General features: G+C 48.6%; 3 protein-coding genes and 1 long non-coding RNA gene across 6 annotated transcripts; 1 reads left to right on the forward strand and 3 right to left on the reverse strand.

Annotated features, from left to right (window-relative positions):
* The first annotated feature begins 385 nt into the window (after window positions 1-385).
* On the forward strand, window positions 386-48928 carry LOC125146683 (uncharacterized). The gene is made up of 3 exons (XR_007144836.1): window positions 386-482; window positions 3466-3564; window positions 48599-48928. It is a non-coding gene; the product is annotated as an uncharacterized LOC125146683 (long non-coding RNA).
* A 12052-nt stretch (window positions 48929-60980) lies between these two features.
* Window positions 60981-63687, reverse strand: SCGB1A1 (secretoglobin family 1A member 1). Its single transcript, XM_047823418.1, has 3 exons — window positions 63633-63687; window positions 61504-61691; window positions 60981-61013 (listed from the first exon to the last, which is right to left on the reverse strand). Exons 1-3 carry the CDS (start codon window positions 63685-63687, stop codon window positions 60981-60983), a joined length of 276 nt encoding a protein of 91 aa, XP_047679374.1.
* A 31790-nt stretch (window positions 63688-95477) lies between these two features.
* ASRGL1 (asparaginase and isoaspartyl peptidase 1) lies at window positions 95478-118551 on the reverse strand. 3 transcript variants are annotated; one of them, XM_047878362.1, is made up of 7 exons: window positions 118414-118547; window positions 117093-117293; window positions 107182-107324; window positions 106188-106345; window positions 98174-98292; window positions 97422-97553; window positions 95478-96777 (listed from the first exon to the last, which is right to left on the reverse strand). In XM_047878362.1, the coding sequence occupies exons 2-7, from the start codon at window positions 117280-117282 to the stop codon at window positions 96572-96574; spliced, it is 948 nt and encodes a 315-aa protein (XP_047734318.1). In that variant the 5' UTR covers window positions 117283-117293; window positions 118414-118547; the 3' UTR covers window positions 95478-96571. The 3 variants fall into 3 exon arrangements, with proteins under 3 accessions (XP_047734318.1, XP_047734319.1, XP_047734320.1); XM_047878363.1 differs by having other exon boundaries at window positions 97422-97532; window positions 118414-118545; XM_047878364.1 differs by lacking the exons at window positions 95478-96777; window positions 97422-97553 and adding an exon at window positions 99758-100134 and having other exon boundaries at window positions 118414-118551.
* Window positions 118552-125664: 7113 nt separating this feature from the next.
* On the reverse strand, window positions 125665-128732 carry SCGB2A2 (secretoglobin family 2A member 2). The gene is made up of 3 exons (XM_047823308.1): window positions 128678-128732; window positions 128106-128293; window positions 125665-125703 (listed from the first exon to the last, which is right to left on the reverse strand). The coding sequence occupies exons 1-3, from the start codon at window positions 128730-128732 to the stop codon at window positions 125665-125667; spliced, it is 282 nt and encodes a 93-aa protein (XP_047679264.1).
* Window positions 128733-141275: the final 12543 nt, after the last annotated feature.

Consider the following 141275-nt stretch of genomic DNA (forward strand, 5'->3'; position numbering starts at 1 on the left):
CTATTACTCTTCAACCAAGTTAGAACCAGCTGGATTGAATAATGGCTTCCTCCTTTGGTTTATTAGGATTTTAAGGGTTGTGACTTGTTTTGATGATTTCAGATTAATTTTGCAAGTTTGTGTCAGAAAGCCATTTACTTGAAAATTTGATTGTTCCATTTTCTAAAGTGCATTGGAACGGAATTCCTTTTCTGTCCTTTCATCCAGTCCAGCTACTACAGGATCTTTATTTTGCTGGTTTTAGTAATATTACTTTGTTCTTTCTTTTTTTTTTTTTTAAAATATTTATTCATTTTTGAGAGACAAAAACAGAATCCAAAGCAGACTCCGGGCTCTGAGCTGTCGGCACAGAGCCCAACGTGGGGCTCGAACTCACAGACCACGAGATCGTGACCTGAGCCAAAGGCGGCCACTTAACCCACTGAGCCACCCAAGTGCCCCTTACTCTGTTATTTCTAAAGCGCACAAGTTTTGGCCACAAGGTACGCCAACAGGACGCTGCTAGGTGATCTATATATTTAGCTAAGAACCATACTTTCTTCAGGGATCACTCCTTATTTTGGATATTCTAATAACTTTGGCTTGGACATTTTCCCCCTACCTCTGCCGCTTCCGAACTGTGTGATCTTGGGCAAGTTACTCACACTCTCTGAGCCTGTTTTCTCTTGAGTAAGACGAAGTAAGAGTAGCTACTGTCTCCACAGTGGCCACAAGGGGTTAACACACAATTTAAATTGTGGTTGGCACGTGGTAAGGGCTGATGTGTTTGCCATTACTATGCAGTCCTTTCTGAAAGAAAAAACATTCCTTTCTTCTGTGGTTGTTTGGACTGCTTCTGAGTCTCGTTTTATAATTGAAAACTGAGCAAGTTAAAATAGAAGAAAGAATCACTCCATGCTCAGTTACTCAACCAAACCCTGTATGGAAAAGGCAAGATTGTTTCTCTAAAATAATTCACACCTGATTAATCTATTAGAATTTTTGAAAATTTGTGGACGAAGAAGAATCGGAGCAATCGGATTAATCTGTGTGTAGGTTTTAGGAGCCTTGGAAGTTTTCATGCCACTGGTGTTATCATTCAGCAGAAAGAGTATTTCTTCCTTCCTCCCTCCCTCCCTCCCTCCCTCCCTCCCTTCCTTCCTCCCTTCCTTCCTTCCTTCCTTCTTTTCTTCCTCCCTCCCTCCCTCCCTCCCTCCCTTCCTCCCTCCCTCCCTCCCTCCCTCCCTCCCTCCCTCCCTTCCTTCCTCCCTCCCTCCCTCCCTCCCTCCCTTCCTTCCTTCCTTCCTTCTTTTCTTCCTCCCTCCCTCCCTCCCTCCCTCCCTTCCTTCCTTCCTTCCTCCCTCATTCCTTCCTTCATTCCTTCCTTCTTTTCTTCCTCCCTTCCTTCCTTCCTCCGTCCCTCCCTTTCTCCCTCCCTCCCTCCCTCCCTTTCTTCCTTCCTTTCTTCCTTCCTCCCTCCCTTCCTTTCTTCTTTTCTTCCTCCCTCCCTCCCTTCCTTCCTTCCTTCCTCCCTCCCTCCCTTTCTTCCTTCCTCCCTTCCTTCCTTCCTTCCTCCCTCCCTCCCTCCCTTTCTCCCTCCCTCCCTTCCTTCCTTCCTTCCTTCCTTCTTTTCTTCCTCCCTCCCTCCCTCCCTCCCTTCCTCCCTCCCTCCCTCCCTCCCTCCCTTCCTTCCTCCCTCCCTCCCTCCCTCCCTTCCTTCCTTCCTTCCTATTGAATGATTACAACCTTCCTCCCTCCCTCCCTCCCTCCCTCCCTCCCTCCCTCCCTTCCTTCCTTCCTCCCTCCCTCCCTCCCTCCCTCCCTTCCTTCCTTCCTATTGAATGATTACAACCTTCCTTCCTCCCTCCCTTCCCTCCCTTCCTTGCTTCCTTTCTTCCTTCCTCCCTCCCTTCCTTCATTCCTTCCTTCTTTTCTTCCTTCCTGCCTCCCTCATTCCTTCCTTCCTTCCTTCCTATTGAATGATTACAACCTTCCTCCCTCCCTCCCTCCCTCCCTCCCTTCCCTCCCTTCCTTTCTTCCTTTCTCCCTTCCTACATTCCTTCCTTCTTTTCTTCCTTCCTTCCTGCCTCCCTCCCTCCCTTCCTTCCTTCCTTCCTCCCTCATTCCTTCCTTCATTCCTTCCTTCTTTTCTTCCTCCCTTCCTTCCTTCCTCCGTCCCTCCCTTTCTCCCTCCCTCCCTCCCTCCCTTTCTTCCTTCCTTTCTTCCTTCCTCCCTCCCTTCCTTTCTTCTTTTCTTCCTCCCTCCCTCCCTTCCTTCCTTCCTTCCTCCCTCCCTCCCTTTCTTCCTTCCTCCCTTCCTTCCTTCCTTCCTCCCTCCCTCCCTCCCTTTCTCCCTCCCTCCTTTCCTTCCTTCCTTCCTTCCTATTGAATAATTACAACCTTCCTCCCTCCCTCCCTCCCTCCCTTCCCTCCCTTCCTTTCTTCCTTTCTTCCTTCCTCCCTCCCTTCCTTCTTTCCTTCCTTCCTTCCTTCCTTCCTTCCTTCCTTCCTTCCTTTCTCTCTCTAAGCCACAAACATTTCCAGAGTACCTGCGACACTGTCCTAGGCTCTACAAACAGGGACACAAAGACAAATAATCCATGGTTCCAGCCCTTAGGAAAGTCTAGTGGGGGATCTTCTTATTACTCATGGTGAGGAAAAATTTAAGTGCCCCCAACATCCCTCTGAAAGCTTGGGGCAAGGGAGATAAACCATCTGTGAAAAGGAAGCACGAATAAGAAGATTCACCAGTTTGAAATTGAATCCCATTCATCAAGCTCCAGGTTGCTTTCTCCCAGGAGAAGAGTAATTTCTTGGGATGATGTTCAACTTGTGCAAACCCATGGAAAGAACATTCCGTTGAAGTTGCTGATAGCAATCGTGTTCTCCATGAACTGGTTTCCATGTTGCTGCCAGATGGAGTCCTGGCATCGGCCAGGGAATCCCGTGGCCAGGCGGGCCTGCCTTCCTGATGGGAGCCCCCATCCAGGATGGTTACCCAGGATTGGAGCTCTCCCACCGAAAGTTTCAGGAACTCCTCCGGTGGAGTCCACTGGTTGGAACTCCTGTGCCACGGCATCAAGCTCGGTGCTGGACAGAGAGAAGATGCTCAGCGGACGGCAACTCACAACCCTCCTTTCCACACCTTCGCTCGACAGCAACTTGTTCTCAGAGTTACATGGTGCCTTAAATCCCCGTGGACGGGGACCCCGTCTGCTGAGCTGATGAACCCTAGATAGCATTGCCCCCCTTGTAGGAGGTTCACTGGACTTTCACAGAAGGATGTCTTCCAGTTTTTGCCAGCTCTCTTAAGATTCTGTCATCTCTCGCACAGGCAGAGCGTCCAAGTGAGGGAGGAGGAGGCCGGGCTGGGATGTGGTGGGGGGGCAGAGTTGGGGCCTCGGGGTTTTTCAGGCACCCGTTGAGACATGTTAATCGGTTGGACGATCTGAAGAGTGGCCTGTGATGATCCTTGTCCTTTGTTAGAACACACCACAGCCTTCAGCACTGGGATGCAAGGACCAGACTAAGCCCGAGGAAACTGGCAACCAAGCAGGGCAGTTTCGATCTCCATCCCAAATGCGGGTGAGAGAAGGACGGGGGCCTGAAAGAACGGCTGTGGGAAGGGTACCCTCCATCCAGCAGAGGGCTCATGGGAGTGCCTGCAGAGGACCATGCCTTCCCCGGCGGTGCAGAAGTCTCTCCCTCCCCGGGGGCTAGGAATTCAAGTCTTCCTCCCCCTTCGGCTTCTGGAAAAGCGTGTGGAGAATGCGCTTGCCACAGAAGAATTCTCAAGGCTTGCTCCGCGCCCCCCCCTCCCTTTTTTTTCCCCCCAGTTAGTTTACATACAGTGAGGGCTTCCTTTGAAGGGAGGGCTGCTGGGGATTGTTTACATGCTTATAGGACAGTGTCTATTTTTCGGGGGTGGGGAGGGGCAGAGAGAGAGGGAGAGAGAATCCCAGGCAGGCTCCACGCTGTCCGCGCAGAGGTCGACTCGGGGCTCGAACTCACAAACCATGAGACGGTGACCTGAGCTGAAATCAAGAGTGGGACGCTTAAACTGCTGAGCCACCCAGGCGCCCCCTATAGGACAGTGTCTATTAAATGAAGAGTTCAGGGTGGGGCCGAGGCTAGAGATTTACGATTAAAGGGTTCCTATCCAGGTCTAGTTGAAGATCAACCAGGGTTTAAGGAAAAACTTTTATAAAGGAAATAGTTTCTCAGGCCTCCTGGAGGGGAGGCACCCACGTGAAGGGCGAGACGGAGGAACAAGTAACTGCAGAGTGGAAGTCCTGGATCATAGGGGACCGACCAAGGGCTGTTGGCTCAGTCCAGGCCGTAGCCATGATTTGGGCCTGCACAACAATTAAACTTTTTTTTTTTTAATTATTTTTTTTTAAGTTTACTTACTTATTTTGAGAGAGAGAGAGGGAGGAGAGGCAGAGAGAGAGAATCCCAAGCAGGCTCCATGCTGCCAGCACAGAACCTGATACAGGGCTTGAACTCACGAACTGTGAGATCATGACCTGAGCTGAAACCAAGAGCTAAACTGACTGAGCCACCCAGGTGCCCCACAATTGCACTTTTTTTCTTTTTTTTTGAGGTAATTGGGCACATTTAAAAATCTGGAGATTTCACAGAAAATAGGGAATGTATGGCTTTCCTTGAAATGTGAACATCTTCATGGAACCTGTCAGTTGGAGCAAGTGACAGTCCTGTCACTGGGGAATTGGAGTTCATCAGCACTCCCTTGTCCCAGGGACCCCCCTCCTGCATCCCAGCACTACGTGGGGCTGAGCCCTCTGGGGGGTTCTGTGCATCCCCTCCCCTCACCCCTTCTCTCCCCAGCACCCCACCTCTACCCTGGCGTCTCCTGTCCACTAATGAATCTGTGCGCACCCTTCCCTGTTTAAAGACAGTCCCCTCCGGCTAGCTGTGGTGCTGTCCCTGTGGAGCCAACCTGCTAGAAAGGGTGCCTCTTCCTTGCCTCCTACTCACCCTAGTGCCCCCCCTCCACCGCCCCCCTGCCCTCCCCCCTCCCCCCAACTGAAGTTGTTCTTGCTTATCCTTATACTCTGTGCAGCTCAGTCCCTGGGCACTTGGTGCCGTGTGTCCCCCCCCTCCTGGAAGGCTTCTCCTCCCTCTGCTTAGTGACATCTCTTGATTTTTTTTTTTTTTTTTAAGTTGATTGATTTATTTTGAGAGTGAGCGAGCGAGTGCGAGCCGGGGAAGGGCAGGGAGAGAGAGGCAGAGAGAGAGTCCCAAGCAGTGCAGGGCTCGAACCCACGAATCGGGAGATCAAGACCTGAGCGGAAACCAAGAGCCTGAAACAGTCAACCGACTGAGCCCTCCAGGTGACCCACATCTCTTGTCTTGAGGTCTGTGTGGTTGGCGGGGGGGGACTCTCCCCTCCCTTCCCAGGCCCTCTGGGGGCTCTCTTCTCACAAGCTTGCAAATGGCAGAACTTCCCAGGGACCTGGTCTGGGGTCTTGGGGTCTGGGGTCAGGGACCTGGTCTAGACTCTCTCTGGGTCACCTCGTGGGGCCTGCTGGTTCAAGCCTGCTTTTCCGAGCGCCAGGCCTGACGTCTTAGATTTTCATTGCTTACTGCAGTCACCTCCTAACTGGTCTGCCTGTCACAGATCTGTCCCCTCCGCGGCTGGAGTGAGCTTTAAGTAGAGGTCAGCCTAACGTCTTTCACGCCAGCTGAGCAAAGTGCTCACAGGTGCCCAAAGTCGCTGCGCCGGTGCCACCCCTGTGTGTTCACGATGCCCTTCCACACGCCTTCTGCTTCCTGTTTTGGCTGGGCATTTGAGTCACGAACCCAGGCCCACCTGAGCCTCTGGGCTCGGTGTCCCTTCTCTGTGTTCTCCCATGGTGCCCGGGCATCCCTGTTTCGGCTCCCACAGTACGGGGCTTCCACCAGACTTCACATCCAGTGGGGACCAGGAAGGTCCCCGGCACAGCGTGCCAGGCGCATAAAAGAGATGATTGCAAGAGCTTCGGGCTGGCTTCCCGGCCGCACGTGGCCGGATAGTCCTCTCTTGCCCCTTTGGGAGCGAATTCTAGCTTCTCACAGTGTTTGCCTTGCCCACGCGGCACTTTTTGCCTGTACGGTGTCCTTCGTCGACATTTATGAAGTGTCTTGAGATTTAAAGGTGTTCGGGATCCTTCCTCAAAGGACTTGTTAAACTCTGATGCATAATATCTAGTCAGTTCGATGAGCATTTATCGAGAGCCGGCGCGGAAGGAGGCGGAATTAAAGCAGCCGAGAACAGGGATTCAGATCAAGTGTGTGCAGCTTAGAGGAACTTGCTGTGGCTTTTTGTCTGGCTGCGGCTTAGTCTAAACTAGAGGGAGAGATTACAGTTATATTTGTCGGGGACTCATCGACAGACCGTGTCACAGGCTTTCCCCGGGTCACGGTCCCGGGTGGCTCAGCTGGTTGAGCATCTGACTCTTGATCTCAGCTCAGGTCTTGATCTCAGCGTCGTGAGTTCAAGCCCCGCGTTGGGCTCCATGCTGAGTGTGAAGTCTACTTAAAAAAAAGAGGGGGTGGTGGTGGTGGAAAGAAACCAACTTCTATGTCCCGCACTTTCATGGACTTTGAAGCTGAGTTTTGTGTCAACGTGACTTCACTGGGATGCCGGAAATGAACCTTTCCTGCCCCTGCCAGGAGCCTCCGGCTCTCTCTAAATCAACTCCTCTGGAGGATTCTGCCCTTTCCCTTAATAGTTAAAAACACGTTTGAACGGCGCACAACTTGTGTTTGCTTCCTCGCGGCAACACGGCTGACAACTGTGGTCATAAAGGCGTTTCGGGAAGCAGATCAGCGGGTGTGACCAGAAAGCCACTGCTGCACTTTGAGATACGACTGTGAGGTTTCAGCCAGGGGGCTTTTCAGTCGAGGCATCTCCCCGGGTCACACAGTGTCCTAAGGGCTCAAGTGGAAGCCTGGGAAATTGGCCACAGTGTCGCAGGTCACGCTGTCTGGCACCAGGAGCCGTGTAGCCCTGCTCTGGGACTGCACTGCTTGGGGTCGAATCCTTGTTCCTGCCCAAACTCTGGGCTTGGGAAGTTCCATTGTCCTCATTTATGAAATCCTGGTGGGATGATTGGGCGACTCCTCTTACATGGTGGCCGCGTGGATTGAGCCCCTTGGTCCCTAGATGGTGCTTAGACACATAGTAAGTGTGAGCTGTTGCCATTATGCCCTTTCATCGGCCTCGCCTGGGACTGTTCACTGTGGCACTTGCTCTAGGTCAACCAAGCTGTCATCAGCTGTCCCCCACCGTTTGCGTACCTCACTGTCTCTGTGCCTGGTGTTCGAGTCCCCTTTGCTCTCTGCTTCTCTGAGCATCTTATTGCAGTCCTGTCCTCTTCCGTATTGTCCTTGCTGCCTGCACCAAGCTTCTGTTTTGCCCCTGCCCGTCCCCCCCCGCCCCCGCAGTTCTCTCCCTCTCCCAGTTCTGAGCCCCTGGATGGAAAGGATGCAGACATTCCTGTGCCCATGGCTAACCGTGGGACAACTCTAGGATAATTTTTCATTTGCCTTTGTGTTTGTAAATCTTATAGAACCCTTGCCGGTGGACTAACCCATGAGATCACCATCTATTTTCTAAAAGTTCTCTTTCCCTCCCCTCCCCTCCCCTCCCCTCCCCTCCCCTCCCCTCTCCCTTCCCTTCCCTCCCCTCCCCTCCCCTCCCCTCCCCTCTCCCTTCCCTTTCCTCCCCTCCCCTCTCCCTCCCATCCCCTCCCCTCCCCTCCCCTCCCTTCCCCTCCCCTCCCCTCCCCTCTCCTCTCCTTTTCTTCCCTTCCCTTCCCTTTCTTTCCTTTCCTTTCCCTCCCCTCCCCTCCCCTTTCCCTTCCCTTCCCTTCCCTTCCCTTCTCTTCTCTTCTTGTTTATTTACTTATTTGGAAGGAGAGACAGAGTGTGTGAGTAGGGGAGGGGATAGAGAGAGAGGGAGAGAGAGAATCCCAAGCAGGCTCCGCACTGTCAGTGCAGAGCCTGATCCCAGGCTTGAACCCACCAACCGTGAGATCCTGATCTGAACTGAACTCAAGAGTCGGACGCTCGACTGACAGAGCCACCCAGGTGCCCCACCATTTCGTTTTTTGCCTCTATGAATTAACTACTTAGGTCACTCGTATCAGTGGAACCATACAATATTTGTCCTTTTGTGTCTGGCTTCATTTCACTCAGCATACTGTCCTCATGGTTCAGCCAGGTTGTAGCAGGTGTCAGAATTTCATTTCTTTTTAAGGCTGACTAATGTTCCATTTTTAAAAAAAATTTTTTTTTCAACGTGTATTTATTTTTGGGACAGAGAGAGACAGAGTATGAACGGGGGAGGGGCAGAGAGAGGGAGACACAGAATCGGAAACAGGCTCCAGGCTCTGAGCCATCCGCCCAGAGCCTGACGCGGGGCTCGAACTCACGGACCGCGAGATCGTGACCTGGCTGAAGTCGGACGCTTAACCGACTGCGCCACCCAGGCGCCCCTATTTGTACGTGCATATATGCATGCCGCCTTTTGTTTATCCGTTCGTCCATCCATTATGGACATTCAGGTTGTTTCCACATCTTGGCTATTGTGAATAATGCTGCCAGAAACAGTATGGCACCTGTTTCCAACCCGCTCTGCCTGTTTCTGCCCCGGGAACCCTCTGGTCTCCTCTTAGCCCAGCAACAGGTTGGAGCCTTTTAAAATGTGAGTCAAATAACGTCATTCCTCACTCACAACCTTCCCTTGCTCTCCCTCTGCCTCGAGGCAGATCTTAAGGGCTTGCGAAGGTCTGCTGGCCCTCACCACTCTTCTGACCTCAGCTCTCGTCTTTTATTGAGCTCCGGCCACAAGGGTTTCCTTGCTCCTTCACCTCAGGGCTCCTGCATTTGCCATGAACTATGCCTGGAACGTTCTTCCCTCGATCAGCTCTTTGCCCTCCAGTGTCACTTGACAGGAGAGCCTTCTTTGATACATAAAGTAACAAGCCCTCCTTCCCCTGACCTCAAGCACCGCCATTCACCCATTTCCCTATCGCTCCCTGGAGTAGATTAACACCCTAATTTGCTCGCTTCCTTCTTCCTCACTAGAAGGTAAGCTTCATGTTGTCAGGGGCTCTGTTTGGTTTCCTCTGGTGTCCTCAGTGCCTAGCACATAGTGTGCTCAGTTCGTATCTGTTGAATGAATGGGCAGTGCTTTGAGGTCCCCACCTTAACGGACCCCTGATGTTTCTGTGCCTCTGACCATTGGGCAGAGGCGACAAGATCCTGCTGCTGTCAAGGCTTCAGTGTCATCCTTCTGGCCCAGGGCAGCTTCAAAATGAAGTGAAACTGGTTGATCAGCATTTGCCACTCCCTTTGGCCTCAGTGGGTTCTTAACATGCATGTCCCTGATGGCTGCAAGGATTTCTCCTAAAATACACAGCCCTTCAAAGACGTGTCCCACGCGTGGTGTTCCTCACACGGGGCTCTTGTGGGTATCTTCTCAGGGGCCCGAGGATTCGACCCGATTTGAAATTTTGTTTTCACATTTTGATGACACTCTGTGAAAAGAGAAAGAATGGAAGTGTACTTACTTTTGTGTTTTTGTTTGTTGATGACCGTCTTCCCGCCAAGGAGTGCCACATAAGTGGTTCGCGGGAGGTGTTCGCTTTTGTCTGTGGATGGTACTCTCGGTACCCAGTGACCACCTGAGGCAATGGCCTCTAATTCTTAAACTGGGGTCATTGGTTCGTGGAGGTCTTCCTGCAAATCTGTGATCATTTTTTTTTTTTTTTTCCTGTAAAAGGTGTCTGAGAAGTATTCGGACTACACAGCCATTAACCACGAGCTAGAGTGAAGGCTGAGATACGATACCAGGATAGAAATCTTCCAGGCTCCAGGTGGTTGTTTCACAAGGGTCTGAGTCAGCCGGAGACAACGGGGTACAAAAATAGAGGCAGGAACCTTGGCTCTAGAGTCTGGAACAGCCTCTGTCTCTGAATTAACCGTGTGGCCCTGGGTTTGTCAACTCACCTTTCTGGGTCTCAGTCCTTCATCTTTAAGTTCTCTTCCAGCTCAGACATTTGGTTTTGTGAGGTCCGTCGAGCAGCAATGTCCATTTGAACACCAAGAGAAATACTTTGTTGGTACCGAGCCCAGGGCACTGGCAATGAGGATTAACAATGACTACATTTGACGGGTGTCCATTCAAGTCTTGCTTTCTCCAAATGGCTTTTTCTGAAGACTTTACCTAAAATCACACCCTGATCTCTGTCCCATTTATCCTGTTCGATTTCTCTTCATATTCTTTTCCTATGTTTTTGAGGAAATCTGACTCTTTTTTTTTAAATTTTTTAAATGTTTATTTACTTCTGAGACAGAGAGAGACAGAGCATGAGTGGGGGAGGGGCAGGGAGAGAGGGAGACACAGAATCCGAAGCAGGCTCCGGGCTCCGAGCTGTCAGCACAGAGCCCGATGTGGGGCTCGAACTCACGGACCGTGAGATCACGACCTGAGCCCAAGTCGGTTGCTCAACTGACTGAGCCACCCAGGTGCCCCGAAATCTGACTCTTACTATCATTATTATTTGGTCATTTCTTATTATCTCTTTTCCTTCTAAAGGTCGACTCTATAAGGTGGAGTCTTTTCTAAGACTGTGCCCCAGAACCTTGGGACACTGCCTGTCATTTTGGAGACACCAGTCAACCTTTGCTGAAAAGCCTAATGATTTGAGCACCTCGTTTGGTTTGGGTACTGTCCCAAGTGCTTTACCCTTCAATCAGTACGTGCATTAAGGAAGAATTATTATTAGCCTTATGCAGTGGCTGAGAAAACTGGGGTCTCATGACTTACCTCTAAGGGTCAGAGCTGGGACTTGAACCCAGGTAAGTTGTCCACCTTGCTGTATTCACCCCTAGCTTTGGGACCTCTACGGGAGGGCTCCAGTACCAAATGCATCAAGGCACAGGTAGGGCTCTGTTTTTCCTCTCTTCTTTCTAATATTGCTCTGTTCATGGGGAAAGGGAAAATCAAACTCTCATTTATTGAAGAGGCTATACTTTCCCCATTGTGTATATCCCTGGCTCCTTTGTTATAAATTAATTGACCATAAATGCATGGGTTTATTTCTGGGCTCTCTAGTCTGTTCCATTGACCCGTATATCTGTTGTTATGCCAATACCATACTGTTTTGATTATTGTAGCTTCGTAATATAGTTTGAAATCAGGAAGTGTGATGCCTCCAGCTTTGTTCGCCTCTCTCAGGATTGCTTTGGCTGTTTTGTGGTTCCATACAAGTGTTCGATTGTTTTTTCTATTTCTCTGAAAAATGTCATTGGGATTTTGGTAGAGATGGCATCCACTCTGTAGGTTGTTTGGGGAAGTGTTGGCAAAAATCAAACTCTCAGAGCCCTCCCTGACTGCCTTTGTTTGCTCTGGCTGTACAGAAAACACTGGGCAGAACATTCCAGAACCGGGTGGCTCGTTAGCTTTCCTCTGGTTCCACCCATCCCTTCATTTTATTTTACTTTATTATTATTTTTAAAAAATGTTTATTAAGTTTTGAGAGAGGGTGCAAGTAGGGAAGGGGCTTAGAGCGGGAGACAGAAGATCTGAGATAGGCTCTGCTCTGATGGTAGCCAGCCGGATGTGGGGCTTGATCTCGCTAACCTCGAGATCATGACCTGAGCCAAAGGCAGACGCCTAACCGACTGAGCCACCTGGGTGCCCCAACTCCCATAATGTCTTGAACTACAAACTGGCAAATTCGTGAGCCTTCAGCAGTCTGACCGGTAAACCAGAAGGCCCGTGGAGGGAGTGCCGCGACCCACCCCACCTGGTCTGTCGCCATCTAGTGGCCCGCTCGGGTGTCCCCTAACTTGGGTGCTGTTCAGTTTCTGTAGAAGCAGTTGCTCACTGAGGTCCCTGCCTCTGAGCAGGCTGCCCTCCAGGCATTTCTTCTTCATCTGAAAACCACGTCTTTCAAAATGTCATCTTTTGGGGGGTCAGATGCACCAGGATGAGCTTCAGGACCATGACGTGGGCATCTTTGTATCTTCATGCTCCTGACCGTTAGCTGTTTTCATCTTTTTCCTCCTAGGCCTCCTAGGGGTTAAATGCTATCAGGAAGAAGCAGGGCAAGTTCCCCTGCTTACTCTGCACATGAGGAATGAGGAATATTTGACGTTCATGAGTAAGCTATTGCCTATTGATGTTCCGATTACAGAGAAAATGTCCTTGTTCCTCTTTGTTACCCGTGAAACGGCGGCGAGCGGTGACAGATCGACTATAATTATGTGCTTGAGTGATGTGGTCTCTGACACTAGGTGCAGAAATTCAGGGGAAGAGAGTATTGGAGATGGTCAGAATGGTCAGGTAATAATAAAAACAAAAATAACACAAGAACTAACCTTTACCAAGCACTTTCTAGGTGTCAGGCGTGATGCAAATGCTTTATGTGACTTAAAAATCCCCACGAAAACCCTAAGACGCAGGTGCACTCGTATCCTTATTTCACAGTGGAGGAGTGTGAGACACAGAAAGATCGAGTAATTTGCCCAAAGTGATAGAGAGCTGGGAGGGGCAAAGCCAAGGTTTGGATCCAGACTGGCCAGCTCCAGAGTCCTTTCTCTAGAATGCTACACCTGATGGTCTTGCTGATGGCTTTGTGAAGGAGGTGGGCCTGGAGCCTTGAAGCACGAGAGGTCCTGCAGCATGGGGACAATCTGAGAGGTGGCCCAGGGATGGAGTAGGCATGGCAGGCCCCAACAGGGAAGGAGAGACTGACCTCACTTGGGAGAGGGCACGTGCTGAAGAGCAGTGGGGAGGATGGCGAGGCAGTAGAGTGGGGACAGATGATAAAAGGTCTTAACATCCAGGCAGAGAGGGTTTGGTCTTGAGATCTCCTTTGAAGTGTGTTACAGGGTGGCTTTCTAGAAGCAGAGGTTTGGGTGGCAGCGACAGGTCTGAGGGTAGGAGGTGTGGAGGCAGGAATGAAGCGTTGAGGGTCTAACCTCGGATGATGCAAGAGGCCTGGAAGCAAGGGAGCGCAGTGTGAGCGAATTCACAGACGGGAACAGAGTTGGGAAAAGAAGCTCCACATTCTGCTGGCTTTGAGGTTCTGAGTCTGGCAGGAGGCACAGTGTTGACTCCGTGGGCTGAGAGCTCACTGCTTACTCACCCAAAGTGCTCTCACAGAGAATTAAACAGATAGGACATAATCAGGTTATTGGTCTTAAAAGGCTACTGAGAATTTTTCCTATTGATTGTGTCAGTCAGGGTTTGATCAGAGAAGTAGAACCCCTGTGAGCTATAGAGAAGAGGGGCTTTATCATGTGGGGCAGAGCTCCCGGGCTGGTGGGAGGTGGGTCTGAAGTCTGTATAAGGTGTTGTCCTTCTGTCTTATCTGGGCCGGCTCAAGGAGGGACGATGGAAGCAAAGGGATAGACTGGAACCGCCAGCGTTGGGGTGCGTGGGGGTGCGTCTGCCCTCCACCACCTTTAGAGCAGAACAAAATGGCGGTGCTTCACTTGCGCCTTCTAGAAAACGTAGCCACACTGTCCTTGTCCACATACAAGGCAGATTCACTTTTCTTTAATCTTTCTCTTGGCCTCATCACGTACACAGGTGGCGGGAAGTTTCCTGCAGCCGCGTCTTCTGCATTCGCCTCCTAGGGCCTCTGGAACGAGGTGCCATTGACCAGGTGGCTCGAACTGCAGAGACTTCTTGTCTCACGGTTCTGGAGGCTGAAGTCCAAGATCAAGGTCTCGGCAGGGTTGGTGTCTTAAGGCCTCTCTCCTCGGCTGGTAGATGCTGGTCTTCTCCCTGGGTCTCCACGTGGTCTTCCTTCTGTAACTGCCCATGTGCTTAGGTCCTGTTGCGAGTAAGGACACCAGCCATATTGGATTCGGCCCCCTCTGATGACCTTACTTTCGTCTCTTCTTTAAGGACCCGTCTTGGGGCGCCTGGGTGGCGCAGTCGGTTAAGCGTCCGACTTCAGCCAGGTCACGATCTCGCGGTCCGTGAGTTCGAGCCCCGCGTCGGGCTCTGGGCTAATGGCTCGGAGCCTGGAGCCTGTTTCCGATTCTGTGTCTCCCTCTCTCTCTGCCCCTCCCCCGTTCATGCTCTGTCTCTCTCTGTCCCAAAAATAAATAAACGTTGAAAAAAAAAAATTTTTTTTTTTTTTAAGGATCCGTCTTGAAATACAGTCCCATTCTGAGGTGCCAGAAGTTAGGATTTCTCCATATGAATTTTTTGAGGGTACGGTTCAGCCTCTCACACTTTCTTTCTCATCCTACTTAACCTCGTGGTGAAGGATCAGCCCCACAGCTAGACCGACGGCTCCGGCTCTTACCTCTGGTTACTCATGGAAGGCAGCCTCTGGGCTTTTTTGGGAAGGTCAAGGACGTTATTTTCTGAGGCCTGTTTTCCTGTGCGAGGCTGTCTTCGCCCAGGCAAGGGGTGTTCCTCCTCCGCGCCACACATTCCGACTTGGTCAGATCAGAAAGCAGCAAATCCAGGGGGAATTTTTTTTTTTTTTAACTGTCTGCAGAATCCCTTGCATAGCAGAGAGCTCAGGAAGGAAGGCCCTGTTTGGGGACAGAGGTCAGGGGCCCTTCAGAAAGGGTCAGGCCCTCCTCTGCTAATCCCAAGTCTGCTTGATTAGCCTCTGAACTGATGTACCTACAATGAACTTTGACACAACCCAAGAATGTAATTTAACCCTTGAGCTTTATTTTCTCTCGTCCCTAAAACATCAGACTCCTGGGGGGTTTAGAAAGGGGCTGGGTGGCGCCTGGGTGGCGCAGTCGGTTAAGCGTCCGACTTCAGCCAGGTCACGATCTCTCGGTCCGTGAGTTCGAGCCCCGCGTCGGGCTCTGGGCTGATGGCTCAGAGCCTGGAGCCTGTTTCTGATTCTGTGTCTCCCTCTCTCTCTGCCCCTCCCCCGTTCATGCTCTGTCTCTCTCTGTCCCCAAAATAAATAAACGTTGAAAAAAAAAATTAAAAAAAAAAAAGAAAAAAAAAAAAGAAAGGGGCTGGGGCAGGCATAGCAAGGAGAGGGTTCGGTGGCTCTCGCTTTCCAGGACAGCTGGCCACTGGGGCTTGCCTGAGCCCCCTGGCAGGAAGCAGGGTCCGGGCGAGGCTTCCCGAGTCCTGCCGACTGCTGTCCTGCTAGAAATAGGGAGAGCAGGGGGTGATACCCTTCTGCAAATCTGGAATCAAACCAGAAAGGTACCTGGCATCTTACTGCTCTCTCCTCGCGTTTCCAGCTTCCTGGCCCCGCCCAGGTCGCCATCGCTTTTTGCTGAAGTGAAAAACAGTGGAGGTATGACTATTCCCTAGAGCCACTTGGGAATCCGTTCAAGAATAGTTTCACAGCGAAACAGGCAAAAGGACGAGATTGCACAAAGGGCTGGATCACCCACTTGGGGAGCCGGTTCTGGAAAGAGGACTTTGATTTCGCGCTAGGGGCTTCACGCGCAGAGGAAGAAGGGAGTGGGCAGCGCTGGGGCGGAGGGGGCAGAGGCCTGCTACCTGTCCAGGAGGTCCCCCCGTGCACAGTGACAGGCTGTCAGGGGGACAGCTTAGTAAACGGGTCATGAGCGGTCTGGCAGCCTTCCAACCCTCCTTGTACCTGAGACAAAAAGGCAGGCCTGGCAAAGCTATTTAGGTAATTTCCTAGTGCATTTACCACTTCACAGACCCCACGCCATCCGAGAATGGGGGTCTTGAAAAGAAATAAAGCCACCTAAAATTTGTCCAACTATCTTATTACAGTAAGTGCTGAAGTAGGTGCACTTTATTGTTTTATGTTTATTTATTTTTCAGAAAGAGAGAGACAGACAAGGTGTGAGTGGGGGAGGGGCAGAGAGAGAGAGAGAGAGAGAGAGAGAGGGAGACACAGAATCTGAAGCAGACTCCGGGCTCTGAACTGGTTGGGCTTGAACTCACGAACTGCGAAATCATAACCTGAGCCGAAGTCGGATGCTTGACCCGCTGAGCCACCCAGGCACCCGTGAAGTAGGTATATTTTCTAATCTTCACTGTCTACCTTAGTGAAACTCTTGTGCACCAAGGCCTGGCAGGTCATATATATATATATATATATAATTTATATATAGTAGAATTTATATATAGTAGAATATAATTTACATATTTTTTTCAAGTGTATTTTTTCAAGTGATTTTGTGTGGTGTGAACTTTCCTGCTTTCTAACCACGGCCAGGGGTGGCCAGTTTGGGAAAAGCAAAGGAGGAGGAAAAAAAAAGGAAAAAAGAAGAGGCTGTCTTCCACCAGTGCTCTCCTGGGGTCTGGAAAGGGGTTACAGTGGCCCCAGCGAGGGCCGCTAACTCCCTGCAGGGTCTGTGGGGAGCACCGGCAGGGACCGGAGGGGTCCGGTTTTAGTCTGGGGAGGCCTCAGGGCCAAGCCGCACCCAGCCCCAGCTGCAGCTGGGAGAATGGAATGCCGTGCTGACCGGACCCGCCTGGCCGAGGCTGTGGGAGGCAAGAGGCCATCCCCAGAAACCACAGGGAACAGTGTAAGGAGATAAAGCGACCAAGTGCTTTGTGCTCTTAAGATAACACCCTCTCCTGTAGAGGGGGAGGTCCTTGGAGCAGAGCAACTGAGATTCCAGGCTGCTTCTGGGGGACCCAGACTGAGTAAAACCCTCTGACCAGGTTTTCCTTTGCTCTTGTATACATTCCCCAGCCGGCCTTCCTGCTCTTTTCACACGTACTGGAGGCCTCAGGGCCTTTGCACGTGTAATTCCTTCGGCCAGGAGTGCCCCGGCCGCTCCCTGAGCCAATTATCCCTCCGGATGTTGACAGCCTTCACCCCTCAGGAAAGCCTGAGGTCCCCTGGTAAGTGTTGTCCCAGCTCCCTGCTCCTGGTCTCTGTGACTCTTCCTCTCCTTCACCACGTTATAACCCCAGCCTCCAAGAAGTCAGCGAGTCCCTTGCGTGTTGCCACGTGTCTGTGCCTGGAGGTAGTCCTTTGGGGGTGTGAGGGTGGAAGAAGGGAGACCCCTGCCGTCTCCCCCGTGAGGGGGGGTGTAGCATCCACTTCCGGATGAGGAAGGTGGGGCTCAGCAGGCCCCGTGACTGGACTCGGGCTACACAGCTCAGAAGGGGTCGCGGTTCCCAGTTCTCACGCTTAGGGTGCCCGAGACCCTCTGGGTTGCTGGTTAAAAACATAGCTTCCTTGCCTGGCTCTCAAGATTCTGTGTCACGGCTTTTTTTCTTTTTTTTTTAATTTTTAATTAAAAATTTTTGTGTGTTTTTTTAAAGTTTATTTATTTACTTCTGAGAGAGACAGAGTGAGCGGGGTGGGGCAGAGAGGGAGAGGGAGAGAGAGAATCCCAAGCAGGCTCCGCACCGTTAGCACGGATGCGGGGCTTGGCCTCACAAACCGTGAGATCATGACCCGAGCCAAAACCAAGAGCTGGATGCTTAACCGACTGAGCCACCCAGGCACCCCTTATTTATTATTATTATTACTAAAAAAATTTTTTTTAATGTTTATTTATTTTTGAGAGAGAGAGAGAGAGAGAGAGAGAGAGAGGGAGCAGGGGAGGAGGCAAGAGAAAGAGACACAGAATCTGAAGCAGGTTCCAGGCTCTGAGCTGTCAGCTCAGAGCCCGATGTGGGGCTCGAACCCACAAACCGTGAGATCATGACCTGAGCCAAAACCAAGGGTCGAATGCTTAACCACCTGAGCCACCCAGGCGGCCCTTGAATCATTTTTAAAGTGCACAGTTTGGTGGCATTAAAGGACATTGACGCGGTCATGCAACCATCGCCACCATCCATCTCCAGCACTTTTTCATCTTTCCAGACAGAAACTGTCCCCATGAAACACTAACTCCCTGCTCCCCCTCCCCCAGCCCTTGGCAGCCACCCACTGTCTTTTTTTTGTCTCTATGGATTGACTAGGGACCTCCGATAAGTGGAATCATACAGCATGTGTCCTCTTGTGTCTGGCTTATGTCACTGTCAGCAGCGTTTTAAACAAGGGCCCCTGGTAATGCTCGCCTAGGGGTCTGGACTGCTCCGAGAAATTCTGGTCGTGGCAGGGAGGAGGGGCGGGAGAAGCGTCCTGGCACAGGCTTGGAGGGCTGAATTTACATGGGGTGAGGCAGGAAGGGGTCAGGGGGTGTGGGCTGAGAGGCAGGAAGGGGGAGCGGTGAGGGGGATGGTGACAGAGGGGCCCTGAGGTGGGCAGCGGCTGGTTTCTGGCAGGTAGTGCTCAGGGCAGGGTGTTGACCAAGGAGCTCAGGGCAGAGGGCCCGTGGAAGGAGAGGTGTGTGGACCGGTCAGGTCAGGGAGGGTCCAGAGGCTGTGGGTCACAGGCCAGGGCGAGGTGCCGATAAGGCTGGGGCGGGGGGGGGGGGGGGTGTGGGGCCATGAGAAAAACCGGAGGGGCGGGTGGTGGTGTCAGAGCCACGCAGGTCAACCCAAGCGGGGGCGCCCTTGAGAAGCAGGGCCCAGATCCCACCCTAGGCCTAGAGGCAAAAAAGTAGGGTCATCAGGTCTGGGCAAGCGGGCCTGTGGGCACAAGAGAGAGGTTTGACATGGGGCCAACCCTTTGCCTCAGTCAGGAGATTGCGCAGACTTCCTGCTGAGGAGGTGCCCGGGTTCGGGGGCAGTGTGACCCTGAGGGCGCGCCCAGGGCGTGGGAGCGGCAAGGTCGGCACCCCCCCGACGCCCCACCGCAGACAGCTCGCTCAGGGGTGTCTTTCTCCGCCTTTCCACCCTCTCCCACCCCATCTGCCTCCGCTCCCCCCTTTCCTCTTAATTCCTCCTTGTCCCGAGGGCCCTGCACAGAGCTGGCGCACCACTTTGCTTCCTACGTCTGCCCGGCACCTCACTTTCCCCTCTTAGGACGTGCACGGAAACAGCACCGACGGCAGAGGTCGGTCTTAGGGATTAGATGGGAGAACTCAGGTAAGGGGCTCAGAGCCGTGCTTGGTGCAGCTGGCAGTTAATAAATATCCGTCAGAACTCACAGAAGTTTCTGGTAGGGCGTGACTTTCCCTGCCTTATTATTATTTTTCCCACGTAATGCAACAGAGACTTCGAGAGGAGGCCCAGGACCTCCAGGCGCCGCGTGTACGGACGTGGACAGCATGGGCAGCGGGCAGTGGGTGAGTGGTGGCCGAGATAGCTTGAGCCGGGCTCCCCCGCTCTGCAGGATTTCCGCCATATCTTGCGGGGAGCGGGGAAGCCGCTGGAAGTCGGCTTGCTTGAGGGATGGGGGGGGTTTCTGATAAACAAATTCCTTTAAGGGAAGAAAGATTTAGGCCTCAGCTGTGGGAGGCTGCCAGATGGTTCGACGTGCGGCCTGAGGTGGGACCCTCGAATATGTCTTCCTGTGTCTCACCCTTGAGTCCTGTGGAGACAAGGGGGCTGAGTCAGAACGTGGAAGGATGATGCCTTCGTGCTCATCAGTCTGAGGCAGAAGGAAGAGGCGTTTTGCCCAAATGGGCACGAAGGATGGGGTGTCTTTGTCGCACTGAGGACCCAGGAAATACGGTGTGGCCTTGGGCCTTCATGCCCGGTCACAGCCGCACAGTGCCTTGGGGCGACACCACAGTGCCCAGCGGTGTGGTGGCCCCCTTGCAGGTGGAGGAAGTGCCCGGCTAGGGTGGCTGGTGGCTGGTGTGGGGACCCCAGGGTCAACTTGGCAAAGAGTGGGGGTGTGGCCGTCCGTGGAGGGAGACGCTGAGGTAGAATTCACGGCAGACCCTTCGTGGGAGCAGACTGGGTCTGCTTAGGAGGACATGTAAACAGCTGTGCGAGGATTTCCCAGAGTAATTGTGTGTGTGTGTATGTGTGTGTGTGTGTGTATTTGTGTAAACGGTGGTAGGTGTTGGAGGAGGCCGAGACCCCACCATAGCTGTTGGAGGAAGAGTCAATGACACCCACATCATCACTGTCAAAATAGCCCCAACCTTAAGTCCACGTGGGGTGGCCCAGGCAAACACAGGTCACACATTTATTAATAAAAGGTAATGTTCCCCTTCCTACTGAAAATTGTTTCTCTCTCTCGTCAACACGTGAGGTGTAAGCTGCTTTTGAACTTCACGAGACCTTTCCTTTCTTCCCTGCGGGTGTGGAGCTTGATTTTATTAATGTTTTCTCCTCCAGGCTGAGTGCAGTGACCCTCTCTCAAGGAGGGGCTTGGAGGAACCCTCCTTCCCTTAATCCCTCTCCGTGGCTGGGTCATCGCAGGGCTTTCTAGCACCCTGCATGGTGTATACCACGGGCACCCTGGCCCCACCCCTCGTCCCCACCCTGTCCCAACTCTATATTCCCCAGTGTCCAATTCCCACTGGGCTTCTTCCTGCCTTTGTCCCTGCTCTGTCCTCTAAGGCAGTAGTTCTAAAATGGGAGGGGGGGGGGAGGATTGCCTCCCAAGGGCCATGCGATGATTTTCAGACACAGCTTGGGTTGTCACAACTTGCTGGGGGTCCTACTGGCTGTAGTGGGTAGAAATAGGTGTCATGGACTGTATGTGTGTGTCTCTCCCAGATTCACTGGGATTATGGTTGAAACCCTAAAGCCCAATGTGACAATGTGATGGTATTTGCAGGAAGGGCCTTTGGGAGGTAATGAGGTCACGAGGGTGAGGCCCTCATGATGAGATTAATGCTTTATAAGAAGAGCTGCAGAGATCTTTGCCTCTGCCTTGTGAGGATATAGCAAGTGTATGTTAACTATACTGGAATTAAAAGAAAAAACTCAATAATAATAATAATAATAATAATAATAAAGATACAGCAAAACAGTGGCCATGGGCAAGCCAGGAAGAGGACTCTCCTAGAACCCACCCTGCTGGCGCTCTGATGGCAGACTTCCAGCTTCCAGAACTCTGAGATAAATTTCTATAGCTTGAGCCACCCAGCTGGAGTATTTTCATCCTTGCTGCCGGAGCTAAGACACCAGGGATACCGCTAAGCATCCTGTGGTGCACAGAACAGCCTCCCACAACAAAGAATTACCTAGTGCAAAATGTTTCAAGTGTTGTTGCTGAGAAAGAAACTCTGCTCTGGGCTGCTTGAACTGTGTTTGCAATCAGCAACCGCCCCCCCCACCTCTGCCCCAAGAACCACACCTCTCTGTCTTTATCCCTGGGGCTGCAGGAGGCGGAAGCTCTTGTCCGACAAAAGTCCCTCCCAGAGCCTTCTCCCATATTGGTATAAGTGAAATCAGAAGGTCTCTTAACTTGCAGGGGTGATCACAGGTGGAGGAGGCATCTGGGTTGAACAGCAGGAAGGGTTAGCTCTGGAGGCATCTGGATTAGCCCAGCAACTTGTATTGTTTATTTATTCCATTGAAATGTACCAGCTGGGAGGGCATGAGATTCTTTTTTTTTTTTTTTAAATTATTTTTTAAAGATTTTATCTGAATCCAAGCTAGTTAACATATAGCGTAGTAATGGTTTTAGGAGTAGGATTTAGCGATTCATCACTTACATATAACACCCAGTGCTCATCCCAGCAAGTGCCCTCCTTAATGCCCATCACCCATCTAGCCCATCCCCCCACCCACCTCCCCTCCATCACCCCTCAGTTTTTTCTTTGTATTTAAGAGTCTCTTACGGTTTGTCTTCCTCTCTGTTTTTATCTTATTTATTCTTCCCTTCCATTATGTTCATCTGTTTTATTTCTCAAACTCCACAGATGAGTGAAATCACACGATATTTACCTCTGACTGACTTATTTTGCTTAGCATAATACACTTTAGTTCCATCCATATTGTTGCAAATGGCAAGATTTCATCCTTTTTGATCACTGAGTAATATTCCATTGTGTATGTATACCACATCTTCTTTATTCGTTCGTCACTCGATGGACATCGCTCTTTCCATGATAGTGCTGCTATCAACATTGAGGTGCATGTGCCCCTTCAAATCACTATTTTTGTATCCTTTGGATAAATACCTAGTAGTGCAATTGCTAGGTTGTATTTTAATTTTTTTTTTTTAATTTTTTTTTGCAACGTTTATTTTTATGTTTGGGACAGAGAGAGACAGAGCATGGACGGGGGAGGCGCAGAGAGAGAGGGAGACACAGAATCGGAAACAGGCTCCAGGCTCCGAGCCATCAGCCCAGAGCCCGACGCGGGGCTCGAACTCCCGGACCGCGAGATCGTGACCTGGCTGAAGTCGGACGCTTAACCGACTGCGCCACCCAGGCGCCCCTGTATTTTAATTTTTTAAAATAATTTTTCTTTTTTCACATATGTATTTTTAAGTTTATTTATTTATTTTGATAGAGAGAGAGAGAGAGAGAGAGAAAGAGAGAGAGAAAGAGCAAGCAGGAGATGGGCAGAGAGAGAGAGAATCCCAAGCAGGCTCCACACAGTGAGGAGCCCACCGCAGGGCTTGAACTCATGAACCGTGAGATCATGACCTAAGCTGAAATCAAGAGTTAGATGCTTAACTGAATGAGCCACCCAGGCACCCCTATTTTTAATTTTTTTGAGGAACCTCCATATTGTTTTCCAGAGTGGCTGCACCAGTTTGCATTCCCACCAACAGTGCAAAACGGTTCCCTTTTCTCCTCATCCTCACCAACATCTGTTATTTCCGGAGTTGCTTGTTAATTTTAGCCATTCTGACAGGTTTCAGGGTGGTATCTCATTGTGGTTTTGATTTGTATCTCCAGGATGATGAGTGATGTTGAGCATCTTTTCATGTGTCTGTTAGCGATCTGGGTGTCTTTGGAAAAGTGTTCATATCTTTTGCCCATTTCTTCACTGGATTATTTGTTTTTTTGGGTGTTGAGTTTGATAAGTTCTTTATAGATTTTGGATACTAACCCTTTACCTGATATGTCATTTGCAAATATCTTCTCCCATTCTTCCGACTGTCCTTTAGTTTTGCTGATGGTTTTCTTCACCATCAGAAGCTTTTTATCTTGATGAGTTCATTTTTGCTTTTGTTTTCCTTGACTTGGGAGACATGTCTAATAAGAAGTTGCTGAGGCTGAGGTCAAAGAGGTTGCTGCCTGTTTTATCCTCTAGGATTTTGGTGGTTTCCTGTCTTACTTTTAGGTCTTTCATCCATTTTGAGTTTGTTTTTGTGTCTGGTGTAAGAAAGTGGTCCAGTTTTCTGCATGTTGCTGTCCAGTTTTCCCAGAACCATTTGCTGAAGAGACCGTCTTTTTCCATTGTATATTCTTTCCTGCTTTGTTGAAGATTAGTTGGCCACACATTTGTAGGTCCATTTCTGGGTTCTCTGTTCTGTTCCATTGATCTATGTGTCTGTGTTTGTGCCAGTACCATACTGTTTTGATGATTACAGCTTGAATTGTGATGCCTCCAGCTTTGGTTTTCTTTTTCTTTCTTTTTTTTTTTTTAATTTTTATTTATTTATTTTTATTTTTAATTTTTTTTCAACGTTTATTTATTTGTGGGACAGAGAGAGACAGAGCATGAACGGGGGAGGGGCAGAGAGAGAGGGAGACACAGAATCGGAAACAGGCTCCAGGCTCTGAGCCATCAGCCCAGAGCCTGACGCGGGGCTCGAACCCACGGACCGCGAGATCGTGACCTGGCTGAAGTCGGACGCTTAACCGACTGCGCCACCCAGGCGCCCCTAATTTTTATTTATTTTTGAGAGAGAGAGAGAGAGTGAGTGAGGGAGACACAGAATCCAAAGCAGGCTCCAGGCTCCGAGCTGTCAGCACAGAGCCCGACGCGGGATTCGAACTCATGAACCGTGAGATCATGACCTGAGCCGAAGTCGGATGCCTAACCGACTGAGCCACCCAGGCGCCCCTGGTTTTCGTTTTTCAACATTGCTTTGGCTATTTGGGTGTCTTTTCTGTTTCCAATCAAATTTTAGGATTGCTTGTTCTAGCTCTGTGAAGAATGCTGGTGTTATTTGGATAGAGATTGCATTGAATGTGTAGATTGCTTTCGTAGTATCGACATCTTAACAGTATTTGTTCTTCCAATTCATTGAGCATGGAATATTTTTTCCATTTTCTTGTGTGTCGTCTTCAATTTCTTTCATAAGCTTTCTATAGTTTTCAGTGTATAGATTTTTCACCTCTTTGGCTAGGTTTATTCCAAGGTATTTTATGGTTTTTGGCACAACTGTGAATGGGATCAATTCCTTGATTTCTCCTTCTGCCGCTTCATTATTGGTGTAGAGAAATGCAACCTATTTCTGTACATTAATTTTGTACCCTGTGACTTTGCTGAATTCATGGATCAGTTCCAGCAGTTTTTTGGTGGAGTCTTTCAGGTTTTGCACGTATAGTATCATGTCGTCTGTGAAGCGTGGAAGTTTGACTTCTTTCGTGCCAGTTTGGATCTCTTTTATTTCTTTTTGTTGCCTGATTGCTGAGGCAGGACTTCCAACACTATATTGAACAACAGTGGTGAGAGTGAACATCCCTGTCGTGTTCCCGACCTTAGGGGAAAAGCTCTCAGTTTTTCCCCATTGAGGACCCATATTAGCTGTGGGTCTTTCATAGATGGCCTTTATGATCTTGAGGTATGTTGTCTCTATCCCTACTTTCTTGAGGGTTTTTAATCAAGAAAGATGCTGTATTTTCTCAAATGTATTTTCTGCATCTATTGAAAGGATCTGGGCATAGGATTCTTGCAAATAAAGAGATGAGAGATGAAGGTTTATGGGAGGTGATGATCTGAAGTCAGCGGTCATTCACAAAGCTGTTGACCTTGCCCACCTGGGATGGCCACCCATTGGACCCTTTAATCAACACTCAAGCCTCATCCAGGGGCTGTGTGACAAAGCATTTGGACAATTAGCTGAGTTTTGAACCTCTTAACTTTTGTGGTTTTGGTGGCTGGGAACCAGAGTTCTAGTTACAGGAGTTATTCTTTAAATTCTAGGAGATTTTTCCATGTAATTTTGGTTCGTGATCTGGAGCTCATACATGAGTGAGGTGTGCTTCCTGCTTTCCCTGCGTTGTCCACTTTGTGAACTCAGGCCGTCTCTCAAGCCACCTACTCTGTGCCTGATATCTCTCACCCTCATGGAGTTACCTCTTGTACCTACACAGCACCTTAAACAGCCCTCGACCAAGCTTTCACTACAGTCTGGTCATGTGAATATAATCCCAATGTAATTAATATAGCTAATATAATTATCCCACAGTGGAAGATTCTGGAGGGTAGGGACCACATGTTGTTTACTCATCTTTGAGCCCTTGACACTGGCACTGTGTCTGACCCAAGATCAGGCTTCAGGAAGTGTTTGCTGAGCTGAACTGAACTTCATAAGAGTGAACTGTTTGCGTCAGTTTCACGGTTTAAAATGGCAAACTTGGGTCACCGAATGCATCGCGCACAGAAGGAAGGCACTGCTGCAAGTTTAGCAGGGTGTGTTGGGAAGTGCCTGAGAGTGGCCGTCTCTCTTTTTCAAAGCAATTACAGCTTCTAACATGCTTTGCTCAGTATCAAAAGGCTTGAGTATTTCAAGATGCATTTTTGGAATGCTGGGCGAGCCGTGGTGGAAACATCAAGAAGCTAGGGTATTTCTAGGATGCGTGTGCTCTCTGGCATTCTGCAGATTTTGAATTGGAGAATATGCATTTTCTTTTAAGGAAATGCAATGATACTAGTTGGAAGGCTATACTTAAATGTATTGAACTAGACTGTGAAGAAGGACCTAGGCTTTGTATAACCACCAAGTAAGCCAGGTCATTAAAAAAAATGTTTATTTATTTTGAGAGAGAGAGAGAGAGAGAGAACAGAGGAGGGGCAGAGAGAGGGAGAGAGGGAGAGAGAGAGAGAGAGAATCCCAAGCAGGCTCCATGCTGCCAGCGCAGAGCCCGATGCAGGGCTTGAACCTACGAACCATGAGATCGTGACCTGAGCTGCCACCAAGAGTTGGACGCTCAACTGACTGAGCCGCCCTGGTGGCCCATAAACCAGGTCGTTTAAAAGAGAAACCTGAGGACCATCATGAGTATGCAAATGATTCCTAATGAACAGGCATGTTGCTTGTAAACTTACTGCTTATTGTACCGCCTCGTCAAAATGCTTCCTTACCTTCATTGTACTGTGAGTGCGCTTAGTAGCCTCTGTTTACATGATCACAAATCCTCAATCAGGGGAGTGTTTGAATTAATACAGTCTTGTTTCATTCACTGATCTCACGGGTATTTGCTGAATGCCTATTATGTTCCAGGCACCACGGGTAGCAATGAACAAACCGAATCCTTGCCCTCTTGGAACATTCTAGTGAGGCCGGGCGTGAGGATGGTTGGCAGAAAAGGAGGAAATATCTGCTATGTAGAGCTGACAGAAACTGCTGATGGATTGGATATGCGGGGGAGGTGGCGAGAGAGGGATCAAGGATGACTCCTAAATTTTTGGCCTGAACAACTGGCAGAATGCCCCTGCCATGTACTGAGCTGGGGGAAGCAGGGAGAAATGGATCTGGGAAAGAAAACCCCAAAGTTCAGACGTCGGGGGGGGGGGGGAATGTCAGGGACGCAGATGGTCGTGCAGAGGTCTGGTGTTCAGGGGAGCACTCTGGGCTGGAGATACAAATTGGGGGTCGCATGGCTTTCTCAGGCTGGCTTAAAATAACAGAAGTTTATTGCCTCCCGGTTCTGGAGGCTGGAAGCCCAGAGTCAAAGTGTCGTCCGGGCCATGTGCCCTCGGAAGGTTCTAGGGAGGACTCTTTCCTTGCCTCTTCCTGGCTTCTGGGGGTTGCTGACAAGACTTGGCATTCCTTGGTTTACAGCTGTACTACTCCATTTCTGCCTCTTCACACACATGGCCATCTTTCCTCTGTACATGTCTGTGTCTCTTGGTCCAAATTGCCCTCTTAGAAGAACCCCAATTGTTGGATGAGTGGAAACTCTCCACTCTAAACCAGGAGAGTGTGGGATCTGGAGCAGTGCCTGGTTCAGGGGGAGATGTATTACAGAAACTCCGAGTAGGCATTCAGCAACTTTTATAGCCGAATCCCCCAAGCACAGGCTCATTCTTGCAGCTACCCATCTGTTTTCTCTTTCTCAACACTACTGGTCTGTAATCAATAGGAAATAAAAAATTAAAAGCCTCCCTCCCTCGCCACAGGTTGAGTAAGGTAGGAGCTCAGACTTCACCTTGGATTTGGCAAGTGTGGGTGGTCTTGACCATGGAGGTTTTCTTGGACTGAAGGGGAGGGAGCCTGAGTGGAAGTGGTTCGCCAAGAATGGCAGGTGTGAGGGGCGCCTGCGTGGCCTTGATTTTGGCTCAGGTCATGATCTCACAGTTCGTAAGATGGAGCCCTGCTTCAGGCTGTGCACTGACAGCACGGAGCCTGCTTGGGATTCTCTCTCTCCCTCTCTCTCTGCCCCTCCCCTGCGCTCTTCTCTTTCTCTCTCAAAAATAAATAAATAGGGGCGCCTGGGTGGCGCAGTCGGTTAAGCGTCCGACTTCAGCCAGGTCACGATCTCGCGGTCCGGGAGTTCGAGCCCCGCGTCGGGCTCTGGGCTGATGGCTCGGAGCCTGGAGCCTGTTTCTGATTCTGTGTCTCCCTCTCTCTCTGCCCCTCCCCTGTTCATGCTCTGTCTCTCTCTGTCCCAAAAATAAATAAAAAAGTTGAAAAAAAAATTAAAGAAAAAAAATAAACAAACATAAAAATAAGAGAATAGCAGGTGTGAAAGGATTTGGTGAGTACGGATAGAACTTTGCTCTGGAGGGCAGCGAATCGGGTTGGCAGGAGGAGGGAAAAGTGGGATCAAGGGAGATATTTCTTATTCTTTAAGATGAGGGATCTCAGACCTCGTCTGCATGTTCAGCGGAAGGGAGAGGGGGATGAGGCAGAAGAGAGGGTGGTCAGGACTGGAGCCCGTAGGCTGGTGAGAGGAGATGGCATCCGGTGTCTCCTGGAGGGTGGGCTTCTGATGGGAAGGAGCAGGGGGAGCACATCTGGATTTGGAGCGACTTCCCCAGTTTTAGCCGAAAGTCCCCTGCCCTGGGAAAGCTTTAAAACAGAAAGTTCCATGTCCCAGGGCCACTCCCCTCTCCCAGTCCCAGGCAAACCAGGTCAGGTTTGAAGGGAGAGTTGGATGCTGGGAGGCCAAGGGGCTTGTTGGAGGGAAGATGAGGTAGTCTTTAATCGTTGGCTTCTATTTTCTGGGTGACATAAGGGCTGAGATCATGAACTGAGAGCAAAGACAGGGAGGGAGGCTGGAAGGGAGAGGAAAAGTTGTAGGACAGCCATCTTGGGAGGGGGGAAGGGAGCTCGCTAAGAAATAGAGTAGCATTTCTGGGCAGTGCTGGGTGGCAACTTGTGATCTGTGGTCACACACGTCACGTGAGAGCAGGCAGAGCGGCAGTGGGGTGTATACACTGCAAAACTCCAAATGGCTAACGTTCTGTCACAAGCGATTTGTTGGAACACAGGACGCTAATTGCGTTGTCCTGGAACATGGTGGAAAGCGGTACGTCAGCAGAAACACATTCCTGGTCTGTAGGACTTCCAGATGAAAACAGAGCCGCAGCCAACTCTCCGGAGAGTAGATTAACAACACTTTCACTCCGATCTTTGATTTCTTCCCATAGGGGCTGTTCATAATTGTCGTGCAGACCCGGTCACATGGTCCACACCCTTTGTAAGCACGGCACCCTTCCTCTCCTCTCCTGCCGAAACACCCCAGTGGCTTGCTCATACCAGATACTTCTTTGCAATTTGCAATTACGATGATTTGCAGAAGCAACAGCTCAACATGAACGGAAATCAAAAGTTACTGCCTGGCGTGATTTCACCGATCTTCGTGTTAAAGGAGTCCGGCCGGATGGCCGGTTTTGGTTTGTTCTGTCTCTTCTTTTGGCAGATTTTAGGCATTTAGTCAACGTGGGTAATTCAGAAAGTAGCAAAGCATAAGGATTTGGAGTTACAACACCTGGATTTGAGTTATCCACGTACTGGATTTTGGGCAGGTGACCTTCTGAAGCTCCTCTAACCTGCCAGCCTCAGGTTCGTCATAAAAATGTGGTGAAACCTACCTGTGCCAGCTGCTTCATAAACTCTGTAAAGGAAAGTGTCGTGTGTCACACATAGGTTGGCTATTGCTCTGATTGTTTGCGGTGTGGTTCTGTGCCTTTCTTTGGTAGATTTCAATTCTGCAGCTTTAATAATAGGGAGAGAAAACTGCCGATCCCCTGGGCGTGGTGGCTAAGCTCCTGATGACCGTCAGGAATGAGGCGCTGGACTAGGGACCAGGGATGAAGTGAGTGTAGAGTAGGGGTGGAGGGAGTGAGGCACGGGTGTGGGGTGGGGATTGTGGCAAGAGGGAAACTTCTGGTTGTAAGATACTGGGTGTGGAGTCCTTCCAGGCGTCGGTAAGCCCTAGGGGCCGCCTAAAATGGGATTATAGAAATAATGTCCCGGGTCCTCTGGTTCAGAATGCAGGCTGTGATGAGGCCGGTTTAGAAAGACTTGCATTTAAAAGTTTACATGTCTGTCACTTAAAGTTTCGCCTTCAGCTATTCAGGAAATTCTACTCTATAAAGTGACTCATTCATTCCCTAAGGATTCTGCACAGCCAGGGTTTTACTGGGTCAACCGCAGAGACATCAATTCCTGGAAGATTGTTTCCATTTTGTCATGGACTATAACTTGGAGGTAATATTTTTGAACACCCAATTACAGAGAACTCGAAATACTTTTTAGAAATTAGCTCTTAAATCCTTAGGTGCTGTCTCCTATGACTATGACAAGTAGACATGCTTTATCATCTCTAGATTTGTTACTTTTTATTTAAAAATTAAAAAAAAATTTTTAAATGTTTATTTTTGAGAGAGAGAGAGGCAGAGTGTGAGCAGTGGAGGGGCAGAGAGAGAGAGAGAGAGAGAGAGAATCCAAAGCAGGCTCCAGGCTCTGAGCTGTCAGCACAGTGCCTGACACAGGGCTTGAACTCACAAGCTGTGAGATCATGACCTGAGCCGAAATTAGATGCTTAACCAACTGAACCACCCAGGTGCCCCTAAAATTTTTTTTAATGCTTATTTATTTATTTTGAGAGAGAAATAGAGAAAGAGAGTGACCATGAGCAGGGGAGGGGCAGAGAGAGAGAGAGAGAGAGAGAGAGGAAGAGAGAGAGAGAACTTCAAGCAGGCTCCGGACTCTGCTATGGGCCTGATGTGGGATTCAAACTCACAAACCATGAGATCATGACCTGAGCCAAAATCGAGAGTCAGACGCGTAATCAACTGAGCCAGCCAGCCCCTAAATTAGTTACTTTTAATGTGCTTAAAAAAGCAAGTTCACGTCCAATTCTACCACCATACAGACACCTCCCCTCCAGGAAATCCAACTTACCTCCAGTTACCGAGGGGGTCCTTTGGTCTTCTTTCCTTGATCTCAGCCTCTGTCTTCAAAATCCCAGTATTTTCATCTCTCTGCTTTCCCAAGCTCAGGGCTTGGTCTCCTGCTCCTCTCTCACCAGCCACTAAAGAACTTTTTTCCCTCTTTAATTTTATTTATTTCCCCTCTTTAATTTTATCTATCTATCTATCTATCTATCTATTTATTTTTAAAGTAAACTCTACCCCGGACATGGGGCTCGAACTCATAACCCAAAGATCAAGAGTCACACACTCCACCAACCGAGCCAGCCAGATGCACCCCTCCTTTAATCTTTTTAAAAAGATACCACAAAAGCAAATTCTTACCAGTTATTTCAAATAACTCAAAACCGTCTATGGGTGTTTTTTTTGTTTGTTTGTTTTTTTGTTTTGTTTTGTTTTCTTCTGAGAGAGAAATAGAGAACAAGAGGAGGAGGGGCAGAGAGAGGGAGAGACAATCCCAAGCAGGCTCCGTGCTTTCAGTGCAGAGACGGATGCAGGGCTCGAATTCACAAACTGTGAGATCGTGACCCGAGTCGAAGCCGAGAGTTGAACGCTTAATCGACTGAGCCACCCAGAGCCCCAAATAACTCAAAACTGCTTAAAATGAAAAGTAAAAGTCACCCCCACTGCCTTTCCAGAGTGGCCTCTACCCTCTCTGGGGAAACTCCCCAGGCTGAAGGCTTCGGGACTGTGTCCGTGGATCCAGGGCTCCAATTCTAGCCCTGGGAGCGCTGGTCCCTCCTTTCTGTTGGACATTGTCATGAGGGTCTCTCGTTTCAGACACAGCACATCTTCAGATTTGTTGGCGGGACCCCCTGTGGATAGGATTTAAGTGACCTGCAAGAGAGTTTTCCTGTGTGTAGCCCTGGGAAATATATTTGAGCTCTGTGTTCCTCAGTTTCCTCATCTGTAACTTGGGGAGTTAGGACACACACCATGGGCCTCAAGCACTCTTTCCTCTAACTCATCTCTGTGTCTAGCCTCCTCTTCCTCAATTCATATTTCTTGTTTCTTTTCCTGCTGTTGTCTTTTTTTTTTTTTTGTCCAGCAGAAGCACTGGTGTCAAGGTGCAGACATCAAGACATCAGAGAGCTAGGGTCACCTTTGGGCTGGCTAGCTGTGTGACCCTGCCAATCACGTGGCCTTTCTGGACCTGTTTTTTCATGCAAGAAATGAAGGACCAGGACTCTTTGATCTCCAGGAGACTTGCCGGTTCTGACACCCCATGATTCTCCTGACCTCCTCCTACCTAGGGGGTGACCCCTCTGATCGTAAGGGAACCGTGAGCTCTGGGCATTTGCTGCTTTCAGCACAGGGTGGTGGTAGTAGGTTTGGGGCAGGGGACAAACCAGGGAAGCTGGACCCTTCTCTCGAGTCCCTGAGTCAGCTCCTCACGGTCTGACTTCATTTTTTCATTTGGAGTGTTGTGAAATCCCAGAACATCACCCACGCCCACTCTCAACCCTGAGTACATTTGGGGCGCATTCCAACACCAAGTAAGAGCCATTTGGAGATGAGCTTGGAAACCCCTGCTCCTTGTCCTTGTGTGTGACTTTGAAGGGGGGCTGGAATGACTAGCCATCCCGGCTTGCCCTGGACTGTCCCGCGTCCCAGGAACCCCCACAGGGCACACCGGGGACGGTCGGTTCCCCTACCGCTCTGCCCTGTCAGGGCCTGGCTCACTTCCTGAGCGGGGTAAAGGACCCAGCGGGGCAGGGAGACTCAGAATCAGCCGGAACGCTTGGCGGATGCAGATTCCTGGGCCCCACTCTGGAGAGCCTCATCCGGTAGATCTGGGGCGGGGGGCTGGGAATTCGCATTTAAAGGCTTCCAGGTGAGTCTGGTGCAGGTGGGTCAGTACCGCACCTTGGGACACACACTGTGCTTGGGGTAATGCGGGGAACAGGGTTGGCTCCTGCCCTCATGTTGCTTGTAACATGGGCAGAAGCCCCAGCAGGGAGCTCGGCTCACGTGTGGTAGAATATAATGGACACTGTAACATGACTAGCACGAGGACCAAGATTCTCATTCCTCCTCCCACCCTCCCAAGTAATCCAGTGCTTACAAAGCTCGGCTTTGTTCATTACGAGGGTTGACTTGGCCTTTTTCGGCAGGGGGCCCGCAGGGAGTTTGAGTGAGTTGCCAGAGATGACCGTTCCCTGCAGTTGACGGCAGACTCTCCCGTCCCAGAACTACCCCTGCTCTGTCCGCTGCACCGCGTGACCCTCTGGAGAAAGCGCGCGGGGCCCACCTCTCAGGGGGACCATCTCCACGGCCCACTGTGGCCCTGACCTTCCGGCATGGAGGGCGGGTGAGGAAAAGCAGCCCCGTTCTTGTTCTTGGTAGGGCAGCTGTCATTTCTGTGGCTTACGAGCTGCCCCTTTTTCTAAGGTGAATTGATGAGCTAGAGTCCCCAGGGGCACTTAGTCATGGGGATGATTTGAAGAGGACCCAAGATGGCCTGGAAAGGGCAAGCTTATTCTCTGGGTTCCGGTGGGTTCCCTCAGTCCCTGCTGCCACAGAACAAAATGGCCGAGGCGTCCCTCAGAGGGGAGGGGAGCAGAGCGACAGCTCCACAGGCCTTCAGATGAGGGACACGAGGTTCTTGGGGTCTTGGAAGGACATGTCACCGCTGGGGCTCCAGGAAGGCCAGCGTCCACGGCAGCCTGGAGCTGTGGGGCCGAGTGTCACTACTGGCCATGCTGACTCATCGAGCTGGTCTGGGAGCTGGGCTGAGGGTGGCTGTCTTAGTCTGGGCGGCTATGAGAGGATAGTATGGACTGGGTAGCTTATTAGCCACAGAAATGTGTTCTTTGTAGCTCTGGAAGCCTGAGGTCAGGGCGCCAGCACAAGTGGGTTCTGGCGAGAGCCCTCTTCTGGGTTGTAGCCTGCCCACTTCTCCCTGTGCCCTCACGCATTGGAAAAAGGTGAGGGAATTCTCGGAGGTCCCTTACATAAGAGCGCTAATTCCGTCACAAGGATCCCACCCTCATTACTAATCACTTCCCAAAGGCCCCGCCTCCTAATATCATCATGCTGTGGTGGGGGGCAGGTAGGGTTTCAACAGATGAATTTGGGCGGGGGGGGGGGGAGACACAAACATTCAGTCTGTTGCAGCATCCCTCCAGGGGCTGGTGGCCTGGGCATCCCTAGTTGTGGGGTGTGATGGCTGTGAGCGCCAGCTCTGGAGTCGCCCTCCTTGGGTTGAATCCCGTATCAGTCCGTCACTTATCAGCTGGGATGACCTTGGGGAAGTCATTGACCTCTCTGGGTGGCAGTTTTCCTATTTGTAAAATGGAGTAAGGTTCCCTGTGCTGTTGAGAGGCTGGAATGAGAGAAGCCTGCAAACGGCTTAGCGCAGTGCCTGACGCACAATAAAAGCTAAGCTTTCTTGTAATTAGTGACAGAAAGTGGCAAAGACCCGGAATGAGGTCTGTTTTCATTTGCTCAGGTTCCCATAACCAAATACCATAGGTTGTATGGTTTAAACAACAGAAAATCATCGTCTCACAGTTCTGGAGGCCGGAAGCCCAAGATGTTGGTGTCGGAAGGTCTGAGTGCTTCCGAGCTCTCTTTCTTTGGCTCGCCGATGGCCGCCTTCCCGCCCCGTCCTCACACGATCTTTCCTCCATGCATGTTCGTCCTTTGTGTCTCTTTGTGGGCGCAAGTTTCCTCCTCTTACGAAGACACGGGTCAGGCTGGATTAGGGCCCACCGTAATGGGCTTATTGTAACTTAATCACCTCTTTAAAGGCCTTGTCTCCAAATAGAGTCACATTTTGAGGTGATGGGGATTAGGGCTTCAACATACGGATTTAGGGACACAATTCGGCCCATAACAAGGGCCAGTCTCAGGGCCAGGATATCTGAGGGTCAAGACACAAAAGGCCCCCTCTAGGGAGCCAGACGTGAGAGTGAGGCCCAAGCTTGTCTGGGGGCCCGCGCTGTGGTCGCCCAGACAACCCATCCTATCGGGCCATGCTGCTAAGTGCAGCGTATTTAGGCTTATGGTGGATGGCTGGGTTTGCCTGGGCTCCAGCCTGGCAGGTGTGGTTGAGGTCAGCTCCATGGGTGGAGTGAGGAGGTGAGTGTGGGGATATGGAAGGGAGAGCAGACAGTGGCTCTCGAAGAAACAGGAAGATCACATCCTTGGGAATTGGGAGACAAAACAAAGCCAAGGTTGGGGGCCCTGGGCCCCCGGCGCAGCTCTTTAGGGTCCATAAGACTCTTGCTTGCTTTCAGTGGGGTCAGGAAACCCTTTTAAGGAAGCCAATGTGATAAGTGCTCCAGTGTAGGCATCCATGCATTTTCTTCTGAAGTGCAAATTTGAGCTTCAGCAGAGAACCAGGTGTAGGTCTTCAACTTCTCGGAGCCTTTTTAAGGACAGGCCTGGAGCCCAGAATGCGGGCAGGTGTCAGTCCACTAAATTTCAACCCCAGGATGAGCTTGTGAGGGTCACTTGTCAAGCCCCCACCTCTCCCCTCCCACATTTCTCTGCCACAAGAGTCCCCCCCCCCCCCCAAGCTATTTTCTGGACATCCCCATCATCCTGGCAGATCTGTCCCTGTGGATCACGAAAGCCCGGATTCCTGGACTCAGCATCCCTTTGCCTGCCATCGGGCTTTGATTTTGGCCAGAGGCGCCCCCCTCCGCCCCCAGGATGGAGCAGCCTGTTGCTGGAGCGGGGGTGGGCAGTTCCTGCTGTCACGACCAACATCCCAGCTCCCTCACCTTGATCTTGAGGCTGTTTTGGTTTCAGCCTCTTACGTCTTGTATTATTTAAATGCCTTGGGTTTTGATAGTCTCTCTGCTCATAGTCGTCCTGAGCGGGCTGGAGGTTGAACATGACATTCTTTCCAAACATTTGGCTGCCTCGGAACTGACTTAGCGTTTCTGACCGTGCGCACGGCAGAGGGTATTTGGATGCAGTCCTCCTACAGAGATGTGTTCCTGGGGCAGAGCTCCTGAATCCAGTCTGGAATTCAGACTGTATCACCTACTTAAAGGGTCTTCTCAAGCCACCCCCTCCTCTGGGGGAGCAGAGACACCCTGGAACACCAGCTTGTAACCTTCTTGGAAGGCAGCGGTGCGATGCCACGTGCAAGTCCTGGGTTCGAATCCCGGCTCTGCCGTTGATGAGCGGGGTCTCCTGGGGTGTTTCTGAGTCTGTGTCTTTGTTCCTGACACACATTAAGTGCTCAGAAATCATGGCTGATTTTATTTTTATTATTGTTATCACCCGTTCAACGTCCTCAGCCCAAATGGCATTGAGTATAGCGGTTTTCCCTGGAAGGAGGATACGTAACTGCCCTGGGGCCACGCTGGTCATCAGGGAAGCTGAGTGACGAGCTGGACAAGAGCGATAACAGCCAGCTCTGAGGCATCACTTGATGAAAGAGCGATCTGAACCGTGGGAGAAAGTGGAGACAGGTGTAATATATCTTAAGCACTCCTTCTGACATGTCAGGATAACGCTGTTGGCTCTTCTGGAGGCAGTGCCTAGATATGGATGGGGTTTGGAGACGGGATGCTCCTGGGACACCTGACTTTGTTTTGGGTCACTGACGGGCCTAGGGTTTTCCTACTATTCTTGCAAAATTTGCTGAAACCCCTTTTACGACTTCACACGTCCCATCACGTGAGCCCTGGGGAGAGCTCAGACTCCGGGGATGGGGGTTGTCCAAGTCACCTGCTGTCTTTGATCTCTGTCACCCCTCAGCGTGGGAAGTCTTAGGTGGAGGTCAAATAGCACCACGGCAGGGACCGACTGTGAAGGCACTGGTGACCGCTCTGACACTGCCTGCCTGCCTTCCCCACCCTCCAAATAAAAGCAGCTGGTAGGAAACGACAGGAATCCAACCGACCTCCCCAATCCACCATCACGTGGGATCGGAGCCCCCTCTGGAACAGGCATGGTAGGCAGAACTGCAGGCTCCAAGGGGGGTTGCTTCCAAATCCGGCTCTCCACCTTACAAGCCATTCTTAATTAATCTCTGTTTCCCCCTCGCTGGAAAGGCGGACAATAAAACCATGCACATCATAGCACTGTCACACGGATCAGATGAGAGTAGAGGGGTGCCTGGGTGGCTCAGTTGGTTAAGCATCTGACTTCGGCTCAGGTCACGATCTCACAGTTCCTGAGTCCTAGCCCCACGTCAGGCTCTGTGCTGACAGCGTGGAGCCTACTTGGGATCCTCTCTCTGTCTCTGCCTCTCCCCATCTTGCGTGCGCATGCACACTTTCTCTCTCTCTCAAAATAAATCAATAAACTTAAAAAAAGAGAGATGAGATTATAAATGTGAAATACTGGGCAAGTAGGAAGAAATGTTATCTGTTACTGTTCTCACTCTCTGTGGGATGGGATTTGCGATCTGCCCACAGCTATCCTATGATGATTATTATTGAGATTAAAGGCTTTTAGTCTTCTAGAGAGCCTTATTTTTTTTAAGTTTATTTATTATTTATTATTTATTTTGAGAGAGAGAGAGAGAGAGAGAGCTCAAGTTGTGAGGGGGGAACAGAGAGAGAGGGAGAGAGAGAATCCTAAGCAGGCTCTGCACCTGTTAGTACAGACCCTGACTTGGGGCTCGAACTCAGGAACCTCAAGATCATGACCTGAGCTGAAGTTAGTTGCTTAACTGACTGAACCACCCAGGTGCCCCTAGAGCCTTATTTATTTTTTTTTTTAAGATTTTATTTCTAAGTAAGCTCTACACCCAACGTGGGGCTGGAACTCACAACCCTGAGATCAAAAGCTGTACAGTCCCCCAACTGAGCCAGCCTGGCGTCCCCTGGAGAGTCTTATAAATAAGCAACTGTTCTAAGCCATCTAGCAACTGTCCTGCCAGGGTGAGGGTCTGGGGCTGTGGAGGGCCCTGGAAGAGACAGTGGACCAGAGAACAACCTTTCTCTGACCCGACATTTTGCCCTGGGCTGTGTTCCCCAAACCACGCAAGTTATTTAAACCGAAGTCTCGCCCCCAGGATTGTCTCGCCTCCAGGATTGTTCTGAGTTTCGGGGGAGGAGAGATGGGTTGAGACCCGTCCTTAGAACATGGAGGTGGTAGCGCTGGCCCACAGCTAGAAGGGCTGGCTGAGATGTTGGCTCTTCCTGGAATCCCGAACTGACCTCTCCACCAACCTTCCCCATGACTGCTTTTTGGAAATGTGATGAGCTTTTGATATTTACTTCAGTCAGTGTCGCCGGGTGGCCGCTGCTGCGCTAAGCACCCGGAATGCAAATAGGGGAGAGATGTCCCAGTCTGTAAGTCCAGTGAGCCTAGCTAGGGCTGGCTGGCGGTTCTGGGCCTCTCTGCTGACCACTTCCGGTCTCCTCCCTGGTGGACAAGGGCGAGGAGGGTGCTCTGCTCGTGCGGACAGCAAGGCGCGCGAGGCGTAACAACGTGGTGCCTTCAGGAAATGGGTGGCCCCAGATGGGAGGAGTGGGTGGCGTGGGTGGGCCAGGGAGTCCTAATCTTTGGGGAGGTGGGAGCCACTGGAGGTGTTAATACAGGGAAATGACAGGAGCTGGCTTTTGGTTTTCTTATAATTACAACAGCCATCACAACGATCGGTATTGAGCACTGTCTTGGGATGGGCATCAGCTAAGTGCTTTGCCAAATTCTCTCGTTTAAGCCCCCTTTGCAGACGAGGCTGGGAGGGTCCACAAAGCCCAGTCACGTAGCAGCAGACAAACCCATGTCTATCCAACACCAAAGGCCTTGCTATTAACTGCTCCTCAACCTTCCTGAACCTCGGAGTCCTCCTCTATAATACCTCCTTCACAGGGTTGTCTTCGTAACTTGGGGAGGATGGTTGGCACTTGCCACAGTGCCTGGCATGTTGTAAGTGCTCAGTAAATGTTGGTCACTCTTGTTTTTGTTATTGTTGCTATTATCTGTTGCAGAGAGTGGCCGCGGGCATGCCAGGTGCTGGGTGGTACCTTTGAGTTGGAAACCACATGGGCTGGCGTGAGTAAACTGAGCTAATAAAGCCACTCCTTCCAGAGCAGGGTGCTGACCGGGGTTCAAGGCCGCAGTCTGCCTGCACCCACCCCCGTTGCTGTGGTTACCGACCTGGGCATCTCGTTCTCTCTGTCGCGGGTGCCTCTCCAGCTCAGGTCCGGGTGACCCCGTTCCCACCTGGGATCGTTCCACGACTGCTTCTCTGAGGCTTTCTGCTACGCCCTCTGGTTTCAGTTTTGCTACAGCTGAGCAGGGACTGACCCCACGGGTGGCAGAATGGTGGATGCGTGGGAGGGACCACTGTCCAGGGGGCTGGTGAAAATCTCCAGGGGAGATGAGGTGAAGGCTGGAAGGCCATGGCCATGGGAATGGAAGACAGTTTGGGGGAATATTTTGGGTTTCAACTGATAAGATGATGAGGAGAAGACAAAGGGAGACGGAAAGATAAAGGCTGTCTCTCACTTAAATGGCCATTGTATTCCCTTTTCACGCTGTGCTCGGTGGATCTCATCCATCCCCATGGCTTTATATGCGTTTCTAGGCTGACAATCTCCAAATTCCCAATTCCCTGAGTTCCAGCCTGGAGTACTTAGCTGTCTCTTGGTCTCTTCACTTGGATGGCTCTCAGGCATTTCAAACACAATATCTCCAAAACAGAACTCCAAAAACGATCTGCCTGCCTCACCCGCGAACCTGCTTCCCATCTCCCTCAATGATACGACTCTCCCCTGTGTTCAAGCTAGAAAACATGGGGATCATCCTTGGTGATGATCTTCACCCTTGGGAGCCCCCTCAGCAGCTAATCCCATAATTTCTACCTGGGGGTACATCACAAGGGAAGCACGTCCCCTCTCTCCATCTGCACTGCCGCCATCTTGGGCCAGGCCACCCCCATCTCTCAACGGGGTGACTATGAGTCCACACTGCCTTCCCCCTTCCACTCTGGCTCTAAATTCCAGCCTCAGTGATCTTTAAGGAACACAAATTCCATGGTTAATCATCTTACCTGATGACTTCCAATTGCACTTAGCACAGCAACAGCACCTTCCCAAGGCTTACTGGGTTCTGCAAGGATCTCAGCTTCATTGGACTCCCCTCCCCTTCACTCACTTCCCTCTCTCTCTCTCTTTTTAAGTTTATTTATTGAGAGAGAGAGAGAGAGAGAGAGAGAGAGAATCCCAAACAGGCTCTGAGCTGTCAGCATGGAGCCCGATACAGGGCTCAAACTCACGAACCGTGAGATCATGACCTGAGCCTATTTGTTCATTGTGTTTATTGGTTGTGTCCCCTGCTAGAGAGTCAAATCTAAGAGGCCAGCCAAGCACATAGAAGTTGCCAGTGGGTATTTGTGGAGTTAGCGAACAGGTAGATGAAGAGGGCACACCCACCCAGGAGCATGGCCCTCCATGGATATGGAGGACAGGGATATTCAAGGGGTGGGCAGAGGGCCTGCCAAGGAGTCAAGGAGACTTGAGAATGAGAGCCAGGAGGGAAATGTCAATAACCAAGAAAGGAGTGACAAGTCGGCTGGGGATGCTTTTGGCTACAGGTAACGGCAAACGTGTCCAGTGGTATAGACACAGATGAACTTTTTCATAGTCTGAACGTTCAGCGGCCAAGCTCTGGGCCGGTGTTGCTGAGGTGTTCCTGGCCTTCCGTCAGCCTCCAGCATCATATCCTCACACAACTGAGTTCAAAGACAGGAAACAAGGAGCAGCATGGGACAGACATCTTCTGTCTTATTGTTGTACATGTCTCTCTCTTATTGGTGAGGGGGGGGGGTGGAGGGGCTGTCCCCAGAAGATCCCAACCGACGTCCCTCTATATTCCACTGGTCAGAAAGGATGCATGCCTGCCTGCCCTTGGACCAGGGCCGGTGCCCATCTTGCTGAAATAAAAGAATCTCTTTCCTGTCCTTGAACAAAGTTTGGCTCGTGCCAGCTAACGAGAAGGGGAATGGCTTTTGAGAAAACAATGCAAAGCGCTTGCCCTAAGCACATTTCACAAGGAGGAGTTTTTTCTGTTGGTGTAACTGATGTAGGGAGGTCAGAGAGGATGGGTATTGAGCAGTGGCTGCTGGAGTTGGTGCTTAAAGACTATGTGTGGCCCTTGAGAGAGCAACTCCCACTGGTTTGGGCTGCCCTCTGTGGGGGCTTAGGAATTAGCGGGAGAAGTTGCGGAGAGCAAGGTAGACCACCAGGAAGTTTGGTGTTAAAGGTAAGAGGAAGGAAGGGACGGTCTCTGGCCACAGGAGGCAGACACAAGGAGGTTTTTCCAGTTTGGGGCAAACTTGAAGATGTTTATTGGATGAGCCAAGGAAGCCAGTGGGAGAGAGGGGAAAGTAAGATGGCGTAGTCGATTCCCTTGTCCCCGAAAGAGGCACAGCGATGGGGTCAAGTGCACAAGAGGCGGTGGCTGTTACTGGGCAGAGCAGAGAGGCTTTTCTGGAGACTCAGATGCCTTCTGAGATGGGAGAAGGGTGGCAGGATGGTGAAGATGCCCAGGAGGGATGAAGATTCCCTTCACTCTCCTTTGTGGGACAATGGGTTCGTTCAGAGAGTGAACCTGTGAACTTGACCTTTCCAGCACTTTTGTTTTAACAATCGGATATAACAGACTAAACAAAAACAAAAACAAAAACAACCTCCACCCCCAAAACCCAATCCATTTGTGTGGTCCTCCCCTGGGAAGTCCAAGGACAAAGCCTGATCCTTGGGTTTTTTTGTTCAGACAGCCTCACAGCACACGGTCAGGGGAGTGGTCATTCCATCATGCCGTCCAGAGACTGCAGGTCACTTAACAGACCACGCAGAGCTTCCAGATCCTGCAGCCGATGGGCAGCAGGGTGGAGGGGGTGGGGCACACGGAGTAGGGCACAGAGGACTTGGGTCCCAGGTCCAGGCGGACCACATACAAGCTGGGGTTCGCTGGTGTCCTCCAAGCCTGCAACCCCATCTGCAGAGGGTTGGAGGGTGACAGCTCGTCTTCTCCCTCCTCTGCCCGCAGGTTTACAACGCGCATGCTCCTTACAGGGAATTAGGGGAATGCCCTCCTGCCCCCTCCACCAGCCCTCGCTGGGGAGTTTTGACTCTGCTCAGTACCCGTTGGAAGAGGACGGTGTTTTCTTTCACCACTCACCCTGGTCCCTCACTGCTGGCATCTTTTCCCCTTTGTTTTTGGGAATGATGGCAGAGGGCCCAGCTAGGACGATTGAGAGCCAAACCTTTCTCCTCTATTTATCCTCATGGTAGCCATGGAGGCAGCAAAAAGCAAGCAGAAGTTTGACTAGATATATGAGCTCAATATTCCACAACATTTGAAGCTGGTGCCTACTTACGTAGGAGGCATAACACACAACATTATGTTAAAATGAAGAATAGCCCCAACAGGGGGGAGGAAAAAAAGTGCATTTTTAAGAAAAAATTCTCAGCGGGAACATTCAGATGCTAAGTTGGTAAGATTGACATCGGCTCCACGTGTCTCCCCTTCGACAGCGCGTTAGTGTCCGTCCCCATGGTGTCCTGTGTCTCGGGGTGCAAGTTCTGAAGGGGACACATCTTCTCTCGGGTCACTCTTTTTATCTGACACGTGGGGGTGACTCCAGGAGGGCTCTGCGCGTGTCTCATGGTGTCGTAGGGGAGGCTGATGTTCGTAAGAAGCGCGGAGCGGGATCATTTTAGTCCCGTCAAAACTGCCCCAGTCAGATCAGTCCTGCCCGGCGCTCGGTCACCTGGACCCCCCTTCGTCACGACTAAAACGTGACTAGCGGTAGCGTCTCCCTCGTGGGGTGGCTGTGGGGGTTCCATGAGTCTACACCTGTAAAACGTCTAGGAAAGCGCCCAGAGGGTATCAGTTAGTCAACCGGCAAACACAGAGTGCCCGTAGCTTGTCGGCTGTGCCTCGTGGGAAGGAAGCCCCAGAGGGCGGCTCTGTGTCTAGGAATCAGCATCTAGCTGGAGAAAGAACACGGACCTGGTGGGAATCAGTAGACAACCAGTGCAGCCTCCAAGCCCTGCCTTTCCCCGCGGCCTGGACGTCCTGGAGGGCCAGCAACTGCTGGGTGGGGTATGCTGTCGGCCCAGCCCTGCTTACTCTCCTGGCAGCCAAAGCCAGGAGAAAGGAGAATCTGGTATTCATTGTGTGGTTGTTTCTAATTTCCTTCTGCTTTCGAGATCCTCTTCTGACGGAGAACAATGCCCTGAACAAGGCTCTGGCTTCCTTGGCCAGGCACCCGCCCTGCTGTGGGGGAGGCGGCGCCCAAGAGAATGCAATGGCGGGCACTCCAAGGGCAGAGGGCCTTTGACTCCTGTCCTCTGAGAGTGCTGGAGATGGCGAATCCCAGCCTCTTGTTTGCTGTTAGATCCCTGGGGCTTTGAGCGAGTCCTCTGCCCTCCCCTAGACACCCCCCCCCCCACCCCATCTCATTTATGAGTATTGTTTTTAAACTGTCCCTATTTGCCAAGGAAGGACAGTCCTCCCTGTATCACCTTCCGGGGCCACCAGGCTGGGCCATGTACCCCAGCAGGAGGGGGTGGTGTTGGGTCCTTGACAGCATTGCCCTGGCCAGGGCCAGCTCACAGCCCGGCACCTGGGAGGGATCCTCAGCAGAGGGTCCTGGGCGGACATTCCACCCCCCCCACCCCCCCAGCCAGTGATGTGCAAATTTTGTGGAGGCAGAAGACCCAGGACTGGGTCCAAAGAAAGGGCGGGGTTTCCTCATTCCTTTCTGTCTTCATATTTGGCCTCTTCTTGTTTGTGGGTCTCAGTACATTTATCGGCCTCACCGGGTTTCTCCGGAAAGTGGAGAGAACCCAGAAGTGAGTGACCTTCATGTGGAATGGGGCCAGAGGAGGCCGGAGGGCTGACTAGGTTCTCCCAATCCGCAGGGCTTTACTGCGGGAGGTGCTGTGGGGGCGGCAGGTGGGAATCGGAGGCACAAGGGCTCCAGCAGCGAGGTCGCCTCTGAGCTGGGACCAGACCGGGTGGGTCGCCCATGCTTAAGTCCATCCGGTGCCCCCATCACCCTCGCTGCACATCCACATGCCCTCCGTGCCCTGTTCATTTCATCATCCTCTGGAAGTAGATTTATTAAAAAAAAAAAAAAAAATCCTCACATTTAATTAAAAAGAAATCTTTGTCACTACCATAAATGCAATCCGACAAAATGTCTAGTAATTGTCGACACAAGTTCGTAGTGGTGAAAATGCAAACATTCATCACGGAGCTGCTAAAATCTTGGGCTTTGTGTACGTTCCTGGTGGTCTCCGTGCATGTTTGGTGGTGATGTTGGGGGTGAGCTTGACGTTGGCGAGATGTAATGAGTGGGGTGATTCGTGCCGACTGGTGACCCCATCAAAGACGTTTCGGGAAGGCCTCCCTGCTGCTCGACCAGAGGCCCCCCCCGCAACGTGTCAGCATCTTCAACGTGGGGGACACGTAGTGTCTCTTTCAGAGGCTGGGCGAGGTTGGACTGAATTCATCTAAGGTGGTGTGAACAGTGCCTAGTGCATAGTAAGCGCTCAGTTAAGTGCTAACAGCCGCCATAACTTGGGAGATCCCAGCTGAGGGCTGCCCTGGGTGGGGGGGGGGGTCCCCTCAGCGGCAGGCTTGGCGACAGGGGCGGGGACAGACGTGATCTCCAGGCCCCTCCCGCTCTCCACCCATCTCTCTTGCTCTCCAACTCCCCCGTTGGAACAGGTGCGGCCAGGCGGGATGCCCATCAGTTCCCTCATGATTAGAGAATTAAAACGAAGATGTGGTCATGGCATGAGTCATCGCGAAACTCCCCTGTTGGGATGGGTGGTCGTCTGTGTCCCCTGGAGGCTCTGGAATGGACTCTCAGGGACGACCGCTGGTGTGCACACGCTGGGGGCTTGTCGGATCTGCGTCTGCTGCTGTGTCTGAGCAGCCCTGGTTGTTTCTGGAATGGGATGTGTGGCTTGGAGGGAGAAAGTTGCTGTGGGAAGCAGTCCCAGGTTCCCTGGTGGGACTGGAAATTCTGCCTCAAGCCCTGGAATTTGGACTTCCTGTTTGGCCTGGCTTTGTTCCCCCACATATTTGGCTCTGGCACATCCTCTCCCTCCCCTCTCGGGATCCGTTTCCTCATCTGTAAGATGAGGGGGTTGCACTAGATCGTATCTAAGGCTGCTTTAAGCTTGAAAAGGCTATGATTTGCCTCCCACTCCCTCACTGTTCCCTCAGGCCTCTTGATTGACAGAAGGAAGGTGGGAAGGAAACAGGAGGAACCAGAAGAGCCAGGAAGCTGAAGAGCCGGGCGGGCGCGTCCTCCAGCATACTGGATGGGCCCACCGCACAGGCTTTTCCAGCCCCCAAATCCGAGGCGCTGAGGCTGGGATAAGCCTGCGTCAGGGGAGGAAGGGGCGAAGGGAGGAAAAAGCAAAGGTGTCATAGTAAGTGCCCTAGAGATGGCAAGTGGCTATCTTATGGGGTCAGTGGCAAATAAATGATGATAAAAGGGCAAATCCGGGGAGAAAAGAACACGCTCAGGGGAAGGGTTGATAAAGAGGGACCGCGAGAGTTGCTAGGATGGGAAGAATGTGTGGCAAAGTGATCACAGCTCGGGTTGTGGGAGTAGGCTGCCGGCTGGAGAGTGTCAACAGGGTTGGGGGGACAGATGGCCTCCCTTCTCCTTTCCAGGTCATTTTGCAAGATGCCCCTTCCCCTCATTAGGGGTGCCTCCTCTGGAATTACAGCAATGCAGTCAGTGCGTAATGGCGTCTGTGGATGCTCTAAGGCGGCCTTAGGATAACGGGCTAGATGGCCCAAAGACAGGTGGACATTATCCTGTGAGTAATGACACGTGAGCCAGTCATGGTGAGTTTTTCCATGCGACCTGTGCTCCTTATTGAAATAGCAGCCAATCGGTTGTCTCCAAGTCTAGAGGAAGATACTTAGAAAGCGAGAGTAAAAGAAATTAACATAGAGAGGATGTCTTCATGACCTTGGGGTGGGCAAAGATGTCTAAAACAGAACACCCAGAGCACTAACCACAGAAGAAAATTGATAGCATTTTATGAAAAATTACCACCTCTCTTCGTCAAGAAGTACTATTAAAAACATGGAAAGGCAGGATGCCTGGGTGGCTCAGTCGGTTCGGCATCCGACTCTTGGCTTTGGCTCAGGTCGTGATCTCCCAGTTCGTGGGATCGAGCCCCGAGTCCGGCTCCGGACTGAGCATGGAGCCTGCTTAAGATTCTCTCTCTCCCTCTCTCTCTGCCCCCGCCCCCCCCGCCCGTGTTCTCTCTCTCACTCTCTTTCTCAAAATAAATAAACAAACCGTTAAAAAAAAATCACGAAAAGGCGAGCCTCAGACCCGGAAGAAGAAATCTGTAACACATATATCCAACCAAGTATTTGTTTTCAGGATATATATAGAACAACTGTAAATCAGTAAGAAAAAGACAATGACCCCATAAAAATTGGACAAGAGGCTTAACAGACACTCATAAGATAGTCTATCCAGGTGACCAAACAAACTATAAAAAGGTAAGCAACATCATTCATTACTCATGGGGAAAATGCGCATCAAAACCACAAGGAAATATCACCACACACCCACCAGGATGGCTAAAAAGAAAAGAGTGACAATACCAGGTGTGACTGAAATGCGGAGCCATTGGAACTATCACACCTTGCTGTGGGGGAGTGTTGAAAGGCACAATCACGGAGGAAAAGTGTTTGGTAGGTTCTGTTCCAGCTAACGATATGTCTGTTCCATAACTCAGTCATGCCCCTCCTGGGTACATGTATCCAAGAGATAGGATGACACAGAGATGTGATGGACAAAAATGTTCAAAGGCACGGTCTCCAAACTCGAAACACCCCACATTCCCATCAACTAGAGATTGAGGCAATAAACGGTGGTAGATGCATACAGTAGAGTATACACCACAGTGAGAGAGATTATGTGTTACAGGATCATTGATATGAAGGTCAAGAAGAGGCGAAGCTAAAACACGAAGAGTAAACTCATAGTTATATATCTGGTGGAGGTATGGACTGAGAAGGTGCATGAGAGAACCTTGTGCAGCGCTAGAAATATTCTAGGCCGGACCGGGGTGGTCCTATATGAGTGCATATGCATGTAAATGATTATCACGCTGTCCCTTTAAGATGAACGCATTTTATTTTATTTTACTGTTGTATTTATGTTTTCATTTTAATTTTTTTTTCAACGTTTTTTATTTATTTTGGGACAGAGAGAGACAGAGCATGAACGGGGGAGGGGCAGAGAGAGAGAGGGAGACACAGAATCGGAAACAGGCTCCAGGCTCCGAGCCATCAGCCCAGAGCCCGACGCGGGGCTCGAACTCCCGGACCGCGAGATCGTGACCTGGCTGAAGTCGGACGCTCAACCGACTGCGCCACCCAGGCGCCCCTATGTTTTCATTTTAATTCCAGTTAACGTATATATACGTATAACGTATACGTATAACGTAGTGTTATATTAGTGTCAGGTATGGAATAGTGTATGTAATTCAACACTTCCGTACATCACCCTGTGCTCATCACAAGTGCATTCCTCATGCCCTCTCCTGTATTTGTGTTATACTTCGATTTAAAAAAATGGAAAGGACGACCTGGGTGGCTCAGTCGGTTGAGCGTCCAACTCTTGATTTCGGCTCAGGTCATGATCTCACGGTTGTGGGGTTGAGCCCTGGAGTCGGGCTCCCGGCTGAGCCTGGGGCCTGCTTGAGACTCTCTCTTTCCTTTTCTCTCTCTGCCCCTCCCCCCTGCTTGTGTGCACGTGCGCTTGTTCCCTCTCTCTCTCTAAAGAACAAAACAAAACGAAACATTGAATGGGGAAACTTCCCATGAATTTATTCTAGTTGGGAGACGACCTGTGGTTTCCCATTCACCTGCTCATCCTAACTGTTCTGGGTTGTAAGTTCTCTGAGAAGGAAATACTGAGCATTGGCCACAGCAGTGAATATCGTGAGCCAAGCCTGGGCCTCATCCCTGCTCCTCTGAAATTGGGAGGCTCTCGGGAAGTTATTTAACTTCTCAAAGCCTTTGTTTCCTTGTCTGTGAAAACGGGACTGTGGTACTTACCTTACAGTTTCATCGCGAGGGTTGAATGAGGTCATACCTAAGAAGCACTCAGCTCAGCACCCGGGTCATAGCAAGTGCTCAGTAAAGGACTGGGTAGAAATGGCAAAGCCAACACTGAACTGATTCTACCTAGGTCTCTTAAAGAGGCTCAGCGCCTTTCTCCTCGAAACGATTTAGCACACGTTTGAAAAAAAGTTACGCTAACGTTATCTCCACAAAGTAGAGCCATTTTGTGGATGGGGTGGAATCTCAGTGCTTCAGTAAGGTGTGGGGGAGGGAGGTCATTTTCAGCTGGACTGGGCAGAGAGAGGTGTTAAAGCTGGGGGGACTGTCAGCAATGGGTGAGATTTTTGTCACAGAGAGAGGACCAGGAAGGTCATTCAAATTTGGGGGTTGGGGGAGGGAGGTGGTACCCGGAGGGCAAAGGTGGAGTCTGGGAATGGCGAGCGGGCCATTTTGAGGTGGCACCTAAGATTTATGGAGGATCTAGTGGAAGATGAGGTTGGAAAGGAAGACTGGCTCAGATGAGGTTCCCCCCTGCCAAGGAACCCAGACGTTTTCTACAGGAAGAGGAGTCGCTGACCATTGCTGAGCAGGGAAGGTACAAGATGAAGCCGGGATGTGCAGACCCACAGGGGAGGTCAAAGTGACTGGGCCAGGAGGCCATTGAGGAGGGGAAGCATGCAGGTTCAGGTGGGAAGGAGTTATATGTGATCTGGGCAGAAGCAGCGGGATGGAAATGAAAGGGTAAATAGATGGGGAGGAGCGGGGTTGGACTCCTGAAGTCTTGGAGCCAATTTCTTGAGTATATGAAGCAGAGAGAAGGTCGGTGCGGGGATGCCAATGAAAGGGATTTCTCAACGGTTCCACCAACCGGGGGGCGGGGGGGGGGGGATGCATCTCATCCCTTCCCGGGCCCTCACCTTCAAAGTCTGCTATTTGCACGTCCCCAAGAACACACTGCCCTCTTCCGGGTTCAGGCTTAGTACGAGACGCCCAAAGAACGGACACAGCCTTTCTACAAACTTCCTTTCCACCCTCGCCGCCTGGGAACCACACGGAGGGAGGTGTGTCAAGACCAAAACTGAGCCAACAGCAGAACCGGTTCCCAGTCTCCCCCTCCCAGAGACACAAGAGTTTGGCTGGATGCTCTGTCGAGGGGTCGGCAGGGTCTTTCGGCAGCCTGCGCAAAGCTAAGGAACGGCCTCCTGATTTTATGGAGAGACGCAAACCGTGTTTGGAATAAATATCCCTTGGTTATTGTTGTTTTTACAGGGCTGTAGCAGTGGCCAGGAAGAAAACCGCCCCCTCTGAAAGTTGTTTTGGTGACTGTTCTTTGGAGCATTGTTCTAAAAATGGGAAATTACATATTGCCGTGCCAAAGGAAACAAACACCTGCAATTAAAGGAATACCTACCACGAGGTGGCTCTCAGAGCCCCAGCCAGTTCTGGACGCGGGGCTGTTACACAAGTTTCACTTGGTGCTTTCTTCACTTTTAAGGGGATCGGGTGCTTCTCCATTTGTAACCAGGGTGGGCTTTGGCGACTACGGGGCTCCGGTGATTGTCTTTTACTCATTCACTCAATAAACATCTATCGAGCATCTCCGTGGGGTCAGTGTTGATGGATTTCACGATTCCCTTCTCTGGCCTTGTTAAAAATCACCCAGAGAATTGGCCGCAGGCAGGCGGCTTTCTGGTTACTTTTTGTCAATTTTCAGAGTCAGTGCACGACTTCCGCCTCTAAATGATGGGCAGCTAGAGAGAACCCCCCCAGCGCATTCTCTCCTTCCTCTTCTTTCTCCTCTCCCCCTCTCTCTCCTTTCTCATTCTACTCTATTGATCTACAAAAATAAAAACGCTATTCTTAACATGTCAGTCAATACATTTCTTTACACATACGATTTTTCAAACTTTCCAGTTATGGGACTACATACAGAAATTCTTGTTCTAGGTGTGAGACGTCAAAAGGTAATTTTTGGGGGGCACCTGGGTGGCTTGGTTGGTTGAGTGTCCGACTTTGGCTCAGGTCATGATCTCACGGTTCGTGGGTTCAAGTCCCACGTCGGGCTCTGTGCTAACGGCTCAGAGCCTGGAGCCTGCTCTGCATTCTGTGCCCCTTCCCTGCTCACACTCTCTCTCTCAACAATAAATGTTAAAAAAAACCTTAAAAACTAGTATTTTTGGTTATCTGGTTAATAGTTGACATTTATCAACATTGATATAACTGCAAAATAATCAGGTCTTGAAATTCATCACGTGTGAAATGAATACATTTTGGATAGATTTGTGGTTTAGAGAGATTCCAGTTCCGTAAGCTGATCTCATCTCTGCTGGAAGCAAGAAAGATGGGAGCAAGGGGAAACAATGAATCTCAAACTTTTTGGAATGCGTAGACTTTGGTTAGAGCTGGCTGCCCACGAACGTGTGCATTCTTCCAATGGGTTGGCCATAGAGTGATGGCAGACCTTCTTTGGGAATCAGGGTTATCTCTCTGGGACCACTTGGTTACTGATGTGGTCCCAGCTGGAAGAAGAGACGTGGGGATAAAAAGGGTCTCTACGCCTATAACGTGCTTAACCTACTTTCTTCGCTTCCACATTCGTTTCAACTTTTTCACTAGAGGCTCAAAAGTAGGACCCCGCTATACTGGATTACAGGATGCAGATTCATATTTGAGTGAATTTGTTTCCCTTTTATTTACCTGGATTTTCTCATTTCGTCCATGCCCGGCAAGAGAACACACATTTGGATCATGCCCTCCCGGGGGTCATGTTGCAGAGAGGAAAGCAGATACAAGGGAACGTGCTCTAGTGAGATATGCGTATGACAGAGTCTAGATGAGATGTGACGGTGGTGGAGAGAGCCCCTGGGCCTGGGAGCATCAGGGGCAGGGTGGGAAGAGTCCAAGAGTGAGTCTTTTTTATTTTTTTATTTTTTTTATTTTTTAATGTTTATTTTTGAGACGGAGAGAGAGCACGAATTGGGGAGGGGCAGAGAGAGAGGGAGACACAGAGTCCCAAGCGGACTTCAGGCTCTGAGCTGTCAGCACAGAGCCCATCATGGGGCTTGAACCCACATATCATGAGATAGGACCTGAGCCAAAGTCGGGTGCTCAACCGACTGAGCCACCCAGGCACCCCTAAAAAATTTTTAATGTTTATTTATTTTTGAGAGATTGAGAGAGCGAGCGAGCGAGCAAGCGAGAGAGAGAGAGAGAGAGAGAGAGAGAGAGAGAGGCAGGCAGAGTGTGAGTGGAGGAGGGGCAGAGAGGGAGACACAGAGTCCCAAGCGGGCTTCAGGCTCTGAGCTGTCAGCACAGAGCCCGATGCGGGGCTAGAACCCACGAATCGTGAGATCATGACCTGAGCCCAAGTTGGACGCTTAACCGACTGGGCCACCCAGGCGCCCCCCAAGAGCTGAGTCTTGAAGGAAGTGTAAATGTGCTAGATGTACCAGATAAAAATACAGGATGCCCAGTTAAACTGGAATTTTTTTTTTTTTTAAGTATCCTATGGCCCAGATATTGCCTAGGTCATGAAGGGAGGAGTGTGGGTCTTCAGGTGGCTTTGGGGGAGAGGAAGAGGTGACTTCGGTCAGTGAGAACTGCCTGCAAAGGTGTGGAGATGTGAACAGTGTGGAGTGGGTTGCCTGTTTCAGATAGAAACAGTAACACAGTAACGCAGGTAAGTGTCCCCTGAGGAAGGAGGTCTGCCCGCCAGGAAGGTCCTCTGTTCTGAGCTGGCGGCATCAAGTTCCCCTTTTGCTCTCCCTTCCTTCCATTTGTCTGTCTTCCATCCATCACACCCTAGAGGCTGGCCGGGGAACAGATGAGGAGGGGAACCTGGGTCTTTCTCATGGCTTTGTGGCCTTAGAACCTGTTTGAGGGGACAACACGAAAAGGGTCCCGTCTCCCAGAAGAGGCTGCACCCTCAGCCTCCCGACCCACAGCTGCAACCAGAAGCATATTCGTTAATTTGCTGGGAGAAAGGTCTAGTAGACTAGACAAGCATATTCTCCCCCTGTGGACAAGTTACAAAGGCTGGGTGGGGAGCAGAGAGTGTACGAAGGGCCTGGCCGAAGGGACCACGACCCAGTCAAAGCTCGTCGCCGGCAGAAGCTGGAATATTCCTCCGTTGCCCCTTCTTCCTGCTCAGGATCCACCTGTCTCTCTGGCTCCGTTGCCTCTCCCTCCTCTTTGGCCCGCCAGCCCTTTCTGTTCACCCAGCGGGGCACAGTACCTCGGGTTAGGTCTGCAGGTCCTAGACGACACCCACATTCTAGCCCTGCCCCCCTCACGTGACTCCCTCATCACCTTGGTGGAGTACAGGATGTGGCAGAATCTTTTCTCGTGGTTAGAGACAATCTCTTGGTTCCTCCCCATCCACTGTGTGAATATGCCAGCCCGATTGGAAGGGCCACCATATTTCCAGGCCTGGTCTGTTGCCGCACCCCCAGTGTCGAAGGGGGAAGCAGTGGGACTTGAGGTCAGAGCCACGGGCAGCACCAGTCTCCAAGGAGGGCCCCCCGGGCCTGGTGAGGAGTCTGGGCTTTATCCCACAGGTGACTGGGAGCAGAGAAGGATTTTAAACAAAAGCATGGCGTTTCTGTTGACTGACAGTCCTGAGGAGAATATTGTGGAAGGGGCAAGACTGAAATCTTAGAGACTCTTTGGGGGCCGAATAACGATTTCCAAAGATGCCCACGTCCGAATCCCCAGAACGTGTGAATGTGTTAGGTTCCATGGCAGAGGGGAGTGAAGGTTGCACGGGGAGTGAGGATTACTGATCAGATGACATTAAGATGGGGAGAACGGCCTGGATGACAGGGTGGGCCCCGTGCAACCACCGGGGTGGTGGCAGAGGGAGGCAGAGGAGGAGACTGGAGCCAGAGAGAGCATCGGAGAGGCTGTACCGCTGGGTTTGAAGGTGAGGGAAGGACCCCAGGCCTGGGAATGAAGGCCGCCTCTGGATAAAGGGGGAAAGCAAGGAACCAATCCTGCCCTAGAGTCTTCAGAAGGAACACAGCCTGTTGCCATCTTGTTTAGCACAGTGAAACCTTTTTGGACTTCTGATCCCTCGACCTATGAGATAACAAACTTTTAAAAATATTTATTTATGTTTGGGAGAGCCCGAGCAGGGGAGGGGCAGAGAGAGGGAGACACAGAATCTGAAGCAGGCTCCGAGGTCTCACAACCTGAGATATTTTATGAGTTAACTAGAGTTCCGTGATAGGCTAGGAATCTATTCACTGGGTGGGGAACAAATCTGAGTTCCAAACCCCGACAATGACGGCTGCATGTGTTGAGTTGAATCTGTTCTCCGATTTTTCTTTTCTTTTTTTTTTTTTTTGCACGTACTGTAGATTTATCATTTTAGTTGGCCCATGGAAATATGTTGGGTGGCTTCCTCCCGATGATTCATCCTCACATTGTCCCATGTGCCTGTCAGTGTGTTCTGTACGTGCTTGGGAGGTTCATTCCCTAATTACACGTTTCAGAACGCGTTTTGTTTTATCGTCTAGCTGAAGCCATTCTCAGTGGCAACCGCCTTACGGTGAATTACTACCCACCAATCCCTGGCCTTCACCAACAGCATGCTTGGCATCAGCCGTAAACTAGACATAATTTTATCCACATCATCTTGATCAAGTTGACGAGAGCTGGTTTTGCTTCCTCTTTCCTGCCTTGTGAGTCATTTATAGATTTTTCTGCCAGGCTAACCTCAACTCTCTCATGTGTTGAGGGTGAAAACTTCAGTCTTCCTGTCCATCTGTCAATTCAGGGTCTGTCAGTTCAGGGTATACATCGACCTAGGATAAGGGCGAGCCCTGGGGTTTTACAGTGTGACCGGACCCTGGGGTTTGTTAATTACTGCTCCTCTTTTCTTCCGGAGTAATTGTTCCTTTGTTTTCGGATTGTGGGGGCGACAGGGTGTTTTTCTTTTCTTCTCTTTTTTCTTTTTAATGTTTATTTATTTATTTTGAGAAAGAGAGACAGAAAGAGTATGAGCAGGGGAGGAGCAGAGAGAGAGGGAGAGAGGATCCCAAGCAGGTTCCGCACTGCCAGATGTGGGATCGATGCCGGACTTCATCTCACAAACCGTGAGATCATGACCTGAGCTGAGATCAAGAGCCGGATGTTTAATCAACTGAGCCACCCAGGCTCCCCAAGACTGTCTTTCAAAGACCATTTTCACCCAGATTCACACTTCAGTTGACAATGTGATCAAGAAGTATGGTCTTGGGGCGCCTGGGTGGCTCAGTCAGTTAAGTGGCGGACTTTGGCTCAGGTCATGATCTCATGGTTTGTGGGTTCAAGCCCCGCGTCGGGCTCTGTGCTGACAGCTTGGAGCCTGGAGCCTGCTTTGGATTCTGTGTCTCCCTCTCTCTCTCTCTCTCTCTCTCGCTGCCTCTCCCTTGCTCACACTCTCTCTCTGTCTCTCTTTCAAAAATAAATAAACATTAAAAAAAAATTAAAAAAAAAAAAGAAGTGTGGTCTTTCCCTAGGCTTCTCAGAGGCATGAACACCAAAACTAATGCAGTGCTAAGAACAGATAATATAGATACAGATATATTTTTTATTTTGCTTTGTTGAGATGCATTTTTAAGTTTTTTCTTTGTCTTTACATAGTGTGTGTAATGCTTCTCGAATGCAGGAAGCTTATGTTCAAACACTGGCCTCTCTGTGTTTTAGTTTGACATCTTCGTAGTGAAAAGGGCCGATTATAGAATTATATATTTATGTGATACAGTGATGGACAACTCCTTTCTCCTCCTCTCCTCTTCCTTCTTCAAATGCAGGAGGCATTCTTAGCTTGAGGTCCATTCAAGAATAGGCCAAGTCTTGAATGTGGGCCGTTGGTCATAGTTCCTGGACCTGTGCTATAACTTACGGGTGAGCATATGCAGACAGAAAAGAACCCAATGAACATGCCTTCAGTCCTCTAATTACCTTCTGCTTTCTGGCAACAGGCATCCCACAGATACGTGCTCTTTCTGTGGTTTGGATCAGTTCATCTTCCATTCTGGTTTTTTTTTTAACGTTTATTTATTTTTGAGAGGGAGAGAGAACACAAGCAGGGCAGGGGCAGAGAGAGAGACACAGAATCCGAAACGGGCTCCAGGCTCTGAGCTGTCAGCACAGAGCCCGACGCGGGGCTTGAACCCATGAACCGCGAGATCGTGACCTGAGCTGAAGTCAGACCCTTCACCGACTGAGCCACCCAGGCGCCCCGCATTCTGTTCTTTTAAAACCGAAGGTGCCTTTCTGTGTCCACTGCTCACAATGCTTGTGGAGCCCCTGCATCTCCAGCCCCCTTCAGGCGGACACTCTCTACATTATAATTGTACTTGCTTTTATCTCCAGATACCTGTGTTGAATTTGCCCTGGGTAAATACTTCCCTTGCTGTGAATAAGTCATTAAAATTCTGAACCTTGTTTGGCCCTGGATCCTTATCCGTTTGAACAATACTCACCTAGGTGGATGGCTCATGGCAGGCAAAGGTATGTGAGTTAATGACCTGGATACAGAAGAACCCTGGCCCAGCAGTGAGGGAGTGGAGGAGGTGGGAGAGAGCCAGGAGGCCCCCCACCAAGGTCCCGCCTTCTGCCAAGAATCTCGTTTGAAATTGCCAATCCTCATGACCTGCTCTGGAATTTTTACCATCAGGAAGTCCCGCCTTTGTGGTGGACAATGAAGGGTGGGGCGAGGTGCGCTTGTACCTCTGTGGGGGTGCGGGGGACAATGCTCATCAATCTCATTTATTGGCTCAGGAGATTCCTGCGTCTGGAATCGCATTCTCTGTAGAGCCACGGTTGGGGCCTGGGCTCTGGAATCCGGCTTGTGTGAAGACTAAGTAATTGCAAAACTGCCCCCAGCAAGTAAGCAATCTATAAAGATAATTACGAGGTTGCGTTTCTGCTTCCAGACTTTAAAAATGGGGCCGATGGAGGTTAAAGGTCAGCTCTACCAGCGCCCCTCGGTCCTCTCAGTCTGTAGATTCAGCTGGACTCGCCGTTGGGATCGTCTGGGAATGGAATTATTCCTAATTCCAAAAGGGTTGACCCATCACCGGCAGCCTTCAGCGAGAGGCACTTTTGTTTGTCTGACTGTCCCTGTGTTTTCTCAGAATTCGGATTAAAAAAAAAAAAAAATCTCAGAAATCAAATTAAAGCAATCATACAGACGATAAAAGATCCCCAGGAAGGAACTGTGTTTCATCAACTGTCCCGCAGAGCGCGCCCAGCTGTGCTGCGCAGGGCGTCGGAGCCCCAGGACCGACCCACCGCGTCCGCTCGCGGACACCTTGGCCGACACCGCGCCCTAGTGGCCGCGGCAGCACAGGGCGCTGAGGATGCGGAAGGCGCGTCCTCACAGACCCGCGCAGCTGGACGGAAAATTCCGCCTGCAGAGGCTTCTCTCTCTTCAGCTGTCTCCTTCCTTGCCCTCTGCCGATGCCTTTTTCATTCCCGCCTCCCCTCTGCACGTCCTCTGCTTTCATTCAGTGGCTGCGGATGGCGTGGCCTGGCTGGGGACCGATTGCGACGGAACAGGGGGGTTTCGAGGTTTGTTTTTTTGTTTTTTGTTTTTTGTTTTTGTTTTTTTTTTTCATGCACGCGGGACACATCTTTATGACAAATTCTAGTCTTTGCACATTTTGTTTTGGGGAGACTTTCTAAACCAATCAACAATACTTTTGAGCGGTTGATGCTGTGTGACCTGTACAACGGTCCTGAGGTGGGAAGGGACTTGGCTCTTAAAAAAAAATACTGACCTGAAGACGGTGGGGGGAGGGAGAGAAAGTGGGTGGTGGAATGAATACAGGAAATAAGCAATGGGAAGGAGGGTGGGAGGTGAAAGCCAGCGATGGGCAGATTCTGTATTTTGAATGTAATTTTTACTTTTTATTTTCAAAATATTTATTAGTGTTGGGGCGCCTGGGTGGCGCAGTCGGTTGGGCGTCCGACTTCAGCCAGGTCGCGATCTCGCGGTCCGTGAGTTCGAGCCCCGCGTCGGGCTCTGGGCTGATGGCTCAGAGCCTGGAGCCTGTTTCCGATTCTGTGTCTCCCTCTCTCTCTGCCCCTCCCCCGTTCATGCTCTGTCTCTCTCTGTCCCAAAAATAAATAAACGTTGAAAAAAAAATTAAAAAAAAATATTTATTAGTGTTTATTCCGAGACAGAGCATGAGAGAGAGCATGAGCAGGGGAGGGACAGAGAGAAAGGGAGCCAGAATCTCAAGCAGGCTTCATGCTGTCAGCACGGAGCCCTGAAAGGGGGCTTGGACTGAGTTCATGACCTGAGCCAAGATCAGGAGTTGGATGCTTAACCAGCTGAGCCACCAAGGCGCCCCTGCATTTTGAATTTTATTACGGTACTAGAAAGCCTTGAAGGTGTTTACTTGGCGGAGGCTGGTGGCAGTGAAGGGGTTTTCAGGTGATGACAATGACTTTGGTGGTTGGGGGAAAGATGGGCTGCGGGAGGGCTAAGTGTGAGCTGGGAGCCCATCAGGGGGCCCCTGGGTTGTGTGGGTGAGAGATGGATGGAGGGGTGGGGGGGGCAGCCCTGTGGACTTGGAGGGAGTTCCCAGATGCTTTGGAGACGGACTTGCTTGACTGCATCCACAGTAGGGTTAGGACTGTCCGTCCTTCTGAGCAGCTGGGAGGATTCACTAAGATTAGAAACCGCCTGGCAGGGGAGGGGGGCTTGGACCATGAGTTCCGTCAGACAAGTGGAGTTTGAGAGGTTGAGTAGATGGTAGAACATAAGGGGAAGAGGTCCGGGCTCTTTTGGCGACAGGTAACAGAACCTAGAGGAAGGGTTCTTTCTTCTTTCTTTCTTCCTTCCTTTCTTTCTTTTATTTATTTTAGAGAGAGAAGGGGGTGGAGAGAGGGAGAGAGAGAGAGAGAGAGAGAGACAGAGAATCTCAAGCAGGTTCTGCACTGTCAGTGCAGAGCCCAGTGCGGGGCTCGAACTCATGAAACGTGAGATCCTGACCTGAGCTGAGATCAAGAGTCAGACGCTTAGCCGACTGAGCCACCTGGGTGCCCTGAGGAAAGGTTCTTTTGAAAGGTTCTGAGTTTTCCCCTGGGGTCCAAGCACTGGGTTCAGTGGGGCCTCTGGAAGGGAGTGGGGGGGCCCAGGCAGCCTCCACTCCGTTCTCTGTGTATCTGCCTGATCGTCCTTCTTGCTATACTGTCTGCTTGGAAGGCCCTGTCCCCCGCCGGCCCCCGGGTGGCTGGCTCCTGCCATCCCTTTAAGTATCTGCTCAAATCCTGACAAGGGGGACTCCAGAGCTTTGGCCTAAGCTTCTCTGGCTGACATCACTCCATGGATTTCTTTTATGGCTTTTATCACAGTTTCATCTACCTGTCTGTTGACTTCACGTTTATTTTGTGGGAGCTTCCCCGCTTGATTGCCAGCTCCAAGAGAGCAGAAGGGCCTGCTTTCTTCACTGCCGTGCTTGAGCCTTAGTACGGTTCTGGCCCAGAGCAGTCACTTCACACAGACGTGGATTACGAAATCCGCTCCTGGGTTCCTTAGAGTGCCCAGCGCCACTGTGAACACATTGGACGTGCCCGTAAATACCTAGGGATTAATTTCATGCCTGAAGACTCCTTGGCCACAGAAGAAAAGGATGACTGATTCTCTTTCTGCAGGAAAGTGGGCTGGACAGGGACTCAGGGAGGGGGCAGCGGCCCAAGGCAGGGCACAAGAGCATCAGGACCCTAGACAGCAGTGACCCGGTGGTGAACAGCCCTGTGCCTGTGACACCCCGCCCCACCTCCAGATGCTCTTCTGGGCAGAGATGTCTTTAAAGGCAAGACTGATGTGAACAGACAGTTTGACTTGTAGGCTTTTGCGATGTATTTTATTTTTACATTTTATTTATATATTTATGTAGTGCACACGGGAGAGGGGCAGAGAGGAGGAGAGACAGAATCCCAAGCAGGCTCCATGCCATCAGCACAGAGCCCGATGAGGGGCTTGAACTCATGAGCTGTGAGATCATGACCTGGGCCGAGATCCAGAGTCGGATGCTTTTGCGATTTAGACCTGGAAATAGGATGTCCTAACAATGGTGACGGCTGAAGGATCTAGCAAATGTATAAGCAGGGGCTGTTTTTTTTTCCTGTTCTCCACCCCCTTTAAGAATAGATCGATAAAGCAATACCTATCAAAAGAACACCAGCATTGTTCACAGAGCTAGAACAAACAATCCTAAAATTTGTATGGAACCAGAAAAGACCCCAAATAGCCAAAGCAATCTTGAAAAAGAAAACCAAAGCAGGAGGCATCACAATCCCGGACTTCAAGCTATACTACAAAGCTGTAATCATCAAGACAGTATGGTACTGGCACAGAAACAGATCCATGGAACAGAATAGAGAACCCAGAAATGGACCCACAAAAGTATGGCCAACTAATGCTTGACAAAGCAGGAAAGAATATCCAATGGAAAAAAGACCGTCTCTTCAGCAAGTGGTGCTGGGAAAACTGGACAGCGACATGCAGAAAAATGAACCTGGACCACTTTCTTACACCAGACAAAAAAATAATCTCAAAATGGATGAAACACCTAAACATAAGACAGGAAGCCATCAAAATCCTAGAGGAGAAAGCCTCTTTGACCTCGGCCGCAGCAACTTCTTACTCAACACATCTCCGGAGGCAAGGAAACGAAAGCAAAAATGAACTACTGGGACCTCATCAAAATAAAAAGCTTCTGCACAGTGAAGGAAACAATCAGCAAAACTAAAAGGCAACCGACAGAATGGGAGAAGATACTTGCAAACGACCTATCAGATAAAGGGTTCATATCCAAAGTCTATAAAGAACTTCTCAAACTCAACACCCCGAAAACAAATAATCCAGTGAAGAAATGAGCCGAAGACATGAATAGACGCTTCTCCAAAGAAGACATCCAGATGGCCAACCAACACTGCTGGTGTTGGATCTCTTTTGCACTGCTGGTGGGAATGCAAACCAGTGCAACCACTCTGGAAAACAGTATGGAGGTTCCTTAAAAAACTAAAAAAAGAACTACCCTATGACCAGCAATTGCACTACTAGGCATTTATCCACAGTATACAGGTGTGCTGTTTCGAAGGGACACATGCACCCCCATGTTTATAGCAGCACTATCAACAATGGCCAAAGTATGGAAAGAGCCCAAATGTCCATTGATGGATGAATGGATAAAGAAGATATATATATATGATATATATATATATATATCATATATATATATCATATATATATCATATGATATATATATATGATATATATATATATATATGTATTCTTTATCCATTCATACAGAATGAATACACACAATACATACACACACAATACTCACACAATACATACACACACAATGGAGTATTACTCAGCAATCAAAAAGAATGAAATCTTGCCATTTGCAACTATGTGGATGGAACTGGAGGGTATTATGCTAAGCAAAATTAGTCAGTGAGAGAAAGACAAATATCATATGACTTCACTCATATGAGGACTTTAAGATATAAAACAGGTGAACATAAGGGAAGGGAAGCAAAAAGAGTACAAAACCAGGGAAGGGGACAAGACATTAAGAGACTTTTAAATATGGAGAACAAACAGAGGGTTGCTGGAGGGGTTGTGGGAGGGGGCATGGGCTAAATGGGGGAGGGGCACTAAGGAATCTACTCCTGAAATCAGTGTTGCACCATGTGCTAACTTGGATGTGAATTAAAACAAAAAAGAAAATAGTTTGATAAATAATTTCATCTGACAAATGTGAAGTGAAGAAAAAAATCTAACCCGCCATCTTTCGGGACTCCAAGTGAAACCCACTGCTGACCCTGAGGAGTCAGGGTCCGTCATTCTCGAAGGCACCCCAAACACCCTGGGTCCCTAATGGAGGAATTGAGCCTATTCCCCACTCCGGCCTTTGTCGCCTAAGTGTCTTACAGGAAACCAATTCCTTCCACGCATGGTTGTGTGCTGTGTGTGACTTGAGGCGCCTCTGACAACGGGCCACCCAACCCCTAACAGATCCCAAATGCTCTAACCGCATGCTTGAAACGTCCACCATTTGTCTACAGGAGACAGAACTCTCTGGAAAGCGCCATCTTTACTTGCAGGCATGTCTGGGTAGCATAATCACCTTAACTATTTACTTTTTCACCCAAGAGCGGGATTCCAAAGAGACTGGAAGAAACAGAGCAGTGGATTCCATCACTAACTGGACGCGGGTTGGGGCGTCTTTCTGAGGGCAGCCACCACCCCGTTGGACCCTCCCTTCTTCCACCGTGGGTTAAGTTTGAGCAGGGCCCTGGGTGGCTCTCTGCCCCGGCAAGGGACTGTGTGCCGGTCCCCACTCCTGCCAACTGTGAGGAGCCTGGTGCGCGTGGGGAACAGGAAGTGAGACTCCTGGGCTCCTTGGAGATATGTTTGCACAGCCAGTGACTTTCCCTTTGTCCCTTTGCACTTGCTACCCTTGCCCTGGCAGCGACACACCTTCTCACTGGAGCAGGGGGACAAAAAAGAGGGGGGGTTCGGGACACAAAGGTGAGATGCTTGTGCTTTATTGAAGGGAGCCAGGCTGGGGACACAGTGAGGGAAGCGTCTGGGGAGCAGCAGGGACTTCGGCGGCTGGAGACCTTCAGCTTCTGAATCCTAAGCACACAGTGGGCTTCTTACGATTTTGTCCTAAAACACACACAAAAAAACCCCCCAAGACAGTGGCGAGTGAACCTCAGAGGTCGACCGAGATGACGAGACGCAGGAACTTCAATGTCAACGAAGAGGTTCAGTGGGTCTGGGAAGAGCTGAGCTTGTAAGCGTTTTTGACTGTTTTGATTATTTATTTTGAGAAAGCGACGGGGAGAGAGAGAGCAGGGAAAGGGCAGAGAGAGAGAGAGAGAGAGGCAGGGAGAGAATCCCAAGCAGGCTCCGTGCTCCCGTGATCTGAGGAACGGTGAGATCAGGACCTGAGCCAAAATCAAGAGCCGGACGCTTAACTGACTGAGTCACCCAGGTGCCCCTGCAGAAGCCTCTTAAAAAGGGGGAGGGGACTGAGCCTGCTTCCCCAGGGATATTTGCACTGGGCCAGAAAAGGCTCCAAAAAATGGTCCCAGGCTGCACCCAAGCGAGGGGGGAGATCCGCTCTCAGACTTCGTGAGTCAAGGAAGCTGGGTACCGTGAGCTTTAAGATGCTCTCCTCGGCCTTCTGAGGAAGCGTGTCCACCAGCCTCTTCAGCTGGATCCCCGCGTCTTTCATGCCCGCGTCTGGCAAGAAAGGTTCAACGGCGGCCTCGTAACTGGAAAGCGTGCCCGTGAAGAGGGTTTCCGTGACGTTTAGAAAGCTCTGGCAGACCTCTGCGGAAGCTGAAGCATAGAAAAGAGAGAGCACATGTGTCCGGGCCCTTTTCCAAGCTGGCAGGGCCCCTGGCCGGGCCAGTCCCCAGATGTAAGTGGCCGGGCCTGTCAGCAAGAGATAGCAGCCTTTTCGTCGAAGGGATGCGTTGAATGGGAGATCTGGTGGTGCTCAAGGAGTTGGCTCTTTGGCGCCGCGGGGTTCCTTCCCGGGTTGCAGCCTTCTGCGGCTTGTCTGAGCCTTCCTGGCACCTCCTGGGCTGGGGCGGGGCGGGGTGCCATGTGTGCCTTCTGCGAGTTCTAGGCAGAGGGCTGATGGGAGGAGGTGCTGACCTGATCTTTTATGCAACGTGGGGTCTGGGGAGAGGCTACTGAGGGCTTCGGTTGTCCCACCAGAAATGTGCCTCTTACCAAGGGTGAGTGATGATCTCAGCCGCTCGCTCCTGGGACGGGGAGGGGAGTGGCAGAGTCAGGCTCTGGCGGAGTCAGGCTCTAGCCAAGTGCAAGCCCTTGAACTTGGCCTGGAAGAGGCGCTGGGCCCTGTGGTGTGCACTCACCTGCCCACAAGCCTCTTGCTTCCCTTCCTGGCCCCACTATATTCCCTTCACCCAGAGTGCTCCCCAGTTGTGCTCCCCCTTTAGGCTCCTGCTCCCAGGAATGTGGGGGAGAGTCACCGTTTCCTACGCCCTACTTGGCCCTTCTTCCCATGGAGTCTCAGTCCCCGTCCTTGAATTTTCTGCCTGTGTGCAAATTCGGCTTCCCCGCCTGGAATCCGGGCACCCCCAAGTGGCCGCTCCAAGTCAAGCCCTCTCCAGAACTTTGAGCCCTGCTTTGCAACTTACTGTGTCATCTGGCAAGTATCTTTATCTTTGTGTGGCTCCATTTCTTCATCAGTAAAGTGGGAATCATACCCCTATTTCATAGGATTATTGTAAGAATGAAAAGCGGGGGGCGCCTGGGTACCTCAGTTGGTTAAACGTCTGACTTCAGCTCAGGTCATGATCGCATGGTTCACGGGTTCCAGCCCCGCGTCGAGCTCTGTGCTGACAGCTCAGGGCCTGGAGCCTGCTTCGGATTCTGTGTCTTCCCCTCTTTCTGCCTCTCCCCCACTCACACTCTGTCTTTCTCTCTCTCAAAAATAAGCATTAAAAAAATTAAAAAATAAAAATCTTTTTGCTTCTTTGCTCATGAAAAGGAGTAGAAGAGGTTGATACAGAGTGAAAAACAGGTAACTCAGTTCCCAAAAGATCAGGGGGCTTCAAGAGAAGTAGGATCCACCTTCCTCCCTTCCTTCTGTCCCTTCCTGCTTCCCTCTTCCCTCTCTCTCCCTCTCTCTCATTCCTTTCCTCTTAGTGATGGCTGCAACTATTCAGAGACTCCTTATCCTTCTGGAGGAGGACAAAAATGTTTAGAAAACTCCACTCTGGGTTGGCAGTTTCCCAAAGGGAAGATCCCTTTCTAGAATATTCCTCTCTGCCCAGAATGGGAGACCTTGCCTTTGCTTGGGTTTCTTTTGGAGACATGGGGCTCTATAGCTCTTTCTAGCCTCTTTGGCTCCCAGAGTAGCGTGGAGACCCCAAACTTGAAGGCTTCACTGTACCAAGGTCTCTTGGCGTCTTGGGGGTTCTCCAAGACTGGGCTCTGAGAAGCTCATTATTCCTATTCTGTTGGTCATTGAACACACATCCATACTGGATCTCCTCCAGCCCTGCCTCCAGTCTGTTCTGACTCTGGAATTCTGAGGTTGTTGGATATAGAAGATGGGATCCTTTCCTGGTTTCCCCACAGGCTCAGGGTGCTCCCCAAGTTCCCAAGATGGGCTTGTTCACAGGCCAAGACTCCTGGCTGGGAGTCAACCTTCCAGTAAAATAGGTGCCCCCTCTCCTGAGCACAACCGGGTGGCAGCGAGGGTTCCTGAGCCGGGCTTGGGGAAGAGGGGCTCTGGGCACTCACCAAGACTACAGCAGAGAGCCAGGGTGACCAGGGCAAGAGTCATGGCGAGCTTCATGGTGGTCAGGAGGCTGGTGAGTGAGGCGCTGGCTTGTCTCTGGGTCCGATGGTCTCGTGTGAGGTGTGCTCAACTGGGGTGCCTTCTTAAATAATCCAGGCTGCACTTGGAGGGAGGGAAGAGGGCAGGGCCTGGGCTCCACCGATGGGACCACACTATTTACTTGGGCATCAGCTTGGTGGGAAAAGTAAATGTTCTTTTTGCTCAACCCGGTTTCTTTCTCCATTGAAACTGAGCTCACACAATGGGGCACTCGGTCAGGGGAAACCCAGAGTTCCATGTGGAGGCCACAAGGGGACCCAGGTCAGAGGGCACGGAGCCCTGGTTGCCTGTGCCACTCTCTTTGAACTTGAGCACGGGAGCAGTCTAGATCAACAGAGGCAATTAGAGTCCACCTGGACCCATCGCTCCAGGAGAAACCGAGGTCTTAGGCTCATCCCACAAGGTGCGACAGGAATGGGGCTCAGGACTTTGGATACTCCATTGGGCTTCTCTCACTGCCTCTCGAAGGAAGGCGGCTGGGGATGTCGCATGGACCAGAGCATCTTCATGATCAGACTTGGGGGAGACCCTGGACTGAAGCATGTTGACAGATAATGGCCTTCTCCAGAAAGCCCACGAGAAACCCAAGCCTCAAATCAGCCTGGAGAATGCACTGCTCGGGGCTGGGTCTGTTCCCACCCGAAACTGCTCTTAGGTCCTGCCCTCCTGGTGGCCAAATCCATGGGCACTCAGTCCATATCTCGCTTGGCCTCTTAATGGCCCTGACCCTTCTGACCTATTCCTTCTTGCACTGTTCTCTCTCCTGTGCTCCCAAGGCTTTCTTTCCTGCTTTCTTTCGAACCATCCTTGTTCTCGAGACATTTATTCTTTACCAATGGCACTTACGTATCATCAGCTCCAGACTCTGGCCGTAGCCCCTTCTCACCTCCCTCTGCCACACCTGTGGCTGCTCCCTTCCTTCTCCAGTGCACCTGCCTTAGGACACAGGCTTGGCCTGGTAAAGCCAACTCTTAAACGGCCTCCCATCCCGACTTGCCCTCATCGGGAAGGCCTGTAGAAAGATCTTTCTAAAAGCCAGCTGATCGTGTCCTCTGTCTTGAAACCCTTTGAAAGCATCCATTTGCGGACAGGGTAAAATTCAAGTGCGATCTACACTGCTTTTGCTGACCACTTAGCCTCATTCCGCCACTTCCCTGCCTAGTGATTTAACCCTATGTTAGTATTTGTGGATGTGGGAACATTCCGTATGTTTCTTCATGCCTTTCTACCTTTTCACAAAGGATGCCTCGTGCCTGGAATACATACCTCCCGTCTTGTCTACTTCTCCAAATCCTGTTTGTACTTCAACATTCGGTCAAATGCCCATTCATTGATTTCGTGTTGAGCACCTATGTGCCAAGCATTGTGTTAGGGGGTGGGGAATGGGGTGGGCCCCTTGCAGGGGCCCCCTGCCAAGGTCTGTATGCTCAGAGTCCTGGGAAGCTCTGGAAGAGGTTTCTTTTTTTTTTTTTTTAATGTTTTAAATTTTTGTTATTTAAAAAAAATGTTTATTTATTTATTTGGAGGGGGGTAGGGCCAGGGGGAGAGGGGAAGAGAGAGAGAGAATCCCAACCAGCCTTCGAGATGAGCCTGAAGCGGGGCTCGATCTCAAGAAACGTGAGCTCATGACCTGAGCTGAAATCAAGAGTCAAACACTTAATCGACTGAGCCACTCAGAAGCCCCTTTTTAATGCTTTTTAAAAATGTGTTAAAATATACATAATACAAAATTTACCATCTTCATCACTTTCAAGTGCACGGTTGAGTGCATTAAATCTATTCACGTTGTTTCGCAGCCATCCCCACCAGCCATCCCTGTAGCTCTTTTCGTCTTACAAAACTGAAACTGTCCCCATGAGACACTAACTCCCTCTGCGTCCCCAGGCCCTGGCAGTCCCCATTCGGGTATCTGTCTCTGTGATTTTGATTCCTAACTGCCTCATGTATGTGCAATCCCACGGTACTGGTCTTTCTGACGGGCTCATTTCACTTGGCACAATGTCCTCAAGTTCGTCCGTGGAACATATTGCAGAATGTCTTTCCCTTTGAAGGCCGAATAATGTTCCGTTGTACATGCAGACCACATTTTGGCATCCGTTCATCGGTCGGTGGACACTCGGGCTGGGTCCGCATTTTAGCTATTGTGAACAACGCAGCTATGAACGTGAGTGCACAGTCTGGAAGGTTTTAATCTGGAGAGATGTGGTCCGATTTCTCTTTGGATGAGATGACCCTGCCTCTTCTGTGAGGAAGGGCTGGGGGAGGGGTGGGGGTGACAGAGCGGCTCAGCAGAAGGGGCGGTGGGCTTCGGACCAGCTGACCAGCTGATGAGGGCAAGGTGAGGGTCTGAGAGACGCCTGGACAGGCTAGAATAGGGCAGGTGAGACAGAGGGAGGCGACAGAATGAGCCGGGTGAGTTTCTGGCTGGGGCAGCTGGGTGCATGGGGTGCTTTTTTCCTGACAGCAAATGCCGGCTACAATAGGGTTGAGGATGGGGGCAGAGTGGAGCCTTCTCCAACCTGCAGCTTTTTTTTTTTTTTTTTTTTTTTTTAACATTTATTTATGTTTGAGAGAGACAGAGCATGAACGGGGGAGGGGCAGAGAGAGAGGGAGACACAGAATCCAAAGCAGGCTCCAGGTTCCGAGCTGTCAGCACAGAGCCCGACGCGGGGCTCGAGCCCACGAATCACGAGATCATGACCTGAGCCGAAGTCGAACGCTTGACCGACTGATCCACCCAGCCGCACCTCCCCTCTGTCCCCGCCAAAAAAATAATAATAAAAGGAGAGAACAGGTTTTGGGTTTAGGCTGAGTTGCCTCCCAGACCCGTCACTCACTAGCTGTAGTATCCCGGGCCATGTCCATCACCCCTCTCTGCCCTGATTTCCCTGTCTGTACAGGGAGCATGATGATATTATCTGTTGTATGTGGCCGCCTCGTAAGTGGGGCTGGCATGGAGAATGCGCTCTGTGAATGAACGTTGGTGAGTGTTGTATTTGCACGTCTCCACTGTGAAGCTGCAGGAGGAAGGCCCTTTCTGTTTTGAGTTTCCTTGCTCGAGTCTCCGGGGCACAGAGGATCCTGAGTGAGGCTCCCTGCTTCCGTGCTCGGCCGACGTCATCAGGATGAGCTTTTCCTTTGTCCCACCTACTCTACTCTGTCCATCACATGCGCAGCCGTGATGGCTTAGCTGGCTCCCATGTTCCAGACCTGAACCCAGGCCGGGAGATGAGAGCTCACACGAAGAAACGGTAGTTCTGAGGTCCCCCTGTACGGAAGAGAGGCATAGAATACGCAGGCGTATCTTTATATTTATTTTTATTTATTTATTTTGAGAGAGACGGAGAGGGACAGCACGAGCGGGGGAGGGGCAGAGAAAGAGAGAATCCCAAGCAGGCTCCACGTTGTTAGCGCGGAGCCCAACGTGAGACTCGAACCCACGAAACTGTGAGATCATGACCTGAGCCGAAATCAAGAGTTGGACGCTCAACCGACTGAGCCAGCCAGGCGCCCCTCAGGGCCTGTCTTTCTGTCCCCTGAGTCATAGGGTTGTAGAGCGAGGGTCTCTCCGTGTTTTCTTCCCTGAACCAGCTGTCAGATAGGGAGGGCTTCCTGAATACATGGTGTGGCCACTTGGTGGCACAGCCCAGTGGCTGTGCAGAGAATGACCTGATGAGTGTCATCAAGACAGTCCTAGGGGTGGCTCAGAGGGTCAAGCGTCTGACTTCGGCTCAGGTCATGATCTCGCGGTTCATGGGCTCGAGGCCCGCGTCGGGCTCTGTGCTGACAGCTCAGAGCCCGGAGCCTGCCTCAGATTCCGTGCCTCCCCCTCTCTCTGCCCTTCCCCCACTCGCGCTCTGTCTTGTTCTCTCTCTCTCTCAAAAAATTAATAAACATTAAAAAAAAAGACAGTTCATTGGGTCAAGAATCTTAAAAGTGCAGCGTTTGTGAAAGACTTCAGTCTGTGCTCTTCTCCACAGTTTGTTGTGGGGACAGTGCGTGTCTTGTTCTCGCTCCTGCCATCTCTCTCTGGATGCTCCTTTTCCAGTTCCTCTGTTACTCCATATTCCTTTTTTCCCTCCCCTCCCTTCCCTCCTCTGTACTCTCTTCCTGGGCACCTCATCCGTGCTCACAATTTCAGTTACCTCCTATGTTGAGACGACTCCCTAATTTATATCCACCCCCCCCCCCCCCCAGCATTCTTGGAGTTGCAGCCTTGACCATCCAATGCCTGCTGGACATCCCCATCCAAATTTTTCAAAAGCCTTCAAACTCACTTTGTACAAAGTCAGACTTACGATCTTTGCTCCTAAGCCTGGTAAACCTTTCCCCAGGATTCCGTATCTCAGCAAATGACCTCACCACCCAATTGGTCACGCAACCCGGAGACACATCTTTGATGCCTCACCCTCCCTGGGGCCATCTTGACACAGCCTCATGTCACCATCAAGTCCATGGGTTTGGACACAACTCTGATGGTGTCCTTCTCGCTGTTCTCTGAGGGGCCTTTCAGATCTGTCAGTCTACCACCCAGGTCCTTCTCTTCCTCGTCCAACTCCCTCTGGGGCCATCAGGTCCAGGCATCACAGCGGGGTCCTGAAGCTTTATTTAGTTTGCTTATTTCCCTCTGCTTTGGGGATATCACAGATTCATGATAGGTTTATTTGAGGGGCCACTTATCTAAGAGGCAAGAAACCCACTGAAAGCTGAAAATAAAAAGCTGTTCATTATTAAAACAAAACAACCCCCGCACCCCCCCCTCCCCCCATGATATTAAACATCACCTTCCTTCTGGGTCTGACTCCATGATCCAGTGATCTGGTCTCTTGAGGCCAGCCCATCATTCAGGCTCAGTTTCAGGTGTCTGTGTCACATGCCCCTTGGGGACTCACAAAGTGTGGCTGATGGTTCTGATACAGGCAAGAAAGGTGAGCTGAACCTCCACCCCCACCCCACCCGGGGTACCCTAAAACCCTCCCAGGGCTGCCCCTAGAGGGTCCCTCTCTGAGCCAGCAGTGGACGTGGCTGGGGCTGCAGTGATGGCAGCAGGGACCCGTGGGTCTCCCAGCCCATCACCCACAGCCTCGGACTCTGTTGTCTACATCTTACCTTCATGGTTCGGGGTCCTGGGAACAGAATAGCTGGTTCCTGGGTCTTTGAGGAACTTAGCATCTAATATCTTCCCTGCCATTAAGAGGGTCTCATGCGGCCCTTACTCAACCTCACGGACAATCAGCCCTTGCTGTTCCCGGGGCAATGGTTTCCCAGGCCCAGTGGGGCGGGGTGGCGGGGGTCGGGGGGTGGGCATTGACCTTCAAGGTATGGGGTTGGGGGTTCATCTCAGTTCTGAGTGGGGCCACCACCAAGCATTCCAGGACAGGCTTTTCCATCTTGGTCCTTGGGAGAGCCCTGCTTGGCAGTGAGGGGCATTTCTCTCCCCTGCCCAGGAACATATAGAGCAACAACTTCTTTGCTGTGTGCGACAGTTAGGCAAAAAGTGTTGGGGGGGGGGGTGCTCAGTTTCTTAGACTATAACACCTGCTCCTCAGATCCTTAAGCACCACACACTGAGCTCCAGGCCAGAACCCTCCAGCCTGCCTTGGCATGTGGTGAGGGCTGGGAGCCACTGTTTCTGGCTACATTGGGCAGTGGCCCGGTCACTGTGCAAAGATAAACTGAGGGAAAGCAAGCCACTCGGTTATTAGCACTGCAGGCATGGCAGTGAATTTGTATGCTTCCTGCCAGCGCTCCCCGTGTCCCCCAGCTGAAACCGTGGCCTGTGTTGGCTGTGCCTGGGTCTGTGTTTGTCCTGACCCCTAGGTTGCTGGAGATTCAGGGGCAGGGCCAGGGCCAGGGCTCAACCTTCCCTGACTCCAGCTTGGAGGGTATGCCTGGCTGTGGGCCAGAAAGAGGCTCAGTCAGAACCTGAAGGTCCTGGGGGATCTGGAAGTCCAGCCTGGGGACTTGGACCGTGAGGCCCTAGGTCTGCTGGTGTTCCCCACATGCGCTCAGGGGGCTTCTGGCTCCGTGCTTGTTCTCCAGACAGCTCCTGGGCAGAGCAGATTTTCCCTTATGGGTTTGTTCTCTTCTCTCTTGGTGTCTCTGAGGACTGATCGCTGCATTGACCCAGAGGGCCTGGCAACTTCTGGACATTCCAGCCATTTTGGCCACAGGCCCTGATGCCTAAGACTCGTGCGTTTTTAGAATGTTCCCCGCCCCCCGCCTCAGTTATCATGTATCTGCTGGCTCCAAAATATTTTTAAAAATCCTCAAAGTTGTAACTAATGAATATGTACCTGCGTAACATCATTTCAACTAGCTTACTGCGACTCAGCTCAACTATAGCATGGCGTCATGCAGGAGCAGTAAAGTTTAACTTGTATGAACAAAATGCATAATGTAGTCTCAGGATCAGAATTATAAAATTTATACAGACCCTTTCAAAAGTTTATAGGCAAAATCAAACATAGTGTGAGAAGTGTGTGTATTTTAACGTGTTTGATACAACGTGGGGTTGGAGTGTCACAACTAGGAGGGCCTCGTGTCCCGCTCTCCCAATACCTGCAGCTGTGTGGTCATAGCAGAGCACAACCACCATCAGAACAGGAAGAGAGGGATCAGAAGAAATGCCCCAGTTTGTCTCTTGTCCCATCCCCTGATCTATAGATAGAACCTTCCATTGGCCAACCAGCTGATATTCAGCCAGCGAGGGAGCCCCACTTTTGTGGTCCTCAGAGGTCAGCTGCCTGGGGGCACAGAGCAGATCAGAGAAAGGTAGAGAATGGATGCGTGGGGTGAGTGTCAAACAGAGAATAACCCGCACATAATGGTCTCATTCTATACATACAGCTCTGGATCTTGCTTTTTTCACTTAATATTATCTGTCAGATTGGGGCACCTGCGTGGCTCAGTCCATTAGGCGTCCGACTCTTGGTTTTGGCTCAGGTCATGATCTCATGGTTCATGAGTTCAAGCCTCGAGTCGTCGGGTTCTGCTCTGGCATTGTGGAGCCTGCTTGGGATTCTGTCTCTCTGTCCCTCTCATTCTCCCCTCCCTTGCTCCCGCTGTCTCTCAAAATAAAGAAATAAACATTTGAAAACAAAAATGTTATGTCTTGGATATCTTAAAAAAAATTTTTTTTTCAACGTTTATTTATTTTTGGGACAGAGAGAGACAGAGCATGAACGGGGGAGGGGCAGAGAGAGAGGGAGACACAGAATCGGAAGCAGGCTCCAGGCTCCGAGCCGTCAGCCAAGAGCCCGACGCGGGGCTCGAACTCCCGGACCACGAGATCATGACCTGGCTGAAGTCGGACGCTCAACCGACTGTGCCACCCAGGCGCCCAGTGTCTTGGATATCTTTTGAAACTCTGGCACTTACAGATGCACTTGATTTTTTTTTTTTCAAATTATAGAATATCCCTCTGTAGGATGCAGTTCAATTTGAGCTACCAGTACCTTATTGATGGATGCCTGTAATTTTCGCAGTTTTTCCCATACAAACCACAAGCACGCCTCCTTCTGCCCTGGGGGCTTCCCCCGTAGGACAGATGCCTGGATTCAGATTTGCTGCCATTCTCTAGAGGCGCCAACTCCCCAGGCTGGAGTCTGTCTGTTCCAGCGGCAGAGGGGTGGTTGGTGAGTGTTCGGACTGCCGTGGTGAGAGCAAGAGGGTATGTGTGGGTCAGCAACTGTTCTGATTCTCCATGGGGATCTCGGTCACTTTCCTGGTGCAAGTTGTCCCTCAGCCCCAGGCCTGGGCAGGGGCCAGCAGAAATGTCTCCTGGACTGCTGAGAGCATCCTGTGGGTGCAAATCGCCCACTCCTGCTGGAAGGGATCGGGTGTTAGCGGTTTCTGGAGGCTGAACCTGAGAGTTTCAGGGAGGGGTGAGGGTGAGTCAGGCCATGACCTGCTGAGCATCAGAGCGCCTTCTTGGGGTGCTGGGGACGGCCAGGCAGGCAGATGTGCTGAAACTTAGGGGGTGGGAAGGTGGAGCAGGGCTGAGAGCTGGGGCTTTTCCCACGGAGCCTGGGAGAACCTTGCTCTGGGACAAGCTCCCCTGAGGGGTGGGGACCATCAAGTTGATGGAAGTCCCTGTTCTGCGGGGTGGTAACCGGTTGCCCTTCACTTAGACTCTGGGGATTTGGGGGGTTAACACGACATGTAACACGATTCACTTCTTGACATTTCCCAGAAAGCTTGCTCCCTTTCTTGCTTAATTCTGCAGGTTCTTTGTTCTGGGCTGAGTCACGCAAATCCTGCCTTTTGTGTGTGTTCTCTCTCACCTTCCCTGCCCTGTGACTGTTCCCACTGCAAAGTTGGCGTGTCACGGCTCAGGCCCCTCTGGGTGGGTCATGCGGCCCTGTTCTCCACTGTCATGGGGGACAGGCGCCAATGTGGTCAGCAGACATGGTTGGCCAGCTGCGTGGCTCTGCAGGGCTGCAGCTGTCCTAGATGCACAGGGACGGGGGTGGGGGGTGGGGGGGAGTGGGAAGGAAGGCCACCTTGAGCTCCTTCTGGCTCCTAGTCTGAGGCAAGTGATGTCCCGCCAAGAGGAGCCTGGGGAGCTCCTGGTCTCTGTCCCCCAGACATGGCCTGTGCTGTCCCGTCTGGGCACCACACCACTTTTGGTCCAGCGGGGTTATGCAGGGTTCTCAGACACAGGTGTTCGTGAGATGCAATACCTTCCCCTTGGGACGCCCGGGTGGCTCAGTCAGTTTAGCGTCCAAATCGATTTTGGCTCAGCTCAGGATCCCAGTGTCATGGGATTGAGCCCCTCGTCAGGTTCCACGCTGAGTGTGGAGCCTGCTTGGGATTCTCTCTCTCTCTCTCTCTCTCTCTTTAGGTCTATAGAGTCTACAGGACTTTCTTATATCCATCAACATCTTTTTCTATTTTTATAACTAAAATAGTTATATTCTATATGCTTTATATTTTATGTAATATATATTCCGTAATGTATATTTATCTCACATACATAAACATGTTATATATTGCAAATGATACATAATATCTATCATATTTATATTATAATTAATATGATGTGTAATTTCATTCTCAAGCTTTCATTCTGCTAAGGGGATGAAAACTCAGTCCCGGTCATTTTGGGGCTCCCTGTCCCCACGGTTGTGCCTAACTTCCAGGGGCTTGTGCAGGACCAAGGCATTGGTGGGGTTTGTGTTGGTGAGGACATCTGGTGCTTGATGTCACCATCATCAGCCCGTCCTTTGTCATTGGCCATCAGCCCATGCAGGCCTCCTCCTGAGCTGGCCCCTGACATCGTCTGTAGGCCTCCAGTCCACTGACTTTCTCTGTCACCTCGGCGCCACTCGTGGGTGCACAGGAACCGGCTGCTGTCCCCGTGCTGTCCCTGGGCTGGGAAGTTCTGCTGTGACACCACCCAAGGCCTGTCTACCTAGATGCATCACACATTTCTTCTCTGGGGGTTCTGCTGTCTGTTCCCGGATTCGTCAAAGCCATCTGGGGTCTCTGTCACTCTGCCACCTCACTAAGGGCAGTGTCTGCAGTGGCTTAGCCGGTAGATTTGACATTCGGAGAGGATCATTTCTTAACACCGCCCTACTCTAGCCAACAAAAATTATTCTCAGCAATCACCGTGAAATAAAATGAATAAGAAAAAAGGCCAGAGAAGAAATTCAGACAGTGATGATTTATTTATTTATCCATCCAGATCAGTTTTCTTTTCTTTTTTTTTAATTTTTAAAATTATGTTTATTTATTTTGAGAGAGAGAGAGAGAGAGCATGAGTCGGGGAGGGACAGAGAGAGAGGGAGGAGACACAGAATCTGAAGTGGGCTCGAGGCTCTGAGCTGTCAATGCAGAGCTCGTCTCAGGGCTTGAACCTACAAGCCACGAGATCATGACCTGAGCCCAAGTCAGACGCTTAACTGACTGAACCACCCAGGCGCTCCATTATAATCTGACATATTAATAGTTTAAGTAAATACTTGTCCAATTAAAAGTCACCAAGAAGTGGGTTAAAAAAAATGCTTATTTATTTATTGTGAGAGAGGGGTGCAGAGACAGAAAAGGAGAGAGAGAATCCCAAGCAGGCTCCATGCTGTCCGTGCAGAGCCTGACTTGGGGTTTGATGCCACGAACTGTGAGATCATGACCTGAGTGGATATCAAGAGCCAGACGCTTAACTGACTGCGCCGCCCAGGCGCCCCAAGAAGTGAGTTTTTATAAAAACTGAAATATATGTCAAAAAAGTACAAAAAAGTAACACAAAAGGATGTCAGACAGTTCTTTAATAAAAGATATTATGATTCTTTGTGATGCGGTTTTGGAGTGGTGGTGGGGGTCCGGAGCCAAAGGCCAAAGTAGGATTCTAGAGACGTCTTTGGTGCAAAAAGGTGATTTTATTAAAGCAAGGGGACAGGACCCGTGGGCAGAAAGAGCTGCGCTGGGGCTGGGAGGAGTGACTGATCGCATACCTGGGAGCTGGGGGAGGTAAAGTCAAGGGAAGTTTCCAAAAGAACTATCATATGCTAAAGAAGACTCACAACAAACTGGAGGCCTTGCTACTGTTGAGCTAAAGTTATTTTTCCCTCTAGCAAAGCATTAACAAGAAGACAGTGGGAAGTCCCTGGAGGAATGTTTTATCCTGCCTGCCCCAAGTAGTTGTCAATGGGCTGCAGGTTACAAAGAAATTTAATTTTATCTGTATTTTCCTCTTGCCTTTGTTCCGGTATCAGTACGGAGGGGAGGGGGATGTTAGGGCCCCGGGAAATTGAGTCCATAGGTTTCTGGAGATTGCTTTTTTTCTTGCACATCATTAAGACAGTTGCAAGCTGATGGAGACTCTAGTCCTTCAGGACTGTGATCTGTATCAGTTAACCATTTGTTTTTCCTTTTCCTTTGTTCTTGGGCAGCCTGGAGTGCCTGAGGAAGGTCACATAGATCCCACCTGGGGGTGTGGAGGGTGGTGGGGCGTTAGTTTGTATTTTGCCCTCAGCTTGCCTTGGCTCTCTCATCATTTGGGGAAAAATAAAAACCCTGAAATACCCACAAAAGGTCAAATTTAGGCACCCACTGAATCGTACCACTGCTGTCACGTTTTATTTATTTCTTGAGTTGTTCTTCTAAAACAATCGGCAATTGAAAAAAATACATTTTGACTTCAAAGATATTAGAATCCAGTAAAATATTTCGTGTACGGACTAACACTTTCACTTCCCCAACAGAAATATTATACTTTACACTTGTTTACTGTTGTGTTACCCCGCCCTCCCCCCCAAAAGCTCCCAGGTGGTCTCATAGGACGACGGAAAGGAAGCCACTCAGGTTCTATTTCATGGTCTTTACCATCAGTGTTTTGTGGTTCACTTTGAATTCACTGTTTATTTTATTCTATTTTAAAAAAATGTTTATTTGAGAGAGAGCTTGTGGGGAAGGAGCAGAGAGAAAGGGAGAGAGAATCCCAAGCAGGCTCCATGCTGTCAGCACACAGCCTGATGCGGGGCTCAAACTCGCGAACCCCATGAGATCATGATCTGAGCCAAAGTCGGACGCTTAACTGACTGAGCCACCCGAGCGCCCCTGAGTTTATTGCTTAAACGCAGGGAGGATGTAGCCCTCGGGAGCTGGAGACAAGAATCTGGCTCTGAAGCCTGTTCCAAGGATTCTGAACCTTCGCAAACTTGGTCTTGACACGGTTGTGTCATCGGAGACCAACTGTACAACTGGGAGCTCTTAGAAATGACTCCCATGTGGAATACAGTGTTTATTAACAGACAAGCAATACACACGTACTAACTCGGAGCTCACGCATGCGTTCGGAACACTCAGCAGTCACCACGAGGCTTAGAAGAGTTTTTCAGGTAGCCGTGTTTTATCCCTGACATTGTTTAGAGCTGCTGGTGCATGGGGGCGCCTGGGTGGCTCAGTTGGTTGAGCATCCGACTTCAGCTCACGTCCTGACCTCACGGTTCGTGAGTTCGAGTCCCCGGTCGGAATCTGGGCTAAGACCTTGGAACCTGTTCAGAGTCTATGTCTGCCCCTCCTCCACTTGCTCTCTCTCTCTCTTTCTCTCAACAATAAACAAACATCGAAAAAAAAATTATTAGGACTTATGGTGCACGGTGTTAACACTTGCTTTTAGTGGTGTTACCGTGGTGTTTGAATCCTTCTTACTGTGCTCACCTGGAGTGGGTGGCCGCCCCTGGTCTCAGCCAGGGACCACCAAAGCTTGGTAACACTTGCTCTTTGCTTCCCAGCCAATCAATCCTTCTCTAGGTGGGAATATTCTGGAAGCCGGGCTCTTTACACAAAATGAGTGCCTGAAGGTCTTTTCATTTGCCTTCCTCTGTCTCAGCCTTTCCTGGGGCCGCCTGAGTCAGGGGAAAAGCCAAAAGAGGAAAGGAAAATGAGGAGAAAAAGAGTCAGGTTAATGCTTCAAAAACTATCCACCGCAAGCAGCCGGCCTGTGCCCCTGGGGAGCCGGGCGGGCACAGGGTTGCTGGTATCCTGCCGTGGTGGTGAGCCCCCGGGTGAGGTTCTCGCTGCCTCTTCAGCATAACACAGGCTGCCCGGGCCCCCGGGCTCAGAGATTCCAGGTGGTTCTCCGCAGCTGTCTCTGGCTCACCCCAAATTTGAACTCCAGGGAAATTCTGCCTCTGTGATCTGGAAGGGCCGCAGGGAACATCGGCTCCATCTGGAGAAGGGCTCTCTGGATGAGGGAGAGACTATAAGTTATGAGAGGTTGCAAACGTGAGGGGCAGAGATGGGACTTGAACCTGAGCACTGTGATGCTCTCTGCTGGGGGGTTGGGGGAGCTCTGCCGTTCTGAACCGCACAGCGGAGCTCCGCCTCTGTGGTTTATGCACCCAGATGCCTAGGAACAGACAGGGTTCTACGCATTTATGCTCTGAATCTCACGGACCCTTGGGGCCTGTAAAAATGCCGAAAAACCAGCCTTGCTGGTTGTAATTCACTTTCCTCTAAAGTCATTGGTGGGTCTTTTCCGGATAGATTCAGAATGCCAGGAAACAGGGTAACTAGAGAGCTGCATCCCTCAGTCCCAGAGGCTGGAGTTGGAGAGACACCCGTTGGGCAAGGGACAACTGCCAGCGCCTGTCCCATGGTGGCCCTGGAGAGGCTGTGTCTGATATGCTGCCTGGTCTGCGGGGACAGAAAGTGTGGGGGCTGCTTTCTTGGACCCCGGGCTCAGCATGGGGTTCATGTCCAAGGTTAGGGTCACTGCCTGGAGTGCCCCGCTGTGGTCTATTCTGCCCACAGCAGCCAGACTGACCTTTTAAAAATGTAAATTAGAGGTGCCTGTGTGGCTCAGTTGGTTGAGCATCCAACTTTGGCTCAGGTCATGATCTCGTGTTTCGTGAGTTCAAGCCACACCTGGGGCTCGCTGCCGTCATCACAGAGCCCACTTCGGATCCTCTGTACTCCCCCTCTCTCCACCCCTCCCCTGTTCGTGCACACACACTCTCTCTCTCAAAAATAAAGAAACATTAAAAAAAAAAATTTAAGATGTAAATCAGAGACCCGGTCACTCTTCTGTGTAAATTGGCTTCACACAACATTTAGGATTAAATCCAAACTCTCCCCTAGTCCACGTGACCCTGCATGACCTGTCTCTGCCTGTCCCTCCAGTCCCAGCTTGTGTCACTGCCCCTCTGACTCAGTACCTTGTGACAAACTGGCCTCCTTACCCACAAGGTACATGAGCCCTGGCTGCCACCGGACCTTTGCTGTTGCTTTCCCTCTGCCAGGAACTCCACCCCGGATTATAACTTGATCACACTCTCTGTCATTGCCACGGAGGTGTCACCCCATACACCCCCTCTGCAGATAAGATCACCGTGTGCCCTTCCCCAGTCACTCTGGATCCCAGGGTCCAGCTTTCTTTCCTTCAGAGCCTTAATCCCCGTCTGAAATGATGCTGTTTATTATCTGTCTTCCTAGGACGTAGGTTCCATGCTCACCTAGGACTCCCTGGGGCCCGGCACATAGTAGGTGCTTATTAAGTATTTGTTGACTGAATGAACAGGACCCTGAGCCTTTTGCCCTGTAGTCAGGTGTCCAGTGAGCATCAGTGGGGAGGATGTGGGTAGCACTCAGAGGCACGGCCGGTGCATACTAAAGTATTCGGTGTTTTCTAGGACAGTGATGGCACCCAGGTTCACCCAGAGACCTAGCCTCAGTCACTTCTCCATTTCCTGAAATGCACTCAGCTGTCGTCCCCCATGTCCACGACATCCTCACTGGCTGCAATCCTTCTTACCTTCAAGACCAGGGTGAAAGGCGACCTCCCACTATCTCCTCTCACCCCTGCAGGGAAAATAGGTCGTGTCGTTAGTGACAGTCACAGCACTCACCCACACCTCCCTTCTGCAGGCAGGGCGCTCAGTGTGTTCTCTCACTGAACTCATGTAACAATCCTCCCAGGAAGGTGCTAGGCCCGTCCCCATTTCAAAGATGGGGACACTGAGGCTCAGAGAATTGCCCAAGGTTATTAGTCAGCAAGCGGGGGAGGCAGGATCTCAACCTGGGGAGGGCTGACCGCAACCTGCTGAGCCCCTTTCTGCTGGGCCCGCCTTCACTCCCCTTGCTTGCTGTGCTGGTTTCAGTTACCTGCCTGCGGGGAGCCGAGGTCTCACGGACTGTCCCATCTCTGGGCTCTGTATCTTCCTTGAGGCTTCTGGAACTTCAGCACATCGTGAGTCTCCATAACCATCGCTGGTGGGATTGAACCTAATTCTAGCCCTTCTTCCCTACCCCAAGCACATGTTCCTCCGGCCTCTGTTCTGAGGGGGTGGTGGAGGAGACACCCTAACTCTTCTTATCTTTTATTATATACGCGGGTTATTTACTTATGTAGGTCTAAGTGACCTACGGCATTATGTTAGTTTCAGGTGGACAACATAACGATTCAATATTTGTGTATGTTGTGAAATGATTACCCCGAGAAGTCTAGTTAACCTCTGTCACCACACAGAGTTAAACATTTTTTTTTCTTGTGATGAGAACTTATTTTTTTTTTATTAAAAAAATTTTTTTTTTTTTTTAACATTTGTTTGTTAACAAGAGAGACAGAGCATGAGCAGGGGAGGGGCACTGAGAGAGAGAGGGAGACACAGGATCTGAAGCTGTTTCCAGGCTCTGAGCTGTCAGCCCAGAGCCCGATGCAGGGCTTGAACTCACAAACTGCAAGATCAGGACCTGAGCCGAAGTTGGATGCTTAACTGATTGAGTCACCGAGGCACCCCTGAGAGCTTATGTTTTAAGTTGATTTGTTTTGAGAGAGAGAGAGACAGCGTGCACAAGCAGGGGAGGGGCAGAGAGAGAAGGAGAGAGAGAATCCCAAGCAGGCTCTGAGGCTGTAATCACAGAGCCCGACTTGGAGCTCAATCTCACAGACCATGAGGTCATGACCTGAGCCGAAATCGAAAGTCGGATGCTTGGCCAACTGAGCCCCCCGGGTGCCCTGAGAACTTTGAAGTTCTTGTAGCAACTTTCAAATATGCAGTACAATATTATTATTAAACCAAGTGTTTTTTAAAATTTGATTTTAGAGAAAGAGAGAGAGCATGAGTGGGGGAGAGCGGCAGAGGGAGAGAGAGAGAATCCCAAGCAGGCTCCAAGATTTCACACCCAGCAGGGAGCCCGACGGGGGGCTCAATCCCATGACCCTGGGATCATGACCTGAGCCGAAATCAAGAGTTGGACACTCAACCGACTGAGCCACCCAGGCGCCCCAATGTTTTCGTTTTCTTTGGATATATCCAGAAATGGGATTGCTGGACCACATGGCAATTCTATTTTTAAGTTTTTTGGAGGAACCTCCATGTTGTTTTCCCCAGGGGCTGCACCAATTCCCACCAACAGTGCACGAGGGTTCCCTTTTCTCCACATCCTCGCCCATACTTACTGTTTCTTGTTGTTTTGCTTTTAGCCATTCTGACGGGCGTGAGGGGGTATCTCATTGTGGGTTTGGTCTGTGTCTCCCTGATGATGAGTGATGTTGAGCGTCTTTTAAACTTTTATTACAGTAACTATTTTTGCCAATAAAAATTGGTTCATAGAATTAGACCTGACGGTTCTGAAGGGAGAGAAGATTCTGTGCTGGGAAGGGGCTGACAGAACTCTGGCAAATAGGAAGTAAATTCGGTAAATGTCACCTTAATGTTTTCGGGTAGTAACATCCTTCTCGGTGGTCCTAAACTGCTAAAGAGTAAATTTTAATTAAAAAAATTTTTTTTTAATGTGTATTTATTTTTGAGAGAGACAGAGAGAGAGAGCGCGCGAGCATGAGTGGAAGAAGGGAGGAGAGAGAGGGAGACACAGAATCCGAATCTGGCTCCAGGCTTGGGAGCTGTCGGCACAGAGCCCTTTGTGAGGCTCGAACTCACGAACCATGAGATCATGACCTGAGCTGAAATCGGAATCTTAACCGACTGGACCACCTAGGAGCCCCAGTTTTAATTTTTTTTAAGTTTATTTATTTATTTTTGAGGGAGAGAGAGAGAGAGAGGAAGAGAGAGTGCGTGCGAGTGGAGGAGGGGCAGGGAGAGGGGGACAGAGGATCCAAAGTGGGCCCTGTGCTGTTAGCCCAGAGCCTGATGTGGGGCTTGAACTTACAAACTTCGAGATCATGACCTGAGCGGAAGTCAGAAGCTTAACTCACTGAGCCACCCATCTGCCCTGAGAGTAAGTTTTTAAAATTAATTAATTAATAAAGTTTGTTTACTTATTTTGAGAGAGAGAGAGAGTGCAGAAAGGGTAGAGACAGAAGGAGAGAGACAGAATTCCAAGCAGGCTCCATGCCGTGAGCACAGAGCCCTACACGGGGCTTGAACTCACGAACTGTTAGCTCATGACCTGAGCCGAAATCAAGAATGGAATGCTTAACCGACTGAGCCACCCAGGCACCCCAAAAGTGAGTTTTAAAATGCAATCCTGACTGAAGTGATTAAGTCCTCTCTTTTTCTCTCTCTTCTGGAGGGTTGGACCCTTGTGTGCAAAGGCGGGTGCTTCTGAGGCTCCTTCCTCTCAGCAGGCCCCACAGCGCTGAGTGTGCAGGTGTTTAGAATCATGCAGAACTTTGAGCCTTTTCCCTCTTAGCCTCAGAGGTCTCCCCTGTGAATTAGGGCTAATGGAGGCCACCAGCCCTGCCTCTCAGAGGCTGTTGGGGTTCAGTCAGTGATGAGAGAAAGCCAAGGCTTTCCTGAGGACGCGGCTTGTGTGGGAAGAGGGGTACAGTGGGCAACTTGGTTGACCGGGCCTAGGGCGCCACCTCGAGGGTCTCCCAACCGTGTGAGGAGGCAGATGGACAAAGGTGACCACGGTTCATGGGCAGTCCTCAGAGGAGGAAAAGACGAGATCCGAGTGGGAGCAGAGAGGCTTCCTGGAGGAGGTGTCTTTGCGCTGGATCTGGGGGGCACTGGGGGCAAACAAGGTCAGAGCCGGGAGAGGCCGGCAACTCCATCACCGTTCTTTCATTCAGCCCTCATGTGTGAAGGCCCTGCCGGGTGCCAGCCAGGTACCGGTTCTGGGGACCGTGTCTAGAGTGACACACAGATGTTAATCCCCAGGATGACAGTTTCCACGAAGGAGAGATTTGGGTGTGCCGGAAGAATCTCCGGGTCGGGTGCTGGAGGAGGCGTGAGCTCTGTGAGATCGGCAGGCCTTGTCTAGTGAGGGGCAGGGGAGAGGACTTGGGACAGAGGTGGGGTGTGTGAAGCTCGGGGCCCCCGGGAGCAGGGCCACAGGCGACGCCAGCATGGTGGAAGCTGATGCACTGAGAGAGAAGGCTTGGGACCACGGGGCAAGAGCCTGACATCCACACAGAGCCTTGATTGCCCGAGGGACGTTCGAGTTTACCTTGGTCGCAGGACACAGATACAAAAGGCATAGAAGTGGGGTCTGGGCCCGGCTTCGTGGGGAATGGGAGCGACGGGGGCGGTGGGCCTGGATGGAGCACATCCGGTGACCGGTGGACGTTGGAGAACAGGCTTTGTTACAACAGGGGAGGTGGGCAAAGCCAGGTACCGATCCACAGTTCAATTCACCGCGTCTTCTAGAAGACCCAGGCTGGGGTGGAGTTTGAGTTCACTGTTGCTCTACTTTGTGGCCACGGCTGTTATGTTTGTTGAAGGCGTGTGAACAGTCCCCCCGACTGGACTCCTGAGCTTGGACTCGTTCACACAGACACCACCCCACACTCACACCTCAGCCGCGCAGGCCCTCGTATCATCGAGGTGGGGGAGTCAGCTAGAGAAATGGCCCCCGGGGGGGGAAGCCTGGGCTCTTGAGCTGGGGCGCCCTAGGCGTGGACTCCCTCGCTGTCTGTCCTATCCTCAGTGGGTCACCACGCCCATCCTGCCTCACCCTGCCCCACTCCCATTCTGGAAGCCCCTGGCCAGCTGGAGACTGCCAAGAGGGCCTTCACCGTGGCTGGGAGGTGACTCTTCTCCCTCGATAGTAAGGGGACCCCGAGCCCACTGAACCCAATACCGAGGCCCAGCGGCATCCTGGTGGGCCCGGCCTCTAACTGTGGGTGGGGAGGGGGTTGTGACCGGGGCTGGGGCAGGAGGGGCTGTAACCCAGCCGTCCTCAGGCGTCCCCGCTTGCGAGTTGGGGAGGTCGCATCTCTCCAAGCCTTGGTTTCCTGTCTGGAAAACGAGAGTAGCACCTGGCTGGCTAGGTTGGTGGGGTTAGAGGGGTCAGTGGCAGCACGGCTGGCCTCGGCCACTCCTTCTTCTGAAGCCCGCAGTCCGGCCCCAGCTCTGGTGAGAGGCTTTCCTCGGTGAGGTCTTTCTGCCAGGAGCTGAGCTCGCGGGGCGGGCTGGGCTCGGTGGCCACATATCAGTTGCTCTTTCGGTCCTGGGAGCTGGCCCAGAGACTGGGGGGTGGGGTGGGGTGGGGGGAGAGCGTCTGGTTTTCATCGGGCCGCTGTCTCGAATGCCTGTGGCATCCCAGCTCCTCAGGAAGGTGCACCTCACTGGTTGTGACTCCAGTCTGGTGCTGAGGAAAGGGCGCGGGGCCTGGAGTCAGACAGAGCTAGGCCCGAAGGCTAAGTGGGCCACTTCGGAACGTGGCAACAATGATTTCTGCTCTGCCTACTCCACAAAGGCAGAAATAGACGTGAAAGTGCTTTGTAAACCCCGCAAAATAGGAAACGGGGCTTATCCTTTGTGCTGGCATGGCCACACAGGCACAGACAGGCCTGTTGGCTGAGTGCCTGGCCCCTCGTCCCGAATGATCAAAGCCAACTTTTGGGTCCGTGAAACAGAGGCCCGTTTCAGGAGGTGACCCTGAAGAGTGGTAGGGGCTCAGAAATGGAAGGCTTCACTGCGGTTGGTGTGGCTTGGGAGCAGAATAACACGATAGCAATAGCTAACGGTTACCGAGAGTTTGCTGTACGCCAGGCACGCGTCTAAGAATTTTCCACGGATTAAGTCACTGAGCCCCCCAACAGCCCTCTGAGGGAGGTTACTATTGTTCCCCCTTTAAACATGCTTTTTTTTTAAAATATTTTAAAATGTTTATTTACTTTTGAGAGAGAGGGAGACAGAGTGCTAGTGGAGGAGGGGCAGAGAGAGAAGGAGACGCAGAATCCGAAGCAGGCTCCAGGCCCCGAGCTGTCAGCACAGAGCCCAACGTGGGGCTCGAACCCATGGACTGTGGGATCATGACCTGAGCCGAAGTGGGACGCTTAACTGACTGAGCCACCCAGGTGCCCTTAAACATGCCTTTTACGGGTGGAAAGGCATATTGGGGGAGGGAATAGGACGTGCAGAGGCCTGAGGAGCCTCTCCCATCCTGAGGGCAGTGGGCTGCCCCCCTGCAGCCAGGAGGAGTTGGCCTTCTGGGGTCTTAGAAGCCAGTCAGGGGGTTTAGGTTTGATACAGTCAGCAGAGGAACGGCTGGAGGCTCTTGTGTGACCTAATCCTTGAGGGTGGGCGGGATGGGGCTCCTGGGAGGAGGACAAGGCCTCGATGGGCTGGCTTCGGGGCTGTGAGCCCAAGGAACAAGGAGAAGGGTTCCTCATTCTTCTGTCCTCATACTTGAGGACAGGCCCAGCTGCCACCCAGGTAGCCCCCTTGGGAAACCTCGACTTGGAGATGGGCTCAGAAGCTGGGCTGTGTGTGGCCCAGAGGCCTGGGGCCCCAGAGCCCGGGAACCCTAGGGCTGCAGCCAAGTGGCCTGACGTGGGTCCTGCGTGTGCCAGACCGCACCCCGTCACGGAGCTGACCCCAAGAAGGGCAGGGCAGCTTTGCTTGCCGGCTGATAGAGGAGCCTCGAGAATTCTGCCCAAACTGGCAGGACAATGGTCTGAGTCCCCCGCCCGGTCAGGGGGCTGGCCCAGCTGGCAAAGGGGTGGCTGGGCCATGATCCCAGTGATTAGAGACAGGAAGCAGGTGCTGGAACCTTTTCTCTCAAGTAAGATGAAGCCCAGGGAGGCCACCACAGAGCTGGCCACGGTGGAGGCCTTCCAGCCTGACAGTTCGGGGGTCCACACACGGGGAGGGCTCACTGGTGAAATAAAGGCGGCCGTGTGGCACTCCCGGGGAGGGACTGGCGGCCTGTTTTCTGCAGCACATCCGTGTGAGGTCTTGGAGCCGGGAATGCTGAGCGTGTTGGGGGAGGGGGCAGATTCTGTTCTGGAGGGTGCCCCACCCTGCGTCCTGTCCATCGGGAGCAGCGGACAAACACGCTGGAATTTCTAACAAAGACAGGGACAGGGTAAGAAGAGGCTTCGGTGTGTGTGTGGGGGGAAGCGCAGAGTTTTTAGTCACGAGGCATCCAGGGTGTGATATCCGTGCAAGAGCCAGAGGTTAGATGAGCAGAGATGGCCAGGAAGATTGGGGAGGCTCCGGGCGGAAAGGCCAGATCCAGGGTGAGGTCACCGGGGAAGCACGCGGGCCCCACAGCGCGCTGCAGGCTGAGTGGGCCCAGGGGGAGGGAGGGGAGCAGGCGGAAGGGAGGAAGGGAAGAACTCACTGTGGCCTTTCTTAACTTTTTAAGTGATTCAAATATTTGGTGTCTGAGCAGAACGTTGCAGGAGAGAGTTCAGCAGTTCAGCCCCTCAGGGATCTGGCGCTGGGTGGACGGTGGGACATTGGGGTGGAAGGTGAGAGAACCCCAGTCTCTGTCCTCACTCTGCTTCCACGGTAAATGTTCTTGGATTTGTTGTGAGACCGGCATCCACCTGTGCTAATTAATCAGTAAATACTCTGGAAAATTGCCCCTTGCCTGAGAGGCCCTTGGGGTACCTCTTGTTCCTCCTGTGCCTGGGCTGGCCTTGGGAAAGGTCGAAGGTGAGCCCAGCTGGGAAGGGAAAGTGACCTGGGAAGGGTGGCCGCTGTTCCCGGTGGCCGCACGGGGAGAACTCGATCCCCACCTGCTCTTCTGACGCCAACTCACTCTCTTTGCCAAACTCCTGGGTGAGGCCTTGTGCTTTTTGGCACAGACCCCCATTTCCCTTTCCAAAACTCGAGCCCCGTCCTGTTCCCACAGCCCGGCCCTGGAGGCTTTTTCAGCAGAAGGGGGACGTCCACATTGGTGTTCGGTGTGGCGGGCCCGGCCCCCAGTGTCCCTGTGACGACGTGAGAGAGAGAATCCCAGCCTGGTTTCCTCTGTCAACCCCGTCCATGCCTGACCTATCTTACTCATGGTCTGAAAAATCCATCTTCCCTTGAATAGTGGGTTGGGGGAAAAACGCAGACTCTGAAGGATAAAGTTGTTAAAACGTGGTGTCCCGCCCTTCTTCTCACCGGCAGTGCTCTTGGGAATGGTCACCCCTACGTAGGTCCTGGGGGTGGGCACTGGGAGCCAGAGAGAGGTGATAAGGACGCTTCAGGATTTGGGAACAGAGAGGCGGAGATAAACCTCTGTTTACCCTGAGCGCAATGAATGCTCTGGGGTGGGTGGGGGGAGCGGGCTTGGGGGGTAACCTCCGGTTTCTCTGAGCCTTTTTTCATCTTTCAAAAGGGCAGGGCCATCCCTGTGCCCCTCCCCTCATCTTTAACTTCCTGCAGGAGACCAGCTATGTGTGACTGTGCTCAGCTGTTTTGGGGTGTCCGGAAGTGGGATGGGGCACAGGAGGAAGGTGCTTTCCCACTGAATGGTACTTACATTCCGGGTAGGACCACTAATGCACTCACACCTACTCCTGGCCCCAAGCCTTCCTGTGTTCCAGGCCCAAATCTCCTCCCAACCGTTTCCTGGGCCTGCTTCGCCTCCGTCCTTCAGCCCAGTCCCCGTTCCTTTGGGGGCCACATAGAGAGGAGGAAGGGGACACCTGGTTTTCCTGAGCTGGACACGGTCCTGTGGGGGCACGTCCCAGCTCCTTGGTTGCTACAAAGTCTGAGTGCAGTGCTGGTCTGTGCGTAAGTGAAGGCTGCCCAGAGGGCCGCAGAGCTGGCGTCGGGCTGAAGGCTGTGTCCCCTGCCAGCTTCCCCGAACACCATCCACTTCGGATGACAGGGACCCTGACAAGGACCAAAGCACATCCCACTCCACTTCCCTTTGCCCTCAGGGTTTGTGATCTCTCATGACAGAAAAGAACACGTCTAGGAAGGACATTATTGGAAAAAACAAAACCCAAACATTTATTGTGCAACAGCTAAGAGGTTAAAGGCCCTTCCTTCCCAGGACTTTTCTCTCTCAGCCCAACAGGATGGGCTGAGTGCAGCATCCGTGGGGGGCAGACACCCATCCTCGGTTCTGGGCCCCTCTTGTGCTCCTTATCCCACAGTTTTGGCGTTTTTGGCGAGTTTAGGCCAAATACAGTTTATCTGTCTTCCTGGTTGGAAGGAGCAACCAAGGGCAGAGGCTGGGGGGCCCGGCCGTGCTCACCTGGGGTCCCTGGCATCTGGCAGCAGGTGCACAACAGGTATCTGCTGTTTTAAGAGTCAGAGACTTGATTTCGATGGGTTCTTTGGGGAATTTGCTAGCATTTTTTTTTCTTGACAATGCTGCTCTAAAACTGTAGTATTTAGATAAAAATGAAGGTCGGGACGCCTGGGTGGCTCAGTTGGTTGAGCATCTAACTCTTGGTTTTGGCTCAGGTCACGATCTGGCAGTTCGCAAGTTTGAGCCCTGCATTGGGCTCTGTGCTGACAACGCGGAGCCTGCTTGGGATTTTCTCTTTCCCCCCTCTCTCTTTTGCCTCCCCTGCCCTCTTTCAGAATAAATAAACTTAGAAAAAAGAAAATGAAGGTCAGGAACAGGAACCCTCCCTCTTTTGCTTCCAAATTTTCTGATTATTCTCACGCAGTCCGGCAAGTTAGCTTTCTTTTGGGCTGAAAGGATGGACGTTTTATAGTTTGCTGCCCTCTTGTGGTACGGAAGTGGTAAAAAGATGCTCATTCTCTTTCACAGTGTCCCGCTCACTGGATAAAGTGTGGAGCCGCACAGAGAAACACACACCGTCTCTGCTGAGGGAATCCCGGGCTGGTGCAGGTGACTTTCTCTCTTTTTTAAAAATTTTTTTCCTTCAAGTTTTTATTTCAATTCAAGTTGGGGGGCGCCTGGGTGGCGCAGTCGGTTGAGCGTCCGACTTCAGCCAGGTCACGATCTCGCGGTCCGGGAGTTCGAGCCCCGCGTCGGGCTCTGGGCTGATGGCTCAGAGCCTGGAGCCTGTTTCCGATTCTGTGTCTCCCTCTCTCTCTGCCCCTCCCCCGTTCATGCCCTGTCTCTCTCTGTCCCAAAAATAAATAAACGTTGAAAAAAAAATTTTAAATTCAAGTTGATTAACATACAGGGTAATGTGAGTTTCAGATGCAGAATTTAGTGACTCATCACTTACATACAACCCAGTGGTCATCATCACAACTGCCCTCCTTAACCTGTCACCCATTTAACCCATCCCTCCTCCTTTCCAGTAACCCTCAACTTGTTCTTTTTTTTTTCAATATATGAACTTTATTGTCAAATTGGTTTCCATACAACACCCAGTGCTCATCCCAAAAGATGCCCTCCTCAATACCCATCACCCACCCTCCCCTCCCTCCCACCCCCCATCAACCCTCAGTTTCTCAGTTTTTAAGAGTCTCTTATGCTTTGGCTCTCTTCCACTCTAACCTCTTTTTTTTTTTTCCTTCCCCTCCCCCATGGGTTTCTGTTAAGTTTCTCAGGATCCACATAAGAGTGAAACCATATGGTATCTGTCTTTCTCTGTATGGCTTATTTCACTTAGCATAACACTCTCCAGTTCCATCCATGTTGCTACAAAGGGCCATATTTCATTCTTTCTCATTGCCACGTAGTACTCCATTGTGTATATAAACCACAATTTCTTTATCCATTCATCAGTTGATGGACATTTAGGCTTTTCCCATAATTTGGCTATTGTTGAGAGTGCTGCTATAAACATCGGGGTACAAGTGCCCCATGCATCAGTACTCCTGTATCCCTTGGGTAAATTCCTAGCAATGCTATTGCTGGGTCATAGGGTAGGTCTCTTTTTAATTTTTTGAGGAACCTCCACACTGTTTTCCAGAGTGGCTGCACCAATTTGCATTCCCACCAACAGTGCAAGAGGGTTCCCGTTTCTCCACATCCTCGCCAGCATCTATAGTCTCCTGATTTGTTCATTTTGGCCACTCTGACTGGCGTGAGGTGATATCTGAGTGGGGTTTTGATTTGTATTTCCCTGATGAGGAGCGACGTTGAGCATCTTTTCATGTGCCTGTTGGCCATCTGGATGTGTTCTTTAGAGAAGTGTCTATTCATGTTTTCTACCCATTTCTTCACTGGATTATTTGTTTTTCGGGTGTGGAGTGTGGTGAGCTCTTTATAGATTTTGGATACCAGCCCTTTGTCCGATATGTCATTTGCAAATATCTTTTCCCATTCCGTTGGTTGCCTTTTCGTTTTGTTGGTTTTTTCCTTTGCTGTGCAGAAGCTTTTTATCTTCATAAGGTCCCAGTAGTTCATTTTTGCTTTTAATTCCCTTGCCTTTGGGGATGTGTCAAGTAAGAAATTGCTACGGCTGAGGTCAGAGAGGTCTTTTCCTGCTTTCTCCTCTAGGGTTTTGATGGTTTCCTGTCTCACATTCAGGTCCTTTATCCATTTTGAGTTTATTTTTGTGAATGGTGTGAGAAAGTGGTCTAGTTTCAACCTTCTGTATGTTGCTGTCCAGTTCTCCCAGCACCATTTGTTAAAGAGACTGTCTTTTTTCCATTGGATATTCTTTCCTGCTTTGTCAAAGATTAGTTGGCCATACGTTTGTGGGTCTAGTTCTGGGGTTTCTATTCTATTCCATTGGTCTCTGTGTCTGTTTTTGTGCCAATACCATGCTGTCTTGATGATGACAGCTTTGTGGTAGAGGCTAAAGTCTGGGATTGTGATGCCTCCTGCTTTGGTCTTCTTCAAAATTACTTTGGCTATTTGGGGCCTTTTGTGGTTCCATACAAATTTTAGGATTGCTTGTTCTAGTTTCGAGAAGAATGCTGGTGCAATTTTGATTGGGATTGCATTGAATGTGTAGATAGCTTTGGGTAGTATTGACATTTTGACAATATTTATTCTTCCAATTCATGAGCACGGAATGTTTTTCCATTTCTTTATATCTTCTTCAATTTCCTTCAAAAGCTTTCTATAGTTTTCAGCATACAGATCTTTTACATCTTTGGTTAGATTTATTCCTAGGTATTTTATGCTTCTTGGTGCAATTGTGAATGGGATCAGTTTCTTTATTTGTCTTTCTGTTGCTTCATTATTAGTGTATAAGAATGCAACTGATTTCTGTACATTGATTTTGTATCCTGCAACTTTGCTAAATTCATGTATCAGTTCTAGCAGACTTTTGGTGGAGTCTATCGGATTTTCCATGTATAATATCATGTCATCTGCAAAAAGTGAAAGCTTAACTTCATATTTGCCAATTTTGATGCCTTTGATTTCCTTTTGTTGTCTGATTGCTGATGCTAGAACTTCCAACACTATGTTAAACAACAGCGGTGAGAGTGGACATCCCTGTCGTGTTCCTGATCTCAGGGAAAAAGCTCTCAGTTTTTCCCCATTGAGGATGATGTTAGCTGTGGGCTTTTCATAAATGGCTTTTATGATCTTTAAGTATGTTCCTTCTATCCCGACTTTCTCGAGGGTTTTTATTAAGAAAGGTTGCTGAATTTTGTCGAAGGCCTTTTCTGCATCGATTGACAGGATCATATGGTTCTTATCTTTTCTTTTTAAAAAAAAATTTTTTTTCAACGTTTATTTATTTTTTTGGGGACAGAGAGAGACAGAGTATGAATGGGGGAGGGACAGAGAGAGAGGGAGACACAGAATCGGAAACAGGCTCCAGGCTCTGAGCCATCATCCCAGAGCCCGATGCGGGGCTCGAGCTCACGGACCGCGAGATCGTGACCTGGCTGAAGTCGGATGCTTAACCGACTGTGCCACCCAGGCGCCCCATCTTTTCTTTTATTAATGTCATGTATCACATTGATTGATTTGCGAATGTGAACCAGCCCTGCATCCCAGGAATGAATCCCACTTGATCATGGTGAATAATTCTTTTTATATGCTGTTGAATTCGATTTGCTAGTACCTTATTGAGAATTTTTGCATCCATATTCATCAGGGATACTGGCCTGTAGTTCTCTTTTTTTACTGGGTCCCTGTCTGGTTTAGGAATCAAAGTAATACTGGCTTCATAGAATGAGTCTGGAAGTTTTCTTTCCCTTTCTATTTTTTGGAATAGCTTGAGAAGGATAGGTATTATCTCTGCTTTAAACATCTGGTAGAACTCCCCTGGGAAGCCATCTGGTCCTGGACTCTTATTTGTTGGGAGATTTTTGATGACTGATTCAATTTCTTTGCTGGTTATGGGTCTGTTCAAGCTTTCTATTTCCTCCTGATTGAGTTTTGGAAGCGTGTGGGTGTTTAGGAATTTGTCCATTTCTTCCAGGTTGTCCAGTTTGTTGGCATATAGTTTTTCATAGTATTCCCTGATAATTGCTTGTATCTCTGAGGGATTGGTTGTAATAATTCCATTTTCATTCATGATTTTATTTAGGTCATCTCCCTTTTCTTTTTGAGAAGCCTGGCTAGAGGTTTATCAATTTTGTTTATTTTTTCAAAAAACCGATTCTTGGTTTCGTTGATCTGCTCTACAGTTTTTTTAGATTCTATATTGTTTATTTTTGCTCTGATCTTTATTATTTCTCTTCTTCTGCTGGATTTAGGCTGTCTTTGCTGTTCTGCTTCTATTTCCTTTAGGTATGCTGTTAGATTTTGTATTTGGGATTTTTCTTGTTTCTTGAGATAGGCCTGGATTGCAATGTATTTTCCTCTCAGGACTGCCTTTGCTGCATCCCAAAGCGTTTGGATTGTTGTATTTTCATTTTCATTTGTTTCCATATATGTTTAAATTTCTTCTCTAATTGCCTGGTTGACCCATTCATTCTTTAGTAGGGTGTTCTTTAACCTCCATGCTTTTGGAGGTTTTCCAGACTTTTTCCTGTGGTTGATTTCAAGCTTCATAGCATTGTGGTCTGAAAGTATGCATGGTATGATTTCAATTCTTGTATACTTATGAAGGGCTGTTTTGTGACCCAGTATGTGATCTATCTTGGAGAATGTTCCATGTGCACTCGAGAAAAAAGTATATTCTGTTGCTTTGGGATGCAGAGTTCTAAATATATCTGTCAAGTCCATCTGATCCAATGTCTCATTCAGGGCCCTTGTTTCTTTATTGACCATGTGTCTAGATGATCTATCCATTTCTGTAAGTGGAGTGTTAAAGTCCCCTGCAATTACCACATTCTTATCAATAAGGTTGCTTATGTTTGTGAGTAATTGTTTTATATATTTGGGGGCTCCCGTATTCGGCACATAGACATTTATAATTGTTAGCTCTTCCTGATGGATAGACCCTGTGATTATTATATAATGCCCTTCTTCATCTCTTGTTACAGCCTTTAATTTAAAGTCTAGTTTGTCTGATATAAGTATGGCTCCTCCAGCTTTCTTTTGACTTCCAGTGGCATGATAAATAGTTCTCCATCCCCTCACTCTCAATCTGAAGGTGTCCTCAGGTCTAAAACGAGTCTCTTGAAGACAGCAAATAGATGGGTCTTGTTTTTTTATCCATTCTGATACCCTATGTCTTTTGGTTGGCGCATTTAGTCCATTTACATTCAGTGTTATTATAGAAAGATATGGGTTTAGAGTCATTGTGATGTCCGTAAGTTTCATGCTTGTAGCGATGTCTCTGGTACTTTGTCTCACAGGATCCCCCTTAGGATCTCTTGTAGGGCTGGTTTAGTGGTGACGAATTCCTTCAGTTTTTGTTTGTTTGGGAAGACCTTTATCTCTCCTTCTATTCTAAATGACAGACTTGCTGGATAAAGGATTCTCGGCTGCATATTTTTTCTGTTCATCACATTGAAGATCTCGTGCCATTCCTTTCTGGCCTGCCAAGTTTCAGTAGAGAGATCGGTCACGAGTCTTATAGGTCTCCCTTTATATGTTAGAGCACGTTTATCTCTAGCTGCTTTCAGAATTTTATCTTTATCCTTGTATTTTGCCAGTTTCACTATGATATGTTGTGCAGAAGATCGATTCAAGTTACATCTGAAGGGAGTTTTCTGTGCCTCTTGGATTTCAATGCCTTTTTCCTTCCCCAGATGAGGGAAGTTCTCAGCTATGATTTCTTCAAGTACACCTTCAGCACCCTTCCCTCTCTCTTCCTCCTCTGGAATACCAATTATGCGTAGATTATTTCTCTTTATTTTATTTTTAAATTTTTTTTCAACGTTTATTTATTTTTGGGACAGAGAGAGACAGAGCATGAACAGGGGAGGGGCAGAGAGAGAGGGAGACACAGAATCGGAAACAGGCTCCAGGCTCTGAGCCATCAGCCCAGAGTCTGATGCGGGGCTCGAACTCACGGACCGCGAGATCGTGACCTGGCTGAAGTCGGACGCTTAACCGACTACGCCACCCAGGCGCCCCATAGATTATTTCTCTTTAGTGCATCACTTAGTTCTCTAATTTTCCCCTCATGCTCCTGGATTTTTTTTTTATCTCTCTTTTCCTCAGCTTCTTCTTTTTCCATAATTTTGTCTTCTAGTTCACCTATTCTCTCCTCTGCCTCTTCAATCCGAGCCGTGGTTGTCTCCATTTTATTTTGCAGTTCATTGATAGCATTTTTTAGCTCCTCCTGGCTGTTTAGTCCCTTGATCTCTGTAGCAATAGATTCTCTGCTGTCCTTTATACTGTTTTCAAGCCCAGCGATTAATTTTATGACTATTATTCTAAATTCACTTTCTGTTATATTGTTTAAATCGTTTTTGATCAGTTCGTTAGCTGTCGCTATTTCCTGGAGATTCTTTTGAGGGGAATTCTTCCGTTTTGTCATTTTGGGTAGTCCCCGGAGTGGTGCAGGACTGCGGGGCACTTCCCCTGTGCTGTCTTGAATAACTTGCGTTGGTGGGCGGGGCCGCAGTCAGACCCGATGTCTGCCCCAGCCCACCTTTGGGGCCACAGTCAGACTGGTGTGTGCCTTCTCTTCCCCTCTCCTAGGGGCAGGATTCACTGTGGGGTGGCGTGGCCCGTCTGGGCTACTTGCACACTGCCAGGTTTGTGGTGCTGAGGATCTGGCGTATTAGCTGGGGTGGATCGGCAAGGTGCACAGGGTTGGGAGGGGCAGGCTCAGCTCGCTTTTCCTTCGGAGATCCGCTTCAGGAGGGGCCCCTCTTCCATGGGCCTCTCGTCTGCGCTTGGCTCCGGAGACTGTTCTGCTAGTCTTCTGGTGGTTTTCTGGGTTATTTAGGCAGGTGTAGGTGGAATCTAAGTGATCAGCAGGATGCGCGGTGAGCCCAGCATCCTCCTCCGCTGCCATCTTCCCAGGATCCCCCTCTTTTTTTTAATTTTTAAATTTTATTTTTTAAAATTTACATCCAAATTAGTTAGCATATAGTGCAACAATGATTTCAGGAGATTCCTTAGTGCCCCTGACCCAGTTAGCCCACCCCTGCCAGTAACCTTGTTTGTTCTCCATATTTATGAGTCTCTTCTGTTTTGTCCCCCTCCCTGTTTTTATATTATTTTTGTTTCCCTTCCCTTATGTTCATCTGTTTTGTCTCTTAAAGTCCTCATAGGAGTGAAGTCATATGACTTTTGTCTTTCTCTGACTCATTTCACTTAGCATAATACCCTCCAGTTCCATCCACATCGTTGCTAATGGCAAGATTTCATTCTTTTTGATTGCTAATACTCCATTGCATATATATATATACCACATCTTCTTTATCCATTCATCCATCGATGGACATTTGGGCTCTTTCCATACTTTGGCTATTGTCCATTAGTGCTGCTATAAACATTGGGGTGCATGTGCCCCTTTGAAACAGCACACCTGTATCCCTTGGATAAATGCCTAGTAGTGCAATTGCTGGGCTGTAGGGTAGTTCTCCTTTTAGTTTTTTGAGGAACCTCCATACTGTTTTCCAGAGTGACTGCACCAGCTTGCATTCCCACGCAGGTGACTTGCCATTGAACCAGGGCTGTACAAGGGGGCTGACGAACCCTTACCTAACTGGACTGCCCGGCCAAAGAGGTCAAACCCAGGAGGTTCCCAAGCCAAGCCTTCAAAGCCTCCAGCAGTGTTTGAACTAGGGTCGCTCCCCTTTTGAAAGGCTGGACTGATGAGCACAGACTGAGGTCCTTCAGCTGGCCTTGCTCCCTACCCCTTCCTCCTCCCTTCTCTCTCACTTCTTCATTCTCTCCTTTTCCAATCCCTAATGTAGTTCTGCTTTGTCTCCTTTGTGGGCTGAATCGTGTCCCCTCAAAACCTTTAAGTGGAAGCCCTAACACCCAGTACTTGAGCATGTGACTGCATGTGGAGGCAGGGCCTCTGAAGAGGTGGCTGAGTTAAGATGAGGCTGTTAGGCCCTCACCCCATCTGACTTGGGTGTCCCCATCAGAAGAGGAAAGTTGGCCACAGACGCGCATGGAGAAAAGACCATGTGAGGACACGGTGAGAAGGCGGCCATCTGCGAGCCCAAGAGAGGTCTCAGGAGAAACCTCAGGAGAAACTGAGCCTGCCGACACCTTGATCTTGGACTTAAGAGAACTGTGAGAAATAACTTTGCTGCGTAAGCTCCTGTGCTGTTTGGCTGTTGGCCGGAGCAAACTAATCCGCCCCCCTCAAAAAATCCTCATCGCCACAGCGTCATTTTGAGGTTTTTTAATGTTTATTCGTTTTTGAGAGAGAGAGAGAGAGAGAGAGAGAATGAGCAAAGAGAGGCAAGAGAGGGGCAAAGAGAGGGAGACACAGAATCTGAAACAGACTCCAGGCTCTGAACTGTCAGCAGAGCCTGACGTGGGGCTCAAACTCACGAACTGTGACATCATGACTTGAGCCGAAGTCGGTCGCTCAACCGACTGAGCCACCCAGGCGCCCCTAGAATGCTCCATTTTGTAGATGAAAACTTTCCTAGCAGTTAACTTGTCCAGGGTCCCCTGGGCAGTGGGGGCCAGTCAGGATGCAACTCAGTGCTGCCTCCACGCACCACCTCCGCCTCCGAGGCCCAGAGCGGCCGCCCGTCCTTGAAGGTCATGGCCGGGAGCTGGAAGCTGGCGGCTGTCTGGCAAACCGTGAGAATGCTGATCATTAGCCCTGCTGATCCCCGTGAGCGGCGGTCGGGTCTCTCCCTTACCTGTTCAGAAAAGGCTCCTTTCCTCTGAACACCCTCCAACATGCCCAATATGGACATTCTGGTCTTTGTCAACAGTGACTCCTAACCACACTGTTATTCTTTCAAAATAGATTTTATTAGTGGCACATGGAATTTTAAGTTAAGCAGTTTCTTTCCAGAGAGAAGACCTGACAAGACTAAAAAATTGTCACAGCAGAAATACCGTTTCCAGTGTAAAGAGAGATTAACAGAAGTAGCCTCCACTGAGGAAATTACTGTTTTCCCTGTGCTGACCACGTTGTGCACACGCCCACCAGACAGTGCGAGGACGCAGGAGGCCCCCGTGCAGCCCTGCGGGCTGGGCGCCCCTGTCATGGCCGAGGCGGGGAGGTCCAGGGCCCTGTTACCCAGCACGAGGACCCGGAGGGGCTCCAGCAGGCGGAGGCTGGTGGCAAATGCCAGGTGGGCAGACTCCTGTGGGAGTCCTGGAGGGCCCTCAGGCTGGCAGGAGCTCCGCAGAGCCCCCCCCCCCCCCAAGACCCCTCACCTCCAGGGGGCACTTTTGAAGTGTCTGCAAACAGGTCTACATTAGTAAGTCAGAGGAGACCCGAACTTTCTTAGAAAACTCAGTTTATCCTCTTCCAGGTTCTTTCCCCTGACATTCTTCTGACTCAAAGTGAATTCCACAGCATTCTGCGGTTCTCTGGGACTTGGCCCACGAGCTCTGCTGCTTCTGTGTACTTTCAGATATGCCGCTGGGTCCTTTCCTTCCCGCCTCGCCCTTCACTGGGTCCCGTGGAGAGCCTGCAACCGTGGGAACTCCGGGAGTGTCTGTCTGGGCCCCCTCCCCCCCCCCGCTCTGCTGGGGGTCTCCCACTACCAGACAGCGCTCCCTGTGCGCAGGCGGCTGCTGTCACATCGGATGATGTCATTTCTTTCTAACCTAAGACGCTGGGGCCGATTCAGGAGAAAGACTCAGGACTTGGTCATGTGGACTAGTCTTACTTTGACCTTAATAGGGGGATTTCTCTGAGCACTTTCGGATCTGCCCCTCAACCAAACACTCAGATACTCATTGATCAAGGCGACAAAACAGTGACAGACTGCAGAATTTTCCATTTCTAGATCTAATTAATTAAGCTAAATCTCCACACCAGGAAGCTGGACTTTCCCTTCAGGACAGCACCTAGAATACAATCTTCACGGTCCTAGGGCAGGTCAGTGACATTGGTCTCATCAAGGTCAATTCCAGAGTGCAGCTGGCAGTCCTTGGCGGCCGCCCAGGGCATGGAGGCAGAGGTCCACTTCACTGCCCAGTCTCCTGCTTTGCCGACCAAGATGACGCCGCCTAAACCCTTCAGCTTTGACTTCATATAACCCAACGACATGTTGGCAGCCTCTTCCAGTGTCTTTCCTGAAAACAAGGAGAGGCTGTGAAACAACCTTTCAATAAAAAGAAATCTGATGGGAAAATCATTTGTAGCATGAAAAACCAAAGTGAGTTAACAAAGATTCTGGGCAAATGATTTCTTTTTTCTTTTTTTTAAGTGCTTATTTATCACGAGTGCGAGTGAGCGAGTGTGGGAGCGCATGTGCCTGTGCGAGTGGGAGAGGGGCAGAGACAGAGGGAGAGAGAGAATCCCAAGGGGGCTCCATGCTGTCAGCTCATGACCTGAGCCAAAATCAAGAGTTGGATGCTCAACCGACTGAGCCACCCAGGTGCCCCCAAACGATTTCTATGTGAATGCTTCATAGAAGGGTCCTCACCGTAAAAGACCCTCTGTGCACTGAGGCAGAGCTTGACATCAGCCTAAGCAGACCTGCTTTTCTCCCACACCCAGGCTCAAAGTCTCTCTACTGCCCGAGATGCCCAACTCAGACAATTTTGTAAATGCACTTCTTTCCAAATCCTAACAGAAGGTGGGAAGAAGTCAAAGTAGGTAACAGCCTGAAAGGAACATCTAAAGCAAATTAAAAAGGGTTTCATCTACTTTCCCTCCTATTTACGAAGACCTTCCGTTCACTCGTCTTCAGACAGTATGCATTTGTTCTATGTACCTTGTTCTACGTGGAAGAGAGTGAGTCTGGCCAGATTCACCTTCAGGATGCTCTCCCCGTGCCCCGTTGTTGAAATGGCACCAATGTCATTGTCAGCATAACCTCCAGATCCTGCCCCAAAAAAGTGACAAACTGAGCAGCAACAGTGAAGAAAGTCAAACACAGATCAAGTCTAAGGCTACGTAAATACTAAATCCCAAAGAGTGCCAAAGTGTGGACAAACATCAGTAGCTGTGACGCTTTAGTGTGAACAAAGCGCCAGGTGATGACCCTGAAACCAGGGGGATGAAGGGAGCCCCGGGAGGGAGGGCAGGCCTGACCCTTCATGGAACAGCTCCCGGAGGGCACCGCGGGTAGTCTGCGCAGGGCGAGGCATATACAGCCACGCCTACCCCCGCCCCTCACCCGCTTCCAGAATGAGGCCATGTGCTTCGGCGTCCACGCAAACACTTCCACTCGTAACGTCGCTGGAGCAGCAGTGTGTGGCTTTCATGCCACTCAGATCCAGTAACTGCCCACTGAAATTCTCAGCTTTTTCTGTTTGTTAATTTGAGCCCAGGCCTGGGAAGAGGGTTCGTGTATGTAACCCTCTGGGACGAAGTCTGCAGATCCCGAAAACGGGGCTAGAGGGAAGAGGCCCTCGGGGGCTCATGGGGAACAACTGGAGCCTCCCCCGTCTCCCTCTCCAAGTCCTCCCCAAAGCCAGGTGGGTGACTGTGGATGGGAAGGGGCAGAGCCATCGGGGGGCCCACCTATGCATGGCGTGTCCCCAACCCGGCCGACCATTTTATTCACGATGCCCCCCGTCGAGGTCGCGTAGGCCACGTTTCCGTTGCGGTCCAAGGCCACGGCGCCCACGGTTCCTAGGTTTCTGCCAAAAACAGAGAGAGAAGTGACAGGCTGAGACGAGAAACACTCCCACAGGTAACAACGTAACTTAACAGCACTTACATTCCCACATTAGAGGTTAATGGCAAACGGGCCACACTTTGATCCCAATATTCCTGACTCACGGAAATGGCAAAGAAAGCCCGTTTGCCTTTTATTCTGCAGGTCGGGTAGATTACTAGACACTCTTCTAGACCTCGGCTTCAAGAGCACATCTGATCCCAGCACCTCTGACCTCTAGCTGTGACTTACTTGCTAAGTTTTCTTCTCTGGGTCTCATTTTCCCCACCTATAAAATGGGGACAAAGCAACTGGGTGCTGGGGCACCAGGGTGGCTCAGTCGATTGAGCGTCTGACTCTTGATTTCGGCTCAGGTCATCATCCCAGGGTCATGGGATCGAGCCCCTCATCTGGCTCTGTGCTGAGCATGGAGCCTGCTTGGGATTCTCTCTCTCTCTCTCTCTCTCTCTCTCTCTCTCTCTCCCTCTGCCCTTCTCCCCTGCTCAGGATTCTCTCTCTCTCCCTCTGCCCTTCTCCCCTGCTCATGCGCATGCTCCCTCAAAACAAAAGGCGCATCTCAAACTTCAGTGTGCATAAAAACCCCTTGGATCCCCGGGCCCACGCCAGAGATCCCGAGTTGGTGGGTACAGGGCGGGACCGAAGACCCTGCATTTCTCACAACCTCCCAGGTGAGGCTGATGCTGCCCGCCAGACCCCACTTTGCCTCTTTCATGGCACTTGCTGCAAAGACAAGATAGGTTATTGTTTTCTCTAACGTTTTATTATACATTTTCAAGTAAAAAAGTGAGAAGAATATAATACAGTACAATCACAGCTCTATACCTGCCACCCAGGTTCTATAACGAACTGTACTTGAGGTACAAAGTGCCGGGCACAGCAGGGAGCTGAATCGACCACGTCCCTTCTCCTGTGCAGCTTGCGTTTGGGCGGCAGAGGGCAGCAGAGCAATACAAATTTGCTTTATGGAACGACAGTAAAAACTACCACGAGTCCAGAAGCATGGAGACACCTCAACACAGGGCCTCTCTGAAGGAGGTGAGGGCAAGCTGTGCCGATCGCTGGGGAGAACGCTCCTGAAGCAGGAACATGATTGCTAAACTCATGGAATCTGGAGGGCACTGTGGCTGGAGAGAATAAAGTGAGGGAGAGTGAGGAGGGACGGCCAGCACCCAGACCATGAAGGCTCTGATGGGCGGGGTGACCGTGCACCCCGGTTACTTACGACAGTCCTGATTTATGCCTTTTGTCCCTGCTTGTTTCACCTTCGCTCTCAAGATCAAGTTCCAATTTGAATACTAAATCCCATGGTTCTCCTACGTAAAGGCCGTCGTCAGGGCTTTCACTCAGAGGCGGGGAGACACTGGAGCACTTGAGCCAAGGCTCATCTTGTCACAAGAGGAGTTAAGCTTTAAAAATACTATTCTTACCACGACGCGCGTCCACCAGGGTGGCTAAAACGAGGAAGACTTGGTACCAGGTGTGGCCAGGATGTGCAGGGCTGGGATGCCCCGTCATTCCTGCTGGAAACGTAAACTGGTGCCCACACCCCTTTGGAAAACCATCCGGTGGAATCCACTGAAGCTGACTTAGCAACAACGCTCCAGCATTTCTACAGTCATCTGGCAGAAATGTGGTGTTCACCAAAAGAGGACACCCAGATGTTCGCAGCAGGACTGTTCGTAGTAATGGAAAATGGAAAACGACACAAATGTCCAGCAGAGGTGGAGTAAATGAGTGGAGACACAGCCATGAAACAGAATGATGCCGGCGGGGGGTGGGGGGGCGGTAAGCTGCCGCTGCAAAGCTGCAAACAATACATGGATGAATCTGAGAAACCGGACGATGAAGAAAAGGAATGGCAATGTGCTGTTTCCTGATCTGGGGGCCGATTGCATGGGTGTGTCCACCCTGTGAAAACTCACTAGGGGTACATAAGATTTATGCACGTCTGGGGTGCCTGGTGGCTCAGTCGGTGAAGTGTCCGACTTTGGCTCAGGTCATGATCTCATAGTTCGTGGGTGTGAGCCCCGCGTCGGGCTCTCTGCTGTCAGCTCAGAGCCTGGAGCTTGCTTTGGATTCTGTGTCTCCCTCTCTCTCTGCCCCTCCCTGGCTCGTGCACTCTCTCTCTCAAAAAGAAAAAAAAAATTAAAAAATTACATGAGTTATTAAAAAAGATTTATGCACCTCTGTATGTATGCCACATTTGTACACAAAGTCTCTCTTAGCACGATTATTCTAGCAAATGTGTGTTGGCAGAGGGAGATGAGACTGGAACTAGAGACTGGTCAGGGGGTTTGAAGAGTCGGTGGCCTGTGTGAGGGTGGTGCTGTGGTGTGGAGAAGCAGGCTGGGCTGGAAACATTTTTTTATTTAAAAAAAAAAAATTTTTTTTTTCAACGTTTATTTATCTTTGGGACAGAGAGAGACAGAGCATGAATGGGGGAGGGGCAGAGAGAGAGGGAGACACAGAATCGGAAACAGGCTCCAGGCTCTGAGCCATCAGCCCAGAGCCCGACGCGGGGCTCGAACTCACGGACCGCGAGATCGTGACCTGGCTGAAGTCGGACGCTTAACCGACTGCGCCACCCAGGCGCCCCTGGAAACATTTTTTTAACAGAGAAGACAGCCTTAACACTGAGGAGGAGGGACGCAACGGCAAGGAAGAAAAAATGATCACAGGACACAGGCACATTCACAGAAACGAATGAACCACAGACAAATGCCAAATGCTCAAACTTGTTACTAGTCTAGGAACAGCAAATTAAAGCAACAAGTTTAGGGCGCCTGGGTGGCTCAGTCGGTTGAGCATCCGACTTTGGCTCAGGTCATGATCTCACAGTTGGTGGGTTCGAGCCCCGCGTGGGGCTCTGTGCTGACAGCTCAGAGGCTGGAGCCTGCTTCAGGTTCTGTGTCTCCCTCTCTCTCTCACCTTCCCCTGCTCGTGCTCGGTCACTCACTCTCTCAAAAATGGATGAATAAACATTACAAATACCCTACTAAATAAAAAAAAATTAAAGTGACAAGGTTACCCTTCTCATGTCAGAGGAAGAGAGGCAGTCCCGGTCTCAGCTGGTGGCGGACCCACGTTGAGGCAAGATTACAAATACAAATGGAGGCCCATACCCCATGTTTACTTCTGGGAAGTTGTAAATACGTTCTATTCTCTTAGAGCGATGCATAGGCTTTTAAAAATATTGTAAAGCTATGGCTCTTGTGTGGCTGAAAGTTGGCCAACTACCAGCGGTGACTTAATTTCATTATGATCGTGCCCATCTGGGTTCTCTGTTGATGGCTGGATGATGGGAAAAAGAGATGTGTGCGCGCGCGCACACACACACACACGCACACACACACACACATACACACACACACACACACACCGCCCCGGTAAGTGATTGCGTGTCTACTCCACAAGACTGGCTCTCCTGCTTTGCTTTCAGTTTGGGAAGCCATTGCTCTTGTAGCTGTATGTCCGTACAACATTCTGTTCTGTTGACCGACTGCCAGATAAGACAGATCTTTTTGAGTCAGTGTAGTTCTTAGCAGGTTTTTAGGTAATTTTAATTTGGCGAAGCTTCACTCTGCTGAGGCAGTAGCGGCTGGAATGACCGACAAAATTCCTCAAGCAACCCTTGGATTTGGAAGCGCCTCCCGATCTGAGCACTGGCACGCTCACATGCTCGAGGGCAGCATGTGGTAAAATGCTGTAACAGAAGATTCTACTAAATATTTTAATCTGATCAAATAAATCGCAATCGCTTGCTGTAGTCGTTCCTGTCACCTTAAACAGGAATCTAGATCCACGCAGAGTATCTTCGGCGTATTACACAAAATCTTAAAGCACAAGTATGTTCTTTGACTGTATGCAAATCTCTCTTCAAATGATACTCTGATACGTAATAAACAGAAAAACAGCCTCTATGGGAGCTGGTCTGGGGGTTATTTGTACACGAATCTTCTCCTTCAAGTCACACAAGTATTTTTGCTTCCTTCTTTCGGTTTCCTCTTATTGGAATGTCATTTTTCTCGCTTACTTCACATCCAGTTTGATTTTGTTTCCCTAAACTTCACGTTTTCAATCCTTTTAGACATAAAGTAGCCAAAAAGATTTTTAAAGGTTTTATTAAGCTTATCAATAGAAATGAACAGTTCCTACTAAGTGACAATAGAGAGCACAAATTCAAAATTAATTTCACTGTCAAAGTCCATAATTTTCTCCTTGAGGATCTTGTGTGGTTTCACTGAACTCTTTTTATCAATGTGATTCTCGGATCGGACCCTCTCCTGTCCCACAACATTGATGCTATCGGCACAGCAGGGGCACACCTTCCAGAAAGAGATTTAAACTGTGAGCCTGTCACATGGAATACTTCTGGATTCTTGGCCAAACTTCACGGTATCTTTTATTTACTAACCATGTTAACTCCATTATCACAGGTTTGCTTTTGACAGTCTTTAAAAAAAAATTTTTTTTTAATGTTAATTTGTTCTTGAGAGAGAGAGAGAGAGAGAGAGAGAGAGAGAGAGAGAGAGACAGAATGTGAGCAGGGGAGGGGCAGAGAGAGAGGGAGACACAGAATCCGAAGCAGGCTCCAGGCTCTGAGCCGTCAGCACAGAGCCCGACGTGGGGCTCGAACTCACGAACAGTAAGATCATGACCTGAGCAAAAGTCCAATGCTTAACTGACAGAGCCACCCTGGTGCCCCTTGACGGTCTTTTAAATTCATGACCAAGATGGAAAGTTTTCCACTTCTCTTAATCCAAAACACCTACTTCAAAAAGCAGGTATAAAGCCAATAAAATGTCCACTGACTTTGACTTGTTTTTCTTCGCTGGCTAGCATAGTGATACATGTAATAAATGTTAGCTGCTCAAGAGGTCTTCTGACCATGGTACATTCTAGCTGAACAGAGTATTTTGTTAAAAAAAAATTTATGTATTTGATTTCATCTCTTATTACCCATTAAATTAATCTGTCTGAGCTCAGAGCCTGGAGCCTGCTTTGGATTCTGTATCCCTCTCTCACTCTGCCCCTCCCTCGCTCATGCTCTGTCTCTCTCTCTCAAGAATACAAAAACAAAAAAACTAAAAAAAAAAAAAAAAAAAAAAAAAAATCTGTCTAAATGCTCTATCCTAGACAGTGACCATATTAGTTTTGTTATTTTTTTGTCTTAATTACATGTTCGGTGTTTTATCAACTTTTGAAATAATTTTTACCAAGCCCAGAAATTTTCTACTGGGTTCCGTCAACACTGTGCTGACAGAGTGCCATGCAAAGCATCATCCGCCCTCGCTAAATATTGGACACGCGGTATTACTCTTCCAAGAACCTCACATCCATGTTCCGTGTCGTCTTTTCCTTTTTCTGCTCTCATCTATTGCCTGTTTCCTCCAATCCTAGTAATTGCGTCCTTTCGGTGTGTGAATCTTCATGATGAGCAATGACATCATCTTCCTTTAGTCCAGAATGTGACACTGCTGGGATTTCATCTGAACTACTCAAATTGAGGATGTAGCAAGAATACTATGCTCGTTAATTTTCACTGTCTTGATGGGTAATTAAATCTTCATTGAACCAAGAAGCTGGAATGTCCTGCTTATGAACTTTCAGTGGATTGTCCTGGAAGGAGGCCGCTTACTTTACTGTTTTGTTTTTTAAAATGCACACGGAGTGTGTCCTGGAAGATTGTTTTCCTTTTTTTTCCTTTCAGCTTTTTGTTTTCCTTTGTGAGTTCCACTTTTGTATTCTTTTTCGTATCAAAATCTTGACTTAACACGCATTTTCAATTGTCTAGGGATTAAAAAAGATGTGATTGTCTTGAAAGTGTACAAAATTAGGATGTATTTTCATCAAACATGAAGAGCAAATAAAACTGAATCAATATAAACGAACTGCAGATACACTTTCAAGTGTATCTTGAAATATGCCAAATTATCTATTTATAGTAAATATCAATATTAAAGTCAGACATGAATTACCCTTAGCAAATACAAGATTTTGAAACAAAACTACTTAAATGTTGAAAATGTTAACATATTACAAAAATAAAACCATTCCGAATTCTAACATTCAGCGTCCATTCAGCTGCCAACATAAAGAGCTGGTTCCTCACGCAGGTTCTGTCCAGACCCTCACTGTCCAATGCGGCAGGTGCGAGCTACCTGTGCCCCTGGCCTCTGGAAGCGTGGGCAGCCCCCAGCGAGATGGGCCGCAGGCGTAACATATGGGGCAGGTTTTGAAGATTTAGTATGAAAGAAGAATGTAAAATATCTCAAATAATTTCTTATATTGATTACATGCTGATATGGTACTTTGGATATACTGGGTTAAACAATATTAAGTTCACCTGTTTCTTTTTAGGATTTTTAATGTGGCTACAAATGTAGCCCTTGTCTTTCTACTGGACCGTGCTGGTCTAGGCCTACATACCCGCGAATTTAAGAGTCACGGCCATCAGTCCTCATGTGCGAGTCTCACAGACATTGTACTAATTCATGAATCATGAATCCCGCCAGAACCACAGCATAAAACATGTAAGGAGGCAGGAAACTGAATATCTGGCACTATTGGGAAACAATACTTTGCTGCTTAAGAATTTATTTGACAAGTTATTAATTTGTCTTTTTCTCTTACCTAAGTCCTTCTGCTGCTCCATTCTTCCCCCACTCCGAAGCAGTGTCCATTTCTGATATCAGCAGTGGCACAGTCCACAAATCTTTAGATTTAGGTGCTCTTTGGTTCCAAGACACAGAGCAAGATGCAGAGAAGCATTTCCCTGGGGGCTGAATGGTGTTAATCACAAGAGTGGATGACGAGGGTTATGGGTCATGCAGGCCACTGCTGAGTGACAGAGGCGCCCCAGGTGACTGTAATAAGCCAACTGTTTTGTGTATTTGTGACATGGGGGTCCTCTGAAGTGTAGAACCCGGGGCAGGGTCTCTCCTGCTTATATCTAGGGGCGATGATGGCTGGTGGAGAGGTGTGCTATTGCAGAATTTTTGGAAAGCAATGTGGCAACATCTATTAAAACACCCACGAACCATCAAGAAAGCAACCCCATTCCTGTGACGTACAACCACACACTTGGTTATCAACAGCTACCAATATATGGCCAATTGTGTAAAACAGATTCTTAAGCTGGGGACACATCAGGATTACCTGGACACTTTTTCCTAACACACCTGCCTGGCCTCTTCACTTCTGACCTCTTAGGTTAGATTCTTTGCGGACGTGGGCCAGACGTGCGTACTGTGAAAAAGCTCCCTAGGCGATATTAAAGTATACCGCTGGTTAAAAATGATAAATCTTAAAGAGTATGCAGGGTTAATAGATTATATCCCATTATAAACTGCCAGGCCATATTCAAATTTTACTTTTCAAATGTTGCTTTGAATAAGGGGGCTTTTATTTGGGATTTTGAAATCTAATATAGAAAACCGTAATTCAGAACATACGACTAATTGAAACTTGTAAGAGCTGTCCTGATTTCTCTGTACTAGGACAGAGTGTTTAAGTAACTTCAGAGGATAGATCATAGAGAGCCTGCCTGGTCTGCTTTCAATAACAGACTGATCAAGAAGCATCCAGTAGTTAACACATTAACACAAGGCGCTCTTCCATTCAGTCATCTTGGAGAAGGAAGTCTCGGCCTAATTTGAGTGGTTATTCACAGAAGTAATAAATGAGGTCAAGTTTAAGAGAAGAGCAGTGTTTCCACTCTGTACTATGAATTATTTTGTACAAACACTGAAACTACCAAGTGATTCTTGACTTGTTTAAGAACTGTAGGTAATCAGAGATTTGTCAAACTTCCACAGTCGAGTAACTCCCCAGACTGTGAGCCGCAGATACACTTACTTTTCACAGTCTGGCTTTGGAGCACCTTTCTCATGCTTCTCTTTCTCTAGGCGTTTTATGTTTCTCTCTGTCACCAGCTGCTCTTTAGGAACTGTGGGAATCCCCATGGCTGTCGCAAATTTTGCTGCACCTTGGTCAGTCAGAAAGCAATGAGTTGTCTTCAGCCAGAAAGAAATGGGAAATGGTTAGATTTCTGAAACAGTTAAAATCTTCTTAACTGCTTCAATTGTATGGCTATAATTAGTTCTCTCTGGGTATAAAACCTCAAAAGTGCAAATTCCACTGGCTTGCTTCTCCAAATGCTGAGCAGCCTGGCACTCTCGAGATTTTGTATTTTCAAAAAAACCCCCAAATGATGGAATATTACTAGGATCTTAAGTTTAGAGAACAGAATTCATTTTTATTTAACACACGCTGTTTGTTTTTGAATTTTTTAAAAAAATGTTTATTTATTTTTGAGACAATGTGAGAGACAGAGTGCAAGCAATGAAAGGGCAGACAGAGGGAGACACAGAATCCGAAGCAGGCTCCAGGCCCTGAGCTGTCAGCAAAGAGCCCGACGCGGGGCTTGAACTCACGGACTGTGAGATCATGACCTGAGCCAAAGTCGGACGCTTAACTGACTGAGCCACCCAGGCGCCCCAATTTAACACATGCTATTAAACAAGGTCTGTTCCGTTTGTATGTGTTAAGTCATATGCATTGAGAGAAAACTGAAGAAAATACAGGAAGACAACATGAAAACAGTAATTACTGTCAAGGGATTACTAGTCAAACTACACTGTCAACAGAGTTGGAGTCTTGGCTTATTTGACAAATTTAAATAGATTGCTTCTGTTCTTTTATATGACTTTAGGAGAACAGTGCTTGCAAGCATTTCCCTAGAGCCGGAAATTTTAGTCACTGAAGTACTCAAGTACTTAAAAAGTCCTATTTAGTCACTGAAGTATGGCGGTAGCAATTTCTTGCAAAAAAGGATGCTTTAGTCACATACCTTTTCCATAACAAGCCGTGCAAGTTTAATGGGATTTGCTATGCCCTGGACTGCAGAGACAGCTCCTGCAGACAGGTCTTTTCCATTCATGATACTAGCATCCATTTCCACATCACCATTTACATTCAAGACAGATCCACAACCTAAAACCAAAGAGAAGTTGAAAAGCAATAATTAAGAACTTAGAAATGACTCCCAGGTTTCTTCTACGCTGCTGACTTTGTTTATTTTTTATTTTTTAAAATGTTTTATTTTTGAGAGAGAGAGAGAGAGAGCACAAACAGGGAAGGGGCAGAGGGAGAAGGGGACAGAGGATCCAAAGTGGGCTCTGTGCTGACAGCAACAAGCCTGACACGTGGCTTGAACTTATGAACCATGAGATCATGACCTGAGCCAAAGTTGGATGCTCAACCGACTGAGCCACCCAGGCGTCCCTAAGCTGCCAACTTCAATTCATCTTCTACTTGCTGCCAGAGAAGCATGTTTGAAAACACAAATCTGGCTTGGTGCCCCATTACCTACACAATAAAAAGGATGAAACCCTGATCTGGTCTCTGATCTCCTTTGCTGGTTTTATCTCCCCTCCTTGGCTACATTTTACTGAAACACTAGGTTTCCCTGAAAGTATCGTAAGTTCTCACTACTCTGGGCTCTTGTGCATGCTCTTCTCCTTACCACCAGCATGCTTTCTCCAACTTTTTTTTGCCTAGATGATGCCTATGAGTCTAGCTATGCTTAACCTCTTGTGCCTGTTTCCTCATCTGTAAAATGGGATAAGAACAAAGCTCAAGAATATTTAAAGGATTGTAAAACTATCCAGTACCTAAAAGGTAAAATTTACAATGTCTGGTATCCAATAAGAAATTTCCAGGCACACAGGGAAATAAGAAAATATGACCCATAATAGGGAGGAAAAAGAACCCACTTAATAGTAATGGATCACAAATGACATAAATGACAGAATTAGTAGACAAAGATGTTAATAAAACAGTTGTTATAACTATATTCTATATGTACCAGGACATGGAGGAAAACATAAAAAGGACCCAAACAGAACTTCTAGAGATGAAAAAAAAAGTCTCAAGGGGCGCCTGGGTGGCGCAGTCGGTTGAGCGTCCGACTTCAGCCAGGTCACGATCTCGCGGTCCGGGAGTTTGAGCCCCGCGTCGGGCTCTGGGCTGATGGCTCAGAGCCTGGAGCCTGTTTCCGATTCTGTGTCTCCCTCTCTCTCTGCCCCTCCCCCGTTCATGCTCTGTCTCTCTCTGTCCCAAAAATAAATAAACGTTGAAAAAAAAAAAATTAAAAAAAGTCTCAAGTGGAAAATACACTGGATGGGATTAAAACAAAGTAAGACACAACAGCAGAAAATAGTAATGACTATGAAGAGATAGCAATAGAAACTATCCAAAATGAAAAAGAAGAAAAGATAAAAACCCACCAAACAGAGGATCACTGAGCTTGGGGACAATTTCAAGCAACCCACTCTATGTATATAATTGGAGTCTCTAAAAGGAGAGGGGAGACAGAGGGACAACAAAATATTTAAGAAAAAAAATATATACAAAAATATCAAATTTGATTAATACTGTAAATTCACAGATCTGAGAAGCTCAATAAACTCCAAGCAAAAGAAACATGAAGAAAACTACATGCAGGCACATTATGATCAAACATCTTGGTCTAATCAGATAGAAAATCTTTAAAAAAAATTTTTTTTTTCATATTTACTTATTTTTGAGAAAGAGAGAGAGAGAGAAACAGAGCATGAGCAGGGGAGGGGCAGAGAGAGAGAGGGAGACACAGAATCTGAAGCAGGCTCCAGGCTCTGAGCTGTCAGCACAGAGCCTGACATGGGGCTTGAACTCACAAACGGCAAGACCATGACCTGAGCCAAGGTTGGACACTTAACCAACTGAGCCACCCAAGAGCCCGGAGATAGAAAATCTTAGAAGTAGATAGAGCGAGACACGTCAGGAAGTGAGAAAAAGATGAGAATGAGAATACATTTCTTGTCAGAAATGATGCAAACCAGAAGACAGTGGAGCAACATCTTTAAAGTCCTGAAATTAAAAACAACAACCCCCCCCCGCCCAAAAAACCTGTCAAGTTGGAATTTAGTACCTAGTGAAAGTATCTTTCAAAAACTGAAAACAAAGACTTTTTCAGATACACGACAGCTAAAAGAATTCACCCGTAGAAGACGTGCAATACAGGAAATGTTAAAGGAAGTCTTTCAGGAAAAAGGAAAAGGACAGTGGACAACAGTCATGATCCACACCAAGGAATGAAAAGCAGTGCAAATGGCTAGTATGTGGATAAGCAGAAATACTTTTTCCCCTTTATTTTATTTTATTTTTTTCAACGTTTATTTATTTTTGGGACAGAGAGAGACAGAGCATGAACGGGGGAGGGGCAGAGAGAGAGGGAGACACAGAATCGGAAACAGGCTCCAGGCTCTGAGCCATCAGCCCAGAGCCCGACGCGGGGCTCGAACTCACGGACCGCGAGATCGTGACCTGGCTGAAGTCGGACACTTAACCGACTGCGCCACCCAGGCGCCCCTCCCCTTTATTTTAACAATATCTTTAAAATATAGCAATTTAAAGGAAAAATAATAACAACGTATTAGGCAATTTATAACATACACAGAAGTAAAATACATGACAATAGTGGCCCGAAGGCTAGCAGAGGGAAAACAAGTATGCTGTTATAAGGTTCTTACATTATGCGTGAAGTATGATATTATTTGAAGGCAAACTGTGACAAATGAGAGATGTATAGTATAAACTCTAAAATACCCTTAAAAAACTGTCTAGCTACTAGGCCAACAAAAGAAGACAGAATCATAAACAACACTCAATTGTCCCAAAAGATGACAGAAGAGGAAAAAAAAGGAACAATGAATGGATTGGACAAATAAAAAACAAATAACAAGATTGACAGATTTATACCTGATCGTATCAATAATCACATTAAATGTAAATGGTGTAAACCCCCTGATAAAAAGAAGAGATGGTCAAATTGCATAAAAAGGTAAGATACAACTATGTCCTCCTGAAAAAAATCCACTTTAAATATAAAGATACAAATAGGTTAAAAGTAAAAGAACAGAAAAAGCTATGCAATGCTCAAACGAATTAAATGAAAGTGTGAGCAGCTAGATTAGTATCAGGCAAAGTAGACTTTAGGACAAGGAATGTTAAATAATAATGACATTACATAGTGATGAAGGGATCAGTTCACACAGAAGACAGTAGTCTGTGTATCTAACAACAATTTCTAAGCATATGAAGCAAAACTGATGAAGTCAAAGAAGAGAAATCGCGAAATCCACAATTACAATTAAAGACCTCCTCATTCCTCTCTCAAGAATCAACAGAAATAGAAAATCAAGGTGTAGAAGATTCAAATAACGTTATCAACCAACTTGACCTTACTGAAATTTATATAACTTTCAATAAACAATAGCAGAGTACATATTCTTATAAATGCAAATGGAATATTTACCAAGACAGACCATATTCTGGGCCAAAAACCAAACCTTACAAAGTTCAAAAGAATGTAAATCACACAAAATATGTTCTTTGATTGTCACATAATTAAAATAAAAATGAGAAGGATATTTGGAAAATCCACAAATACATTGAAATTATCACACTTGTAAATAAACCATGCTTCAACGAGGAAGTCACAAGGGAAATTATAACATGTTTTGAACAGAATGAAAATGAAGAGACGTGAAAACTTGTAGGATGCAATCAAAGCAGGACTTACAGGAAAATTTAAAGCATTAAGTGCTTGTATTAGAAAAGACTGGTCTCAAGTTATGATCTAAAGAGAACAGTAAATTATTTCCAAAGTAAGCTGAAGAAAGGAAATAACAGAGATAAATCATTTAAATTCCGAAGAGAAAAAGAATGAGAGAAAAAACAATTCAAAATCTGCAAACCCTCCTAAAACCACAAGCTACTGTTCTTTGAAAAAGAAACAAAACAAAAGAAAAACTTGATAAACTCTAGCTAGACTGACCAAGAAGAAAAGACAGAAATTCAAATAATCAAGAATGAAAGAGAGGACCTCTCTACAAACCTTACAGACATTAAAAAATAAAGACATATTGCAAATAACTCTTAAGCCTATAAATTCAACATCTTATTCAAAATAGCAATATTCCTTGAAAAACATAAAAAACTCAAAGAAGCAACATAACTTGAATAGTCCCACACCTAATGAAGAAATTGATTTCTTAGCAAAAAACTTTCCATTAAAGCAAAACAAAAAGCCAAAAGAAATTCCAGGCCCAGATGGCTTCACTAGCAAATTCTACCAAACTTTTACAAAGAAATAATACTGATTTTATACAAACTCTTCAAGCAAAACAGAAGAGGAGGGGTACTTTCCAATTCATCATTTGAAGCCAACATTACCCTCCTATCAAAGCCAGATGGATGTTAGAAGAAAATAAAACCACAGATCACTATCTTTCTGGAACATAGATGCAAAATCCTTAAGAAAACACTATCAAATCTAATCAAGCAATAAATAAAAAAGATAACACATAGTGACAGAGGGGTGTTAACCCTAGGGATGCAAGCCTGGTTCAAAATTCGAAAACCAATCAATCGATATCCACCATACCAACAGACAAAAGAAAAACCATATGGTCATTTCAATAATGGAGAAAGAGGATGTGATAAGCTTCAACATTCATACCTGATAGAAAGTCTTGGGAAACTAAGAATAAGGAAACCTCCCCAACCTGATAAAGGGAATCCATAAAATCCTACAACCAACGTTCTATTTAATGGTGAAAGACTTTCCCCTTAAAATTGGGACTAGCACAGGATGTTTGCTCTCACCACTCCTATTCAACCTAATATTGGATGGTCTAGCCAGAGGAATATGCAAGGAAAATAAATAAAAGTCATAAAGCCTGTAAAAGAAGAAACAAAACGGTCTCTATTTGCAGATGACATTTACTATAAAGCAATGGTAATCAAGAAAGTGTGGTATTGGTGAAGAACAAATAGATCGATGGGCCAGAACAGAGAGCCCAGAAACAGACCCACATACATATATGGTAAAATGATCTGTGACAAAGGAATTGTGACATTGTGATTTATAACAAACACATGTTTTGGTCTTTGCCCATGGTTCCCGGCTCTCAGCTCCCAAAACCCTTGGAATTTCCTAGGGGTTGAGTGCAATGGGAGGACCTTTTATTACGACTTTTGGTCTTTCGTCCTCAGTCCCATAAATCACTTCAGTGTCACAAAGGTGAAATGGATATCTTGTCGCATGACAAGCTGCTTTCACCCATAACTCAGTTTATGTTAATGAGGTGACTTTTGGAAACCCTCTAAAGATGGGGGGGGGGGCCTGGTTGCCAAGGGAACCAACCATAGCTGGAGGGTTAGAACTTTCAGTCCAGTCCCCGATTTCCAGGGAGGGGAGAAAGACTAGAGGTTCAATCAGTCACTAGTGGCGAAGAACTTAATTAACCATGTCTGTGTAATGGAGCTGGCATGAAAACCCAAAAGGATATGGTCTGAACAGTTTCCGGGTTAGAACCAGAATGCTTCCATGTGCCACTGTGCCAGGCCCCAAACTCCAAGGAGACAGAAGTTCCTTTGTTGGGCACCTGTCTCTGTACCCCTTCATCTTGCTTTTGATTTGTATCTTTTGTAATAAACTGGTGATCTAATGAGTAAACTGGTTTCTTGAGTTCTGTGAGCCTCTCTGGCAACTGACTGAACCCAAGGAGGGGGTCGTGGGAACCTCTAATTTATAGCCAGTAGGTCAGAAGCACAAGGAACAACCTGAATTTATAGGTGGCGTCTGAAGTGGAGCACAGTCTGGTGGGACTGAGCCCTTGACCTGTGGAATCTGATGCTATGTCTAGGTAGACAGTGTCAGAAATGAGCTGAATTGTAGGATACCCAGCCGGTGTAGGAAAAGTGCTTGGTGTGGGAAAACTCATACACACTGGAATTGGGTTCAGAGTCTTCAGACAAAGGCAATCCAATGCAGCAAAAAAGAGAAGTCTTTGAACAATAGTGCTGGGCACTCATATGCAAAAAAGCCCAATCTAGACATAGACCTTACACCCTTCACGAAAACCACTCAAAATGGGTCACAGATCTAAATGTAAAATGCAGAACTATAAAACTCCTAGAAGATAACACAGGAGAAGGTTTAGATGACCTTGGGTTTGGCTTTCTAGATACCACACCAAAATCACCATCCATGAAAGAAAGAAATTAAGCTGGACTTCATTAAAACAAAAAATTTCTGCCGTATGAAGGACACTATCAAGAGAATGAGAAGACAAGCCATAGACTGGGAAAAAGTATTTGTAAAAGGCACACCTCATAAAGGCCTGTTATCCAAAATACACAAAGAACTCTTAAAACTCAATAAGAAAACACCCTGATTAAAAAATCAGACAAGGATCTTAACAGACACCTCACCGAAGAAAATCTACAGATGGCAAGTATGAAAAAAAACTCAACTGTATTTTCATATATTAGCAACACATACTGCTAACTGTAATCTTAAAAAGTAGCATTTAGGGGCGCCTGGGTGGCGCAGTCGGTTGAGCGTCCGACTTCGGCCAGGTCACGATCTCGCAGGTCTGTGAGTTCGAGCCCCGCGTCGGGCTCTGGGCTGATGGCTCGGAGCCTGGAGCCTGTTTCCGATTCTGTGTCTCCCTCTCTCTCTGCCCCTTGCCTGTTCATGCTCTGTCTCTCTCTGTCCCCAAAATAAATAAACGTTTAAAAAAAAAAAAAAAAAAAAAAAAAAAAAAAAAAAAAAAGTAGCATTTACAGGGGCACCTGGGTGGTTCAGCCAGTTGAGCAGTTGAGTGGCCAACCGACTCTTGATTTTGGCTCAGGTCATGATCTCATAGTTCATGAGATCTGCATGGGGCTCTGCACTGACAGCACTGACCCTGCCTGAGATTCTCTCTCACCCTCTACCCCTTTCCCCCACTAGAATGTTCTCTCTCTCTTAAAAAAAAAAAAAAAAAGTAGCATTTACAGTAACACCAAAATACATGGAAGAAGTATAAATCTAACAAAGCATTTGTAAGATATGCATGCTAAAAACTACATAACACTGATGAAAGAAATAAAAGATTTACTTTTTTTATTTTTACTTTTTAAATGTTTAATTTACTTTGAGAGACAGCATGAAAGTGTGGGGCAGGGGGGCAGAGAAAGAGGGAGAGAGAATCCCAAGGAGCGTTCTCACTCTCAGCATGGAGCCTGACTCGGCGCTTGATCTCACGAAGTGTTAGATCATGACCTGACCGGAAATCAAGAGTCAGATGCTTAACTGATTGAATCACTCAGGCGCCACAGAAATCAAAGATTTAAATAAATGGAAGTTTATACTGTGGTTTGGAAGTATTGGATTGAAAGGCTCAGTCTTGTTAAGATGTCAGTTTGTCCTAAACTGATCTATAGAGTCAACACAGTCCTACCGAAAATCCTAGCAAGAGTTTTTTTTTTTTTTTGGTAAAAACTTGACAAGGTGATTCTCAAATTTGTGGGAAAGACAAAGGGACTAGAATAGTCAAAACAATCTCTTTCTCTTTCTCTCTCTCTCTCTCTCTCTCTCTCTCACACACACACACACACACACACGACTCTTACTACCTGATTTTAAGACTTAATATAAAACTATAGTTATCAAGACAGTGTCGTATTGGTGAAAGGCTACACATACAGACCAAGAGAATAGAATCCACCAGTAGACCCGTACATATAAAGTCAACTGATTTTGACAAGGGAGGAAGGGCAATTCTATGGAGAAAGGTTGATTTTTCAACAACTGGTACTGGAACAATCATGCAGAAACAACCTTGACATATAACTCATACCTTATGCCAAAAAATTATTAAAAATGGATCTGAGGCCTAAATATAAAACCTAAAACTATAGAATTGCTAGAAGACACGTAAGAGAAAACATTTGTGACCCTGGGTTAGGCAGATATTTCTTAAGGTATGACACAAAAAGCACAATCCATTAAAAAATGGGACTCCTCCAGGGGCGCGTAGGTGGCTCAACTGGTTGAGTGTCCAACTTTGGCTCAAGTCACGATCTTGGAGTTTGTGGGTTCGAGCCCTGCATCGGGCTCTGCGCTGACAGCTCAGTCTGGAGTCTGCTTTGGATTCTGTGTCTCCCTCTCTCTCTGCCTCTCCCTTGCTCACGCTCTCTCTCAAAAATAAATAAACATTAAAAAAAATTATTAAAAAAAATGGGATTCCTACAAAATAAGGAACTTCTGTTCTTTGAAAGACACTGCTAAGAGAAAGAAAAGACGAGCCACAGACTGGAAGAAAATATTTGCAAATCACGTATCTAATAAAATGCCAGCATCTCGACTATATAAAGAACTCTTAAAACTCAATAATAATAAAAAACACAATAGAGAAGTTGACAAAATACTTGAAGAGATGTTAAAATAAACATCATTTGCCAGAAATTACCACCAGAACGAGGTCCCACCACACCTCTACGACAATGGCTAAAATAAAAAATACTGACAATACCAAGTGCTCGTGGGGATGTGGAGTCATTAGAGCCTTCATACGCTGCTGGTGGGAATGGAAGTGGGAGTCACTCTGGAAAACAGTTTGGCAGTTTCAAATAGTTAAATATATACTTGCCACATGACCAACTTCAATATTAACCCAAGAGACACAAAAACTTACATTCACACAAAAACCTGTATGTAATTGTTTATAGCGATTTGTAATGGCCCCAAATCGACCATGTCCTTCAGCTGGTGAATGACTGACACTGTGGTATATCCATACAATGGAATACTACTCAACAGTAAAAACAGATGGACTATTCGTACTTGTGTCAACACGGATGGCCCTCCAACGCATTATGCTAAATGAAGAATCCAGACTCAAAAAGCTACATGTTGTCAGACTCAAAAGGCCACGTATTGCATGATTCTACTCTCTTTTCCCTTAATGTGCTGCAGAGCAGACACCTGGGACAGTAGAAGCAAGTCACTTAGAATGGCAGGCTCTGGTACAGGGCAAAGAGATGAGAACTAGCCACTCCAATTCTGAATTCATACTTCCCAGTTCATGCAGATGACTGATCCTGGTAGTTTAGAGAGGGTGGGAGACCAGAAGACCTGTTCCAAATCAAAGTCCTTTGTGAATAAGTGGGTGTTCTGTCAGTCAGAGGGCCCTGACTGCTAACTGTATGTAATTTAACAAGCCTCCCTCTGAAACAGCAAGCCACTCCTCTTGCTGGCAAGGAGTAGCATCTAGTAAATTCTGGCTCAACCAACAGAGCCATAACGATGCACTTACGCCTCATTCTATGGTCAGGCAGACTTCAGAAATTTTGTGTAAGTGTTCAAGAGCGCAGAAGCAAGGGGATGAACAAGACTCAGGAAGTATTTGATGACTAACTGGTTCAGATTTCCTGAAATTCTTTTCTCTGACAGATGTTGGGCAGGTGGGTATCATCCCCCAAAGTATTTTAATCCCTAGATTTCAGGTTCTCTATTTTACTTTTATGTATGTATGTATGTTTATTTATTTTTGAGAGAGAGAGTCAGAGTATGAGCGGGAGAGAGGCAGAGAGAGAGGCAGACACAGAATCTGAAGCAGGCTCCAGGCTCTGAGTTGTCAGCACAGAGCCCGATGCGGCACTGGAACCCACAAACCTGGAGACCACGACCTCAGTGAAGTTGGACGCTCAACTGACTGAGCCACCCAGGCAACCCTGAATTTAAAAAATTCTTAAAGCAACTTGGTCAACTTAAAATATGAAGTTATACTGAAAAGCTTCTTAGATTGACACTTTAGATTCGATGTATTTAGGGGGGAGAAGATTAACTTGATTTGGCATCATTTACTAGCTGCAGTGCAAGTTTACCTGCATTGAACTCAGGATCATCTTCCAGGACGGTCACAGCTCCTTCCACAGCATCAACTGCGCTCCCTCCGTCCTTCAGGATTCTGTAACCCTCGGTAGCAGCTCTGATGATGCCCTGACGCACCCGCTCTTTCCTGTCCTTAGAGATATTACTGGCTCCGCCACCGTGGACCACGATGACGGGATTCATGTTGACAGATCCTAGGGATCAGGAAAATGAAAGTGTCTTTTTGAACAGGCCCAAGAAAACTACCCTGGATGTAATCTCCTGGGGGAGATTCAACTGGAGACTATGTCCAGTTTCTACCCCTGGAAGGGAAGCAAGGTTTACAGCCTCAAGCAATTTCCTGCATGGAGAGAATGGGGGATGGGGGCGGGGGACAGAGACAACTTGCTTTGAACTTTACACAAAAAGTCCAGAGTGCCCCATGGTCTCCCTCCCCCTTCCCCTCCAACCCGCACCTCCAACACCTTCAGGCTTTGGGCAGGGCTTTGGGACCCCCTCCCACCGGCTGCCATCTGGCCTCAGGAGAACCCCAGCCTGTGACCTGTGCCAGGGCCTAGCCTCCAGGGCCAGAGCTCCAGCCCTACCAATGGGCTCTTTCCGGTCTCGGTTTCCCCTGGGATGGTCCCTTTTCCAGGACTGTGAGTCCTGCATATCTGCAGATAGGCACCACACTGTGGGTCATGTAGGGATAGCCCCGGACACAGGTGGGGCCTCTGGGAAAGACACCGGGATGTCAGGGTCCAACCAGTTTCAGAGCAAAGTTACTAGAGCAGCCAAATCTTGCTGGATATCAGAAGCCATCTTGGGACTGTTAGAGCTTAGGACTGGGAGAGTGCTGGCAGCCATGATCGCCAAACAGGCCTCAAAGAAAAAGGGTCTGAGGGCAACCACAGTTCCAACCTCCTCATCACTACTGCAGCGGGAGGAAACGCTGGCCTCAGGATAATTCCCGGTGGGGTAAGACAGGCCCTATCTAACAGGTCTGGAGGGCTGCGGACCTAGGGCAGGTGCGCTGGTGTGAACTGCGCATGCCCTTGCCAGCGAAACTGAGCATCCAGGCTCCCCGGGGCCGTCCCTGGTCCAGGCCGTGTAGGGACAAACTGGGCTACAGGCATGGACTTCTAGGGGATACACCGCGTTGCTGAGGCCCAGTCCTCCCAGCCCCCCCCCCAAAAGAGATGCGCCACATCTCATTGGAATCCCTTAGCCTTGACATTCCCGTGTGGTGCCAACTCGTCGGTCCCACCCGCCACGTCCCAGACCCCGGCACCGCGCAGGGGGCTTTCCCGGTCTCCGGCAGGGCCGTCGACTTACCGAGGACACCGCGGGCGGCGGACGCAGGGGCTTCAGGCTGGGCCGAGCCGCCCGGCCGGCCTCCGAACCTGCGCAGCCCACCGCCTCCGCGAGCCCTTCCGGGAGACCGCTGGGTTCGCAACCGCTCCGCCACAACGGCCCCGCGCTTGCGCACGAGGGCGGGGCCGGCGCGCCGCGCAATTACCGTAAAGCCCCGACCCGGGGCCGCCGCGCAAGCGCCTCTCAACTGTGCCCTCGTCTGGGCTCCCGGCAGGACCCCAGCAGGCTGGCTCCCGGCTCGGGTACCACGCTGGCCCTCCACCCACCTGAGCTTCCTGGTGGGCTTCGGGGAACCTCCCCTTCCTCCTTTGGGGCTGGAGGCGGGGTGTTGGTGGCAAAATGCGCGAAGTGAGGTGCCAAGGTTTTGCCACCGAAGATTGAAAAGCAGTGCTGCGCGCGCGGAGATCCTTCCTCTCGGCCCGAGGTGTTTCTCGGGCTTGGTATGTTTCAATTGAAATGTCTTCTTTTTCATCGTCTTTCTTTTTAACCTTTCGTAAAGAACAGAAAGAAAATAAACTATAATTGGTCCGGTTCCGTGCCAGGGGCGCACCGAAGCGTCTGAAACCCCCAGCGAACTCCCTCGGAGCTTCCAGGAGCCCAGTGCTACATTCCTTGCTTAAACCACCTGTGCCCTTATCTTTTGGCGGTTGTTGACACATTTTCTCCAGCCTGCCCCAGAGAGTTCCTTTAAGGCTCTGACCAATCCCCCCACCACCCCCCCCCATTCCTAATACCAGCATCCTTCCAATAGGAGTTTACATTTTTTAAACTTTATTTAAATTATTTAATTAACACGGTGCTGCTGTTATGCCATTATTATTATTATTATTATTATTATTATTACTATTATTATTATTATGTTTATTGTGTTTATCATTCCCTTACCTCCACTTCCCCAGGAAAGAGGAGTGACTAGTTCTGTGTCTTCCATCATTAGAAGTTCCTTGGTGAGGCGTCTGGTTGGCTCAGTCAGTTAAGCCTGCAACTCTTGATTTTGGCTCAGGTCATCATCTCACGGTTGGTGGACAGGCTCGCGTTGAACTCCGTGCTGGCAGTGCTGAGCCTGCTTGGGATTCTCTCTCTCTCCCCTTGTCTCTGCCCCTCCTCGGATTGTTCTTTCTCTCTAAAATAAAAAAAAAAAAAAGATTGAAAAACAGTGTAGAGGAAATGAATGCACAAGGCAGAGCTGTGTCAAAAGCAATTTGCTACTTTTGAAGATTAGGAATACAAGCTTCCTGGCTTGTATTTTCTGGCTGGCTCAGTCGGGAAGCATGCGGCCCTTGATCCTGGGGTCGTGAGTTCGAGGCCCACGTTGGGTGCGGAGCCTACATTAAAAAAAAAAAAAAACACCAAAAAACAATACAAGCTTTTCTTAAAAATTACAGCAGATTCAGCCACCCCTATAGCAAAGTTACTGTCAAACACTCACATTCTGATTTTATGTTCCTCAGAGGAAGAGAAAGAGGTGACGTTGTCACTGGCTGAAAGGAACTGCACGTGGCTGGGGATAGGTGGGTAGGCAGGCACCAGAGGCAAAAGCCCGAGGTAAAGGTTTGGTGTGATGCTCTGATTCCCAGAGCTGAAGAAGGCCAGCCTCTGCTCCAGGGTCTGTTTTAATTCAGAGCTTGCTATAGCCAAGGAATCAGCTACTATTGCTTGTGTTTGGCAGGGACTCAATGACAGGCAGGGAGAAAATGTCAGGTGTGCTCTGACTGGAAGTTATTGGTGGGGGGAAGCTGGAGGCAGGCTGGCCGGAAGTGGGCATCCTATTTGATTGCTTAGGGGAACATGGCCTTCTCTGGTTGGTCTTAAGGTGGTCTGGTTGGTCTTAAGTTGGAAGTGGGGACAAAGACCGGGGAAGCTGGTATTTATTGACCAAGTCCTGACCATATTCATTCCCTTTTTTTTTTCCTGGTTATAGACCTTGAATCCACAGCCATTGGCATGGACCCATAAACCCAATCTGGGCAATCATGATACTCCATGACTGTTTGGCAACAGTAATTGGCTCAAAAGGTGACCGTGTGATCCAAGCAGGGCCCAACTATGTAACTTCTCTAGAACTGAAGTTTGGACATTAGAAGAAAGAAGTTTTGTCCACTGCAGCCGCTAAATAGAGAGACTGTCGATTTGGGGCTACTGGTGGTCATCTTTTCCACCACGCGGAGAATCTGTTTACAGAGTGAAGTTTGTGTAGTAAAGGACTAACCTTACCCAAAGAAAGATGTGGCCTTTGCCCTTTGCTCCTGGGAGAAGCTCTTTAAGCCCGTGGCAAGTCCTACCTGACAAGAGTGTCTCTGTGTACCCTGGGGACTTGGGCCTCACCAGGTGGCCTAACAATGTGATGATAAGATGGAAACTGGGACACAGAGAGGGAGAAGACCATGGGAAGGTGGAGGCAGAGATTAGAGTGATGCGTCTACAAACCAGAAAACCCAAGGATTGTCAGCAGTGTCCAGCAGCTAGGGAGAGGCAAGGGAGGGTCCCCGCCTAGAGTTTTCAGGGAGAGCCTGGCCCGACCAACATCTCCATCTTGGACTTCTAGCTTCCACAACTGTGAGGCAATATACCTCATTTTTTAAGGTTCCCTGGTGGTTTTATGGAGGCTCTCCTTACAATCACAACAAGAACTGCAGGGTTGGACTAGTTACCACATAAGCTCCAGTTAGAATGTGTCTGTGAACCATCAAGCAAGTGGCCCTGGGCCCAGTGAGTGCCCCAGGCACTCCTAGTCGATAGCGGCACTATCGATATAGGCTTTGACCATCACAAAGCAGACTGAAAGGAAAAGGCCTCCCTGAGGACATAATGTTTCAGCCCATATCTGAAGGAGGTGAGGGAGAGAGTGTGAAGTGTCTGAAAAACGAGCATTCCTGGTGGAAGCACTTTCTAGAGTCTGGTCAGACAGTTCTCTTAGTTTTTCCATAAACATGTACGGTCTTCAGTTATTTTAGAGAACACATTCCAGAAAATAACACACTTAGGTTCTGTTGACCAACGTGTGGAGCAACTATCAGAAGACCCTGGACAATGAGCGTTCGCTTTTTAACCTTCCATTCACTCCTCATCCCCATGCAATCTGGCTTCTGGACATGTGATGTTGCAACGTTTAAGACTGAAGCAAATAAGTAAAACCAGCTGTCTTCTATTGAGCCCGACATGGAGACGCGGAAAAATCCAAAGATTTTCTCACTGAGAGAGAGACATCTGAGTAAAGACCAAAGAGGTGAGAGAAACTGAAAAGAGAGTAAAACAGGATTTAAGAATTGCTGCACACTGCATATTCGTATGTGTTAAAAATGCAATTAAAAGTAATTCTTTAGGGGCACCTGGGTGGCTCAGTTGGTTAAACATCTGACTCTTGGTTTTGACTCAGGTCATTATCTCACCATTTGTGAGTTTGAGCCCCATGACGGGCTCCGCACTGACAGCGCAGAGCCTGCTTGGGATTCTTTCTTTGCCTCTCCCTCTGCCCCTCCCCTGCTCACTTGGACTCTCATTTCTCTCTCTCTCTCACAATAAATAAATAAACTTAAAAAGTCAGTTTTCTGGGTTGTGTATTTTTGGAAAATACACTGTTCAGAGATAGTGCAAAGTGGCAATCTATTCCATTTGGTTGCAGAGGTCATTTTAGAGTCTCTGATCTTTTTCCTTTACCTCCAAAATACATATATATCTTCAATTTTTTACTTGCTTTTAACGATCTCAGTGGGTTAAAATGGTGGTTTATTATTAGTGCAGCTCAGTACAATGCACTTGGCCAGGACGGGGAAGATGCTGTGTGCTCCCACAGTGAACCAAAGAATGGGTGCACTGTCTGTGGAGAATTAAAAAAAAATTTAATGTTTATTTATCTATTTTGAGGGAGAGAGAGACACAGTAAAAGTAGGGAAGGGGCAGAGAGAGGAGAGAGAAATCCCAGGCAGGCTCCAGGCTGTAAGCACAGAGCCCGATGTGGGGCTACAACTCACGAAATCGTGAGATCATGACCTGAGCTGAGATCAACAGTCGAACACTTAACCGACTGAGCTACCCAGATGCCCCTGCAAATTTAAAACTGACCCTGGGGTGCCTATGTGGCTCAGTTGGTTAAGCGTCTGACTCTTGATCTGGGCTCAAGTCATGATTTCATGGTTTCCTGAGTTCAAGCCCTGCATGGGGCTCTGCACTGACAGTGCGGAGCCTGTGTGGGATTCTCTCTCTCTCCTTCTTTGTCTGCTTCTCTCCCACTTGCATAAGCATGCTCTCTCTAAAAATAAATAAACTTAAAAAATATGACCATGAAATGGAATAAAAGTCAACTGCTTTTAGTGATCACCATGAGCTAGTGTGTCTAGGCAATATCACAGACAACTTGCTCCACCTTGCTGGACATTCTAAATAATTGTTACATTGACCTAGAGCAGGGTGCTCTCAGTGGACCATGCACCATGCTCTCATGCACCATGACCACATCCAGTCATTCAGGAACCCAGACTTCTCCCATTGAGTGGCTCCAGCTTCTCTAAGGGTCTTGGGGCCTTACTGGTTCTCTGCATTCAGTGGCAGACATTCTGGAAGTGTCAAGACTATGGGGACATTGAGAAGAGCAGTGGTTCTCAGGGGTTGGGGAGAGGAAGGAACGAACAGGCAGAGCTCAGATGGTTTTAGGGGCAATGAAATTCTTCTGTACTGTAATGGGGGGGGGGGTGCACATCACATACATTTCACAAAAGGCATAGAGTGTATGACACCAAGAATGAACCCGAATGTACACCATGGACTTTGGGTGATAAGGATGTGTCCATAGAAGCCCATCAGTTGTAACCAATGTACCATCTGGAGGGGATGATGCTGGGGGAGGCTGTGCATATGCATGAGTAGGAGATCTATGGGAACTCTGTGTGCATTCAGCTCAACTTTGCTGTGAATCTCAAACTCCTCTCAGAAAAAGCTCTATTAAAGACCAAAAAAAGGAGGAAAGTACATTGTTGAGAATATTCTCTTCGACCATAAAAAACAAATAATCTTATTTATTTATTTATTTATTTATTTATTTATTTATTTATTGGAGAGAGGGAGAAAATGCAAGTAAGCGAGGGTAGAAAGAGAGAGAATCCCAGGATGGAGCGGGGGGGTGGGTGGGTGGGTGGAGAGAGAAGCAGGGCACACCCAAACAGAACTCGAACCCACGGAACGTGAGATGATGGCCTGAGCCAAAGTCAGATGCCTAATGACTGAACCACCTAGGCACCCACAAATAATCCCATTTGTCAATGGGCAGAAGATATCCAGATGGCCAACAGATACATGAAAAGATGCTCAACATCGTTCATCATCAGGGAAAGAATGAAGAGTCTGTGCTCATCACAATACGTTTTTGCCTCAGGAATGCAGTTTTTAACTTTGTCCTTGAAAATAACTTCAGAGTTACACAAATGGTGTAATGGTGTAATGCAGGAGGAGAACATCCATATACCTTTACCCTTAAGCACATTCGTCGATGTACTACTGGATTTACTTTTCTATACAATCTCCTTTTTTCTTTTTCCTGTTCTAGTTCTAGATTTAGTACTGCCTTTTCCAACGATTAATCATCGGGCATCCTTCCTCTTCCCGTTCTGCTGCCCCAGTCCTTCAATCATCTTCATTATCAATTCTTGCATGAAATTGGCTCTGTTCCCTGGGTAGACTCATTCATGAAATGGGCCAGGGTCCTTCTGGACAGAAGCAAATTTCTGCCTATCTATGTGTCCATCTCCAGTTCCTATGGCCAAATGTCTTCCTTTTCCTCTCCTCTTATGGTCCAAAAGAGAAAGAGAGGGTGGACTGAGTTTCCCATTATTGAGAGGCAGAGAGAGGGGTGGGCTTTCTTTCCCACTGAGGACACACCCAAAGCACTGAGAACTGAGTATGGCCCATGAGTTCTTAATAAATGTGTGTGTGTGTGTGTGTGTGTGTGTGTGTGTGTAATAGGGGGGATCTTTTAAGGTGTGGAAATGGGCAAGGGTCCATTAGCCTGGGCCTAATGGAGTCACTGACCCTGAGGTGTGTGGGAGAAGGTAGATGGCAGGGATCCATTATGACTTTTGTAGGTCTTAGGTCCTTTTGGCCAGTTTCCATAAAAACCATATTAAATACCGTACCTTACAACTGCACTGGTATAAAGAGGAGTATGCTCCACTCTGGTTCATGGGTCTATATTCATTATGATGACAGTCACTTTTGGTTAATCGTTTTCAAGAAATTCTAACATTTTTTGGGGGGGGCTGGGTGGCTCAGTCAGTTAAGTGTCTGACTCTTGATTCACCTCAGGTCATGATCTCAGGGTTGGTGGGATCGAGCCCGACATCAGGCTCTGTGCTGACAGCTCCAAACCTGCTCATGCTCTCCCTCTCTTCAAATAAATAAATAAACATTGCAAGAAAAATAAATTCTATGGGGAGCCTGGGTGGCTCAGTCAGTCAGGCGTCTGACTTCAGCTGAGGTCATGATCTCACAGTTCATGGGTTGGAGCCCCCGGTCAGGCTCTGTGCTGACAGCTGGGAGCCTGGGGCCTGCTTCAGATTCTTTGTCTCCCTCTCTCTCTGCCCCTCCCCTGCTCATGCCCTCTCTCTCTGTCTCCCAAAAATTAAAATTAAAAAAATAAAATAAATAAAATCAAGCCAGGATTCACCCCTGCTTTGGATAAGTCACATCTCTCCCTGGCTCTACTCCTGACCCCACTCACTTGGGTCAGGTGCAGAGGCCTGAGAGTGGGGCCTCGCCGCACCAGTGGATCAGGGGTACTGCATGCAGCCCAACCAGCAGAGCCTAGGTCCTGAGGACTTCAGAGATAGTCCCAGGGAAAATGGGGGCCACGAGGATGGAAAAGCACATTTCCAGAGTGAGGACCCCTGTTGTGCTACACGTGGGAAGGAACAGAGCGTTTTTCAGATTCCTCAGTCCTTCACCCATGTGCTCTCCAAGGAACAGTTCCCTATGAGCGTGTGTGTGGGTGTGAGCTCAGGCACGGGAGGCTCTCCACAGCCTCCATTTTGATCACATCACATGAAAAGAATTTTCCATTTGCAGATGCTTTATTGAAATGAAAATGTATTTGAGGTTTCAACAATTGTCTTGCAGTTTATAGATGAAAAGAGAAAGAAGGAAGAAAAGTCGTGGTTTATATTCACCGGCCGTCAGTTACTGACCATTCTCTGTAGTCCTCGGGGTCTCCGGTCTCGGGGAAAGTTAAAAAGAGGCACACGACTCACTGGAATACATTATTTGCTGGAAAAAAAACAGAGACATGACTCCGATGTTCAGCTCTCTGTTCCAAAGTCAAGAGTTGAAAAACACTCATTTCTTCTTGGCTTCTAGGATTTGTCCACACACATCTGGTATCCAAGAAGGATTGTGCTCGAGTCAAGATCAGAATGATCTCGTCTCTCATGGTAACGATCAGGAGACTTTACTGATGCCAAACAGGTGCTGGTGTTTCCAGATCTCTTCCCCATCAGGGATCCCTATGCTTATCACAGTGCATTTATTTCAACAAAGAATCGTTAAGTCTCAGCCCAAATACAAGGAAATGGGTAGTTTTTGAGTTCTGGCGTGGCCTTACGCGTTAGAAATACCGAAAACGGTCTGACACCGAGAACTTTACCTTTGACACTTACAAAACATTGGAGATGTGCACTCCAAGTGATCGGTCTAATCGACATTTTTAAAGAAAACATTCCAGGGGCACCTGGGTGGCTCAGTCAGTTAAGCCTCCGACTTAGGCTCAGATCATGATCTCACGGTTCGGTTTGTGGTTTCAAGCCCCATGGGCTCTGAGCTGCCGTCTCGGAGCTTGGAACCTGCTTCAGATTCTGTCTCTCTCTGTCTCTCTCTCTCTCTGTCTCTCTCTCTCTCTCTCTCTCTGTGCCCCCCCTCCCCTGCTCACACTCTGTCTCTGTCTCTCTCTCTCCAAAGTGAATAAACTTCAAATCAAACAACAACAAAAAACCCCATCCCATTATCCTTGATTGAAGGGAATTTCACTTGTTAAAGTAGTTAGTTACGCTAAATACACATAAGATAAAATTGACCATTTTCATCATTGTAAGTATACAGTTCTGCAGCATTAAGTCTATGTATGTTGTGGTGCAACCAATGTCCAGAACGTTTTCAGCTTGCTATTGTTGAACTCTATACCCACTGAACAACCCCCATTTTCCATACCAGCCAACCCCTAGAAGCCACCATTCTACCCTCTGTTTCTAGGAGACTGGCTACTCTAGAAAACTGATATAAATGAACTCATGCAAAATATTTGTCTCTTTTTTTGCTGGCTTATTTCCTTTGTCATAAGGTCCTCAAGGTTCATCCATGTTGGCTCTTCTGAGTGATAAACACTTTTGTCTTTAGCTTTGGCAGTATTTCTAAATTGTCACCCTGGAATGTTTCCATAGGAGTATCAAGATAGGGAATACATTATGGAGAACGAAACACTGCTTGTTGTTTTCAACAATTCCATCCCCCAAGGCCGATTCATACCCATGATCTGTCCTTGTCATCTATGGGGTCTTTAATTAATAGTCGAGGAATCCCATCATTTATACTGACAAATTTTGATTGCTTGAAAGCACACTTTAAATTCTTTTAGTAAGAGGTACAGAATCTTCTTCATAATGGATTCTTCTGAACTCTATTAAAACATTCTCATGAACATTTTATTATTTGTTCCTACGAAGAAGGGGATCATTGTTGCCGGTCACTTCTACAAGTAAGGGACTTCTTGAGAATCAGATGTGTTTTACCTTGATAGAAAATGAGTGTGGAGGTGCCTGGCTGGCTCAGTGGGGAGAGCCTGTGGCTCTTGATCTCAGTGTTGTGAGTTCGAGCCCACGTTGGGTGGAGAGTGTACTTAATAAAAAGCAAGAAAAAAAAATTCAAAACAAAGAAAAAAAATGAGGGGTGCCTGCGTGGCTCAGTCGGTTAAGCATCCGACTTTGACTCAGGTCATGATCTCGTGGTTCATGAGTTTGAGCCCCAGGTTGGGCTCTGTGCTGACAGCTCAGAGCCTGGAGCCTGCTTTGTATTCTGTGTGTGTCTCTCTCTCCGATCCTCCCCCCACTTGCACTCTGTCTCTCTGTCTCTTTCTCAAAAATAAATAAAGAATTAAAAAAAAAGGAAAATATTGTGGCTCCTGGGTGGCTCAGTTGGCAGGTCATGATCTCCCAGTTCCTGAGATTGAGGCACGTCTGTCTCTGCACTGATCGGGCAGAGCCTGCTTAAGATTCTCTCTCTCTCCCTGTGTCCGCTCCTCCTCTATGCGTGCTCTCTCCCCCTGCCCCTTAAAGTAAATAAATAAACTTAAAAAAAGAAAAAAAGAGAAAGTTTGTGTGTGGATGTGTGAGTGTGTACTAGGATACTGAAGGGTAGTTCAGCCTTTATACGAATATTGTCCCTCATTTGCCTTTTTCATTTATCATTCACTAAAGATTCCAAGAAGCGCAGAGGCAAATCACCACTGGGACCTTGGCTGGCTTTCCTGATGTCAAAGTACTCACATGCAGCCACAATTACATTCACTGAAATAAAATAAAGCATGTTGAACACTTGCTTTGGCATCATTAGTGACAAACTTAGAGCCTACTAGTCCCTGCCCCTTGGTTTGAAAGCACATCAGAAGAAACTGTAATTACCATCATCTGTGCATAGTTGTGCAGAGTTTCGTTTGACTGGTTGAGAAAACACTGCTTCAAATCAGCCAAGGCCTCTTTTTCCTCAGTAGTCTGAACAAAATCCTGAAGAAAATTTTGGTATTCACTAATGCTCACTTCAGGACTGATTGTTTTGTTAACCACTTCCTCTAGAAATAGGCATCCAGAACCTGAAAGAAAACACATAAAAGCGATCTCAGTTCGGTAGCCCTGAAGCCCCTTTTTGGGAGCACCTAGGATGTTGGTCATCCAATCTGCATCCCAGTAGACTCATACTTTCAGAAAGATGATGGTGAATGGTCTTGAGTTCTCAGTTCTCAGAGAGTAAACTCAGGACCTACGGTTTCCTTAAGCCTGAAAATATCTGTGCCCCCTTTCCACCCCTGCACTACCTCCACAGCCCAGAGAAGCCAAACACTACATAACCATGAAAAACAAAGACGCTGAAGAAATGAGGTGGAGCCTGTTGGCCTGAATTTGGGGAACAGGAGGTCTTCCAGAGGGCCCTGACACCACCTTTAGCCCTGAACCTGTCCTTGCTGCACAGAACTCACCAGCAAAGCAGTAAAGGGGGAGGGCAATCAGCACAAGGACTCTCAGCAGCTTCATGGTTGAGGGCAGCTGGCGTTAGCCGGTCAGTCCGATGTGGCAGGGAAGAAAGAACTCACTTGGGAGCTGAGCACCTAGAACTCCTCCTTTTATTCTCCAGGCCATCACCATAAGCCCTCCCCGAAGTGAGGGACTGAGTCACACAGTAAACGTGGCACTGGGCCAGGAAATGACAGCAAGAATCAGCTCAGCCAGCCTGTGCCCTGTTTGTAGAAACCAAGGAGACAGCTTGTTGGACCCAAAACTGTTTCGGAACTGCAATAATGATAACATGGCTTTAGATGAAATTAATGCAAAAGTGCTTGCTAGCTAATGAAACGACGACACAGTGCGCCTGTGTTGTCATCCTTGTTGTTTTATTATTGTTGCGGTCTTTATTAGTCTCCTTCCACCTGTCCTCCTTCAACAGATGGATAGCTTCGTATCCTGTGTTCCTATGGGCTCACTATGCATCTGGGCTCGGTGCAATACCAGATAGCTCCTCAGGAGGGCAGACTTCCCGTGTCTCTAGACCCTTTTAACAAGGGGCTGGACGTTTAGGAAATCCTAACAATGTCTAACTTTCTCTAAAGGCTGTTTGTGCAAAGACTATCTCAATTGATTAATTAATTTCATAAATTCATTCTATTCTGAATCTATGAATAATCTTTTTTTTCGTTGTTTGGGTTTTTTTTCCCCATCAGTTAAAGGTGATGTGAAGCAGCAGAGCAACTGATCACTCCCCAGAGGCAGTCCTGAATGGAGGAATGGTGGTAGGGACTGGGCTCAAGCAGATGTGGATTTATTTTATTTTTTCAGTGTTTGTTTCTGAGAAAGGGAGAGAGAGAGCGAGCGCACGCTCACATGAGTGGGAGGAGGGGCAGGGGAGAGGGGGAGAGGAACCAAGCAGGCTCTGAGCTGACAGCAGCCAGTCCAACGTAACACAGGGCTCAAACTCACAAACTGTGACATCATGACCTGAGCTGAAGTTGGACGCCCAACTGACTGAGTCACCCAGGTGCCCCAAGATGTGGATTTAAATTTTGGATGCAGGAAATAATCATGAAGTTTCTGAGGGCTAAATTGCTGGTTATTTCAAGCTTCTTTTGCCTCATTTCTAATATGTAAATAAACCAGACCACACCTGGTTTTGCAAGGATGACAGACATGCTGTAAAGAACTTACTGTGGGGCTTACAACAAGGTAATCATGAATACATGGGAGGTACCATCCATCCATCCATCCATCCATGCATCCATCCAAGCATCCATTGTTCAAAGGTAACCATGAGCTTCCCCCATGAGTGGATCCTATGCTGCATGCCCCAGATTCAGCTGTTAGACCAGGACCTTGCTCCTGTGGAGCTTACCTCTTACAAGGGAGGCAGCAAAAAGCCCGTAACTGGGGGCCTGGGTGGCTCAGTCGATTAAGCACCCGACTCAGGCTGAGGTCACGATCTCACAGTTCATGGGTTTGAGCCCTGCGTCAGGCTCAAAAAATTTTCACAAAACCATAAATAAAAAGCTCATAACTGAATGAGTGACCTCAGAAAGTGACTTGTAGGGAACAAGAAAACAACCATGAGGGGCAGCATCCTGTACAGAGGGCCAGGCCAGCTATAGGAGGAAGGGCTTTAAAGCCTAGATGAGTGGACAATGATTATCAAGGGGAAGATCTTGGGACAGGTGTTCTAGGCAGAGAGCACAGCAGGTACAGGGGTTCTCTCTAGAGCAGTTGGTACTGGGCAAGAGAATGACAGCAAGGATGGTGTGCCTCTTGGTGTCAAGAAAGATAGGACAGCCTCATAGTTTAGAAAAGCCACATCAGTTTAAGTGGAGATGATATGAAGGTGAAAGGAACAAGAGAAACTAGGTTGGCTCAAGAAAAAAGAAAGAAAGAAAGAAAGAAAGAAAGAAAGAAAGAAAAAAGAAACGGATGAGTGAGTCAGACAGATGAGTTGATTATTTGTGAATGTCGTATTTGCTGTTTAGATGATCTGGGACTTCCCATAACTCAGCCGGAACATAAGTTGCCAAGAAAAATACTCCTTTAGGGACAGGCTAGCAATAGGGAAGAAGGTTATATTCTTCTGTGCGTACTTTCTCGCCCAGTTGACCATTGATGCCAATCTCCATTCCAAACGACAATGCCCAAATTAAGAACTTTACTGATGAAATGGGAGACGTTTTGGCTAGGACAAAATGGGGACTGTCCCTGGTGCCCCAGTTGTTAGGCACTTGCCCTGTTACCTGCTGGGATGCCTGTCTCTTCAGAGGTTTCGTACCCAGCTCAGCTAGGCTACAATCCCACCTCGCATGCTTGGTGCCCATAAGAAAAAGGTGTATTTTTTTGTTTTACCTTCATGTTTCCTCATTCTTAGGTGAATCCAATAACAATAACTCATCCCACAAAGGACTCATTTGCGAGCCAGTGGTTACAAGGAGAAATAGAAGAAACCACAATGCTTGTGTAGGCAGCCCGACTTTTTTTCTCTTCCCCGAAGGAGCTTTCACTGAAGTCCCCAAGTGAAGTTCAGAAATTAGCCTTCAGCTTCGGTGTTTGGGTGACACTTACTGATCACCTATTATGACAAACCATGGTATGTGGGTGAATTTGCACAGGTACTCATTTCACTGTGAATACCTTGTGTTGTGGGAGAGAGAGAGAAAGTATGTGGCACGACACAATTATGTTTGGCCTGTCCTCAGGCTCATGCAAGACCTGAGATGTACTCACACCAAGTTGATCATTTGAGGCTTTGCCATCCTTAATAAAAGTGACAACAGTCTGTGAGAGCCATTTTTTCCCCAGTGATTCCTGCATTGGCACCAAAGTCTAGGAAGGAGTTATTTTGACATTTAGATGGTCTTTAGGCATTTTTAAATTGTAGGTTTCTGATACTGATCCACTTGACAGTATTTAGGGACATGATAACCCATATGTTTTTGCCCATTCATTCTGTAACACTGGTTCTGCCCCTCCCTTCCAGGGCTGCTGGGACATTAACCTCAGGCATGTTTTTTGAAAGTGAAGCTCTTCTTCAGTAAGATCGTGCCAAAGTCTAGGACTTGGATGGGAAGGTACTTCCATGGGCCAGAAACTTTCAGAAAGGTGCTGGCCTTGGAGACATCTGGATGGCAGTGCAAGGTGGGTTGTTCACATTACCTGGGCCTTTCCAGGTACACCTCTTGCCTTGGGCCAATCCTGGTCTGGAGATTTCCCAGCTGTGTCTCTTTGTACAATGGGAACATCCGGGGGTTGTCATATGTCCTCAGAACGGGTTTGGGCACAGAGCTGGTGCCATGTACCTGTCAGCCGCCAGTGTTTAATTTCATAAAAAGGTGAAAGGCCTTATGCTAACCCTTGGATGTCTAGGACCAATGGGGACCCCTGGAAACTTCCTTCAACTTCACATTCTCTGAAAGATCTGGAGAAGATCGTGTTCAGAGCGCAGGCAAATCCTACGTTTGAGCCTAGAGCACGGTATTTTGATCCATGCTTACTTGATACTGTTCTGACTTCCTGGAAGAGTTTCATTGAGACAACACGTAGAGTCTCTGTCAAACATATTCTACATCTGGTTGGTTTATTAATCTTCTCAAGGCCCAAGGCAATGAACAATTACCCGTTTTTAAAATTCAAGAAAAGATAAGAGAAAAAAAAAAATTTTTTTTTTTTAAAGTGGGGGCAGGCGCCTGGGTGGCTCAGTGGGTTAAGTGTCCGACTTCGGCTCAGGTCACAATTTTGAGTTTCGTGAGTTTAAGCTCCACATCGGGCTCTTTGCTAACAGCTCAGAGCTTGGATCCCACTTCGGATTCTGTGTCTCCCTCTCTCTCTCTGTTCCTCCCTCACTTGCACTCTGTCTCGCTGTCTCTCTCTCAAAAATAGATAAAGAATAAAAAAAATTAAGAAAACATGAATAGCAAACCATGGTGAACACTCAGGGGATGCACTGGATTAAAGGAGGTGCAAACCTCCTTTAATCGGATGACAACACAATGCGTCGGATGATGATGAAATTTGTTGGCCAAATGGGGATGCTTTGGAGTGTGAAAGAGGTCACAAAATGGATGGAGTGCCAGGACAACAGCATAAACCAGGATTCTCCTGAGGAAACTGAGATGTGTGGTCACCCTCCATTAGTGGCAATCTCCTCTCCGGTTTCGCGGGTATAATCGGAAACCAGTCCCTGTATGCAGAGGGCAGGGAGAGACAGAAGAAAAGGTGACCACTCCAGGTTGGTAGGTGGCAGGTTTAATGAACAAAGGAACCGACACAGGAGGGCACCTGGGTGGCTCAGTAGGTGAAGCGTCTAATTTCAACTCAGGTCATGATCTCACAGTTTGTGAGTTCAAGCCCCACGTTAGGCTCTCTGCTGTCAGCACAGAGCCCTCTTTGGCTCCTCTGTGCCCCCCACTCTGTCAGCCCCTCCCCCACTGGTGCTCTCTCTCCCCCTGTCTCTATCTCAAAATAAATAAATAAACTGAGCATGAGAGGCACCTGGCTAGCTCAGTCGGTGAATCGTCCGACTTCAGCTCAGGTCTTCTATGGCTCAGGGCATAATCTCATGGTTCGTGAGTTTGAGCCCCACGTGGGGCTCTGTGCTGACAGCTGGGAGCCTGGAGCCTGCTTCAGGTTCTGTGTCTCCCTCTCTCTCTGCCCCACTCCTGCTTGTGCTCTGTCTCTGAAAAATGAATAAACATTAAAATAAATTAGAAAAAAGAAAGTAAAGACAAAAAAGATGGGTAGGTCTCCACACCTATGTTCCAGAGTCAGAAACTTTATACAGAGGCAGTAAGTGGGTTCATCCACACTGAACACAGTTCAGATGGTCTCAACACGACATCATACTGTCTCAAGGCATTGTTGTTGGAGCAGCTTCTGGGGTGGAAGAGGGCTAAGTGGAACCCACATTCCAAGAACAGGGCTGGTGGGTGAGGAGCCCCCAGTTTCCAGGGTCCAGCTCATCGGTCAACTGGAGGTCACATCCTGTCCCCCAACCCCTCCCCATGAGGAGTGCGTGTCATTTCTCCCTATATGTAGATAATGGGACAAGGGATGTCACGTAACTTGACCAACGGCACACCACTTATGGTTGGCAGAGCTCCTTAGGGAAGGAGCCTGGTGTTTCTGACTGAGAGATAGCTCCTGACACTATTGACCTTTTTGGTTTAACCCTTGTGGATGTCCACTTTATGGCTCCAATGGATTCTGGTGATCTTGACTCACACTACTGCCCTATGTGAACTCCAGGTTGAATTCCGTGTGCACCCGTTCCCTCTGCCCTCCACCCAGTTTCTTGCTGGAGGCCTTGGCTCCCTGTGGACTCCCTTCCCCACTGTTTTGCCTCAGTCCTACAGAGTTGAAACTCCTCATTCACTCCTGATGCCACATCCAAGACAGCCCGCCCACTGCTGCCCTTCCCTGGGCCCTGAATCTCTAGCGATCTCCCTTGTCGACACCCCTTGGCACTCTGCGAGCAGCTCTCCCCTGACATCTTCAGAATCCCGATCCCATGGTCCCTCCTCTCTGTTAGGCTCCCCGAGGACACTGCCTGTGCATTGCTGGCCATTGTGTGATGGCAGCGATAGAGTGGTGCTAAATTAATTGTTGTGTAACTGCTTTTCAGGGCAGATGTTGAATTTATACAAAGATTCTACTGATGATATTACATGTTTTATCATTAGGTCTATTTTGAGAGAGAAGCACGTTTACATTTGACTCTTTAGTAAAGTCAGGGATCAAACCCAACACTAAAACCAGTCATCCACCTGTCATTCTGGTGCTACCTCCACTTTCTTTGTGTTCCTGAATGAAGACTCCTTTCTCCTCTCTCCTTTTTTAAGCATTATTTTTTAATTGATTTGTTTAAAATAGTTTTTTTACGTTTTATTTATTGTTGAGACAGGGAGAGACAGAGCATGAATGGGGCAGGGTCAGAGAGAGAGGGAGACACAGAATCTGAAACAGGCTCCAGGCTCTGAGCTGTCAGCAGAGAGCCCGACGCGGGGCTCGAACTCACGGACAGTGAGATCGTGACCTAGGCTGAAGTCGGACGCTTAACCGACTGAGCCACCCAGGCGCCCCTAATTGATTTGTTTTAAATTTACATTCAATTTAGTGATCATATACTGCAACAATGATTTCAGGAGCAGATTCCTCAATGCCCCTTACCCATTTAGCCCATGCCCCCTCCCACAACCCCTCCAGGAACCCTCTGTTTGTTCTCCCTATTTAAGAGTCTCTTATGTTTTGTCCCCCTCCCTGTTTTTGTATTATTTTTGCTTCCCTTCCCTTATATTTGTCTGTTTTGTATATTAAGTCCTCATATGAGTGAAGGCATGTGATATTTGTCTTTCTCTGAATGACTAGTTTTGCTTAGCATAACACCCTTTAGATCCATTCACATAGTTGCAAATGGCAAGATTTAATTCTCTTTCATTGCCGAGCAAACTCCATTGGGTGTATATATATTGTACACACACAATATATATGTCTTCTTTGTATATATATACACAATATAGATCTTCTTTATCCATTCATCCATCGATGGACATTTGGACTCTTTCCATACTTTGGCTATTGCCAATAGTGCTGCTGTGAACATTGGGGTGCATGTGTCCCTTTGCAACAATATACCTGTATCCCTTGGATAAATACCTAGTAGTGCAATTGCTGGGTCGTAGGGTGGTTCTGTTCTTAACTTTTTGAGGGACCTCCATACTGACTTCCAAAGTGGCGGCACCAGCTTGCATTCCCACCAACAATACAAAAGATATCCTCTTTCTCCGCATCCTCGCCAATATCTGTTGTTGCCTGAGTTGTGAATGTTAGCCATTCTGACATGGGTGAGGTGGTACCTCACTGTGGTTGTGATTAGTATTTCCCTGATGATGAATGCTGCTGTGCAGTTTTTCACGTGTCGGTTGGCCATCTGGATGTCTTCTTTGGAGAAATGTCTATTCATGTCTTTTGCCCATTTGTTCACTGGATGATTTGTTTTGGGGGTGTTGAGTTTGAGAAGTTCTTTATAGATTTTGGATACTAACCCTTTGTCTGTTATGTTGTTTGCAAATATCTTCTCCCATTCCGTCGGTTGCCTTTTAGTTTTGCTGATTGTTTCCTTCGCTGTGCAGAAGCTTTTTATTTTGATGAAACCCAATAGTTCATTTTTACTTGTTTCCCTTGCTTCCGGAGATGTGTTGAGTACGAAGTTGCTGCGGCCAAGGTCAAAGAGGTTGGCTTGCTTTCCCCTCGAGGATTTTGACGGCTTCAGCCTTAAATATAGGTCTTTCATCCATTTAGGGTTTATTTTTGTGTCTGGTGTAAGAAAGTGGTCCAGGTTTATTTTTCTGCATGTCGCTGTCCAGCTTTCCCAGCACCACTTGCTGAAGAGACTGTCTTTATTCCTTTGGATATTCTTTCCTGCTGAGTCAAAGGTTAGTTGGCCATACGTTTGTGAGTCCATTACTGGGTTTTCCATTCTGTTCCATTGATCTGAGGGTCTGTTTTTGTGCCAGTACCAGACTGTCTTGATGAGTACAGCTTTGTAATACAGCTTGAAGTCTGGGATTGTGATGCCTCCTGCCCTGGTTAAAGTTTCAAGATCGCTTTGGCTATTCAGGGTCTTTTCTGGTGCCATACAAATTTGACGATTGCTTGTTTTAGCTCTGTGAAGAGTGCTGGTGGTACTTTGATAGATATTGCATTGAATATGTAGATTGCTTTGGGTAGCATTGACATTTTAGCAATATTTGTCCTTCCTCTCCAAGAGTATGGAATATTTTTCCATTTTTTGTGTCTTCTTCACTTTCTTTCATAAGGTTTCTATAGTTTTCAGTGTACAGATTTTTCACTTTGGTTAGATTTATTGGTAGGTATTTTATGATTTTTGGTGCAATTATAAACGGGATCGATTCCTTGATTTCTCTTTCTGTTGCTTCAATGTTGTGTATAGGAATGCAACCGATTTCTGTGCATTGATTTGTATCCTGAAACTTTGCTGAAATCATGGATCAGTTCTAACAGTTGTTTTGGTGGATTCTTTTGGGTTTTCAATATAGAGTATCATGTCATCTGCACAGTGTGAACGTTGGACCACTTGTCCTGGATGAGGACTTTGATGTCACAATACGGAGAGGGATGTGGAGTGCAGGAGGAAGTGTGAGCCCCTGCCCTCCCTGGACTGGGCCGCCTCAGTCTCCCTGTTCCTTAGAGGTAACCATTATCTTGATCCAAGTGAACTTTGATCCAATGTAACCCGGATCTATCTCATGACTTGAGGCTACACACCGGATTTGGAAGCCACGCCAGGATCAGGTGTTGCCTGCAGTTAATTCTCCTTGGCTCATTCACCAAAACCCTGAACTTTACACAACTTGACATTTCCAAGAGACATGTGGTTAGCCATTTACTCCCGACACACGTGGGACAGTTCATACAGCTCATTAGATATCTAGACCATTATCTTCTTGATTGACTTAGTAATTTTCCCTCCACTATGTGCCAAGATTTTCTTGCCAACCATAGGCAAGCACAGTTGTGAACCTCTGGTCCTCAGGGGGTACTACAAGAAGGACATGGGCGAACTGATATAAAGCATTTCCACTGGAAGGACAGGACTTTCAACTGAAGCTGACTGACTCCCTCCTTCCACCCAAACCTGTGGACATTTGTCAATGTCGGGAGATGTCTTGGGTGTCCCCACAGGGTGAGGGGGATGCCACTGGCATCAAGTGGTAGAGACTAGCCGATGCTCAGGTGGTCTACTCAAAACAAGAAGTTTTCAGCCTCAATTGACAATAAGGCCTTGATTCAGAAATCTAGTGCTAGAGAAATATCTAAAAACAGTTGTCTTTGTAGTGAACGATGAGTAGTGTTAGGTAGCCTCACGTTAGGTGGACAGTGAGCAGAGCCCCAGTGCAGACAGGTGCCAGTGGGAGCGTCAGCATCTGTGTTGTTTGGTGAGCAGAGCTCAGTCTCATGTCACGTCCAGGGCTTTGCCCAAGTTTGTTCTTGGTCACGGAGGACCTTGGCTTCATTCTGTCATCCACATCCTCGTTTTCCTTCAAAATCCAACTCAGTCATCAACCTCCTCCTATAGTCTGCTTTCAGGGAGAATGCGTAGCTCATAAGGGTCTAGTTCTTTGGTGAATGTCTACAGGCCTTTGATTTCTATGATGGACTCTCCCTCCCAGGAATATACTTGATATCTTTCTTCAGTTCTCTTTTGTCTTGTCTTTTGACCTGATCATGAGTTCCTTAAGGAAATCCATTAATTCTTTCCATAAAAGACACAAGTTGCTCCTAAGTTTGGTACAGTGCACATTCCAAGTTGACCTGAGATAATTTGCCACATCACAACCTATTTCTTGCCACATTTCCACCTGACCATTTCTTTGGCCCCTCTTTTTCTATCCTGTCCTTTCTTTTCATTTCGAAGAATGTCCTGTGGTTTTCAAATTTTGCATTTTAAAATAGGGATAAGGAAGCACTGTTCAAAAAGGAGACTAGTGAGAAACGGCTTCCACTGAGAAGCACTGGAGCCATGTCTCTCCGTATCCACACCATGTAGCCTCATACTCAGCTACCACTTCTTTCACTGTGTCTCCTGGTTTTGATGTGTTTGCAATACTGTTAAGTGTTCTCTATTGATTCATTCATTAAAACCTGTGTTATAGCCTGTGTTGACTGGATCCCATGCCTTATCTTTCCTCATCTAGTCTTTTTTGGTAAAGCATATCCTCCCATGCCTTTTGAGAAAAAGCTCAATGGAAATAAAACTTTTGAAGATTTGCACTTCGGAAATCTCCATTCAGCTTCATGCTTAAATGACATTTGGCTGCACAGAAAACTCCATTCATATGCAATGAAAGGTTTAAGCCTGTGAATTTTTACTATTACTCCTGTGTCTTCCAGTCTCTTGTTGAATGGATTTTTATTCCCCATCCTTGGATATGACCTCGTATTTCCTTCAGAAAGAAATACCTTTCTTTGAGTGATGTCGAAAAAAAAAATCACAGAAATGTGTTTTGATGTGAGGAGTGAGTGAGATACTCAATTTCATATTCTTCATTTATAGGAAATTTTCATGTAGTCTTTCTTTGATTTTCTTCCCACCATGATCTGTGTCATTCTGGAAACCTGATAGCTGGGTCTCATGGACTTATGCTTTCACATGCTTTTCTTTTCTCCAACTTTTGTGTTCTCTATTTGTGTTTCCGTAATACATACATTATTTTTGTTCCAAGATTCTGCTTTGTCCTTCAACTCGTTATTTTTTTCCAGCTGTCACATTTTTAATTTTTCCAGAGCTCTTTGTTTTACTCTGAATGTTTTTTTAAGCCATAAAGAGATGAAGAGATCTTGGTAATCTGGGTTTTCTGAAGATCCATGAAAGAATCCATGGGAGAAAGAGCTGCCTGGCCCAGAAACTATGGACTAATTGCAAAAGAGTATGAGTCAGTTAAGAACTTTCTTGTCTTCTTGTCTCTCCTCATTTTAGGCCCCAGCTCTGTCAGAAACGATGGTTAGCTGCTGGGGGGCAGAGAAAGTAGTAGTAAAGGAGAGAGAAAAAGGAGAAATCTCCATTTTGGAACAATAGGAGGTTTTGATGATTATACAGGCCTGAATACGCTAATTTCAGAAGAGAGATATTAAACTTCATATCCTCCAAAATGGAGAACCTTCGAACGTTTGCTCGAAGTAAGCAATGGCAAAAGCAGAGCTTTGTGTTCAGAGTGTTGACCTTGTCATAGAGAGGAAGATGGATGTAGGGAGAAGCCTAGGACGAGGGGGTCCCTGGGCAGAGAGTGGTCATCTGTGTTCAGGGGGACAATGAGAAGCCTCAAGGACAAAGTCAAAAGACTCTGTGTACATCAATCCTTCCTACTTAGTGTAACTCAGTTGTGAGTTCGAGTCAGAGTTTCTGGAAAATTAGGTGTATCTCAACCAAGAAGAATCTAGGAGGCAAATCAAACAGAGAGTTGACCCCAGACACCATTTGAGTGTGAGGCTCAGCCGCTCTGGGGAAGTATGTCCAGTGGAGATTGCATTACAGGCCTGCTCCCATTTAGTTACCTTTCTCCTGCCTCAGAGAGCTATAGTTTCTGGAGTCTGTGTGTGCATGCACACATGTGTGTATACGTGCTTGGGTGCGTGTGGGTGTTTGGTAAAGTAGACATAACATAAAAGTTACCATTTGAACCACGTTTAAACGTACGATTCAGCCGCATTAAGTGCATTCACAATGTTGTCATGGCTACCCATTTCCAGAACCCATGTCAGACAGAAACTCTGCCCTCAGTAAACACGAATTCTTTCAACTTCTCTTCTCCCAGCCCCAGCCTTTACAGTCTTTCTTGATCTAACTTCACACTCTTGATCAGCAGCTCATGTAGGAAAATGTTCCCATATGAGACCCTGAGTTTATTAGTTTTATAACAATGTAACCGCTGAATACACCTGAAATTACTGGGCTTGAAGGGCCACAGAAGTAGCTAAGGAAAGGTCTTAAGGGAGACGGTGGCTGGCTGACTCAGTGGGAACAGCACGGGACTCTTGATCTTGGGGTCATGAGTTCGAGCCCCCTGTAGCGGGGAGAGACTACTTCGATAAAAATAAAACTTAAAAAAAGGAAAAGAAGGATCTCAAGGTGAGCACTGTGGTGATGCTAGGGTCATCGGAGTCTCATGGAGGTCCTGCCCTTCTTCCCGGTCAACAGGTGGCACCTGCTTCCCTAGTCACTGAGCAGCTGGCACCCGAAGGAGTTGGAGATGAGGAAATGAGGGCTGCATGGGTTTTACCTGCAGAGATATCTACATGTGTGTACAGCAGCTGGGGGGAAGTCTGGGCATCATTTTGCTTTTCAGGTCTTCCTGGGTGATTCTAACACAGAGCCAGGGGTGAGGAACGCTTGAGTAAGACATTCTTCCTCCTCACATTCCATGGTGGTAATCATCTTTTCCCTTCCCGGATACTAGCAGGGACTGACACAGAACATGTAAACCTTCTGGGATAATGACCCACCCATAAGAGTGCTCGGTAGATGTAAGTGCCCAGTATTTGATCAACAACAATAATGATTGAAACAATTTGTTGTTCTGAATTATTGATTTCTCTCACTCTCAGTTCGAACCCACAAACCGTGAGATCAGGAGCTGAGTCGACATCAAAAGTTGGACGTTTCTCAGAGTTTGCAAGAGCTCCATGTTCCTTGTGTCCACCGACCATAGTTTGTAGGCTGACTATGGAATGCGTTTCACACAACGGGGACCTATTTCAGTGTGCATGTTTCCTGATGTGTTAAAAATACACACCTACTGTAAGGCGTTGCTAATAATTGATGATACTAGATAGCTGTTAGCTTCTATTTCTTGGCCAGAGGTAGCATCAACTACTTAGTATGATTTGAGAGCTAGGTTTAAGATTCACAAAGTCCTCTTACTCATATCATAGCATTTGGAAGCCCATGCCCTGTAGTAGTTCATGGTTATAGGATTGAGATCACATGCACAGCTTGAGAGGATGGTGGCTGTGACATCAATGAGGAGGATGTACTACAGG

Source organism: Prionailurus viverrinus, chromosome D1 (assembly GCF_022837055.1).
Source record: "Prionailurus viverrinus isolate Anna chromosome D1, UM_Priviv_1.0, whole genome shotgun sequence".
NCBI classification, from domain to species: domain Eukaryota; kingdom Metazoa; phylum Chordata; class Mammalia; order Carnivora; family Felidae; genus Prionailurus; species Prionailurus viverrinus.

Excerpts from the sequence above, each read along its gene's own strand:
- SCGB2A2 (XM_047823308.1), bottom strand. The coding sequence starts at position 128,732 with ATGAAGCTGCTGAGAGTCCTTGTGCTGATTGCCCTCCCCCTTTACTGC. Across the intron at positions 128,294-128,677 it reads CCCCCTTTACTGCTTTGCTG|GTTCTGGATGCCTATTTCTA; the intron begins GTGAGTTCTGTG and ends GTTTTCTTTCAG. Across the intron at positions 125,704-128,105 it reads ACAACTATGCACAGATGATG|CAAATAATGTATTCCAGTGA; the intron begins GTAATTACAGTT and ends TTTTTTTTCCAG.
- SCGB1A1 (XM_047823418.1), bottom strand. The coding sequence starts at position 63,687 with ATGAAGCTCGCCATGACTCTTGCCCTGGTCACCCTGGCTCTCTGCTGT. Across the intron at positions 61,692-63,632 it reads GGCTCTCTGCTGTAGTCTTG|CTTCCGCAGAGGTCTGCCAG; the intron begins GTGAGTGCCCAG and ends TCTATGCTTCAG. Across the intron at positions 61,014-61,503 it reads AGAGCATCTTAAAGCTCACG|GACAAAATCGTAAGAAGCCC; the intron begins GTACCCAGCTTC and ends TGTGTGTTTTAG.
- ASRGL1 (XM_047878362.1), bottom strand. The coding sequence starts at position 117,282 with ATGAATCCCGTCATCGTGGTCCACGGTGGCGGAGCCAGTAATATCTCT. Across the intron at positions 97,554-98,173 it reads TGGGGACACGCCATGCATAG|TTTGTCACTTTTTTGGGGCA; the intron begins GTGGGCCCCCCG and ends GTTGCTGCTCAG. Across the intron at positions 96,778-97,421 it reads TCTCTTCCACGTAGAACAAG|GAAAGACACTGGAAGAGGCT; the intron begins GTACATAGAACA and ends CCTTGTTTTCAG.